Raw genomic sequence first — 144179 nt, forward strand, 5'->3', positions numbered from 1 at the left:
TCATTTTTCGTGGTCATAAAAGTTATTATGACCACGAAATCGCCTCATTCTACTTTGAGTTAGGAGTTAGCACCTCCAGGTGCGCCGGTGTATTCCGGTTTAACGTTAACGAGTGACCGTGTGAACGGAACCCGGGGGGGGGGGGCATGTTTCATCACGTTCCGTTTTTTCCTCCTAAATTGCGATGACGACGAACGTTGACAGTCGACAAAGTTTCGCATGCAGTTGACGTTAGCCTTAACCAGCAAGTAACGGTACATAACCAGTGTTTCCCCTACCATGTTATTGGGGGGGCAGCCCCTCCCGCCCCTCCCGCCCCCCTTGAAGGACGAGTTAATTTTGCTTAATTTATTTACACGCCGGCACGTCACGTCTGTCACTACATGGTCGCATGTTTACAATTCCCCTGCTCTCGGTATCGCATGGCCCCCCCCCCGTCAAGCATCTAAGGTCCAGCAACTGGCCTGCACCCAGTCGCTCTCCTGCGAGTAGCACCCCCCCAAAGCTGTAAACATAGGGGAAACACCGATAACGTAACTTAAACTTTAATGCCAACACAATCCACTAACGTTAGCTTGAATTCAAACCTTCACTGTTCACTCTGAATGTGGAATAGTACTTTGACTATTGACATTTTGAGTGAACACCAATTTTGAGACTCAATTTATAGTTTGGTTATTGGTCTCTGTTCTCAGGGTGGTGCATGTTATTATTAATAATTGTTAATGTTATTGACATTAATAATACTATTTAAAAAAAAAAAAAAACTGTAACCTGGTTACTTAAGGTTCATAAATGTGTTCCTGGATTGGTCTAAGCCAGGGTTCGGCAACCTGCGGCTCTTTGGCCCTTCTGTTGCAGCTCCCTGAGTCCTTCGTCCATACGGTGTCTGGACGGAGATCATCCTGAAAACAAATATCACGTGACTATTTACGTACACTGGGCATGCAGTGGGTGCTGGTGCTACTGGTTTTCAAACCTACTGGTTTCGTTCCGTGCATGTGTTGTCTTCGCGTAACAGCAGCAGCTGTTTTCTGCCTCTGTTGCCAGATTCGTCAAACATTCACAAACATATTGCTGGAGATATAAAGCCACATCTCATATATATTGCAGGGATTACGATTGTATAAGTGAGCACTACATCACAGCCACGTATGAAGAAATACATTGAAGAAAATATATTTATGGAAAGATCGCATCAACCTGGATTCGAACCTGTCGAGCAAAATAGTGATATATTCAAAAACGGCCGCGCTACGCGATCCGCCACTTGCATCTTTCATCATATTGCGCATTTTCTTGTAGGTGCCTGATCATGATTTGCAGACCTCCACCCTCGGTAAACTATCGATGGATAAATCCAAAAGAAGAAAAGTCACGGAGGAAAATAGAGTTTAATTCTGCGTGGACGTATTAATTTGCTTTCACTGCCAACGATGCTGGCTTACCTGAATGCTTGATATGTGGCGAGAAATTTGACATCAAATAGCTTTTGCGGCTCCAGACAAATTTTATTTGGTGGAAAATAGGGCAAAATGGCTCTTTGGATAGTAAAGGTTGCCGACCCCTGGTCTAAGCCAATGTCGGTATTCTCTTTGAGGCCAGACAAAAATGATGACCCCTCTCCATGTTGCGTTTGTTTTTACCACATGTTTGCTTCTCTCTGCAGTCAGCTGAGGAATGACTTCTCCGTTTGCGGTTTTGTACAAGAGGAGTTGGCTTTGTTTGAGGAGGTCCAACATGGGGTCCTGATGGGGAACAGCAAATGACTGGCTGCGGACCTAGAGAGTGACATTAGTTTTAATGTTAATCAAGTAACATGTATCAGTATCAGAGTATGCAGTTACTTAAGAGACATTCAATTAGTATTTATCAATATTCTTAGTCTTATCTTGCTGAAATGAAGGGTAAAAAAAAGAAAAAGAACTTTTGATCACACAAATACACAAACACACACCTGTTCTTCTGTGAGGCACAGTGTCCTTGTTCTGCACTGCTCCTCTTGGTGAAATGTAGCGCACTGATGTTTCTTCCAGGTACTTGTCGACAGGATCTGGGCAAACTGGAAACAACAGTTGATTTCTGATGTTATCACATTACACTGCTAATCATCCCATTCAAACCAGTTGAATACATCATACAGAAATGTCAGTTTTTGTGAACTGCCAGATACATGAGCGTTAGCCTCCATCAAGTACACACCAACATGTTTATCAAGTATTAGTTATATACATGTTATTCATATCATTAAAATTTTTTGCATTCAAAAAAATATTTACTTGAAAGTAAAACTGTGAAACTTCATTGTACAAAAAGTTCATTCTTTCTCATAAAAAGTTACATTTCTAAGCAATAAAAAAAATGTACCACACCAAGTCTAACTTGTGTTTTGGCCACTACAGCCTACATCCTACTAAGTCTTCTGCTCCAACAACTTTCCAGGTGTGCCAATTCAAAGTACCTTCATATCTGTGTGCCCTAGCTATAAAGTGTAAACAAAGATTCTGAAGAAAAGGCCAAGACAACAAAGACACTCCACAGCAGTGGGTGGCAATAGTGTGTCACTTAACTTTTTACTCAACACAATAAAACATAAAAAGAACAAGAAATAAGGTGACCACAGCCACCTTTCACAGAGGCGATGAACCATTATAAGTAAGAACAGAAGAGTAAGATTGGCAGAAGTCATCAGGTAACAACAGGTGGAGGAGGACAAGAATTATCTTCAATATATCAATATCTTAACATTGGGAGGCTGACTGCCACAAGGTAAACTGAATGAGTTAGTGTAATTTAGTGGAGGCATAGGTGACACTAAGTTGGACCTATTCAGAATAATTAATGACAGACCCTCTGTATAACGCTACAAAAAACATTTTTAAAAAAGACAGAAAAGACAGAAATAACATTTGTTCACAATAAACACTTGAACTGATGAAGGCACTTGCAAATCACAAGGTAGTAAAAAATGCTCTTGAACTCTTGAACTGCATTGTTTAGAAAGGGTGCAGGCCTTTTCAAATCCGTGTGCCATCATTCCTCCTGTCCTCCCACAGCTGGACAGGTACAGCTGGTAAACAGAAGGGGTTCTGGTGGGTCTCAGCCCCACGGTCTATGAAAATTCAACTTATTTCATGATACATAGCTAATTATGCTCAACCAATATTTACAATGAGTGTTCGTTATTGGCTTGACCATAACAATGTGCTGTTAGGATAACAAGCTCCACATGGCTATGTAAAAAAGGTCAGCTGAGGACGAAGAGGGGACAGCATCCACAGGGGTTTGAACACCCCTATCGCTTTTTGATCTTACCTTGAATTAATGTTTTACTACATCTTAAGATATATGACATGACATGAGTGTTAGAATATGGTTTGAGTAAAAAGAATGACCTACCATTCAAGAGCTGGGCCCTGAAAGTTGACCCATATTGGACAACCACCCCTCCAAAAGAGGAAGATATCCTTCCACATAAAAAAATATATCAATATAGTTTTCTTATCATCACCGATGGAACAGCCTCCAGGGACAATTTTAGTTTCAGTATCTTGCCCAAGGACACTTGGAAGAGCCTGGGTTCACACCGCAGATCTTCTGATTAGAGGACAAAATGCTACCAACTTTGAGCTACATATAAAATCAAGCACTGCCTAAACTGACAGCCAGCCACCAAGGTGATCAAGATGTTTTGGCTTTACTTTTTTGGGAGCCGCCATGGCGCTGCATGCCCACATTACAGTGGCAGCCAGTGAGAAACTTTCCTGAATGTTATGGGAGCAGTCCAGATTATAAGAGTAATATACAGTGTATAACTCGTTTTGTCCGTCTGCTCACTACAGAGAGCTGGCGCATCCGCCTGGGGGAGTCAGCTCTGCGAATCAGGGGCTGCTTTTTATTTACTCATGTTGGCACAAGGTGGTGATTACTGTATGCATTTTAATCTGGGAGGATTTCACATCAAAGACATGCACTAATTGCTATTATTTAAAAATGCACACTAAAAATGCCCACATTTTTAGTCAATGGGCTCAAACATTTTTTTTTTTTAATTGCCTCCACTGTTCAGAGGTTCCTGATGCTCAACCGATAGCGGGCACAACATGAATACTTCAGGTAATGTAGCATAAGCAAGTTAAATAACTTTATAATTATTATTTAGCAAATAAAGATTTAAGGATAAAAATAACCTAATTAGAATATTCCTTTATTTTGGACCAACAGTATTGAAATTGAGGATAATCTTGTTTGTTAGCTTGCCGATAATCAGAGAACAGTAAAGACGTGTCTATTTTTGTAGATGATATCTGTGTCTTGATGGGTGGTCTTCTAATATGGGTCAACTTCGAGGGCCTCTGTGTCCAGAGTGGTTGGTCAGTCTGGTTAATCGAACCACGTTTTAACACTCTCTCATAAAAGGTAAACATGTAGGAAAACAGTCATTCAAATGGAAAAAGGTGATGTCAGAAAGTGATTGATTCTGACAGAATGACCCAACAGTCAAAACATACTGGAAATTATAACCATAATCATGAAGGGAAGATTTATTGCAGGGCTGTTGTATTAGACTGAATGAAATTTAGCAAGGTGAACCTAATAAATGGAGTGTATTTTATAAATAACGTAATTGTGAAAGAAATATATATATATATGTGATTTACATATCACATTCAGTATGGGTATTTGTACATTCTGGGTGGTTGTGACAGAGAGTTCTTTTAACCATACTGCAAGCCCTTGGCATAAATAATGCTCATTCTGGGCCTTGATGGAAATTAAACTACTTGGCGCCAGCTCTGGCTCAAGTAGCTCAAAAGTTGGCAACTCTAGAATGTCTTGAGTTCTGCAGGAATGAATCCTAAAACTCAGAAATGAGTGAGCATTTTTGCACTTCTGGATACCTCGTCTCAAAGTCAAAGAGTTTTGTAAATGTTTTGGTTAGCTCCTTTAAATAGGTCTATGTTAACATAAGCTTAACAGATTTTAATGTTTGTTCTACGACACAAAATAAATTAGTGAATTCCCCACTCGAGAATTTTGAAGCCTTAAAAAAGCCTGTTGTAACAAGTTGCCAAATGAGACTACAAAACGGCATCATGCCGAACAGTAGTCCACCTTCAGCTTAGCGGTGGTGACGAGAAGTCATGCGACCGCGGTGTGATTTGTTCGTAGATTATACGTTAGCTTGTTACTTCTAGCGATTGCATTTAAGCTTCAACAATCATAACATTTTTGTTAATTTGTGACAATTATCCTGCTGAACATAACGTGTAAGTATCATTAATGTTTCTTTGCCATGGAGCGTCTTTTCTGCAATATTCCAAAATGTTGTCAAGGGAACCAGGTTTGCTAACTTCCCGGATGGCCTACAAAGATACTTCCATGCAGCACTCTATTATGTTGCATAAAATAAAACTACATGACCTGCCATCTTGAGTTCTTAGAACAGAGTGGGTCCCACAAACCGTAAGACATTTAAACCAAACTGTCCATTAACTATATATTTAAAGCCTGGTGTGACCATAGTGATGACAGTGCATTACTCACCAGCCTGTCGTTTCCTGAGTGTGACGTAAGGCAATAGGTCGTGGCGGGTGATAATCCTTAGAAGTTGGAGAACATGTCGGAAATTGGTCTCATCACAGCGACCTTGGCGCTCTAGGGCAAGCAGGAAATCCCGTCCACTTCTGATGCCACCACGCTCATATTCGTCAATCACGTCAACAAACAGGAATGACAGTACCCTGACATCCCGATGGGTTAGCTGGGCTCCAACTATGTCAAACATGCGATGAAGTGAGTAAAGCCCATGGGAATTGTCCACTGCTTCTTCAGGCCATGGCTCGAAGCCCCCATTTCTTTTGGACAAGCTGGAGTTGGTGCAGGAGGCAGGAACGTTCCTGTTGGCCACTTCTCCGCTTGCTGCTGCCACACCTGAGCAGCCTGGCCTACCTGTCAGAGCTCTGTGATCCAGAGGCCCAGCGGTTGCACTACTCTGACTCGAGTCCAGCTGATTGGCCTGAATGTGAGGTCGGGCCTGCTGTGGAGAGGAGTTCTGGGCAAGCTGGGGAGGAATAACAGCATTGGGAAGTTGTGGCTGCTGTGATGTCATCTCAGGGCCAGATGATAAGGGATGCTTGAATCCCCTGCTGTCTTCGTCTGCTCCAACTGATGAGCTATGTATGGAGAGTGGGGGGAAAATCACATAATTTTACAATCATCAAGATGGCCATCATCATGTATCAATAACTAACAACATGATACAATTGCAAATAAATGTGCAGGACTTTCCACAGCTTATAGAGGAAGTAAGTCACCTCTGCTAACATCAGAATTTTAAACATTAAGAGAAGTAGAACAGAGCCTCATTATAACACAGTAAATGGTATGTATTTTATGAAGGTGTCAATTGTGTAGACTAGGGTTGGGCAATAACACAATATTTACTGTGAGATACATTTGTCAACTGGCAGCAATATGTTTTATATTGTAGTATACCTCTTATATATCTGGCTGTACTAGGCTATTGTGGGCAATGGACAAATCAATGAGCAGGACCGTTTATGGAAATATGAGATCTTTAAATGATTTTTGCAAAAATGTGATTAAGTAATTGGACACATGACCTATTTACAGCAGCGGGATTAGCCAAAAACAGTTTTATCAGTGTAATACAAATGTAATTCATAATGTATGAAGTTTGTACAAAAATAACTGTCTCCATCCAATCCATTGCAGTGTCAAGTATTTTAACTTACATTAAAACTGCAGTGGTCTCAGTCTTGCATTACAGCCACCATTTTTACATCCAGCCTAAGGTATGTGTACAGTTCTCACCTGAACTACATTAAAGAGTAATTGAACACTCAAACATTTTTTAAGTTATGAACAAAATATTACTGTACTTTGATTAAACAAATCAATGCTTGTGTTAATATTGACATTTATTAACAAATTTTGAAAAATCATAATTTCATGCCATTTGCTGTTTTAAATCAGCCCTAATCTTGCAAGGCCAATTATGAGATAGGGTCGACCGTTTGGGACATAAAAATCACAGCCCAGCTCATTTGGCAACTGGGTAGTTAGCTAACTATAGCTTGCTAACCCCACCATTTTATCATGTTAACTTTACACCGTTTACAGAAAATATACCTTGTTCTTGCATACGGCAGTGAAAAAGAACATTTAATAGTCTTTCCACAGAATCTTCTTTTATCAGACCATTAACTACAAGGCCATACGCCATTAGAATAAAGTTCTACTCTTGTGTATCGCGCATGGCGGAGTTCCGCCCCGATGTGCACACAGACACGTGCGCACACACAGGTGAGCAAACTCCCACCAGCAGACAGAGAGCGAGCGTCGGAAAATATGTTCCGTCAACCACCTGAAAATCAGACAACAATATCTGCGTTTTTGAAACTCTCCTGTGTGGTGAAGCTGGCAGCACTCGCTCTCTTGCGAGGAGCAGCCGGAATAGCTCTCCTGCTCCGGTCCAAGTACAGAAAAGAGCCCAAGTGCTGCACGCCCTCTGGCTCTTCAATGCTGATGATGCATGTCATTTCCGGCAACACCTTCCTTGCATCATTTGAGCCCACAGTTGTTCGAGGTTTAGTTCAATGTATAGTTCAAATAATTGTTCAGTTGTTATATTGACTATATTGATTCCTTTAAGTGTTTGTTAAACACTAGGGGAAACACTGCATTGGGAAATCTGAACTAGATGAAGTTTGCCATTATGCCTAAAAAATGTGCTTTCCAGAAGAGAGATGTTTGAAAGAATTAACATATTATGTTGTTTCTCTAAAATGTAGATACAAATTGTTTATTTTGTATTACTTTGATTACTACTTTTACGGCTTTTAAAAAGGGCGTGCTGTTATATTCCTTAATTTAAAAAAACGGAATTGTAACAATGCAGTTGTATTCATATGTGTGAGCGTTATTACCTGAAAATGTGACCTCTTGTACATTTTAAGTTGTAATTATGTTGAGTTGGTTTCCATCCGTGTTTGAGCTTGGCACAAATTAATCTTTTGATTAGACTTCCCCTTGGCTATAAGTTGTGCACACGTGAATTTATTGAATTATCATTGATTTAAATAAACTAGTATGCAGCAATTAAAAATATTGAAAAATTGATTTAAGTTCAGAGAACTTGGATTTTTCGGCCTCCCTTTACTTCAATTCATCAAGACTTTTCTCAATTTTTTCATTCCTCGTTCACTGTGGAAGCATGCGAGAAAACATTTTTTTTTTACAAGAAATCAAGGTAACATGCGGAAGGTAATTAATGAACATAAGGTTATTTTAGGGGTGAACTATTCCTCTAAACCAAGTATTCTGAGGGCACAGCAATTGGGTTTTAGAGACGACATGAATGTGCGTCAGACAACACAGGTTTAACGTTATGCCTAAACATAAAGCACAGTTAAGCTAATGACAGCAACAGTCCTGACAAAGCTGTCCAACCTGCCTGCACAGATGTTGTATGTGTCAATATATCAATTTGTGATTCTGACAATAGGCCTGTTTCACGGTAAAAAGTTAGACATGTCACCAGGACATTAATTTAATATTAATGGTGAAAACATAAAATTACCATTATCATCATAATACCGTTTGGACTACAATTTCCATAATGTCAGCTAAGGCTAATTTAGCTAACTAAAACAGAGTTTATGTAAACAGCCAAATATTTGCAAGCACGCTATGTTACCACTTCAATAACTCATTGAGAGTTTCTACTATAGACTGAACAAACAATCACGCACTCATTGTTATACACAGTTATAACATTCAGCTGTTTAGGAAGATATATAACACGCTAACAACTAACGTTAGCTAACGCTAGGTGCCCTACGGAAGTTAGCTGGCAAGGTAACAATAGTTATCTAGAAATTCATAGCAGATGCAAGATATTGATGTGTGGGCTCTAACGTTACAAACTGGTCTCTGGTCCGCTACTTGCGACTAAATAGTTAAGAATTTGCAACATTACAGTACATCTGCGCATAGTATCACACCCTTGGTTTGCGTCTTGGTTTGTTGTGATTGCTCATCTTCAGCCTTAGTCCAGCGTTACCGTTACCCAAACGAACTTTTTATATAAAACCAAGTAAAGCAGACAAACAAAAGAAATCAACTTTACATTACCTCCTGTCTTTTTGGATATTCTTGACGAGTCCACCGGTATCAGTTCGGTAGGCAGCTAACGCAAAGTTAGCTTCCCAGTGCCCGATAGCACAGCAAAGCTTCTTTCAGGGCAGAAAACAGTTCCGTTTTGTTGTTTTGATCGAGTACCCGATAAATGCTTAATATATACCACTGTGTTTCCAGTCTCGTGGTGTGCAAGACTGCTTATTTCAGACCAGAGGTGACAGTTCGTTTAATGGTTTTGGTCCTCAGACATACATCGTGGGAAAAATAAGCAGACAAGTTTCGTTCTTCAGCTAAAATGAAAGACCTTCCAGATCACAATTCAGTTCAGTTCCGGTGTTCCTTTTCTTATTCTTCGTGTAGATTCTGGCAGTGTAGACGCTGTTAAGCGTATTACTGCCCTCCGCAGGATACAGAGTTAACTGTTGTGTCACACATGTTTTCACATACTGCCCTGAATCATGCAGAAACGTAACCCTCTTGTTATGTTCGTTTCTTAGGTACAGCAATGATGTGCATGTTTAATCATCCAAAAGTTGTCAGAAACCAAAAAATCCTAATAAATATAGTTTGTACCTCATCACTAACATCATTACTAACAATTCAATCATTATTTAGTGGAATGGAGTTAATCACCCCTCCATAGATCATAGTTCAGTTAGGATAACTTGCTTGTTTTCATGAAAAATACATGTTCAAACTATTTTTTTGGTATATTGGAAAAACCTAGATGTAAATTCCATTAGTCTACTATAACATGTATTTTTTTTCTACATTTCTTTTACATTTTGAAACTTTCTTTTGTCATGGGGTGATGTAGATAAATAGAGATGAGACACCTCTGCTGTTCAGGGTCATATTGACCCGCTCACTCAAAATCGAGCCAAATGAGTCATAAGGATTTGTATTGAAAGTAAACTATATTTATGTTTATTTATAGTGTTAAGAAACAGACATTTACAAAAATTAACAAGAGATGAGTACAATGAACGAGGTGTGTGTGTGTGTGTGTGTGTGTGTGTGTGTGTGTGTGTGTGTGTATGTTTGTATGCGTTTTGCTGTGTATCTGTGTCTACACAGCACACGAGTGACATGTCATCACGGTGCGCTTTGTGCAAATACATTTTGCCACTGTCTTTATAATATTTTCGGCAGACAGTCTTGGCTGACGTGTATTGGGTGAGGATGACCACTGTATTTCATAATCTTTTGATACGAATGTCTCGCTTGGAGGAACAGGTATATCAGTTTCCTCATCTGATGGTTCATAATCAGCACCATTATAATCTGAATTGACTTCAAGATGGTCTTCATCTTCAGACACATCCTCCTCTATTTTACTGTTGTGATCAAGGATGTGCTCCAGAGCCTCCAGGGCTGTCATCCTTTTGTTTCTGTTGCTCATGGTGTCCTACAGTAAGCTGCTGTGTTGTATGTATCTGCAGTGTGTAATGTTGCTAGGACTCCCAAGCAACCCTTTTGTATGTTTCGCCCTGCTTTCCCCTGCTAAGTGTGGGCTGAGTTTTCCCGCGGGAAAATAAAAGGTTGCCACCAAAGTCAAAATAGTATCTGTATTTTTCGCAGAGGTGGGGTAGTGAGAAAGAGTGTGTGTGTGTGCATGTGTGTGTGTGTGTGAAATGGGGTGACATATGGGGGATTAAGAAATACTTTGTCTCACATTTTCAAAGAAAGAAATGGTCTAAACTTGACACTTCTGACCCCTTATAGCCTCCACTTCACTGCCGGGTCAAATTGACCCGAACATCATCTCTGTAATATAAACCTGCAGGTGGGGGTTGCAAATACATGATATGAACCATTTTTTTTCAAACATTGATTACATTAATTAAGGCAAGCAGAAGAAGTTTCATACAGAAAAAGTACTTTAAAATATTTTTTTTCAAACTTCGAAACGGGTCATTTGGACCCACAACATAACAGGAGGGTCTGCTTTTGAGATCAGATGGTGGTTCTCACTCTGAACAAAAAATTGAAAATGACTTAACTCCGAGGCCTGAAAATGGGTGTCTGTCCGAGTTATATTTATTACATTCCAGGAAAACATGTACCGTGTTCAAATAGGATTGTTCTGTTAAAATAATCACCTATCACTCCATGTTCCTTTTCTTGTAAAACATTAAGATCAATGTCCACTCTTACATTAACCAAAATGGTTGATATAACCATCCCATGTGGTTTGCTATGCTTGCCTGTTCCATTCTCAATTTCTTGACCCACTGATTTATAATGTAAAAAATGGCTTGTTTCTGATTTTGCCCCTAGAATTCCATGAACCTTGCAAAATACTTTTAACTGGGAGGGTTTGATCAGCACCACTTTTCCCAGTATAAGCATAAGGACATTTCTTCCATCTCAATAAGCAATGCCGGAATTGGGGAGGTCTTAATGCTTTGGCCTGCTTAATATCACATTTTTCAAAATATAGCCAAATACAAAACACCCATAAACAGTACAGATCTTATCATTGCCTGATCAATAAAATGCATGCACATCCGCTCTGGCCCTCAGTCACAACCAGCCAGACTTTTCATGAAATGTAACAGCTTTTAACATTTAGATATTAGTTTTGCTATATGAATAGACCAGGGGTCGGCAACACGCGGCTCCGGAGCTCTATTCACGACCACTGGGCATGCAGGTGTCGATGTAAACAGGATCGTAGATTGGTTGCTAAGTTAAAAAAAATACGACAGAGTAATAAAGTAGTCTTTAAAAATGAAAGGTCGTGTTTGATAATTAAGATCTTCTCTAAAATCTTCCTCTATAAACTCAAACAGACACATTTTGTGGAAAGTTTTAGAAGTTTTATTTTTCAGACTTAGTTACAGTGCTGCGGGTCTTGCTCTATCTCTCTCTCACACACATCACATTTACTTTAAAAGGAACACTTACACATAAACGTTTACTAGATTATGGGTCCATAAATGTGGTCAACACACGTCTCTCACTTGTTTCCTCAGTTTCATTGTTGTCTGTTCTCACTCGTAGCTCTGCTGGTGTCTGAAGTCTCTGTCGTACTGGAGAGAATTATGCTGTTATTCCTTTACATTTTATCTGCGGACTTCAGACGTCCGCGCCGTAGGGCTGACATCACCGCAATGACGCTCACTAATCGCTCCAATTACAGCTGCTTCCTCCGCAAAAATGTAGACTTTAACTGGACATCAGCTGCTAGTAACAGCCGTCAGCAACAACTGTAATCAGTTGTGCTGTTGAATTAACCTGGGCCCTATTCCTCGTACGTGGCTAACTGAGTTAGCCGGATAATTTCCAGGATGAGATTACATAAGTGAGGCTTTTCGGTTCCTCGAAGCAAGTTTGGAAAAATCACCATAGCAACACATCCATAAGCCTGAACCTGCTCCAGAGCAGGCTTGAGCTAGATCCGCTGGATAAGCTGCCACTCCCCCGGGGAAAAGTGTCAGCTCCCTTCCTCAGAGATCCATCGATGAGGAAGCGATATTAGTCAGATTAGCGTTTTATAGGGATGGAGTTCTTCGAGATCGCCAAGATCCGTTATCACATCATGATGACTTCCTGTACGAGCGCTATCGATTCTGCCGACAAGGAATCATTTATTTAAAGACCTTCTCGAGCCGTACATTGAACACCACACGCCATCTACTGTCTCACAGACTGTATCACAGCCTCGTGCTGTTTTGCGAGTGGTTCATGTTTGTACAGCGTCGGTGATGCGGAGAACATCGGGAAAGCCGCTGCATGCCGTGCTGTTCATAAAGTTTATTTGTCGATTAAGAAACTTATGGATGTGTTCATTACATCACCATGGCACATGTTGTATTGATCACCATTCTGAATAATGTTTGTGTGCTTAGTGTTTACTTGCTCCCGTGTCCTCTTGATGGCTGGTTGAACTACATGATGGTTGAAAGCACTCATAATGATATGACAGTATTATTAGTACACCATAGATATCATTACTGTAGAACATGATTAAGGTGGACTCATGATAAGAATAGAGAGAATTACACACAATTTATTTTTACTGCTTATTATGAATAGTATATACACACACACTGATCCACAATTACAGATTCGCACACGCATATTCAAACTCCTATTCTATATGGTAATCTACACATACATGTATATACACACATATATATATATATATAGTACATGATACATAAGTGCATACACCTACATATATCCTCATAAGTATCTATTAATTCGTATCAGTTAGATTCTCTTTGGGCTTGTTTTTTATCTACTTATTCTGAAAGAGTTGAGATAATTATTGTCGCTATAGATCTCATTGGATGATGCGTTCCATTAAGCCTACTGCCAGCAGCACATTTAAAAAAATATCATCTGATTGATTGAGGTGATGAGGCTCTTAAAATTAACCTGTACATTTTCCCAACACTTGCGCATTTAATGACGTCTGCGATATTTTGCCATGCTTCTCGTCTAGCCCTCGCAGCGTTAGATTTCGTCATGATTATGGTCTTGAATTCCTCATATGCGTTCATGATCATCTCCTGCTCGTCAGCGGAGTAAAAAGAGGCTCTTTCTTTGCGTTTATTTGCCGTTGTACTGTTAGAAAATCATGGTTTCGGTGATCGACGCTTCCCCCTTTTGAAGTAGGACGGACACGCGCAACGATCCTGATGACTGACGTCTGGTTCGAATTAAGCGCGGATCAGCCTTTGAGGAACCGAGATAGCCTGATGTCAATCATCGAGTTAATTTAAGCTGGATAATAGGACATTTGATCGACTTAGTTCAACCACGTACGAGGAATAGGGCCCTGGTCGTCGATCGGTAATCAAGGTTGTTGTTGTTTGTGAATTTCCGGGTACGGGTCACGTGATAGGGGTGTGACGAATCAGGGAAGGATACGTCGTGACTGCTAAGAACCAATCAATTAGTGAACACGTGATTGTTTCCAAACGTATCGTTTCCAAGCGTCCACACGAAGAGGTAAGCCCGGAGTTTCCAAACTCCTCTGTTTTCATTGCTTTGAAAACTCCGGTGTAGTGTGGACGCTCAGTGTAAACGTAGCAAAACATATGTGTTTTCAAATGGAAACGTAGTAGTGTGGACATGGCCTAAATAACGGTTATTTATATTTTATTTTTTGCACAGTGGACAATCTTTCAAAGGGAACACCTCTGATCTTGGAGTTTGAGGTGATACTGTCACTGAAAATAGCAATAAAATGTCAAGAATTAATAAATACAACAAACTATAGTTTTTGTATATATTATACTATATATAAAACTTTATAAGCTGTGATATCAAATAGCTTTGGCAGCTCCAGACACATTTTATTTGGTGGAAAATAGGACAAAATGGCTCTTTGGATAGTAAAGGTTGCCGACCCCTGGAATAGACAGTCATTAGTTCATCGAATCAAACACTCCGAAATTCAAAATCTTTCACTTTCTCAAGAGGAAACCCATACATGTTCACCCCAAAGGTTGGTAACTTTCTTCTGAAGCAAAATACCATATAATTCAACGATGCAGCTGAGATTTAAAAGCCCCATGTATCTGCCCATTCCGCTACAGAAACTAAAGCTTTTTAACCTTGTTTTAAAATAAACTCACCATTTTTTCCTCTTTTCCAAGTGACGCCATCATCAGCCAATCGAGACTGTCCAAACGCTCATCCAGTGTTACTAAATATATTATTTATAATAAATATACCATCATATTTAATGAAACCAGGCTGATTACACTTCCTTGCTGGGTACTATCGGAGAAAAATAATTTTGTGAACTCTGTAAAGTCTCTATAGTTTGAACCTATTTTTCTGTGTCAGCAGTGTTTGCATTACTGAAAAACATGTTCTTCCTTTTCTTAGGTAAATGTCCATAGTCCATAGTTAGCTAACTAAACATTGACAACACGCTCCTCTCAAGATAGAGAAAGACGTCAGACTTCCTTGATCCTTACCGGGTGAATGAACTCTGGCCCTCTTCAGCTGAATACAATCCTGTGACTCTGTTTGTACTTAGTTGACTCTGTGAACCTAACAGGAAATCAGCCATTTAGAATTTTGTGTGTATTATTGGACATTTCCAGATGCTGTACTTTAACAAACTCCTCCCACAGCATGAATCAGATCAACTTCAAATTTAGTCAGGACAATCTAAAGACAATACAAAATTGCAAAGCATTTTAGGTTGCATTGTACAGCATTGCCTTGGTCAGGTTCTGGGCATGTCTGCATGCCAAAAGTCACTCATAGTCATAGTGCCATTAATTGAAACTAACTAAAAGATTTTCCCAGATTTGGTGAGCAAAAATTGGATAACAATAGCTTTAACAGCATGTCATTGGGGATTAGTGTAAATGATCTGTGAATCATTAATACATGAGAATCAGGTTAAATGTTGCAATAAATGATCCACACTACAATCTAAAAGTACAGAGGTGGCTAAAATGATCACAAAACATCTGCAATGGAGTGGTGTCTATGTTTTTTTAAGTAATCATGTAAAAGCATTTCACACAACTGTTCTCACTCACCCTCTGTATTCACTGCCTGTCCCTTTCTGTTACTTGTCTCTCCTGCCACTGTGTATTCAATATCATTTACAAAAATGATATGCACCTTCTTTTGTTTGAGTTTACATCAATTGGGATATAAATCACAGAAATATGTCTCAAACAGCACATATTTGTGATCAAATGTGTTTTTAACAATATTTATACAATTATACTGTGAAATTTGCTACTGAAAGTTTAAAAAAAGATCTTAACATTCTTTAAATCATGCAGTGCAAAAAAAAGCACCTTTCGCAATAAAACAGGAAATTGTTGTTACTGCTCCAAATTTATGAGGACATTTACGATGCCAATTTGAGTAATAGTCATAGCGCCACCTACTGGCAAAAAGAAGTTACAGGAGCTGTTCTTTTACGACCCCAAGTTGTGGAAGATGCATTTCCATAGCGGTGTGACGAATTCCAATGTTTATGAATAGAATCAGAAACAGTAACTTGACTCAACATGGTCTGATCCTTTCCAAATATCACACATTGGATGAAAGTCTTGGCCTAAATACATCTACAGGCCAGTTCTGAATCATAGTCACAGTGAAAATGTAACCTGGCTCAGATCTGGCTTGACACTGTTGCTACAGATAAGTGTTTCTACACATCTATAAAGCAGTAATGGACCAGCGCATCAGAGATTGCAGGTCCGTTCACAGGAGAAATTAGTATTAACGGTAAGCATTAAGTAACAAGAGTAAAGAAAACTAATAGACCAACAGGTAAGTATAACAAATTGTTCACTGTATTGTATTTGTATGAAAAATTTGAAAAATATGAATCACTATACAAACATATAACAAAAGCACATAATGTATTGTTTCACTTTTACAATGGATTCGCTCACAGTGTATATCCATCCACCACCTAAATAGTTTGTTGTCACTTAGTTATGTATCTGTATAGAAGCTAAAGTTATCATTTTTATGCATTTATCCTAGGGTTAGGCTACATCAATAAGTTAACTTGGCTCTTGCTATTAGATAAAACAGTTTTTATTTTTCTTACGTCAGTCCAGAAAAAAAAGAACCGGAGCGTGTTGAGTACTCTGTCCCAGTATTACTTTCTCCTCTCTGTCTGTGGCTACGACCATTCGTCCTGTAGCACTCCCTTCTTTTACTGTAATTTGTGGCATGAAGTATATCGGACATACCTTTTACTGTTTTGGATATATTGGATGGAATGGGTTTCCTGTGTTTTTAATATCCTGTTTAAAGTATTTAATGTAATAAACTTTGTAATCTTGTCTCAGTCCGTCAACAAAATACTTACAAATATTGGACTTACACAAAGCTGATATCTTTACATAGCTATAAAAGAATACTGTATTACGGTATTTGTACTAATTGTCTTTGAGCATGCACCTTCAGAAACACTTCAGATGTTTCCAGCCTTGTTCTGGATCACAGAGTGGATCTTTCTTAGGTTCTGTCGGACTCTAACAAACTCCATTAACTGGGCTTCCTCTCGTACCGTTTCCTCTCGCTCCCTCTCCCTCTGACAAGAGAAAAGGAGAATCATTGGCACTGCATATTCATGTAAATATGGCAAAAAGTATTACTTCAAGACACGGGCAAAAATGGTTGATTTTGTGAGACGAATAATGGACTGGAAAGGTCTCTATTACAGTTTTCGTTACTTTTCAACACTACCGTGAATGTAGTAAGCAATTAGTGTATTCTGTTTTTGCTTATTACAGCACACAGTCACACTTAGACATTTGTTTCTTCCACCTAAGAAATAGCAAACTGAGATCTGTGGTATCGACAACTGAACTACTACTCTACTACTGCAACACACTTTTCTCGTCACTCAGTGTAGCTGCTCTTAACCGTTTGCAGGTAATCCAAAATGCTGCCGCCAGATTACTCTCTGGGACAAATCAACGGTCTCACATCACCCCCATAATCCGATCTCTCCACTGGCTCCCTGTAGCATTTAGGATCCATTTCAAAATTCTCACTCTCACTTACAGAGCACTACACGGTCAGGCTCCTACATATGTGACTGAATTACTTCACCCTTATTCACCCGCCCGCGCTCTCAGGTCAAACATGTTAAATTATCTGTCCATCCCACGCAGTCGCCTTAAGACCCGTGGTGACCGAGCTTTTGAGGCAGTTGCACCAAGGTTGTGGAATGCTCTGCCTGCACACCTATGTTTCTCAGATTCTGTGAATTCATTCCAGAATCAGCTCAAGACACACCTGTTTAGACTGGCATTTGACTAGAAAATTCATCTCCTAGGCCTGCTTTTAAACCATGTTTTAATTTAGCTTTTAAACCATGTTTTAATTATTGGCCCTTATATGGTCACATTGTGTTGTTTATATTTGTAATTCTGCCCCTGTTTATATAAATCTGAAGATAAATCTTACTTACTTACTTACTTATTATTGTGTGATCGCTTCAACTACTCATGTTATTAAGTCAAATGTATTTGTATTGCATTTTCACAGTTCCTTCTCAATTCATGGGCATGAATAAGGTGAATCTTTCCTCCTAGAAGAAGCATCTGTTACAGAAACAGGCTGTTGTCCTCTGTCACAACAGAATGTGTACAGATTGTAAAGGCCTCTGAGGCAAATTTATGATTCCCTCAGCAGAATGACTGCTGACGGGCCTCCAATGCCCGTCAGTATGTTTCTTAGTTTGCTGGCACGTCCACATTATGTACGATGAGTATCTAGCTAGCCTTCCAGCTAGCACTAGAGGTCCTGAGACAGGCGCACGCTAACGTGTCACCTCCATTGTAAATAGAGCAATCCAGGTGACAGATGGCTAACTGTACGTTAACGACAATGTTAGACGATCATTTATCTGAGTGGAGTGAATGAGATCGATATGCTTAAATAAGTAAAGGTAAACTAATATGCAAAGCTCCTGGTTAGCTCCAGTTGTACATTTACAAATGTTTTATATCCAGCCATGTTCTCCTGAAGGAGAATGTCTTTGTTTTGTTTTTTTACATGAATGAATGGCTGAGAGGTATATTTAACAGTATATTGTTTGCATCTTGCAATAAATATTGATATGTTCTTGATCACTTTGTGTTGTGTCTATTTGCCTTTTCTGTTGAACAATTATGGGTTTTGAGGCAGTGATGGCCTGTCACTGTCATTTATAAATGCTGTGTAAGGCATAGATAGTCCCCACTTTAGATGAAGTCATGCAAAACACTTTACTAACGAGTAGTATCTACCTTAATTAATCATGAATTAACCATGAATTGCAGTATTAATACGCATTTATAAAGCATATATTAACATAGTCCCTAACCATTAGTGCATATCTAAATGATTATATATATAAATGCATGAATACTGTACATCTAAATACGTTCTTAATCATTTACTTACACTTTATAAATTATCGTATTAATCATCTACAACTCTTTAATAATTGGTTTGTATTACATATAATACTTCATTCGTATGAAAACACAATCATGAAACACACAATAGACGAGCTTATTAATGAAGAAAAAAACATTTATAACTGTTGTTATGAATTGCAAAGTAATGAGTGTTAATGTAGGAACAATGCTTTATAAAGGGGCCGCTGTAATTATAGAATCCTGCTTACGTCCACGGTTGCCAGTGGGCGACTGTGGCTAAGTGGACAGCAGGGCCGTCCTTCAATCAGAGGCAGTTCGATCCCCGGCTTCGGCTCCGCTCGTCGCATGTCGATGTGCCCTTGAGCAAGACACTTAACCCCAAAATTGCTCCCATAGCTGTGCCTATGGTTTAGAAATGCGATAGAATTGTAAGTCACTTTGGATAAGAGCGTCTAGTAAATGACTGTAATGTAGTATGAGTTAATATTGGCTTGCAGAAGTCCTAAAGTCATGACAGTCATCAAGCATGTCAAGTTTGGAAGAGCTTTGACAAAGTACAGTCGACTTTCTGTGACTTAACAACAGTAATATTTCGAGTTTCAACTTCCAGTTGTGTGATTTCTCCTCCACCATTGTTTCCTGTTGCTGGTGCAAAATGCATTCTGGGATATTTGGCTGTCCCAAGTACACACAAGTCATCTCCGATGCATCCCCGGTAAAATGGGCGGAGCGAGCCACATCCGGGCATTTGGACCTGGCTTGGCTTGATGTGAACAGCCTGGGGTAGGCCCTGCTTTCCCTTCCTGAGCCGTCGGATGGTTTGCCAGAACCTCCTTGAGGCCAACCGAAAGTCCTTCTCCATGGCCTCCCCGAACTCCTCCCATGCCCGAGTTTTAACATCCGCGACCACCGCAGCTGCAGTCCTTCTGGCCTGCCGGTACCTCTCAGCTGCTTCAGGAGACCCCTGGGCCAGACAGGCCCTGAAGGCCTCCTTCTTCAGCTTGACGGCTTTCCTCACCTCCGGTGTCCACCACCGGGTTCTCGGGTTGCCGCCACGACAGGCACCGATGACCTTCCGGCCACAGCTCCTAGCGGCCGCGTCCACAATAGAGGCTTTGAACATGGTCCATTCGGATTCCATGTTCCCAACCTCCCTCGGGATGTGTGAGAAGTTCTTCCGGAGGTGGGAGTTAAAGACCTCCCGGACAGGGTCCTCCGCCAGACGTTCCCAGTTCACCCTCACTATACGTTTGGGCTTGCCGGGTCTTTCCATTCGGTTCCCCTGCCATCTGATCCAACTCACCACCAGGTGGTGATCAGTTGACAGCTCTGCTCCTCTCTTCACCCGAGTGTCCAAGACATACGGCCGCAGATCGGATGATACGATTACAAAGTCGATCATTGATCTCCGGCCTAAGGTGTTCTGGTACCAGGTACACTTATGAGCCACCTTATGTTCGAACATGGTGTTCGTTATGGCCAAACCATGGCTAGCACAGAAGTCCAATAACGAGACACCACTCGGGTTCAGACCGGGCAGGCCGTTCCTCCCAATCACCCCCCGCCAGGTTTCTCCGTCATTGCCCACGTGAGCGTTGAAGTCCCCCAGGAGAACTATGGAGTCGGCAGGCGGCGCCCTTTCCAGGACCACTCCCACCGACTCCAAGAAGGCCGGATACTCTGAACTGCTGTTTGGTGCATAAGCACAAACCACAGTCAGAGCCTTGCTCCCCGCAACCCATAGGCGCATGGAGGCGACCCTCTCGTTCTCCGGGGAGAACTCCAACACAGAAGCGCTCTGTAATATAGTAACTATAATCATTACACATTATAAAGCATTTCATAATGACTTATAAGGTCAAGTATCATTTTACTTTATAATTTCTGGTCACTCACGGACGTTTTTTTGTAATGACCATAGCTTATTATGATTTCCATAGTTGTGATGCATTAAAATATTATAATGGGAAGATGCTGAATCGATAGTGCTAACTTGGGCATTGTGCACCGCTTGAATTTTATAGCTAGTCTGCATTGAATCTTCAGTTAATTTCCACTTTGTCCTTGTGTGCAGTGAAAGCAAAATGCACCGGATGAAAAATGTATTCTCTGTCTTTAATTGTCCCCAGAAATGTACAACATCGCCTTAAAATCATCATGGAAAGAAAGATTTTAGCAGGGAATATCAACAGATGGGGGTCGGATTGGGGCTACAATGATCGGGGATAGGCAGTGGAGCTTCTTGCTACCTGACACTGGTGAAGTAAACCTTTGCAAAACATTGTGCTCTAAAGCCTTCCTTTCTGTGAACATAGCTATTACTGCTGACCTGCAAAGCTCTTGGACCATTATAGCTACTCGCTATATCTCTTTCGGTTATGTTTACTCACTTGTGGCTATTCACTTTTTATTTCTTATTCTTAAAAGAAGATTATTATATTACCTCAAGTTGTATCTGTTGACGTCTGATGAGTAGCACATCCTCCAGAGGTGTCCTGCTCTGTCCCTCCTCTTCCTGGTCACTCTGAAGCCTCTTCCTCCTCTCCATCACCCGCTGAAGTTCTGATCTGCTGCTCAGCGCCACACCCCTTAGCCCATAGAGGAAGAGTCAGAGTATGTGTTAGAACAGGTGGTTTATAGACAATACAACAGGGTCTACTTTTGTCAAATTTGAAATAAGAAAAGGGAACCCAGTAAGCTGTAAAAATTAAATCTTACTTACAGATGGGCTCCAGACAGTGAAGTATTTAACAAAAATCAATACGTCTCCAGCAGAGATGGTGAAAACAAGGCCATTGATGATATCAATATATTTCATAAGGAATGTATTGAACCTGATCTTATAAACTAAACAAAAATGTAAGCCGATTAAAAGGCAATCGCTGACAAATGGTTTGATCAAGAATGCAAGACTCAATCCCATCACAAGCCCTGGTCCCTGGTCCATGCTCACAACAGCTGGAGAGGAAGGCATCCCTCTCCTACCCCTCATCACTCTCACACGGCCATAGATTGCAGCGGTTCAGCAGTCCTCAATCTCCAGACTTTGCTGCATTGACAATTTTAATTAGGACCTATTGTTATTCTAATGTTTATTATCAGGGCCCGAGTACCGAAGTAGTCGGAGCGTAGGACCTATTGTTCTTCAAATGTTTATTATCAGGGCCCGAGTACCGAAGTAGTCGGAGCGTAGGACCTATTGTTATTCTAATGTTTATTATCAGGGCCCGAGCACCGACGTAGTCGGAGCGGAGGACCTATTGTTATTCTAATGTTTATTATCAGGGCCCGAGTACCGATGTAGTCGGAGCGGAGGACCTATTGTTATTCTAATGTTTATTATCAGGGCCCGAGCACCGACGTAGTCGGAGCGGAGGACCTATTGTTATTTTAATGTTTATTATTAGGGCCCGAGCACCGATGTAGTCGGAGCGGAGGACCTATTGTTATTTTAATGTTTATTATTAGGGCCTGAGCACCGATGTAGTCGGAGCGGAGGACCTATTGTTCTTCAAATGTTTATTATTAGGGCCTGAGCACCGACGTAGTCGGAGCGGAGGACCTATTGTTATTCTAATGTTTATTATCAGGGCCCGAGCACCGACGTAGTCTGAGCGTAGGACCTATTGTTCTTCAAATGTTTATTATTAGGGCCTGAGCACCGACGTAGTCGGAGCGGAGGACCTATTGTTATTTTAATGTTTATTATTAGGGCCTGAGCACCGATGTAGTCTGAGCGGAGGACCTATTGTTATTCAAATGTTTATTATTAGGGCCCGAGCACCGACGTAGTCGGAGCGGAGGACCTATTGTTATTCAAATGTTTATTATTAGGGCCTGAGCACCGATGTAGTCTGAGCGGAGGACCTATTGTTATTCAAATGTTTATTATTAGGGCCCGAGCACCGATGAAGTCGGAGCGGAGGACCTATTGTTATTCTAATCAGGGCCCGAGCACTGACGTCGTCGGTAGCATAGGACCTATTGAAATTAAAATATTTATTAGGGCCCGAGCACTGACGTAGTCGGAGCATAGCACCTATTGTTCTTCAAATATTTTTTATTATTGTGCGTCTTTCGTCGCAAAAAGGAGGTGCTTGGGATATTTGACATTTTTTTAAATTTGGCACGCAAGCCCATTTTTACAAAAATTGCAGTCTGATTGGGGTGTCCAGCTGCAGTATGAAATATTGGCTAGATAGCGCCCCCGATTGACTAGCCCCATCATTGGGTTTCACCTAGCTTTATAAAATTTTGTATTTTTTATGAATTTCTAGTGTCGTTTTTGTCATTTCCAGGCGCTGTACGAACTCCTCCAAGGGAAATATTTAAATCAACTTAGAATTTGGTCAGAACAACCTAAGACCTTAGTGATTAAAAGTTACTCAAAGCTTGTTGTTTCGTGAAAGGCCGTTGCCGTGGCGACGCATTCTTCGCCATGAAAAACGAAGGTGTTTTTGAGGGGCTAAAAATACTCAAAACATAATCAAACTTGTCACACATTTAAAATCCTAAATGTAGATATCTGATGTGATTTTAATGCTTCAGAGTGGCAAGTCGGCTCGATAGCGCCCCCTACAATATTTTGACAATGCAGCCCTCGCAGTACGTTTCACCTAGATGTATAACATTTGGTAAGCAGGTGTATCACATCAGCACCAAGACCTCACACCAGAAGAACAGTTTCTTCCCTTCTGCAGTTGGGTTCATCAACAAAGCCCGGGACCCCCACTGACTGACTGACTCTTACAAGCCCAGGACAATGTCCTACCGTTAAACACCCTTGCACATCCTTTCTATATTAAAATACACTTGCCACTATTATAAAATACTTGTCTTAATGTATTATTATCTGTTTACTATATTTTATGGTACATTTTTGTATTTTTTTCATGATTGTGTTTATTGTTTATTGTTATGCACTAGTCACCAAGTCAAATTCCTTGTATGTGTAACACCTGGCAATAAACGGTGATTCTGATGTCTCATTAGTAATATCTGCTTCAAAATGACTGGCCTACCTTGAAATATTAAACTCAAACTGTAGGTCAATTCACATCTTTCGGGACCGATAAATGTCTTAAGGGTACCACATTTTGAAAAAAAAAAATCTGCTTGGTTTGAATCAAACTTTAAAAATGGTGCGAGGCTAAAATAAACTAATTTGGTAAACATACTAATCAGTGTGTCTGAGATCCTGTATTGTCTCCAGCCACTGGTTGCATTTAGACACTAAATTGGAAACCAGGAACCAAAATAGTCATGGTAGATCTATTTCAACATCTCAAGTTTATGGTGATCCTTAATATTGTTGAAATAGATTTGTGTTTGAGTTCTGTTAAAAAAAGTGTGCACGTCTGGACCAGCCCCAAGATATGCTGCTATAGGCCTAGACTGCCAGGGGACTTCCTAGGATACATTGGGCTCCTCTCGTCTCTCTCTCCTTCTGTATGAATTCATGTCCTATTAATGCACATTACTAACTTTGCTTCTTCCCTGGAGTCTTTGTCCTTTCTTGCCTTGCAGGTTTCCATGGATTGTGGTTATACGTGCCTTCTGCCATGGCCCTGCTGACACCAACTGCTACTATCAATATTACTATTAGTCATATTACTGTTCCTATTACCGATACCATTACTGCTTTTACTATGATTATTATTCTACTATATCCACTGTTATTATTAGTAGTCGTAATATTTTCATCATTACTCTCATTATTTGAATAATTTATGTCATATGCATTGAATGTGTTGTAACTGTTATGTTGTTCATTCTGTGCACATGACATCTATTGCATTTCTGTCCATCCTGTTAGAGGGATCCCTCCTCTGTTGCTCTCCCTAAGGTTTCTCCCCCCGTTGAAGGTTTTTTGAGGAAGTTTTTCCTGTTCCGATCTGAGGGTCCTGGGACAGAAGATGTCATACTTGTACAGATTGTAAAGCCCTCTGAGGCAAATTTGTGATTTGTGATTTTGAGCTACACAAAATCAATTGAATTGAATTGAATTAACAGGCAGCAACAGAAAGATCCATTGCGTTCACTGATACAGTGTGTGCTAGTAGGACAAGTCAATGCCAAGTCAGTCCTCCTTTTAGGATATCACTTTACACTGATTCATGCTACCAGTGGCCTAAAGAACTGCAGCAGCATGGAAAGAAGGTGTATGGTTGCACATTTATGAGACAAAGAAAGAGACTCTCATGTATTCTTAATGACACCTGACTGAGGAGAGAGGCATGAAAGGCATTTTGACAATGGACACAAAAGCACATAGATTCTTACAAAAATGCCTAGTCAAGACAGTTTAATAGCTCTTTGTTAATATGATCACATTACAACAGAATAATGCTTGTTTGTAAAGAAATCACATCAGAGTTCACTCATTCATATTCCGTAAAGGATTTGACCATTCTGTTGCTCCTGTATGGTACCTACCTCTTATGGGCCAATAGTAGTTCCTTGTGAAGCTCGTTGTGAGACCCGGACGCCTTAACAGGGTTTGGCTGATCAGGAGAGGCTTCAGCATTGAGTCTGTTATCTGCCAGAGAAATCATATTAAAAAGCATGTCAAACACATTAAAACGACACTGAATCAGGCCTCCTCTGTGGAGTTGCTTCCAGCATAGGCTTCAGTCTGGGAGACGTAAAAAACTCAGTTTATTTCCTGTCCTGACAGTGGAACTGCCCTCAGAGTACACTCATTACTTCGATAGGTAACTGCCAAAAGAGTCTAAATGCATAAGTCTTGTTCATATTTGCCATCAAAATACTGCTATCAATATATGTAAATATAAATCGCTCAAATAAACAAAAGTTACACATGCGAGTAGGCTCCCTTGTTGTTTTATAGTAAATTCAAATCTAGGTATTCCAGCAGCACAAGGACAGAAATGGCACAGACAATTAGAACCAATGATTCTAGTAGAAATTGGTTCTAATTGTACAAAGGAAACTAAAATGAAAAATATAAAAAAAATATAAAAATAAAGCCAAAACTTCAGCCAATAGTGCAGCACAGTCTAAAAGTTAAATAATAGAGTAAACTACATTTGTAGGAGTTAGGTGGAACCATCTACTGTTATTAAACAAAACAGAATAGTGTATAGAACACAAATATTATACATAAGATGTTGAGGTGTATGACATGAGGCTAATTATTTTAAGAAAATGTATATAGTTTTAACTAACCATTCCCACCCTCCATGTGTGCCAACGTTGCTTGCATGATTAAAATATATATTGGCCAATGTCTCATCTACAGATCATCAGGTTTACAGTACAAGTAGACACATCAGCTTCTTGTGTCATATCAAATACCCAGTTTTTTTAAAATTATGAATTATAGAAATTCTGCTGACTGCAGTAAAATGCTGTAGAATATCAGTCTTCCAATGGAAATTATGAATGAGAGCACAAATGTGTTTTCGAGAAACAGAAAGACAAGATTAAGCTCCAATTGTTCAATCAGCAATCTTCATGTTTTTCTATGAACTGATGTCGCTAGACTATATGGACAGAGGTTATGTCTTATTTTGACATCATTAATCATCTTGTCCCATCTCGGCACCCTAAGCTTCAAACTGTGATGCTGTAGATATAGTACTATCACGGCATTTCACAGGATATTTGGTTAAAAACGACTAATTTAGGTTTTGGAAAAGAGCATGGATGACGTTAACTTGACTGACAATGATGCTGGTGGGTTTACACTGGAATTATTTGGTGCGTGGCATACAGACGCTAAATGTTCATGTTCCGAGACCGTGACCATTATTAAAAGAGGCAATGTGAAGCACCACTACGTGACAAATCTTTTGAGCAAACGTACTCATTCAAATCTGAAATTAAGGCACAGAAAAATAAACCTAAGAGGACAATATGATCAATCCACCAGATTCCTTACACATTCATTCACTGTCCAACAATGATGTTAACAGAGAGGAGAATAAAGCTGAAACAAGTGGTTCCCATAACCACAGATAAAGTCCCTGCACACAATTTTCTCTTCTTAGAAGATAAGAAAATAATACAGTGGCTTTTTTTATTTACATCACTTCACACTTGAATTTAATGAATATAAAGCTGCAGGACCATTTAGTTATTTATTTTTTCTAAAATTAAGTACTTTATTTTAAGAGTCACATTTTCAAAAGCTTTCTGTTATGTCATTTATTCTTTAATCCAGCCCTTATTTTATTTGAAATTAGAGAAGAACATTTATTTATTATTATAGTATGTATTATTTATAATTAATCCAGTTCAATTTGAAATCTGTAATAATACACATTGTTTAGATATTATTCAATTTAACTTTCTTTATTTGATTTTACAGTCAATTGTTGAATACATACAGACAAAAATACAACTGTTGGATACTTCAATACATATTGCACTAATCATAGCGCAAGTTAGACATTAATGTGATGTTCCGGAACTTTGCATGAGGAAGTCCTCTCTAACTTTAATACCCCTGGTGTAGGATTACAGAACTAGTGACTGTAGAAACTGACAAAAGGCATGTTGCATAACAAGTGTCAAACAATTCAGATGAAAAAGACAAATGTGTATACACGAGTAGTTGCATGGATTTGCAACTAGCACTGAAGTTGCTTTCTTGTTTTCTTTTTTTCCACTTAAGAGAGAATTACAGTCGAAATATTTGAATTGCTGACATGTAGATATAATCTGGTGTATATAGACTATGTAATGCACAGCACATAGAACACTAAATATAATATTACAAATGATTATTGATAAAAATGCAGACACTATGCATGTCTCATAACAGATTAAATCGTGATCATGTGTGTTAAGAGCTTGTTGAAATGTAAAGAGGTGACAATTTGAGGAATGTGACCATTTCAAAAAGTAGTGTAGTTGTAGTTCTTGTAGTTCTATATATTTCAGATAAAACAGTAGAATCTAAAGGAAAATAGATACAGCCCTACCTGTGCTGTACTGGTCCTTCATAGGAGGCTGCTGTCTGAGTACATTAGCCATCGTGTGGAGCTGACAGATAGTGATACTATTGAGAGCAGTGTTACTTGAGAGCCTTGGACGTGGAACTTACTGTCTGGCCCCTCTGGTTCACTCTACAGGGAGACACTGTTCAACAATTAGGACTAAGCACTGCAATACTGACGATAGTTACCTGTTGCCATTTCAAATACAACATTCATGACCTCATTGGTCAATTATGCAAAATATACGGCACACACTCGGAGAATATAAAATAAATAAACACAATTCTACATCATATTTGTTGCCGTTTTCATGGTAACGTGATATGTTGCAGCAAAGTGTTGTCCCATTCCTATTTACACCATTTCAAGCCCTCACAGTCTCTCACACTCAACCACTTGCCAGGTGACGTCAGTAAATCCTTGAGGGTTCAGGGTTTGAGGGTTTAGGGGGGACATTGAGATTGGGCCTGGGATTGGGTCTATGACAAATAAAAGATTTGGGATGTACCCTCGTTGAAGTGTCATGTTTCCCCCTGGAAGAGGCGGGGACGTGTTGCAAGCCAGAGTTCCCGGATGTGGGTCTGAAGCATCCACCGGGCTGTCCTGTCTGCCTCTTTAAAAAAAAACAAGGGCTGTTTAGAAGTCTGTGCGTTGACGCCCTCTCTTCTGACATTACTACAGTTCGCTAGGTAACTTTAGCTCTTGATTGTTAGGCACCCAGTTTGAAAATGGCGACAGACGAGCTCTCATCCAAGCTCAGCCGTCGGCTCCAGATTGAAGAAGGAGCCGAGGATCCTGTTGCTGTCGACGTCCTCGGACATCAGAATGGGTCGGAAGAGAAACCGAGTACGGCCAACGCAGACTCGGAGCTGGGTGCTAAACTGATGCGGCGAGGAGAGCTGAACGAAGGGCTGGGTGAGCAATGCCAGCCCAGCATGAAGGTCTGCAACCCGTACACCGAGTTCAAAGAGTTTTCCCGGAACCAGATAAAGGACATGGAAAAGATGTTCAAAATGTGAGTTTGTGACAATCTGCATGAATACGGATAACGTTACCCCGACAGGTTGAAGACCAACTGTTAACCATGCCTTCAGGCCAGTGGTTGCTTTTTTCATTTCATGGAACAGGGAAGTAACTTTAAGATTGCTCATATGAGGAAGTTGAGTTGGCAGGTCACACGATGATTTCCCGATAACACAAAACTTGAATCTAAATTTAAGGATTAGTGAGGGAGAGTTAGTATTGTTATTGCTTATACAAAATATAGGCTGAAGCCAGCCTTCTGGGATAAAAGATGAGTAAGTGAACAAAAAAGATAAAATTACTAAAGAAAGTAATCTGTCCTGTACAATGGACTTGTGCACTAGGGAAAAGTTTGTCTTCTTCCAGAAATGGTTTATTGATCTTTTCCTAAACCTAACCAAGTTTAAAACTTAAGAAGATTTGTGTGGAAGGCAAACTTCTCCATGTGCTGGGTTTCTGTAGGTGAGTGATTGCTGGGTGGGGACATTATGCAAGTCAGTATCAAGGAAATCAGACAGCAGGTGCTCATTGAATATAGAATATTTCATAGTGTGCTCAGTCATCTACTTGATGTGTTGTTAATTATTATAGGTATAATTGATTGGTATATATTGATTGGGTATCAATTGGTATAATTGAACCCATGTTTATCAGATGATCAGTAACCCTCTTTCTCGAGTCTAAAAGAAGTGTGATGAACACATTTAAAATGTATTCACTCATATTGACACTAAAATTAATTAATACAATTATTTAAGCTGTATAAATCTGACCTTATACAGAACTCTATGACCTTAAACCTCTGTTAAACCAGGGGCCTGAGTTAATTGAATCTAGTGCTCTTTATGACACCTGTCTTCATTGAGCAATCATTAATTTTGTTATGAGCTAGCTCTGTTAATTCTGTGTTTTCTAATCCAGTTCCATTCATGGCACAAATGTGGAGTTTTTTAAGCAACATCATCAGAACCATGAATGAGGCGACTGTGGTTCAGTGGTAGAACGGGGCATCCTTCAATCAGCAGATCCCCGGCTACTCCAATCCATGTCGATGTCTCCTTGGGCCAGACACTTAACCCTAAATTGCTCCCGTATGCTGTGCCTGTGGTTTGTGAATGTCATATAGTCCTGATGGGCAGGTAGCACCTTGCATGGTAGCCCATGCCATCAGTGTAGGAATGGGTGAATGACATGTAGTGTAAAAGAGCTTTGAGTGGTCGAGTGATTAAGTACAAGTACAGGTCCATTAACTTAATATGTCAGGATATTACATGGTAATACCCATGTGGTTATACCCACAGCTAAAACTGAGAATATTCACCTATGTGAAATATAACCCTATATTGACAACTAGCATAGAATAAGAAACAACATTGTCAATAAAAAGACAATGTTTAAGTGTATTATATATTTTGTATCTTTAGTATAGAGTGATTCTTTCTTTGCTTTTTTCCTGATGATGAACTAACTATTACGAATATGTGATGCACATAAAAAAAAGTTAAGAGTAAGGTGATCCTGTTTCTGCTGTTATGGACAAAGGAAGTCTATCTGACTCAAATGTTGCATGTAGGTACCTGTAGCTGATCAACTGTGCATGGATATCTTTCTTTTTTTTATAAAGGACAACATAGGGTATAGTTTGTATTTCCAATTATCATCACAGAGTTTCCTCATGCTTTTGTGAATAAGAATGTAAAAGCATAACCACCCACTGTCAGTACTCGTTTTGGAAAATGCAAGACACTTTGCACAATGAAATAGCAGTGATGATTGTCATATACAAGCACCAGTTAAGATGAGCTAGTCTAAAGCTTCTTTTACTTTAACTTCCAGGGGGAAGTGGCTGAGGCAGGTTTTTGAAGCATACAGTGTGTTAGAGACTGTCAGAAGGTGTTGATTCACTCTGGTCACTGTAGAAGCCATAGTTGCATTTTTGTGTAGGGATTATTGGCTATCCACTGATAGCAGCCCCAGTTGATGGGAATGCTTGCAATGTGAGTGATTGACTAAATTGTAGCTCAATATTTGGGGTCAGATCAGTCTCAATATGCATACAGAGTGAATCACAAATGTATTTTGTGATTTGTATATAAATCTTTCTGCAGAATCTTTTTTTAATACACACACAATTAGTTAGCATTTACAAACAAAATCCAGCTTTTAAAAAAAATATAAGATTCAGAAATATATTCGTGGCTGTAAGCTTCCATCCAGTCCCAAAATCTTTTGTGGATCTTTTCGGAATTATCTGCCCACGTTTGGTTGTTTCAACACTTAACTACGGTGAATACTAAGCTAATGTTGGCTGTTGGACTAGTTTCCTCCTTTGGCTTTCCATCCAGTTCCCTACCTGAGTATGACGTAAGAGGGGAATCATGTGATTGGTTGAAAATGGAGGAAACATCTGATTATCTAGTTAATTCCCTCTTGAAAAAAACATATTTTGTTAATCAAGCGACGTCAGGAGAGTCTCATAAAACCCACACCAATGCAGTGAAGTTCACATGTGACAAGCAGTTTGTAAATGCAGGTTCAACAGTTAAAAGTATAAAAATGTAACAACATCCAAATATTTTTGGTACATATGTTTGTGGATTTCTATGACAATTATCTAAAACAAGAAATATTAAAATTGAAAATATATAATGATCAATATTTTTGTGTGCATTGAAAAATATTTTTGTGGAGAGTCATTTATATATAAATCACAAAATATATTTGTGAATCCTTCTGTGTGCATTCAATAATATTGACACTGGTCTGACCCCGAATAAAAAGCAGGGATTTAGGCTGAGTCAGCATTTAACAAGACGCCTCGTAGCAGCAAGCTGTCAGTGTTGAAATGAGTATTTATTACTACCTCTGCTGACCACCACCTCTTATCATTGTTTCTGGGTTAAAGAGCTTTAGTATTCATAAAACAGGAAACTGCTGCTCAGATTGACTGAGGTGTGAATGTCTTCTGGCTGTTTCTGTGTCATACTCTGCCCAGATTCTTCAGGTTCCTGTCATGTCCAGGCCTGTCGAGGACTTTTAAATGCACTACTTACACATTCTCTTTGTACAGCCATCTTCAAATCAGACATGTGCAGTTTGAGCATTTATCTTGTGAGTTAACATCATTCTAATGTGGCAGAGACCATTGTTCTCTATGTAATTGTTCAGTGGCGGGCCGTGGATTTTATACCTGGGCCTTCAGTGCTGTTCTACACTTCTAATAACCTCATTATGACGTCACAGCTATGGGTTATTATTTGTTTCGTGTAAAAGCCGCATATTCACATAACACTGCAACATTTGACAAATGAAATAAAATGTTACATGAAGTTCAACACCTATCATACAAAACACGAAATGCAGAGTGCAAATACATGAATACGAGCATGACGGGACGCTGTGTCATTAATGGGCAATATAGTCCAAATAAATGTAATTAACACAATGACAAACTCACAAGAGCAGTCGCATATATTCATATGACAACAAAGCAACAAATCAATCCAGCAGACCTGCAGCAGATCCACGCATTCCACCACACGAGCACGAGCCATTCAAATATTATTCATAAAAACGCCACGATTGACAAATGAACAGTAGTAACTGTAGAGGTAAACAAACAAACTTCACTTACCAAATGCTGTTCATCCTCCTTTCTTTGTTGACAAAGAGTTTAATCCCAGTACATCAGTTCCAGTAAGAAGTCCTTCTCCATTCATCGACGCCAGTGATGACAGTCGAGCCTCCACCGTTGTATTTCGCCGGTCGTAGTCGGTCTTCCGCCGCCGGTCGGTTGTCCGTCTTCCGCCGCCGGTCGGTCGTCATCTTCGACCTCCGTTCGGTTGTCTTCCGCCGCCGGACGGTTGTCCGCCTTCCGCCGCCGGATGGTGGTCGTCTTTGGCTGTGGACCGGCAAAGGGCGGGCTGCGGTTGTGTAGCTGTTTCCCTGCGAACGTGGTCGTTGAGTTGTAGATCCACTCGAGTCTCTCCAAAAGTACCGACGCTCAGTTAAAATGAAACACATTCACAGCCATAACATGTGCACCGCTTCTCCGACGCTGCATACAAATCCTTTTCCTGGCTGGCCAGGGCTGCTAGCTGTGGGGTCATTTCTTACTATGTCCAGTTTGTTCGGAAATGTCCTTCTTGAGAAAAGCGTTCCCAGTAACTCCGCCTCTAAATCCGTTTCTCCTCCTCCTTCCGCCATTTGATGTTAAAAAAACAAAGCTAGGTAAAAAAAAACATAATTTGCCATAATTTCTTCCATATCGTTCCAGTTGACTGCTACAACCTAAATTCTGCTAGCAAGCATAAGTTTAACTTTAGTCACGTGCTCGCCCACTGACCAATCACAGCACACTATGCACCTTGTGGCAGCGCTGCACCTGGATTCTGAGCTGCAGTAATGCTGACGTAGCTATAGGCCTGCAAACCGCTCTGGCGCGTCTAAGAATCTCAAACTAAAGATCTGATTGGTTGAAGACTATGTCAATCAACCATATCGTCCCCATTCACTTAACCTACACATGGAGGCACTTGTGAGTCTGCAGGCCTGGGGCCTCTCTTCTTACCTAGAGACACAGAGGTGAAATCTGATTGGATAAAAGCTCTACTTAAAACAAGCTGCACTGGAAGCAGAGCAACTGAGGAAGACAGTAGCTGTGCAATGAGAAAATAAGATAATGGAAAAAATATTTGTATACATTTTAATATATATAAGAAAAAATGTAATGTATTTAAGAAAAAATATTAAATTATAAAATGGCTATAACTTTGTGATTCTGTTTAGGCCAGCAGAGAAGGCTTTGCAGGCCCTGACGGCCCACCACTGTAATTGTTGCATATGGCGGGGGAGGAAGTGTGTCCTTAATCAAACTAATCATTAGACTCCCCGTATTTACTGCAGAGGCCATTTATTATGAAAGTGTAATACCTTACAAATCCTACCCAGCAACATAATGATTGAATCGGCTTTTTAACTCGTGATTCCTGCCTTTCCAAAACGGTTTAGTTTACTGGTGGCAAACATCAACTTCTGCAGCGAACTGTCTGAGATCCAGTGCTGTGGGGTTTTTGGCAGGCAGTCGTTTCTTGCAAAAATAAGTTGTGATGTTTCATGATGATCAGTTTTATTCTAACAGGTACAGCAGGTGAAACAAATGAGTGTGCATTTTTACTTCCTGAACACACAAAACCTTAACTGTTGTCGATGATTTTATTTGGAATTTTCTTCTGATTTAATGTTAACTTCTTCTCAAAGCATTATTAGTTCCGTAATGGAAATGTGTGTCTGACAGAGTGTCCCTCTCTGTCCCTAAAGTAACATTAGGCTATGCTCTGTCTGGGAAGCACACTTCCTCATACATATCAAATAGGATTAGAACAGATTATTATTCATTAGTTAAAACATGTGAATTTTGAAAACATGTCTTTTCAAGAATTTAAACTTTTGGACTTTACAACACTCTGGAGCTATCACAGGAGTGGGATCCTACAATCCTTTGTTCAGCCCTATATGTATGTGTGTAATAATACATTAGGCCTATAAAGATGATCACCTGAAAAGAGGTGTACATGTACAGGCTACCCATTTGAATAGAGAGGCAAGATGGGTTAAGCTAGTTAAGTTCTTTCATTGTGTAAAAAAACATGCAGTTTGTCCTGTACACAGTTATTTCTGACTTAATCATTCCTTTCCAATTCATATTGCTTTAATTTTCATGCAGTCGGGTTAAATAATACATTTCTTCAGAATAGAGGGTCTAATCAGTAACTAGAGGTGTGTCTCCTTCAGCCGGTTACTACCTGTTGTTTACAAAGCATGACCTTTTCAAGACCAAATTATCACGATATGATCATGATATGATAATCATTGAAATGATTCTCTGTGCGGAAAGCAAACGCCCTCATATCAAATATGATAATAACTTCAGCTTCAGTATTCACTGCTCCGCCTGGTGGACGCATAAACCACTGCAATGATGAAGATTTCCTTTCAGCCAAGGACCCAACTGAGATAAGCCATGGCCCCCATAAGGGAGAGGGAAAATTCTAGATGGTCGCATCTGCAGAGCTAGTATGTGAAACCTTATATTTGTACATCACAGCACACTTGTAATGAAAGTAGCCATCAGCAGTGACAGAAAATTCAGGATGCATCGAGAATCGTGCATTCGAATCGTTGAGATTTTGAGTGTTTTCCACAGAGCTTTTTTTTGCAATAATCCCAAATCCAATGGAACATTTTTATTGGCTATATTTTACTTCATTACTACATTTTAGAGTGAAATATTGTGCTGTTTTACTTTAATATGTATTAATTAATCATTTACTCATAATTAGTATATGAAAAACGATGCATTGTAATACAGTAAATTAAACCATCCAACATTACAAAGAGGAATTGAAAAAAATGTCATTGCAACCAGCTACACTATTAAAATGCATATAGCATATTATTGCATCTATATCTTAGTATTTCTTCCACCAGTGGTTTTATTCAATGAGTCTTTAGTCAGAACCTCTTTTTGTCTCCCCCTCCCAAACAGCCTCCGCACCTCTCTCCTCATTTTGTGTTTTAAAATAGATTTAGACAGTTTTAATTTTGGAAAAAGGTAACCGCTAAGTGGATTGTTTCATAAGGTTTTGCGCCACTATGTACACTTGCATCACTCGCTCTGCACCGCTGTCCAAAACCAGGCGCAAGCACATGATACATGCACACAGAGCAGGTGGAAAAGCGAGGGGGCATTTACGCTCTGCGTGCGTAAATGCCATGCAGCAAGCAAGGGTGGGGACAAGCAAAAGCTTGCGCCTTCCTCCGGCTTAACTCCTCATCACTTACTCGTCAAGTTGACTTTTATAACTTTGGAGACAGGGATGGAATTGACAGTGGCTGATGTCTCCGCTCCATAATGATCATTGTGCACTGATACAACTACATGGAAATTTGAACTCCACACTACAAAAAATGATCAGATATGCAACCATTTTGGTCACAGTCTGGAGTTTTGTATTGAAATATATTAGTTTTAATGTTCTTTATCATATTATTTGCCACCCCAGTGTTAGAGCATTAAGGAATACACTGAAGACAAATCCATCTAAAGCCCATTTTGAATGATGCCCCACGGTGATTACCCTAACATACCAGCAAACTAATAGTCAAGCGCTGATCGTCTTGTCAGTTGCAATATACTGTATATACTAGGGGTGGGAATCGCCAGAGATCCCGCGATATGATATAACGATACTTAGGTCACGATACGATATTGTCACGATACTGCGATATGCTGAGTATTGCGATAACATATATTGCGATTGACCTTTATTCAACTGCAAATTATGTCCCCAAAGGAAAACTGTCAACATGTTTTATCTAATAAGATAAAGTTTTCAGTCTCACTTCAATCATTTTTATTGCAGCAAAATGGGATTGTCAAGCAGACAGACTGACCAACACTGTCATAAATGTTGCATTCACCTGACAAACTTAACTGAATGCAAACGTGTCTATAACTACGATATAAGAGTTATATAACTGGTATAACTTGCGATGCGTGGACGTCGAGGGCAGAGAGACAGTTATGCGCTGCACTCTCCCCATGAGCCTGGCTGCTGTTGGCAGATTTAACGCCCGTTGTGAGGCCAGATTGAGCGGGTGAGCAAAACATTTCACATGCAGCAGGCACATGCACCATATGGTGCAAACAATGAAAAGATGCTGCCGTATTTACGTCTAGATGACGTTATGTTGAGTGTTGATGGAGCTGCTACAATGTTAGCATAGAATAGCACCGATCAATCAGAGCTCCATTGAGAAAACAAGTACAAATCGGCATCATTACGTAGTTATTTCAGAGTCCCTTTTTGTTGGTTTATTGCCGTTAAATCACAGCCAAGTCAGTTTATTTTGTGTTCATACAGCTGTAGTAAACAGCCGACGTGTGGCTCGCTAGACACAGTGAGCTCGATGAAATCCACGGAGCTCCTCCGGACTATGTTATGAACTCAGACATGACGGCGTTTAGTTCCTCGTGATATCTGGGACTTCCACAACACTTACTAAGCAGAAATAGAGGTTATTTTTTCCACAGTTGATGGCGGACAGTTGAACGGCTTTCAGGGCCCCCTCTCCGGCGCGTCCAGCGCGATTCACGCGATTGAACACAGTCCCCGGCGAGACCGGCGGCGCGAATGACGCTATTCGCGCCGCGTTAATCGTGTTTGGTGTGAACGCAGCATTACGTGTACTGCTCTAGTTTGGAGAACAAGAGACATCAGTGGCCAGTCCTCTGTGAGATATTGTGCTGTTATAGACACATAGGAATCCACTGCGCTTGACGTCAACGCATCGCAAGTTAATGCAACTCTTACTGCTGTACTCAAAGATTCCTCCACTAAGCTTCACTTCACTTCTCTGTAGAGCTTGGGCACAGCTGTGTCGGTGAAAAAACGCCGTGACGGCCTTCCTAGTTAAATAAAAATCCAAATAAGTCCAGACGTCTGATTCAAACGTGGACGGCGCATTTCTGATTTCTTTCTCCGATGTCTCTTTGTTTTGACCAACTTCCTACCAATCTCACTGACCCATGACCTCTGCTGACCTCACCAGAAAACAACTCAGCACCATCTAGTGGACTGAAAAAGCAATTGATTTTATTTTTCTAGTACCAAAAAGTTTATAGTTTATAGAATAAAAGATCGATACTTGGCTTCCGTGTAGCGATACAATATCACCACGCAAAATATCGCGATACTCTGCTGTATCGATTTTTTTCCCCGTACCCCTAGTATATACCTAATTTCCAGCCGCTAATCAGTATGAGCGAGGGTTGTGCCAAGATATTGGCGCTCACATGATGGCATAAGTACATGGAGCACAGTAACCGAAGAGCCAAGTCACCAGTCTGATTGTGGAACTGAAGCTGCTGCAAGTCCTGGGGAAATAAGCACGTACAGCATGCCAGCATCAGCTGCTTCTCCGGAGATTTTAAGAGCTATTACTTTGATGTACTCCGACTAGGAAGTTGCCCAGATCAGTCTCAAATTTGGTAAGGTAAGCCGTAAGACATTGATGATGCTTCATCATGAATATTTTGAGTTGTCTTTAAATGCTGTTGTAGCAACGAGTCATTCGCCATGAAAGATTAACCTTATTTTTCTGTGACTTAGGATGCTCAACGCCTTGGAACTTTGTACAGGTGTCATAGGTGATGGAAATAAATATTTCATATGGCTTTTTGGCTTGACCCTTTCAAATTGCTTCGATAGCGCCCCCTACAAATATTCAAAAACACAGCCCCAGGGCTACGTTTGATCTACATGTATGAAATTTGGTAGGCACATGTATCACATGTAGACTTAAAAAAAAAAAGTGTGGAACCATGCTCTAAAACTAACAAGAAGTTAGCCATTTTGATTTTGGAGTGAATTTCCCTTTAATTTCTAGTCGCAATTCTTTAACAAACTCCTCTTAGGGACTTCGTCAGATCCACTACAAATTTGGTCAGTACAATCTAAAGACCTTTACATTTAAAAATTACTTAAAGCTTTATGTTTGATGGAATGGCGAAGCGGTGGCATGGCGGCCATTTTACGTGATTCGCCGTTAAACAAGCTGATGTAACTCCACTGGACTTGCTCAAATCTGTCCCAAACTTGACATATTTGATAACGGTCTGGCCTTTAATTTGGTATTGATTTTCTCTCATATTAATTGAGTATCAGATTCATTCACTTTCTAAGAATCCAAGTTCCTGATGGGGCCAGAAGAGGGCCCAAATATGTGACCAGTGCATCAATTCACTTCATAGTTTTTTTGGTTTGCTCCACTGTGTGTATTGTAAACCCCTAATCTTGTTTCATCATTTCATATTTTTCCTGGATTTTTTGGCTGTTTTATGACCATTTCTGCCAAACCCTGTGAAATCTTCTAGTTCACTGTTTATTTCTAACATCTGAGTCCAGCTCTCTCTATTTGGACTCCTCTCCAGAAATACTATTGACCTAAACCTTGTGGTTGTGATATGACATTACATCTGCTTGCCCAATCACAATCCGGAACTGAGAGTACCGGTCGCTTGCATTTAGTATCACCTCCTGAGCAGAGGCCACACTTGTGTATGAATGTTAGTAGATGGGCAGGTGGCAGTCTATGAATTGGTGTGAATGATGACATGTAGTGTTTAAGAGCCTTGAGTAGTCAAAAGATTAGAAAGGCGATTCCAAATGTACTTCAGGAACTTGTTACCACAGTGGGCAGAGAACAGAGGAAACGATAGCAGAAACGGAGACAATGTATAACAGCTAGTTTACGTTTCTAGAAGTTCCTGCAGTGGAAAATGGACGTTATGTGTTGAGTAGAGAGTAGTTCAGGAGAAAATGTTAGACTGTGAGGTCTTATTAACCAAGAATGACAGGACACTGGTACTAGAAACACATCAACGTTGAATTTTCAATGCTTTGACCATCACAAACTATATTCCATTCACTGTCGTTATAATGGGCAGGAGGATATGTCAAACAGACACCTCAAAATCTGGGTCAATAAGCCCAAAACTATCCCAGAGGTTTGAAAGTGCCACAGCATGCACATGATGGAAGGTGAGAGTTTTCTTTCAGCTCTATAGTCAACCTGTAACAAACCAGTTTTTAACTCAATTCTGTCAAGGTATGATGCTGGGAAAGACAACTTCATTGACCTGATGGAGCTGAAGCTGATGATGGAGAAGCTTGGAGCGTCACAGACACACATCGCCTTGAAGAACATGATCAAGGAGGTAGATGAGGACCTGGACAACAAGTTGAGCTTCAGAGAGGTAAAACAAGAAAACCAAATTAGAATCAGAGGATGTGTTATTCCTTCTGTCTACATCCATGTATCTTTGTTCTTCCTGTCCTTCACAGTTCCTACTCATCTTCAGGAAGGCAGCAGCAGGAGAGCTGGCAGAGGACAGCGGCCTCAGTGTCCTCGCTCGCCTCTCTGAAATCGATGTCTCTACAGAGGGGGTCAAAGGAGCCAAGACCTTCTTTGAAGCCAAGGTAAGTAAGTTACTTCTTATACAAGAACAGCATACACACTAACAGTGTATAATCTGTGTTTTAGTAGAGGAGATAAAATGGTGGAAGCTAACTGGACTTTAATAGCTGATTCTTATGATGGACTTTCTTCCCAGTGCATCGGTCAGAATGCATTTGACTTGATCCCAATATTCATTCACTGCACTTTATTCACTCAAGTTGAAGGCACATCAATACACAGGACACTTGGTCATAAAAGGGAACTTAGGCTAGATTTATGAACCTGTGGTTCAGAAACAGAAAATAAAAGCATAGAATTCAAGGCACTTGCTTAGAATTATACAAATTTATAACCAAACAAAGTAAAGTACTCAATTTAACTTAATAGCAAATGTCTGTATATTTACAGGCTGCTATCATTAAACAAAAACACCAATATAATTAAAGCTGCAAGCAGCATTGATCGGGCCCTCGCAACTTCACGCACGTCGAGGGTACTGGCAGGAGTCTGGTTGCCATGCATTTCTGTGACCATCATACACTGCGTGCACGAGTTAGATGATATTTCCTGCGTCGACCAGCAGCGTAGCAAGATCATGTTGCCAGGTCTTAATTGAAATTATTCAAATAGACCTTGTAGTTAGAGCGATAAGCCCCTTTGAGTATGGGTATGACATTTTTGAGCAAAGGCCTAAAAATAGGGCTCAGTTTTAAGAGGTTAAAAAAAAATCTTAGGGGTCCATGCTCTAAATCCAACCGGAAGCAGCCATTTTGAATTCTGTATGAATTTCTCATGTTTTTTTTCCATTTCCAGGTGCTGTACTACGAACTCCTCCTAGGGAATTAATCCGATCAGCTTAGAATTTGGTCAGAACAATCTAAAGACCGTAGCGATTAAAAGTTACTAAAATCTTGAGGTTTCATTGAACAACATGGACTTGCTACATGCTCATGAGAAAAAAAGACTTCTGATCTAAATATGTGCAAACTAAGATGCTTGTAGATGAAAAGTTTCAAACCATGTCCGTGGGCATTAGTATAAATGATCTCTCTGGAGCTTCTACATGAGAATCAGGTTAAATGTTACAATGAATGCTTCACACTACAATCTAAAGTTACAGAAGAGCTTGAAATTAAAACAGTGTTAAATTAATGTGTTCAAGTAAAAGCAAATGACACTACTGTTTTGTTAACTTTCATATAAGTCCAAATACAATCAGCAGGACACAGCAGGGAGTTGAACCCCATCCCAGTAAACTGACAGTCTGTTGTGTTACAAACAGTGAAGCGCATTCCCACAGATTCATTTTCTTAACCTCTTGCTACCGAGAGCACCGAAAGGGTGTTCGGGGGGGGGGGGGGGGGGGGGCGACAGAGTACACACATGTAGTACAAATCACTTCTGAGAACGGATAAAATGATATTTTGTGATTTATCCTATCGTAATGAAGAAATTCTGGGCAAATAAAAAACTACGAGAGGTACCACAATTTCACGTATTTTTCGCCAGGACACGGCGAGCTATGTACTCAGTTACCAATACCAATCAAAAGCTACGGAACTTTCACGGACAATCGCAGAGCATGAGTGTTACGACCAGCTCGGGAGCCGCAACATAAGGAGGGACACAACACCAAAGTCGATGCAAAATAACCCCAAAGGTTTATTACAAAACACAGGAGAAACGTAATGTGCTATCTGACTGAAGACCAGGGTCTGGTGGCAGGCAGATGAGGGAGAGGGAGAGCGAGGGCGGAGCAAGGAGGCGCTTATATAGGTAAAACCCACACCTTCATCCAGATGCCCTCAATCACTGATCAGGGAGCTACACCTAGACCTCAAAGACATAGAATACACACAAGCACACACATTCACAACAGGACATAGAACTATACGTAACAATGAGCATTCCACACTGAATCCAACCAAAGTTTCCAAATTTCTCTCCTTGAAACCATTAAAAAGTTACACTCCATAAGCCACAGAAGAACACACAGCCACAACACGCTTTGCACCTTGAGATGGTTTTCTGGAAGAAAATCGCCAAAAATCCCAGATTAATCCTTTCAGCCATGTGCTGCCGGTCTTTGTCTGCCCTTCTGTGAAAAAGCTGACAGAAGGGCTGTAACAGCTGGTTCCAAAATGAGTATTTGGCTCGACCCCACCTGAATTCTCCGTACTGAAACCTCTATAACTTTGGCATGCTTCACTTTAACAAAGCCACATTTTTTTTTAAAAGACTGCTGACATGTGCTATGATTTGGGAGAGTTTAGGCCTTCATCAATAAAAGTGCTTTTTTTTCAGGTGAACCTGAACATTTTCTATTTGAGCTGTGTTATCTTCAGCATTTACCAGTAACATATACACTGATATGTACGCATCTTAACAAGTGTTAGTGTTATAATGCCATTAAAATTATTCAAATAGACCTTGTATGGGTGTGTAATTTTTGAGCAGAGGCCTAAAAATAGGGCTAGGGATTAAGAGGTTAATGATCTTAACAGGCTTATATTTATGATTGTATCGGAGGTACACTCAAAACATTTGAGGCGTAAGACCTGGCAACATGATCTTGCTACGCTGCTGGTCGACGCAGGAAATATCATCTAACTCGTGCACGCAGTGTATGATGGTCACAGAAATGCATGGCCGCGTCAACCAGAGTCCTGCCAGTACCCACGACGTGCTTGAACTTGCGAGGGCCCGACAGAGGATGTCAAATGCTCTAAAGATTGTAAAGCCCTCTGAGGCAAATTTTTGGTTAGTGATAATAGGCTATATTCAAATCCTCCATCATCATCTGCAGAGTATTATTTGCTCTGCTGAGAAGATGATTGGTTACAATCCTCCAGGACCCTGAGGCGGGCAAGAAAGATTGTGGCCAGCCCCTCTCACCTTGGACATAATACGTTTGAGTCCCTTCCCTCTGGCAGGAGGCTGCAGTCCATCAGGACCAAGACGTCACGCTACAAAAACAGATTCTACCCGACTGCAATCAAGCTCATAAACAATTTACACAACCCTGCACAACGTTTTGCTTTAAATAGAGACATTTTAATAAGAGACATAAGACATATTTGAACATATTGTCATATATATTTTTTTGTTTTTCATAATTTATCTAATTATATCTTTACATGTTTATTGTAATAAACAGTTTAGGATTCTGATTCCGATTCAATCTCCTGAAAGCTGTGTGTCTTACTGTTGGACAGGTCCAGGCCATCAGTGAGACCAACCGTTTTGAGGCAGAGATCCGCCAGGAGCAGGAGGCCAAGAAGAAGCAGGTCGAGGAGCAGAAACAGAGACGCACTGCTTTCAAAGAACTGCAGTCAGCCTTCAAGTGAGCGCCTCTCTCTCCTCCCAGGACCTGTCACTCTGTGCTGCTCCAATGCTGTCAGTCCGTAAATTTGTGTGTTTGAATGTTCCATGTATGGCAGACAGTGGTAGTCCCGAGTTAAACAGTTAAACTAGGTCAATAGTCTACCTACAATTGACTGGGTATATTATGAAAAATCAGTGCTGCTTATAGATTCATCTGCCTAGAATTGTCCATTAATTTAGCTTGGTAGCTTAGTAACATTCTCAAACAGTAACAATACAAGTTAAGTAAATCCTACATATGCACACACCAACACAGCCACTTAGTGTGGACGGGTTTCAGTCTGAAAATGTGTTTGGCACCTAAATCTGTAAACTGTAGCGCAAATGTGTCGACTTCTAAGTGTTTAAGTAGACTAGTGATGAGTGCACTTGTACCACTGCCTTGGCTACCGTGTATGTCAGCTTGTTTGAGCTTTATTTGACTTAACTCATTCCAGAACACAGTAAATCCAATGTGACACTTTGCAGACATGCAAGCCATCTTTCACACAAAATGTAAACAAATAGCTGAGCTCTACATTTTTACTGTCAACTTTGGATTTTTGTACAATCGGGTTGGGTGGGTATTGAGTAGTTTTTGGTATCTGGTTTTGTATTGGTTGTGGAGCAGGTCATTCTTAAGCACCATGATTTTTATGAGCCCTCTGAAGCACAAACGGGTTTAAATATGTTTATTTGTTTGTTTTTTAAACGTGGTTCTTTCATTTCTGGTTTCAGCCATTACTCCTCTCAGATCTGCTAGCATTTTATTTAGCTACTTCCATGCTGAGATCTGGGGATGTAGTGACTTTGCACCGACCACATGAGCCATCAGAAATTTTGAAATTTAGAAAATTTGAAAATCAGATAAATCAAAAGGAGAAGAGTTTTACTTGTTTTGTTTTGGCAAAAACATGTTTAAAACATTAAATTGAAAAAGTCATCATGTAGTTCAACATGTTCTTCCTGTCTTTGCAACTCTAAGTAATTTAGACATTACTACAGTGTTAGATCTACAGATAGATAATAGATCATAAAATGTAATTTTGCATTTTTTATAAGTGAAAAAACAGCCTCAATATCCACAGTTATTCCTTCTCTGATGCTGAATCTTAAATGCTTCCTCATAGTACTACTTTGATGTTTTGGTGGAATGATTACTTGTTCAGTATGGCTCACTTACAGGGCAAGAGTGACAGTGCCTTTTTACGATGTGCTACTGAGTGCTAGCAGGTCTACGTTAACCCTGTGTTCTTGTGCCTCCCAGTTGTATACATATGAAATAATACAAGATAACGTTGCATCTCTAGTAAAATGCAATTACTTCAGCTCCTTCAATTTGTCCAGGATTTAGCCAAGTTTCATGGTCAATACAGTTTCTGATATCCCGTTGAAAACTCATGTGGGCACAGAGGTCATCCAGCATCAGCATGTTGGCCAGCAGGATGACCAGCGTATAATTAACCGCACAGCAAGCTGTTATTTGCCTGGTATTTGCATAAAACAAAATCCCAAAAGGGACTCCACAAACACTGCCACAAGGTTAAGTTCTGTGATTGGCATTTGCTGAGGTGACACCAAGCAGACAGCTAGTGGCTGTGACGGCATCCACCTGTCACTCAAAGCAGCCACGGCCTAAATTATGCAGAACTTTAAGCCACTTTAACGTATGAGTTGTATAAGAATGCACCCTTGTACAGTTGTCATGAATTATTATACTATTACTAGCCATAGTAACAAAAACATATTTTGCACCAGGCTGTAAACATGTTTATTTCTGCTGTAAAGTTGGGCTTCCAAGCACAAGAACACAGGGTTAACGTACACCTGCTAGCACTCATTAGCAGATCGCCCAGCGTGTTAACCTAACTTGTTAGCTAGGTTAGCCTTAGCTAGTTGGTGGCTTCCAATGGGCTTGTTTCAGCATCCAGGCGTCATTCAGCCCACCTTAGTACCCATTATTTGGATCAGATCAAGGTGCCAATTATTGACTTCTGTGTTAGCTTCATTGTTCTGTCGCCTAGCATGCATACATCCTAGGGGTGGGGGAAAAAATCGATACAGCATAGTATCGTGATATTTTGCGTGGCGATATTGTATCGATGCATAGAAGCCAAGTATCGATCTTTTATTATATAAACTATAAACTTTATGGTACTCGAAAAATAAAATCAATTGCTTTTTCAGTCCACTAGATGGTGCTGAGTTATTTTCTGGTGAGGTCAGCAGAGGTCACGGTTCAGCGTGATTGGTCAAAACTAAGATAGAGACATTGGAGAAAGAAATCAGAAATGCACCGTCCGCGTTTAAATCAGACGTCTGGACTTATTTTGGATTTTTTAACAAGGAAGGGAAGAAGGACATAGATATGACACATGGATATGACTCCGTCGCAGCGTTTTTTCACCGACACAGCCATGCCCAAGCTCTACAGAGAAGTGAAGCTTGAAGTTGAGGAATCTTTGAGTACAGCAGAAATAGTTGCATTAACTTGCGATGCGTGGACAGGAAGCGCAGTGGATTCCTATGCGACTATAACAGCACAATATCTCACAGAGGACTGGCGACCGCTGTCTCACGTTTTCGCCAAACTAGAGCAGCACGTAAGTCACACCGGGGTAAACATTACAGACCTCCTGTAAAATGCAGCACATGAATGAGTGAGTGAGCCATTGCTGACAAAAACCTGGTGGTTGTAATCGACAACGCTTCTAACGTGGGCGTTGCCGTTCAGTTATCGGGATTCCTCCATGTGAAGTGTTTCACTCACACGCTCAATCTGGCCTCGCAACGGGCATTAAATCTACCAACAGCAGTATTGTGATATCGTATCGCGGGACCTCTGGTGATTCCCACCCCTAATACATACATGGAGTATTTTCTGTCAGCAGTGGACCAGCAGTGAGCCAAATATCACATTTTATATGATCTTCAGGATTATCACTGTAAATAATCTAAATCTCAGATCTTTAATTTGTGTGGCATAACCCGGAGCGACGTGTTATCCTTAAATCTTTGCTCTGGAACCATTTCGTAATGAACAAGAAACTTTTGGTTAGAACTGTGTAAAACAATATGTAAGCTCCCATAGTGTTTAGTACTGTCATAGTATTGTTACTGCGCCGTGTGTTGATGTATGCCAAAACTTCACAGCACAACAGGCCTCATTCACAACTGCACAAATCTGTACTTAAACCTTGTGTAAGGATTCATCAATATAATTCCTACATTTCTTCTGACTTTGCGAACAAATTTTTAACTGCCAAATGTATTATATACTAAGAAAATTGACGCTTCTTTCATCCTTATCCATTATTTTCATAATTAAAATATATATTTCAAAGCTTCTATTATGGTTTTAGATTGAAGCGGCGACTCTGTTTATCATACTTTATGATGCCATTACAATATTAAAAAATATGATTTCATGTTATTGGGGTTATATAAATGTAATATATGTGCTATATTGTGTGAAAAGCCAGAACTTTTATACGTACAGTACATACTAGTGAAAGAGGCCCATTGTGACTGAAATGCTCTTAATGAATAATCAATCAAATATTTCATTACAGTATAAAAAAATACTGCACTTTTAGGATGAGAGGTTTATTTGAAATGTCCAAGTTCATTTTGGGTTGTTGAATTCATAGTTGGATTTTGCAACTTCATCAGTGCACTGGGAGGACATTTGAGGATTTCAGGGTTTGGTTAGGGTCAGGGTTCAAACATTCCTTGTGGAATGTGAAGGGTGGTCAGTTGGCTTTTGTCGGATCTATCGTATGCTTTTCTTACAGTGTATTGTATCAACATTTTTTTTCTTCTCCAGTTTAACCTCCTTTCACAGAGATCTGACAAAATGTAAAACTTTGGATTATTTCCTCCTGAAACGACACTGGTAGCAATAATGTTGACTTGTGCAAAGTTATATTTGGTACTGATTTCTCCAATTTTCTAAATATTCAAAAGAAACAATATTTGTTTTGAAATATAAAAAATGATGAACCCTAATACAAATCTTTCGTGGTGGTTCTCTATTGAGTGTGTCCAGGACTAAGCCATCACTGTACTGTATATAGTGGATGGGTAACAGGAAACAAAAGTTTCATTGATTTGAAACTAAATTCCATTAAATATGACCTAATTAGTGATGGACAATAGATTCCTCTGAGGTAAGTGCACACATAGTGGATTTCACAAATTGTTATCTCTCTACTGAATTCTCCTCCTCCTCCTCCTCCTCCCATTCCTGAATGTCCATATTGTGACCAGAAAAGGGACCAAATGTTTAAACTACTGTCATAATGCACATTCCAGTGCACTCTACAGCAAAATAAATGTGAATGGAAATGATTGTTATTTAGATAGCTGGCGGCCATTGTAATCATTTGCTTATTGGCACAGCATTCCATTATACTACTTCCATGAACATTTTAGACCGAAGTCCAGTGAAATGAATTAATTTTTCGTTGTAATTCTCCTTGGCCACTGAGAGACATGTTTCCAGTCGGTCTGAGTCGGTCGGACCCTAACTTTAAATTTACGCTCCCTCAATTGTGTTGAATGTGAACATTTTTAAATTGACCTGGGAGGGTATATTGGTAATTACGATCAGGGAAGGTATTTTTAATAAGATTTTTCTTCTATTTTTTTATATTTCTATTTAGTTTTTCCTTGTTTTTTGTTGGTATGTTTGTCTTGTATGCTGAAAACTCTGTAATACACCTTTATTTTGATTTCCTATAACTGCTTAATAAAACCTTTTTGTCAAAATAAACTGTCTTTTGTGTGTGTCATTACCGTCTTTCTGTTAACAATATCAAAAAGAGAACATCAATTCAATTCAATTTTCTTTATATAGCCCAATTACACAAATCATAATTTTTCCTCAGAGTGATTTACAATCTGTACAAAACACAACGTCCTCTGTCGTTGGATCCTTACACTTGACAAGAAAAGACTCAAGAGTTATCCACCTGAAACATAGCAATTTGTTTTTGTCCTCTGCAGGTGCACTGTAAATAACATCAATTCAAATTGTTTCCTAAAAAAACGTTATCCTTATTGATGCCAATTACTTATTCTATAGCTATGATTCATTACAAAATGAGAAGGATTTGTTAACTTTCACTAAAAATGGGATTTTCTTTTCTTTCTAAAAATGGGAAAAACTGAAATAATTAAGTGAACTTATGTCAGTTTCAAGACATAAATTGTTGGTACATTCAAAACTGTTTGAAAATGTATAATCCTGAGTTCAGTCTTGTAACATAAAAATTAAGCAAAGAAAGGCTAGAATACAACGATAATTGCGGAAAATTTAAGTTGGTGGAGTTATATGACCCAAGAGGTTTTTTTGTAGAGCAGATTGAGCTGGACATGTGTGTCAAATTTCAAGTCAATCAGACTTAAGGTATAAGGGTTGTGATCTTTTAAAATCACATTTATTTGTTGTTTGTTTGTTTGGTTGGTTAAACCTTTAATGTTAAATTGTTTAGTTAGTTCATTTTAATATTATTCTATTTCATTGTATATATTGTGCATTTTTATATTTAATATTTTTACTGTTATTTTTATTGTATATATTGTGCATTTGCATTTTTTTATTTGCATTTTTATATTTCATATTTTTTACTCTGCTATTTGTATTGCTTTACCTGTACCATATATGCTTATTCTGTCCTAGCAGTTGTGTCTACAATGGCCATAGACAGATAGCGAACGGCAAAGAATCAAGCTGGTTTATCTTCTTAAGATTTATTGAAGTCCAATTCTTTTATCGTAAAACTATGGAATACAAAAGTATAATTACTAATGTGCCAAATATCCACATTTTATACACACGTTAGCCTGCGCACATGCAGTTAGAGCTAGCTTAATTTACACAAAGAAATAATAGCTAAGTTGACACAAAACAATATCTTGACAACTGTTAAGTAATTGCCTACATATTCACACAACTGTTAATGACGATATCTACCTACAATAACTGAAGGAAAACTTACGGACGTATTCCTCCGAGGATCCGATATTCAGAACAGCCGTACAGTACTCCGTTTGAAACACGTAGAAACTAAACCTCATCTACTTATACAGCAACGTCATCCAAAAACATCATCTCTGTTTCGCCACTAGGCGTCGCCATTGCACCACAATTAGTGTAGTGCAGCCTAACAAAGCAGTCTCAATACAATTGAATACACATTGACATTTCTTGAACAGAACACTCCCCGTCTGGCGTAATAACTATTATGCCACTATATTATTATTCTCCCATTAATTACCAACCTTGGGAAGAAGTACAACTAACTCATTAATAGGTCTTAAGTACTCTTTTACAGTCCCTTGTTTGGCAGTCTTCACCATGACCTTACGGACTCTGTTGTCACTGCTTGGCATGGTCTTCGTGATGAGCCCAACCGGCCATTCATTGCGCTTCACCTGACAGTCTTTAAGCAGGACGACGTCACCTTCCTGAAGATTAGGTCTGGCCTCAGTCCACTTCCTCCTAGGCTGCAGCGTGATCAAGTACTCCTGCCTCCATCTTTTCCAGAAGCAGTCTGCTAGGCTCTGGACCTGACGCCACTGGCTTTTGTGTAGGTGGTCGATCTTAAAGTCTCCTGGTGGAGCAGGTGCAACACTGGCTTTTTGAGTCAACAGCATTGCAGGTGAGAGAACTTGAGGCATTTCTGCGTCTGTTGAGACAGGGGTCAAAGGTCGAGAGTTCATGATGGCCATGACTTCAGTCATTAGTGTAGTCAGAACTTCATGTGTGAGTCTTGTGGCACTTTCTTTCAACAGGAGACCGTCGAGGATACGGCGTGCGATCCCAATCATCCTTTCCCATGCTCCTCCCATGTGCGATGAGTGTGGTGCATTAAATGACCAGGTGCAGCCTCGATCTTGCATGAAGTTTTTTATCTCTGCGTCCTCTGTGTTGATTTGCAGTTCTCCACAGGCACCGATGAAGTTTGTCCCTCTGTCTGAACGTAGATGTTGAACTGGGCCTCTGACAGCCAAGAAGCGACGCAAAGCATTTATGAAACTTGAAGCTGACATTGACTCTATCAGCTCCAGGTGAACTGCTCTCGTGCTTAAACAGCTGAATATGACAGCCCATCTTTTGTTTTCAACACTGCTCCCTCTTGTTCGACGTGCCACAACACTCCATGGACCAAACACATCCAGCCCGGTGTGTGTGAATGGGGGATCTACAGACAACCTGTCTGCAGGAAGATCTGACATTTTCTGATGTTCCAGTCTCCCTCTCAGCTTCTTGCACATGACACATCTGTGGATGACACTTGATATGAGCTTTTTGGCACCTACAACCCATAGTCCTGCTGTGCGTACTGCGCCCGCAGTGAAATGGCGGCCTTGGTGGGCTACTTGGCTGTGGTAATGTTGAACAAGCAGCCTAGCTACGTGATGATTTGGTGGTATGATTAAAGGATGCTTTTCTTGGTCAGAGAGGTCAGCTTTGCGCACACGCCCACCAACTCTCAGCAGTCCTTCGTTGTCGATAAAGGGGTCAAGTTGTTTGAGTGAGCTATGTTGTGACACTTTCCCATCCTGTGTTAGGCTTTTGAACTCGTCTTCGTACACATCTTGTTGAACAGCTTTAATAACTGTAGATTTTGCTTGTGTGTGCTCAGATGTGCAAGGTTTTGTGCAGTAATGCCATTTTCTACAGGTCTCTGTGCGTGATGATTGAGAGAATGACTTTGCGACATTGGTAAGTACAACAACAGCTTTCACAAGACATTTCCAGCTTGAAAAATGCTGGAATCTGTCTGATCCCAGAGTGTGATTTGCAATTGAGGTTGCCAGTGTAGTCACCTGAGTTCGGATTTCAAGGTCCAGGTCTGGGTTTACAAGCTGAAAACACTCTGCCTCGGTGTCTTCTGGAGCGTCTGGCTGTGTGAGGAACTTGGGACCGGTGAACCAGTTGGTGAGGTGCAGTTGAGCTGGCGGCATAATCCTTGTGGCGTGATCAGCTGGGTTCAGGTCAGTTCGAACGTACTGCCACTGGCTCGGTGTGGTTGATTTTCTTATGCGTGTTACTCTGTTGGCCACATACATGTGAAATCTCCTTGTGGTGTTGTGAATGTAGCCGAGTACTACGCGGCTGTCTGTGTAGAACTTGACCTGCAGCCGTGTGTCCAACTCTTCCTCTATTAGCTCCATGAGTTCAACAGCGAGCACTGAGGCACACAGCTCCAGCCGTGGGATGGTGTGAGCAGGAAATGGAGCCAGCTTAGATTTGCTCATCACAAAGCCCACATGACATTGTCCGTCTGAGTCTATGACTCTCAGATATGCAACAGCAGCTATGGCCAGAACGGACGCGTCTGAGAAGACACAGAGTTCCTTAGAATGAGCCTGCGAGAGCGTGACTGGAACGTACTGTCTTGGGATATGTAGGTGTTCAAGTTCAGTAAGAGATGTAGTCCATGCTTCCCATTGTGCCCTTTTTTCTGCTGGGAGAGGCGTGTCCCATTCTTGCTACATTGATGTGAATTCTCTCACTAAGGCTTTTCCGTGCATAGTGACGGGAGAGACGAACCCCTAGGGGTCATACAGACTATTGACAGTGGCCAGTGCTCCTCTTCGTGTGAATGGTTTGACCTCTCTTGACACTTTGAATGTGAAACAGTCGTTCTTAAGGTTCCAGCTTACACCAAGGCTGCGTTGGAGAGGCAGTGGATCAGCGTTAAAATCCAGGTCTTTGAGATCCTTCGCTCTGTCCTCTGGTGGAAAGGCCTCCATGACTGTGGCGCTGTTTGAGGCCATCTTGTGGAGTCTCAGGTTAGCCTCTGCTAGCATTTCCTGTGTGCGTTTTAAGAGGTCAACAGCTTCCTCCTCACTGGGAACAGATGTGATGCCGTCGCCAACATAAAAGTTGTGGAGCACAAATTCTTTAGCGTCTGTGCCATGCTCTGCTTCGCCATGCTCTGCTGTGCGTCTCAGTCCATATATGGCGACAGCTGGTGACGGACTGTTTCCAAAGACATGTACAGTCATCCGGTAATCAATTATCTCCTCTTCAGGGCAGTTTTCTTTGTGCCACAGGAAGCGAAGATAGTTGCGGTGATCTTCCTTTACCTTGAAACAGTAAAACATTTGCTCGATGTCCGCTGTGATGGCAATCCTTTCTTTTCGAAAACGCAGCAAGACACCTATTAATGTGTTGTTGAGGTCGGGCCCCGTCATCAGAACGTCATTGAGTGAGATGTTACTGTACTGGGCACTTGAGTCGAACACCACTCTTATTTTGTCGGGCTTTTGGGGATGGTAGACGCCAAATATTGGCAAATACCAACATTCCTCACCTGGTTTCAGAGGTGGAGCGGGTTCTGCTTGCTGATTTTCAACGACCTTTTGCATGAAGTCAAAGAAATGTTCTTTCATTCCTGGTTTCTTTTGAAAGGTGCGCTGTAATGAGTTTAGCCTGTGTTTTGCTTGTTCTTTGTTGTCAGGAAGCCGGATTCGTGGTGAGCGAAAGGGTAATGGCGCCACCCAGTGGTTGTCTTCAGCGAGATACACTTCTTTTTCCATTAAATCCAAAAAGAGTTTATCCTCAATTGACAGGGCTGTTTTTTCATCGTCTGCCGTCCTGAAGAAAACACCGTCTCCAATACAGTTTGTGTCAGCGCTGAAGCCTTTTGAGGGTAAGTACTGGAGAGGTTGAGAACTTGCCTGCTCTTTGACATGGATGCTTTTGGGGCATGGTGTGAAGTATGAGGCTCTGCCGTTTGGGAGTATGTTTGTTTTGTAGACATTGACATCAGTAGACTGGTGAGCTCCATCCAGGCAGATCTCTCCTACAATGACCCAGCCCAAGTCTAAGCGTTGTGCGTATGGTGTGTTGTTGGGGCCATTATGCTGCTCACGTACCTTGTGCACACTTAAGACGTCTCTCCCCAGGAGTAGGAGGATCTGAGCGCTGGGATCAGGAGGCGGGATCTTGTCAGCCACTGGAGCGAGGTGAGGAAAGAGCTGTGTTATCTCTGGTGTCGGGATTTCCTCTTTGTCATCAGGCATTGAGTTACACTCTATGAGGGTAGGGAGCTTCACTATGGTTTCTCCATTGAGTGACTCTACAGTGAAGTTACTTGCCTTTCTCCCCGCCGTCTCAACTGTGCCAGAGCATGTCCTCAGAGTGTAGGGTGAGGGGTTACTTTCAATGCCGAACAGATCAAAGAACTGTGACTTAGCCAATGATCTGTTACTCTGTTCATCCAGCACGGCATAGACACGTCTCATCTTTTCACGCTGGTTTGAGGGGTAGACTTTCACCAGACATATTTTAGAGCATGATCTGGGCTGACGAGAGTTATTACATACCTCGGTGCATTTTGAGGTGACATTAAAGGGCATGTCATTCTTCTCCACTCTGTTTTGTTCTGGTTCACATTTGGTCTCTTCAGCTGACCAGGGGGCAGGACCAGGATGGAGTGCGGAGATATGTTTATCGCTGTCACATTCTCTGCATTTGACAGACAATTTGCAGTCCTTGGCAAGGTGTCTAGTAGAAGCACAGCATCGATAACAGATGGAGTTCTCCTTCAGAAATGCTTTCCTGTCGTCTAGGTGCTTGTTCCTAAAGGTGCGGCACTTAAAAAGGGGGTGGGGCTTGTTATGGATGGGGCAATGTTTATCTGGCTCATCAGTTTTCCTTTCAGACTGGTTGTTCAGGAAGCTTGGAGCTGTGGCTGACACCTCAGTCTTCTTTACAAAGACAGACGGCGTGTTGCTGAATTTAGCTGCTCTGTCTGGCTTCTGGCTGTTTGAATAGGTGGATGATGAGAATGCAAAACTTGGGTCGTTTCTGGTTTTTGCTTGGTTGCAAATGAACTGTACAAAAAAGCTGAAAGGTGGAAAAGCTACCTGGTAGTCCTCTTTGTATCTGGAGCCTTGTGTCACCCATCTTTCCTGCAGGTTGAAAGGGAGTTTTTCAACTATAGGGTTAACACCACGTGCTGTGTCGAGATATGCAAGCCCAGGCGTTAGTCCACTCCACATTGCAGACTCCAATTCAAGTAGCAGGTCGCCGAGCTCTCTTAACTGACGAGGTTCTTTGTTGGTGAGGCGTGGAAAATCTTCCAGCCTTTTCAGCAGAGCATGTTCGATGACCTCAGGGCAACCGTAGCATTCCTCTAGTCGCTGCCATATTATTTTGACTGCGTTTGCAGGGCTGGTTACATGCACTGACCTGATTCGTTTAGCCTGGGTGGATGACTCTGGGCCGAGCCATTTGACGAGAAGGTCGAGTTCCTCTCGGTGCGTCAGGTTGAGGTCATGTGTGATGTTCTGGAATGAGGTTTTCCATGCCCAATAATTTTCGGGATGGTCGTCAAATTGGGTCAACCCGGAACTCACCATCTCTCTCCTTATCAAATAGGTGGCGAAATCAGGCATCTGAGGTGGCATGTTGGTGTAGCCTTCTGATGAGACACGAGAAGGAGGGACTGCAGCTGGTTGCCTCCGTGTCGCACTGTTCTGCTGGCGCTCAAAGCCCATACCAGCATGCTGTGGGTAGCCGACGTGGTGATGGGGAGTTTGAGGAGACTGGCGTAGAGGGGGATTTGAATCCATAGGTGCCTGCTGTGGGTAGCTGGCGTGGTGATGGGGTGTCTGAGGAGACTGGTGTAGGGGGGGGATTTGGCTCTGTAGTAGCATGCTGTTGGTAGCTGACATGGTGATGGGGTGTCTGAGGAGACTGGTGTAGAGGGGGATTTGACTTTATAGGTGCATGCTGTGGGTCAGGAAGTGGTTGCTGAGCGTTTTGTACCGGAGTGTGGTTCTGCACATACTCCCTGGTGCGTTGAGCTCTCTCTTCATCCCCTAGATCGCTGTGCCTATCCTCATCCAAGTCTGCTGCAGCTTCATAGACCTCTGCCTCTCTGGATGCTGCTGCTGCCTCCCTCTCTAACTGCAATACCTTGAGCCCTGTTTCCACATCTGCTTTATTGCGCTCTGCTTCTGCAAGTGTTCTCTGCCGCTGTTCCTCAATGCGCGCTTTCTCCCTCAACATGGCTGCCTCCCTCTCTGCATATGCGCTCTTTACTTTTAGTGCTTCTGCTTTGGCCCTCGCTTTAGTTGCAGCGCTGCTAGCCGTTGATGAAACCATCTTGCTTGACGAAGAGCTAACAGATGACCTAGTTTCTAATGTTAGGTCTGCGTTATTTTCTTCTTTCTGAGAAGCCATGTTGTCGCTGTGACTCCGACACTGACGTGATGCAACGATGTTCTCTGATCTTCACCCGCTGTGTTTCGTCCTTTTACTATTCTGTCCTAGCAGTTGTGTCTACAATGGCCATAGACAGATAGCGAACGGCAAAGAATGAAGCTGGTTTATCTTCTTAAGATTTATTGAAGTCCAATTCTTTTATCGTAAAACTATGGAATACAAACAAAAGTATAATTACTAATGTGCCAAATATCCACATTTTATGCACACGTTAGCCTGCGCACATGCAGTTAGAGCTAGCTTAATTTACACAAAGAAATAATAGCTAAGTTGACACAAAACAATATCTTGACAACTGTTAAGTAATTGCCTACATATTCACACAACTGTTAATGACGATATCTACCTACAATAACCGAAGGAAAACTTACGGACGTATTCCTCCGAGGATCCGATATTCAGAACAGCCGTACAGTACTCCGTTTGAAACACGTAGAAACTAAACCTCATCTACTTATACAGCGACGTCATCCAAAAACATCATCTCTGTTTCGCCACTAGGCGTCGCCATTGCACCACAATTAGTGTAGTGCAGCCTAACAAAGCAGTCTCAATACAATTGAATACACATTGACATTTCTTGAACAGAACAATGCTGCTGTAGCAAATAATAATAATAAAGTAACTATCTCTATCTATCTATCTATTTATGGATGTTAATAACACCACCACCATGTGGCCAATTGGAGTAATACTTTTTCTTTTTAAGCACATGTTTTCCAGTTATTGGTCCAAGTTTCATGTTTCTAGCTCGTTCCAGCACATGGGAATTTGAGTCGGTGTAGTGGACAACAAATTATTCTAATTAAAAAAAATGTACATACTCAACAGGGTTCTACCCTGGGTGCTCAGGCCCTAATAAACATTAGAATTTCAATAGGTTCTCGACCTAAAACCAGAAATGTGGGGTAAAATGAGTGTACAGTTCTAGTTGATTATTTAGGTACAGTTGGCTACTCAGAGAGAGGTTTGTTGGTGTTGACTGACTGGATTTTATTGGGTTAATATCAGCTTCTGGTCCTTACCTAAATCAACATAAAATGACATTAATTAAGTACTATTGAATAAATTAAGGTTTATTCAGCTATGTTCCTCTTTTCACAAGATTTCAGTAAAGATAAATCTGTGTTGGTCTTTAGAAAAGAAAAACTGATAAAAGGAGAATCCAGCTTTTGACTTGAGTTATCTGTCACAGGTTATCAATGCTTTACTTAAAGCAGTGTGATAACCTGTGAAGCAGTTTGTTGGGATCTTTATCAAATCCTTTTGACAAAGGATTAGTACAATTATTACTATCCACCCATAGAGACCAGATCTAAAATCAGAGACTTGACCTCAGAGCTTACTCTACAGCTGCTGCACATTGGCAGGTGCTGTCTGTCGTCCTGCATAGTGTTAGCCTTCCAACAGAGATTTATTACCATATTCCCTCTCTCACCGGCCCCACTGGTAGAGGACTACTATTTGCAGTCAAGGACACACATTCAAAATAACCCTGTGTATCTATTGTCATCTAGACATCTGACTCCACTACTCAGGTCATAGTGTGCGAGGAAGTACAGTACCTGCAAATTAAATGTTTCCTTTTATCATTTTCAACTACTTAACTTAACCCCAAAAGAAATGCATGATATCCCCTTCATACAGTAGCTGATATGTCAGTTATGCTGCTAAACTAAGGCAGAAACCTTTCCTTAAGACTAGTTCAGCTGGTTACTATGTATATTCATCATAATCATTGTATTTTCCTGCCTCCTTATTTATGTATTATAACAAAATGAATAACTAAAATTTCACATTTAGTTCCCAATTACAGAGATGTAGGGAAAAGTTGTTAAATTTAGCTTGAAGACTAGCTATGGCCATCAAAGTAGCTAGCTTTAAATAAACATGTCTAGTTGCTGTTATCTACAGAAAAGTTTTTAAATGTACTCCCATTTTACATGTCTGTTTTACTTAAAAGGGCCCTTGGCCCCCTGTTCGTTAACATAAAGTCCAGAAACTTAGGAGTACTATTTTTCTACATTGAGTAAAAAATCTCACATACATGTAAATAAATGAAATTCTATGAAAGATGTCTGATCTACAGATATTCATTTATATATGCTTCTTTTAGGAAATAGTTTAGAAAACATAAAATGTTATTGTCATGCAGATGATACACAATTATACCTATCGATCAAGCCACACAAAACCAAGCAGTTAGGTTTTTGTCCTTAACCATGTCTTAAAAACCTGGATGACCTGCAATTTTCTGATGTTAAACTTAAAGTGATTTGACCTGAACACCTCCTAAACTAATTATCTAATGGTATAGTTACTGCAGATTGCTTTGCCCTGGCCTCCAGCACATAGAGAATCTCTGAGTTATCTTTGATCAGGATATGTCCTTTAACTCCCATATGAAGCAATGTTCAATGGCTGCCTTTTTTCATGTATGTACACACTGTAAAAATCAGTCACATCCTGTGTCAACAGAATGCAGAATGATTTATACATTTGTTACTTCTAGACTAGATTATTGCAGGTCCTTATTATCAGGCTGCTCTAATAAGTCTCTCAAAACTCTCCACATGATCCAGAATGCTGCAGCATGTGTACTGAAAAGTACTAGGAAAGAGATCATATTACTCCTGTATTAGCTTCTCTGCACTGGTGCCCTGTAAAACCCAAAATAGAATTTGAAATCCTCCTCTTCACCTACCAAGCCCTAAATAGTCAGGTACTATCATATCTGAAAGAGCTCAAAGTACCCTATTACCCCACTAGAACACTGCACTGCCAGCATGCAGGGTTACTTGTGGTTCCTACAGTCTCCAAAAGTAGAATGGCAACCAGAGCATTCAGCGACCAACCTCCTATCCTGTGTAACCAGCTTCCAGTTTTAGTCCAGACACCTTCTCCACAATTAAGAACGGGCTTAAGACTTTCCTCTTTGATAACGCTAATAGTTTGAGATGAAGTTGTTCGATCTAAACATAATTACATAAACACAGGTTTAAACATAACTGTACATGTGCAAACATAAGTTTAGTATGTTATTGCATTGCTGTCTATCATTCTGTTTAGACATATTTAGTGTCTACATTAATGTTAAGTTGATGTTACAGTATCAGATGTTGCCACTATTCAACGCTGTTGAATAGTGGCAACATCTGATACTACTGATATTACCTCTCTCCTTCCTGGATGTTAGAGGGAGACAGGTAAAGAAAAAAATGGAGGAGAGTGAGGAGAAGGGGGTTTTGGCTTGTCCAGTCCGGTTCGGTGTTGGGACAACCTAGAAAGATTTGGACTGATTTATTTCTTCTCATACACCCTGTCCCACATCGCTAACAATAAAAAAGATAAAACAAGACAAGCTATTTAACTAAAACCCCTGGAATTGTTGATCTAAACAGATCACTTTCTCTCTCGCTTATTTTATTGTGTGTGTGTGTGCCTGTTTGTTTGTGTGAGTGTGTCTGCTCGTAGCTCTCTATTAAGACACATTTGACAAATATATGGAATAAGAACGCAATTAAAAAACTACAATCACAAACAGTAGTGACATTCGGCTATTTCAAATAAATATAGAAATTTAATTGGGGTGAAGGGAATGGGGGGTTTTCAAACTCTGGGGAGAGAGGAGGAAAATGGAAAGCGTCCATGGGATGCATATTATATTTTATAAGACTTGAAGAATTAAAATAGACTTGAAAAACACAGCAATTTTACCTTTGCAAATGTATCATCGGAGGAACATTGTCCATAGACTCTGATTACGTTTGAGCAACAAGCATTGTTGATGTAAACACAGAGACCACCTCCTCTCATCCCAGCGGAGTTCTGCGGTCTGTCCTGCGGTCAACCCATCAAGCTTGATTTAGGACACAAGGATTGGGCCAGGTCTCTGTAAAGATATGGGCAGAACAGTCACCAACCTTCCGTTACTGGGTTAGCCTAAAAGTTCCTGCAACCGGACATTAGCCAGGAGCAGACTGGGTAGTGGGTGTCACAAATTCTACTACTTTTTAGAATGTTTTGATTCAGGTCCTGCCACTCACACCATGAAATCACTCATTCCCCTCACCTGGTCTTCCACGCTTATCTTACCTGCAGTCCATTCTCTCATTAGTCCCTGATGAAGAATACACATTTGGGCAGTGCAGACTTACTGTGGCTAAGTGGAGAGCATGGTCAATCAGAGAATCGGCGGTTTGATCCCCGACTCCGCTGGTCGCATGTCGATGTGTCCTTGAGCAAGGCACTTAACCCCAAAATTGCTCCCGTAGCTGTGCCTACGGTTTGTGAATGTTAGATAGACTATGCTCAGGTGGTATGGTACCCTCTTCCATCAGTGTGTGAATGCATGGGTGAATGATGACAACTAGTGTGAAAGCGCTTTGAGTGGTTGGAAAGACTAGAAAAGCACTATGCAATTACAGTCCAGTGCTACTTCCAGCCCTTACTGTGTTGACTCCTTGACTTGATGAAAGGCCAACCATGTGTCCTTCCTGGAGGGCTAAATGAAGCTCTCGCGTAAGTTCAGTCAGGAAGACTATACTCTTGCATGCCTGAGCCCATAGTTTATTTGTCATACCAATCACTCCTCACACATGCACACTCATTATGTCCTTGCTGTCATTGTTCGAGGCTGTCAATCATGATATTAGCTGTCTAGATCAGCTGGACTCTTCAGAATCAGAACCGTTTATTGCCATGGTATGTTGAACATACAAGGAAACTGTTCATGTGTCGTGAGGTCTTGGTCCTGATGGACCTCAGCCTCCTGCCAGATGGAAGGGGAATGAACAGTTTTTGTCCGGCGTGAGAGGGGTTGGCTCCAATCTTTCTTGCCTGCTTCAGGGTCCTTGTAGCGAACAAGTCTTGGAGGGATGGCAGATTTCACCAGGTCACCAGATGATCAGTCTCCCACCTGTAGGCAGACTCATCCCCACCAGAGAAGAGTCCAATGACGGTGGTGTCATCCGTGAACTTCAGGAGCTTGATGGACTGGTGACTGGAGGTGCAGCTGTTGGTGTACAGGGAGAAGAGCAGAAGGGAAAGAACGCAGCCTTGGGGGGAACCGGTGCTGATGGTCCGGGAGGCTGAGACGTGTTTTCCCAGCTTGATGTGCTGCTTCCTGTCAGACAGGAAGTCTTTGATCCACTTGCAGGTGGAGTCGGGCACATGCAGCTGGGAGAGCTTGTCATGCAGCAAAGATGGGATGATGGTGTTAAAGGCAGAGCTGAAGTCCACAAACAGGATCCTGGTGTAGGTCCCTGGGGAGTCCAGATGCTGGAGGATGAAATGAAGGGCCAAGTTCGGCTCTGTAGGCGAACTGCAGTGGGTCCAGGAGTGTGTCGGTGAGGGTTTTAAGGTGGGACAGGACAAGGCGCTCAAAAGACTTCATAACACCACAGGTCAGGGCGACGGGCCTGTAGTCATTGAGTCCTGTGATCCTTGGTTTTTTGGGGACGGGGATGATGGTGGAGGCCTTGAAGCAGGCTGGTACATGGCATGTGGTGTTGAAGATGTCTGTAAACACCGGAGATCTATCCAATAGCACAACACAATTACATTGGCAGCCTATCATCTTGCTGCTGTCTCTCTTAAATATGATTGTCTCTCTACCTTCAGTACGTTCATGCTGCTGTTACGCACACCTCCATGACGTTCAGGTTGCTGTTACCTTCGCTCTCCATCAGCCCGGTGTCTGTGGGTTTTCATTACAATCCGACGCAATTGGCAAATGTCCATGTTACCTTTTTCTAGTCTCATTTTTAGGAGCAAGCCAACATCCAGTTTCTCAGCAGAGGAGAAAGCATCTTCTTCCTCTCGTTTCCCTGCCGGTAATCTCACCAGTTATTCCGGGTCACTCTGTGCAGGTAACAACCTGATGGCAATACGCAGTTTTTGGCTAAATCCAGCAAACTATCCATGCACGCACAGGGCCGGATATCCCTAAGCTTCTACCGGCGTCCCTCAGCGCCAGCTCCTCGTAGCACCGGCCTCATGCGGTCCGCATTCATTCCTCTTCAAGCCACTTAACAATCAAGGTAAAGACATTAATAAGCGGGTCGCAGCCGGAATGTCTTCTCAGTCTAATAAATATGGTCAGACTGCTGTCAGTAGTTTTAGGTGCTGTTCAAACCGTAACATTGTTCATCCTCTTGGCGTCCCCTGTTCAATGGAAGAACTATTACGGTAAATTATATATGACGGGCCTCAATTAACCTACCTCTACTACAACGGTATCTATAAGGCTTGTTTGAAGAAGGGATATTAGAGACACACACAGTCAGGACGTAGTTAACCCCTCTGTTCCCTAAGAGTATTAGAATATGTAGTGTTACAGGCTCACTAAGATGAAACTTGTTTCATGGTTTTCAATTAAGCAAAGGGAGTACTTAATGCCAAAAGGCACGGTCATTCATGACTCAAGATTTCCATAGCCGCTCAGATCATGAAGTCCGTAAGCAGGATCACGCCGGCCTCATTCAAGCAAAGTGCCCTGGTCATAGCTGACCTCCTCACAAACCACAATAAGCATGCTCAGTTGGTATAATGGCAACTCTCTTCCATTGTGTGCCGGTGTATTCTCGCGACTCGTGTCCATCGACGGTCTATTGAAGGATATCACGGTGAGTGGTTCTCAGACTCTGGTCTCCCTTTACGATATTATTGATTGTCATATTCTTCAACCAATCGGATCTTTAGTTTGACATGCCTTTGGCACCGGGGTAGCCTGCTAAGTACGTACCCCAGTGGATCTACAGATCAACGAACACGTTCGCAGGGAAACGGAGCTAACCTCATGACAACATCACAAACGTTTGCCTCATTAATTTGCAGCGCTACAAAGATTTGTTTCGGAAACCAGCTGTATTCAAAAGTGCTCCGTGTTACACTTCAGAATGCTGCATGGTAAACGCGCAGTGCAGTCACAAGTTGATCTGGTTACCTCTGCTGACTGTGTTTTTGATTTCTATGTATACCTCCAACAATTATGTCGTACCTATCGTGGTGTAGTGGCACTCCCTCTGACTGCCAATTATTTTTCCACTCATTGATATAAGTTCGAATCCTGTATATACCTTTTTATTTTTTTATTTTTGTAACTGTGCCACAGAGTTCTTCTACGTAACACATGTTTCCACAAAACAGGCTCCAAAGACGATTATATGTTTGTTTGTTTTCATACCAACTTTATTATTTCAAAGGAAGGGGAATTTGCTCCCTTCCTGTTTCAACACATAAACAACAAGCACGCGACGTTTCAAACTCGAGTGGACTAGTTTCCTCAAAAGACGCTCCAACGTCGAATCCGGTATGTTTTGATCATAGACTGTAAATGAGAAGGCTTGACACTGTATTGCAAAACTAAACAATGCGGCATTCACGAGGACAGCTAAGTGTTTTCTTCTCGTTTTTAACAGCTGCCGTAGCTACGAGAACAACAGATGCATTCGGCTGAAGGTTGCCAGTTAACAGCATCCCTGGTTAAACGTATTTAACTCGTATTCTCATTTTGTCATAGGCTATCTGCTACATTTTTATTGCTTCTGTAATTGCTCACAATATTTTAGTCTAATAAGTGACATCATGTACATTATATATCGAAGTAGTATCAGATCCATCGGATTGCTAATTCTAAGGTCACTGCTGACCTCTTTTGGTTAAATCCATTCAATGTCCTGAGTGTCCATGAGTGATGTATGATTCATTAAAAGGGGGGTAATGGAGACTTCCTGCTTGATGAAATCTATAAAATGTTGTCATTCTAGCCACACACTAGCCACGTAGTCTTAGCTCAAACTGTTCCTATTCAGGTCACTGCTGACCATTAGCAATTGCTAGCTAGAGCCTATACACTGCAAGCAGGACATTGCTGTCCTCAAACCATTGCTGGCTGAGATCAGAAAAGTCAATCGCACTGATGCTCTGGTTAATAATCGCTACGGTCTCTTAACATATGAGACATACTGGTTTCTGCCCGTGGGGAGACTTAACATTTAAAAGTCTGTCCATTCTTGGTTAAAGGTTCTGGTCTCACTGACCACTTCTCTTTTTGGAGAGCGCCATGCGAAATAACTTCTGACTCACATATTATTGTCCGACTACTCGATCTCTCGCCCCATCTCTCTCCCCGATGTGTACAAATCTCACAAATTTAATTCGGGAAGTTTATCAGAATACACATATTTGATTGGCTGAGTAGCATCATGTGATGTGATTTACAACACATGTAATTGATTGGTGTGTTTCCTGTAACCGCTGAACGAGTGCCTTAAAGGCTGGAAAAGCTGTGCCGCTTAAAATGGAAACACGCTGTCAAAATGTAATAATTCTTAATTATCTATCAGTTTTAGGTCCAGGGTCCGGATACACCTATTAGTGACCCCTGGCCTACGGTGTGTGAATGCTGTATGAATGTCTATTAGTTCTGATAGGTAGGTGTCACCTTGCATGGTAGCCCCTGCCATCAGTGTATGAATGGGTGTGAATGGGTGAATGATGACACGTAGAGTTAAAGCGCTTTGAGTGGTCGGAAGACTAGAAAAGAGATATACAAGTACAGTCCATTTACCATTTACCATATATGTGAAATATATGTAAAATGTATGTTTTATATACATATATATTGTCAGGATCCCTGTCTGACCCATTGTGTGTTTACCTCTGTTTCCCCCCCGATCTCCTCTCCTCATGTGTTCTGTTATTCCCCCGTTTGTTGTTGTGTGCCATGTGTCTGTGTTGTCCTCTGCCTGCTTCCAGACACCTCCCATGGCCACATCCTTGATTGGGGCACAGCTGCAGACTATCCAGCAGATCACCTCCTGCAGCTGACACACCAGACCCGGGTTCCGCTAATTACATCTCGTCAGTATTTCAACCCTGGTCCTGCAGACGTGGGTTGTCAGTCCATACTGTCTTTTGCCTTGAGCGCCTGTCCTCCGGTGTCGATCCACGGGAATCACACCATCGATCTGCCTGCCCTCCGGTGTCGGACCACGGGTACCACACTGTCGATCCGGCCTTCCTCCGGTGTCGGACCACGGGCTCCACACAGCCATTCCTGTCCTTGTCCGGTAAAAATAAAATCTGTTTTACCAGATTCTGTCTCCTGTGGTTGCTGTTGGGTCCTGATCCTGAACTCCCGTGACATATGTATAATTTATATATACATATTTGTATGGGCTACAGAAATATGTCATATACATATGAAATTGTTTTAATTCACAAGAGCTACAAAATTCTGAATAATTGAGCAACAAACCTGTACTCCTGTCTCGTCTTTAAAGGCACATTGTGAAACATTTAGCGGGATTTATCGGCAGAAATGGAATATAATATATATTCATATGTATACCTGAAATTGTTGTGTTTATGTCTACATATGGAGCCTGGTCCCTGCATGGAGTCCACCATGTAGCACCGCCATGTTTCTACAGCAGCCCAGAACAGACAAACCAAACTCTGGCTCTGCAGAGAGACTTCAGCGTTTTAATTTTGCCTGCAGAATGTAAAAATGACAGAGTTTCATCAAAATGAGCTCATCTGATCACTGAGACAGCTTGTATCAAACAGAGCATTTCCTATTAGATGCTGCTGTCAATGTTTTACTATTGTTGGGTAGCTTCTGTTGTTTCCTATTTCTAGATCTCTCTCTCTCTGTTACTCCTCCCTCCATCACCCTTGATGGGTCAGGAGCCTTTTTGGTGCCACACTCTAACAATAAAGCCTGAGGCAGCTAGGAGTATTTGTGCTTTGTCTGTGTGCAGCAGTGAGTGCAGTGGTTTGTCAGAGGCAGGGACAGACAAGCAGCCATGGATGACGTATATAAAGCAGCGGTGAGTACCGTTAAGGCGCTGTTATATTTCTCTTTCTGATTATGATTAAATGTGAGGTGAATAACTCCAAATCATGTATGAGATAATCCTGGAACAGATCCTGTCTTTGTGCTTACACAAAGAAAAGATAAAAACACGCTATTGCAATACATTTTATGTGTTGTCTTTTCTAGCACACTATTTCTGAGGAGATTTTGAAGCCACTGACGGCTGCTAACAGTAACAGCTGCTCCTGTAATTCCTAAATCAAGTTTAACATTCATAAACAAAAGCGTGCACACAAACAACATAAAATTAAACGCAAATAGCAAAGCAGAAACTGCTACCTTCATGAAGATGCAACTATTGTTGAGACCGTCAACTCGATGCTCTCCTAGTTTGTGCTGGTGTATATTGGATTAGTTTGTAATAAGTTATTTTGTTCACCTTAACAAAAGAACCTTAATATCAGAGAAGCTTTGACTTTAGGCACTAGGTATATTTTACAGTGTCTGTATATAGTCCTTGTATTGGACAGATAAAGGCTATGTAAAAATGAAGGAAGGGGAATTATTACTTGTAGTCAGGGCTTGACTTTTGTTGTAGATGCTGACATCCTGTCCTTGGTATATTATTTTTTTGAAGGAAATGTGAATGCTTTAACAAACAAGAAATTATTCCATCAGTATGGCGTAAACTCTAAGAACAGCATGCCGGAGAAATAGCCCATTTCAAAACATAACTAAAATATCCAAGTATTGAACTGAATGGCACTCGTGACACCACAGAAAAACAAGACACTGTGTGTTCCTTCAACTTGTATTGCATTGAAACAACAGGTGTGATAAGCTCAGATAGAACACAGAGCAACCAGCTGCTGTGGTTAGTTCATATGTCTGCCTGACAATAGAACAAAGAACCACTGGACAGTTCAGGGGGAAGAAGAGAAGGGACAGCTGATGGCTCATAAAACAAATGACCCAGCCAGACACTGGCACCAGTGTCCAAAATTCTCATTTTGTACTCTGCCATGCCACAAGAATAGAACGTGAGGAAAGCAGTCTGACATTGCAGTCATACTGTTCTACTGAATGTCAGTACAGTTGCAGACCTGAAGTTATACTCTAACTGTAAAGTGGTAAAATTACATGAAATGTACACACTGATTTTGTTTCCCTTAAGGTTGAGAACTTGACAGAGGAACAGAAAAATGGTGAGGAAACTACTACTGCTAATACTTATTCTTAATACTACCATTTTCATACTTACCATCTTATAACTAAACTGCTAATACTCTAACTACAAGTACGGCTACTATTGCTGACAATACTATGTAAAAAAAGTCAATCTTTATTGACTCACAATTTGTTGAACCGATGAAAAAGATCAAACTTAACTAAGAACCTTGCTCAAGGAACCTTTTTTTGCCAACATTGGTGTTATATGTGTGAATATATCACATTGTAAAGCACTTTGGCCATTTACCATTTTGAAGATGCATCAAACATCAGAATCATGCAGCAGTGAGGAGCAATGAACACTACTATAATCTGATGTTTCGTCGTTGGCAAAGGTTGCATCACAAAGATTTTAATCCATTACTGGTATATTTGACTAATCTTAATCATTGCTCAGGTGTGGATGAAACACAAACAGTAGGCAATGAACTGTATTTGCTTCCTATCTTTTTTCCCTTTATCTACCTTTTTTTTGTGGAACCAATTAAACAGTATAGGTTTAAAGTCCCATATTTGTTTAGTGGACAACTGCCATTCTTTGCTTAATGTATTCATTTCATCATCTTATTTATTTCTTGACTTAGCAGGTGTGTAATTTCAAAACAGATTCTTAATAACTTCCAGACATTTTGTTAAATGTTATACCTCTACTTAATTAATTTGAGTCTGAACATTAAAATATAAATATATTATATAAATATGTCTACAGACAATACAACATACATTCAGAATAAAGTTTTTATGAATAATTGTTTTGGGTTGTAGTGGAGCTATTCTATCAATAAAATTCATTCTTTTCCCAGTAATCAGGAGCATGAACCAAGAACCTTGCCTGTAAATGTTTTGTTATAGTTTTATGTCAGTAATTCTCCTTGGTTTTACATTGTGCACATAGATTTATCTGATTGTAGTTATGAGTAACTAAAATCCCTCTGCCTTCTAGAGTTCAAGGCTGCATTTGACATCTTTATCCAGGATGCAGAGGATGGCTGCATCAGCACCAAAGAGTTGGGGAAGGTAATGAGGATGCTGGGTCAGAATCCCACCCCTGAAGAGCTACAGGAGATGATTGATGAAGTGGATGAGGATGGTATGTCAGACGGTTACATCCCATGTGTTGCCATAGAGTGTAATAAAATGATTTTAACAACATTAAAACAACTTGAGTGCAAATTTAGGAAAACTGGACTGGAAATCTAATAACAATATGATATAGAGATATGTAGTCTTTATAATATCATGGTGTGTGTTCACAGGCAGTGGCACAGTCGATTTTGATGAATTCTTGGTTATGATGGTCCGCTGCATGAAGGAGGAGAGCAAAGGAAAATCAGAGGAGGAGTTGGCTGAACTGTTCCGCATGTTTGACAAGTAGGTTATATTTGTATTTATTTTCACATACTACACAGAGCTATTCCAAAAGACACAATGAGTTAATGGTAAATGAACTGTACTTGTATAGCGCTTTTCTAGTTTTACGATCACTCAAAGTGCTTTAACACTTTTAACACATCGACATGGACTAGCAGAGCCGGGGATCGAACTGCCAATCCTCTGATTAAAGGATGACCCTGCTCTACCGCTCTTTCTGGTAACGAGCGAGGACCATTGGGGGTTCCAGCGAGACAGTTTAGCGAAGAGTGTCGTAGAATGCACTTTTCACAAACTAATATAATGAATGCTACACACGTGTTATATACGACTTTACGAAGAGATTCTGGGCAAAAATATCATCGAAGCCATTTTACACACTGCAAACACAATTATACACAAACTAATATAATCAACTAGAAGATTTACCACAATATCACATATTTTTCGCCATGACTCTCTGAGCTACGCACTCCGGACAAAGCTAAGAACACAAAGCTAAAGGCTAACACGGAAAACCAATATATCAGAAAGCAAAAGAATTTGACACAGAATCCAGAGATATCTTCAGAATTTCTCTCCGTGAAACCATTACAAAGATACAGCCAACAAGCACCACAACACCAAGCCACTCCACCTCAAAAGTAAGAGAGGAGATGAATCATGAAGACAAAAAAATGAATCATGAAGACAAAAAAATAATATTCCATACCCCGGCTAAAAACCCTGTTGCTACGTATATCCTGTGTGTTTTTTAACTGTTTGCTGAAGAAAGGGGGGTCAGACAAGCATGGGCTACCGGGGGGAAGGGATTTCACTTTCGGCCTATTGGATTTGACGCTCGGCGAGGCATGGCGCATTTTAGATTTTTACTGGCTAACGATTCTGTCAATCAACACCAGCTTACGCCCACTGTCTTGAGACTCTGACGCGTCGAAAGAGGTGTCATTGACTGAAATTGACAAATCATAGGCTGAAAAAGCCTCACATACACACATGAAGACTGGAACTCGAGAATCATCCATGGTTCACATGCTTAGATAGGGCTCAGGCTGTCAAAATTATGCCAAACTGCTGTATTTGGATAGATTGAACACTATTAGTGATGAAACAGCTGGTTCCAAAATGACAATTTAGCTTGACCTCGCCTGACCTCTCTGTACTAAAACCTCTAACTTTTTTTCTGCTTCACTTTATCAAAGCCAAAATTTGCATAGACTGTTGACATGTTGTGCTATGATTTGGGATATGTTTTAGGGTAACCACTGCCTCATTTCAAGAAATAATAACAATAAAAGGCCTTCTTTTTTTTCTTCTTTTTTTTAGGCCAACCTGAAACTTTTCAATTTGAGCTGTGTGCCATCTTCATTTACTCTTAACCAGTAACATATACACAATATTTACACATCTGAACAAATCTCACAAGCGTATTATAACATCAAAATTATTAAAATAGACCTTGTATTACAGAATTGGTCCTTTTAGTATGGGTATGCAATTTTCGAGCAGAGCCCTAAAAATAGGGCTTGGGTTCAAGTTAATAAAAAAGAAATCAACATAATACCAACACAAAATAATGACAATATTTTAATAAGTCAAACAAAGCTCTTTTGGTGACTTTAATAGCCAAAACTTCACTAGAATACACTGTTAGAAGGCATGATGTGGTTCAGCACTGGACAGTCAGAACAGTTTGGTGTTAAACTGTTCTTATATCAAAAGATATTCTCGTTGAGTATAAAAACTGATTTCTTTCTTTTCTGTTAAGGAATGGAGATGGCTACATAGACTTGGAAGAGCTGAAGACCATGTTGCAGTCCACTGGAGAGGCCATCACAGAAGATGACATTGAGGAGCTGATGAAGGATGGGGACAAAAACAATGATGGAAAAATTGATTATGATGGTACGGGAGCAAGCACATTAGTAACACAACAGACACCAACTGTATATCCTAGAATGTTCAAATGAAAAGATTTTACATTTGCAATTAAATTTGGCGGGAAACATCCTTCAAACTGAACAAAATAATACATTGTTTGCCATCAACTTCCACAACATTTATGAGCATTCCTTTGTCATTGAGAGAGTCAGAGTCAAAATAATCAAAGATTCAGAAGAACCAAGTGACCTACAGGTGAGATGAGGATGGAGCAGGTCTCAGGTACCTGACCATGCAGGGCTTTATATGTGAAAATCAAGGCCTTGTCCACGAGTAGAGGGCTATTTTTGTAAACATAGTATTTTCTATGCATTTTGGGCTTTACACACCCAAATGGCGATTTAGGTCACTGGAAACTGAACTTTTAAAAAGTCTAGCCAAAGTGAAGATTTTTTTTTCACTCAAAGCACTTTAACACTACATGCCAGTCACCCAAGAAACACTAGAAAAGCGCTATACTGATGGTTTGGCAGGGGCTACCAATTAAGATGCCACCTGCACATCAGGATCTATTCAAACACTGATAGCACAGCAATCATGAGCAATTTGGGGTTCAGTGTCTTCCAAGATCATCCAATTGGTAGACAATCCACCTTATCAGTCTTGTCGGTACTGATAAGGGGCAGCTGTGGCTCAGAGTTAACTGAGCCACAGCTGCCCCTTATCAGTACCGACAAGAGTGGAAAGGTAAATACCTGTGGATCATTTCTGCCCTACGAGATCCAAACAAAGCATTGTGTATGGTCTGCAGGACCATTACTACTGTTCTTTGACACTGAAAGTAATATATTTGAGGTCACGCCCACCGTGGCCATGTGACCACACCCACCTCAAACTCCCCTGTCCCGAATTTGACCCATTCTCATCTGGTCACTCTACTGGACGCACAATGTTTCAAACCCCTGTTCACTAACTAAGACCAGGCTAATAACGATATGGGTTTCAAATGGTTTATTACATTGAAGTGAGAGGGATGGAAATTGGGAGTGGAAGGTGGTTGAGGGAGGAAGGGATTAGAGTTGTGGGATGAAGGGATGTAGGGTTGGGGATGAAAGGATGAGGGTCGTGGTATGAAGGGATGTAGGGTAAGGAATGCAAGAGTGTAGGGTAAAGGAACAAGGAGCGGGTCTTGGAATGATGGATAGGGGGGAAATGATGGACAGCTGACGTCCGGTGGCTGGTAGGAACTGGGGGAGTTGAGACTCTTGAGTGGGGACTGTCTCTTCTGAAGCTCTGATTATGCAGAGTCCCTCATGGTTCCTGTAATTATGTGAGAGGAAGAAATATAGAAAGAAAATGGGGTTGGGGGGAAGGATGTTGAAGCTGAGTCAAAGAGGAAGTCAATGGGTCAGTCGTGTTTAAATACTTTGTGCGGAGGAAATTAGATATGTTTGGGGCGTGGTTCTTGTTCCCTAACAAAGTTATAATACTTAATCCTGTGTGGATGGAATTGTTTTTAGAACGGAGGAGGAAAATTGCCATTTCACAGAAATATTCGTGGAAGGCTGGACAACCTTAAAAGTAAATCCTGAACTTAATGTAAGGAAAATAAAAAGGGTGTAATGTGAGTAATCCTACTGAACCTTGTCAAATGCAGTATTCTAGTCGGGATGATGTGAAAAGCGTGAATGATCGCTCTCTCAAGCTCAGGATGTGATACACCTGACTTTGTCAATTCTACTGGGTTTTGGAATCAGGAGAATCAATCATATGTCATACCTTCAATACGCATTAAAAAGAAAAAAAAAAAGAAAAAAAAAAAAAAATATATATATATATATATATATATATATATATATATATATAATGTGTGTGTATATATTGACTTTGTGCATTCTCTCTGACAGAGTTCCTTGAGTTCATGAAAGGTGTTGAATAAAGGATTCAGATGAAGGCCTCACTGCAGCAGCATCAAGGGCGATTGATTCCTGAAGATATGCCTCCACCATTTGTCTGCATTTAACAATAAAGACAACACACCGGTCCTCAGCAGACGCCTGTCCTGTCCTTTCTATTATTCTATTATTATAGTGATGATGAATTAAAATGTCATATATATAAGGACTGTTTTCATTAAAAATATTTTCAAAATTACATTGTCATGATATGTGGATCTTAAATTTCTAGTAAAATTAGTAAGTCATTTTATTTGTTTACAAGATTCCAGATTGAGAGATATTAGATCCCAGAAACCTAAAGGCTTCAACAGACAAAACAGGATAGTTGATTTTGGTTAGGGTTGGCTTTGAATGTGTGCTCATGATTATTCCATTGGGTGGTGGCTTACAGATGTTGAATCCTTGTTAAAGGTTACACATTTTTAAAATCTTTCAGGTTCATACATGTATTTTGATTTTCTACCAGAGCATATTTGTATGCTGTAATGCTAAAAAAAAATTTATTTTTCTCATACTGTATATGCCTCTTTACCGAATATCTGAAAAGGTCTAGTTCAGTGCCTGTCTCTTTAAGCCCCAGTCCCGAAAAAGCTCAGTCTGCTGAATGGTCAGCGTTTGCAGGGCTGCCTGTCAATTAATATCATCTACATGGCTGCACATGGCCGTGTGTCTCTACACGGAGGCCCGAACGAGACCCATTTGGGGTTCTTATTAGGCAGTAAAGTGCTGAAATCATCAGATTCTAATGAAATCATCATGAATCTGTGAAATCAACTGTCCTTAGCCACGTTTGGCCTTTTCCAAGCCTGAAACTTCTTTAAGAGCATAAAAGTGAAAATGCATCTTTAGAAGAAGTTTAAAAAAAGTGGCAAAATTATTTATGTTTTAATCTTAATTCCAATAAAGCCTCATTGAATTGCATTGAACTAAGTAAAACTTTTCTGAAAAACTGAAACTAAACTGAAACTATAGCAACAGACTGAAGACTAACTCGAGCCAACATTTAAAAAAACAATTGAAATGTTGCGGACAGCGTGAAGGACTGTTATGAGCTCAGTATAGAGAATCATGTCACCCACCAGCAGTTTCGACATCTGACCGCTAGAGCGCGATGTTCCACTCACATTCCCCTCTAACAAAGTGTCGGTGGTCCTCGATAATGCAGGTGAAGTGATTCATTAAACACAGAAGTGTGTCCCTGTTTGTTGAAGTGAGCTGTGATTCTGAGCTCTAACGTGTTGTTCTGCGTCATCACCTGGCCGTGGAAACCCGGAACCACTGAAAGTGATCGAAGGGTGCGGCTTTTTTTTTCTACAGGAAAGTGAAATTGAAGGGAATTAAACTGACGGTTACAAAACAACGCGACGGTCCGCCAGCCTGGCAGAGCGAATGAAGAGCCATGGCGTCCGCTACGTACTCCGAGGATTTGACCTGTCCCGTTTGTCGGACCATCTTTGCGGATCCGGTGACTCTTCTCTGCGGACACTCCTTCTACAGAGAATGCATCGCAGATGATCCGAGTCCGCAGTGTCCACAGTGTGAGACATCCGTTCCGACGTTGTGTGGTCTTACAACCACTGTTGCATTGAAGCGGCTCGCTGAGAAGGTCACAGAAGCAGAGAAGATGAAGAAAGAGAACGGGAGAGAAGGGGCAGTACGTTGGTGATATTCAAAAGTTATCAGCCATGCACATTGCGGGACTTTGCGCACATTTCATGTAGGTTAATATCCTGAATACCTGTCGAACGTTTTTGATTAGGCCGAAGTAGATATGCATGTAATATATATGCAAGTATTAATCAGAGATGGGCAAAAATACATCAAAATGTATTTTGATACAAAATACAAAATACCCCCAAATAAATGTATTACAAAAAAATACAAAATACTGGTGCCAGAAAATGTAACAAAATACATGTATTTTGTATTTAAAATATAGGAAATACTTTTTTCTGGATTTTCTGTTTTCTCACAATTTGGTATAGCAGAGCATTCAGGTTTATATAATGTACACAAAGCTCTGGTGAACCCCACACAAAGGAAGAACAGTCACAGAATGTCAGTGTAACTAAGCAAAGCTATTAAAAGACAACAACTTGATTTTATATATATATACATATATATATGTATTTATTAATGGGACTTAACAGCCCATAAACTTTGGCTTTGTATCAACAAGAAAATATTCATCACATATGATATACAAGCTCCCAATCTCCCTCTTCCTATAGCTAGCTACTCGACTGATACGCTAACTTGCTAAACACTGGCTATGCACTAGCCTCGACAGCATGTTAGCATCGATCGCTAGCTTGATATTATAACCATCACCATGTATATACAATAGGCTATGAAGCCAGACCCAGACATAAGTTATACATCAAGCTAGTTGACATCTCTCACACTCAGATAAAATATTTAACTTGACAGATAATCTTTTGAACTTGAAGATCTGAAGACTGAACTCGTGAACTGTTTTTTGATTCGTGGAGAAAGTATTTTAAATACAAAATTACTCCACTCTAAAGTATTTTGTTACAAATTACGTTCGATTTTTAATCTGCCCTATCAAATACAAATTACAAAATACTCAAAAGTAATTGAAATACGTATTTCAAATACAAGTAATAGAAATACTGCCCATCTCTGGTATTAATAAATAAGTGAAGGCCCCCCTTGAGCCACAGAAAATAAAAAGAATAATAAATTGTCAAAATGTGTGTTTTTGATATATGGAATGCACCCAGTAATATGTGTATATGTATGTGTATAATAAAATATATCTGCGCAAAGTATATGCGTTTCCTCTCCGCCTGTCTCAGCAGCGCTGGGGCTGTTGAGAAATGGCCCACGGGAGGCGGGTCTATGAAGCAGTTTAATTAAAGAAATGAATGTATGACATACAATTTAGCCAATCGGCATCCTCAAATACATTTAGCACAGGGCAAAATTTTTATCACCCTAAACTGTGCGTCTTGAGCGCGAGCACCACTCCTCCAAGACCCGTTTGAGAGGAGAACTTTGGAGGAGAAACTACAGCCGAAAGAGCTGATCCCAGATCAGCCTGACCTCACAAACAGACAGCAGACTAGCGGGAAAGGGAAGCAGTACATGAAGCTTCTCTAGTAGCTGTACACCAGACAGGTTTGGCTCGCTGGATGCAGTCATGATGATAACTAGTGCTGGGCAAGTTAACGTGTTATTCTCGCGTTAACGCATTCATTAATTAACACCGACAATTATATTATTGTGCGTTAACGCAGTTTTTTTTTTATTATTAAGCGGACATATTTAACACAAGAACGGGTAGCGAGCGGTGAACAGCTGTGTTTGGGTACATCCCAAGTCTCTTAATTACATCCCCGTTTCCTTGCGTCTTAGTCCCTCCCACCAGGGATGCATGGAGGAAACCATGCGAGGAGAGAGGAAACGAGGAAATATGTTTTAAGAGACATGAGATGTCCTTTCCTCAGTTGTGTCACGTGAAGCGACGTCTGTTTCTGATGACAGCGGCCGCTGATAACAGCTGATCACAGCTGGATCAGCTGTCAGTCGGCTTTAACAGCTGGAGACTTTTGATACGTTTGTCTATTCACATGATCACTGTACTTAATAGGAACTAATAATACTAATAACTAATAAAGACACAATTATCATCACTGTAGAGGTGTTTCTCTCTATAGTCTGTTACCTCTTTAACAAACTGTGTTCTGTTTATGAGCGCAGGACCGATTTCTACCGGCAGAATGCTTTTGTCTTAGTTATTAATTATTTGAGTCGGTACGTTTTGAAATTCTGATTGTGAAGTCTATTAATTAACCCAGAATATGATTATGGTTTTCTTAAATGATATAACTCATCAAACCTGACACTCAGGAATGATCAGCCTCACGTGACTGAATGAAATGATGTGATGTAAAAAGTGTTTTTTCTCTCTCTCTATATATATATATTATAACTGCTACTGTGTAAAGGGAATACTGCTGTTAAAAATAACCTTATTTGTTTAAAGCGTTTGCAAACCAAATGTTATTGCACTTTTGTTCATATAGCAGTACTTTTAAAATAAAAGTGCACAATACACTACTTTTGAATCCATTATTGAACTTTGCACATAACAATGCGATTAATCTTGATTAAAAATGTTAATCGTTGCCAAGCACTAATAACTTATTCGCTTTTTACAACAGAAACAGATCCAGCACGGACAGTTAGGGAGTTAGGGATGAGGAGGTAAGGAAACATGAGAACACCAGGGCACACATGAGAACTCTGTCAAGCTACATATTAGACAAAGTGAACATCTTTTCTTCTACATAGTTGTCCTCAGTCTCATCTGCTTAACTTGGTCATGGAGGCATCAACATTTAATAGAGATGGTAAATTAACAGTGAAAACTCATCATAGCTTAATTTAACATCAGTATTCCTAAATACACTTCGTGTACTTCTCCTGATCTTTACTTCCTATAACAAGGTCCATAGGGGCATCTCAATAAATACACATGTTCTATTATAATTTATATATATATATACAGAATATATACAGTGTGTGTTTTGTATTATACTGAATATTATACTGAATTCCCTGAGGGTGACAAAAGATGTCCTGACGTGTTTGTCAAAGTGTTATTTACTGTTTTTTTCGTGTTGAAATAAATGTTAAATATTGAACTAGTAGTAGATTTTTTTGCATTAAATCATACTGGGATGTTTGCTGAAATTGATTGGATGTGGCACAGTGCTACCTAGAACATGTTCCAGCCGCCACTGTCTGGTTGTATAGAAGTCTATGAGAAAATGACTCTACTTCTCTCTTGATGTATTACCTCAGTAAACATTGTAAACATGAGTTTATGGTCTCAATCTCTAGTTTCAAGTCTTCTTCATAAAGTATCAGAGCAGTACGTCATAAAGTATCATAGTGTAATACGTCATAAGGTATCATAGTGTAGTACGTCATAAAGTATCATAGTGTAGTACGTCATAAAGTATCATAGAGTAGTACCTCATAAAGCAGCATACTGTAGTGTAGTATGTCATAACAAAGTCGAGCTTGTTGGTGGACATCTTGCTCCATTAGTGTAAGTTGATCAGTGTCCATGATGCTCTGCAGTCATCAGATCAGTCTCATCTACGTTCAGAAGAATGAGCATAAAACAGATACATCCATATTGGAAATCTTTGAGATGTTCTATCATCACAATTTTGTAAAAATAATTTTTCAATTCACTTTGCCAGCAGATAGCTTCGCCTATTTGTTAGGTTCTAATAAGTCACCCTTTATAAAGGAATTAATAAATGCTTGTGGGTCTCTCCCTTGTATTAATGACATACGTATCAGTCGGACACCGACTCCTGATCGGAGAAGAGGTACTCCATCAGTCATCCACCACTTGAAGGTGTAGCAGAAGCAACTATAGCAGGGGAGAAGAAGAGTGAAACCTGGAGGTGATTATGGACCTCCATGAACTTTAAAGACTTTCATATCTGCCGACCTGACAGCTGGTAAAGTGAGCTATAAAGTGTGAGGTTCTGTTACTAACACATTGTGGTCTGGATGCTCTGCAGCTTCAAATCAACATCCCAAACATAGAGAGGTGTGTCCTGTGTAGAGATGACTTTTGGTTTTAAATTTCAATCACTGGGTCACATTAAGTGGAAGACAGGGTGTTGATGATAACCATATTTAAAAATTAATTATTCATATTTCATTAATACACATGATTATATTTATGTAAATAATCCGGTGCCTCTTTAATCATTTTATATCTACACTTATGGCTACAGAATCTCTCCCTACACTTGTTTTAAGTGCAATGCATTCACCAAAACGCACCATAAATAAAGTGAAATCTGAATTTGACTGATAGCGTTATTACTATTATCATTATTTCTATAAATACTGCAATTTCATTGTCGTGAATTATTTTGGCCATGATAAAGTGTTGTGAAAACATGGTGACAGCCCTATGTGGAAGTACATTTTCATCAATATATTGATAGAACAGAGGAAGCACCGTGTGCCCTGTGCTACATGCTGAAGGGTGAAACGTTCCCTCACACTGCAACAGCCCAAAGAGATGGACACACGCAGACTTGTTGTCATTGAATTGTCTTTAATCATCAAAAGAAACTAAACAAGTTAAAAGACATGGCCGGCCACACACGAGTGCATCAGCATAATCCTCATTTGGCTATTAAAAACATAAAAGGTTGGTCAAATAAAGTCTTAGATATGGAGTTTGTATCCCATAGCAACATCACTGGATCCAAACGCACAGGTATTCAAATTCACATTTTCCTTACCAAATATCGTATGAATGAGTGCTCACACAACCTCAAGCTCAAGCTAGCTAAGAACCATGCGGCAGGCATACAGCGTGTGAGTGACGACGGTTAGGCCTTATTCTAACGACTACGTTTGTGTTGACGTACAGTGAACGGGTAAATATGAGACTTAGCCTCTCTTTCAATGACGTGCCACAGTTTGATCTTCTTTACGAACTCGTCGACTAAAGCGGTTTTAATTGTACACAAACAAAAGAGAGCCTGCCCTGTACCTTGCTGAATACAAAAGAAGACAGTAGAGGTATGACAGAAAAACAACGTTAAATTACAAAACTCAAAAAATAAAACCATAATCTATTTTAAAGAAGAAAAAAAAAAGAATAGAAAATTATATCTACATCTGTATATAAAAAAGAAAGATAAGTTAGATTTGTTTTCAATATTGAAACCCATTTTAGTATATACTTTGTGTTGATATATCTGTAAAAGTGACCACGGATTGCCCATCAACAAGTCTATAATCGTTGATAGGTATCTAAGGGCCGCTGACAGACACGGGTCAACCAGCAAGAGACTCTTCAGCTTAAAGTATTCTCACAACAGACTCAATCACACGCGTCAGAGGATTGACCCGGGCCTGTTTGAAATGTCACAGTGGGCTGTAGAAGCCTCCTCGGTAGCAGCGAGCAGTGAAGAGACGCTGGGGGACGAGAGAGCAGCAGAGAGGCAGGCTGAGCCACGGAGGTTTACAACTGCATCATCATTCACCTGCACACGCACAACCGGAAGGATTTGTGTCATCAGGATGAACAAGTCCGTAGTGTTCACAGCGCTGAGAAGAGCTCGGCACCACCCGGGGGTTTGAGTGTTTAGACCCATCGGTTCTTTCTGAGGACCACGCAAGACCAAAACAAAGACAACTGAGATAAACCAGAGAAACAGAGAGGGGGGGGTACTTCACCCTCTGCATGCCTCAGCTTCCTGCGGTCCTTACCCAGAAAACCTGGAGTTGGTTGAATGCCGTGTCCAAATGCTCCACCTCTCCGTTCAACGAGTGCACCTCACAGGGCCAAGAGAACACCCCCGACGCTGGAATGAAGATTCTTGTAAAAAGGCGGAGAGTGCACACTTTGAATAAAGGAGCAGAGATTAAGGGACACAGGTTAAGGCACCTTGGAACCCTGATCCCAGGGTGGTAGGCGTTGATCCTCTAGGGAAAGTGTCCCGCCTCCTAGAATGTGTCCATAGTGGGTGTGTGACTGCGTTAAGCTCTCCATCTCCCATCGTTCCTCCACCTCAGGAAGAACAGCATCTTCTGATTACAGCAACTCATGACGGGGGGGGGGGGGGGGGGGGGGGGGGGGGGGGGGGGGGGGGGGGGGGGGGGGGGGGGGGGGGGGTCACGTCTGCAGCGCGCCTCTTTTTCTGGCCTGTGCATTTACAATCATGCAGAGTAAAAAGGACGAGTTCTACATTTCAGGAAATGCGTGACTGCCGTAGACAGGAAGCAGGGGCGAGCAGTCAGCTCTGTGCGGTGGGGCTCGTCTGTTTGATGGGACAACCACATGCTTTACAGGAGTTGCTTGCTTCCAGCTTCATATTTTGCGATTGCCAACTCTGTACAAAACAAAGCTTATTTCCCAAAAATGTTGAAGGATTCCTTTAAGACACATAACAGCACACACACACACACACACACGCATACAAAACATAAAGCTCCGTTCTAAACATTATCAGAACACCAACATTAGAAATAACAGCGCAGTTTGACATAAACCGGACGTGAAGACACAGAGACGCACGCACGCACGCACGCACCGTTTGTGTGGTGGAGCTGCTCAGTCCATGTGTCAGCACGTTAACCCCACCACACTTACAGTTAGAGGACCACAACTCCCAACAGATCTGGGAAGATAGGAAGAAGAAGTGCATTGAGGATACTGCAGTCCATTGTTTTCTATACATTAAGAACATTGTGACTATATTATATTATTGTGTGGATATGTGTATACACACACACACACACATATATATTTACACACTGCTGTTCAGAAGTTTGGGATCGCCTGCCACAAAAGCTTGATGCTGAGAGGACCGCTCTATTTCTGCATCGTCTTTCATGCTTTTAGGTTGTAAAAAGTTCTCTTTACAAATGAAGGGTTTGCAAAAAAGTTCCCCCTGAGCAACAGTTGAATAGAAGACGGCACAAGTCACTGCTGAGAGAAACGGGAGGGTTGGTGTAAAGATTTGTGCCGATTTAAAAAAGGAACAAGTTCTGTTTCAGTGTCGAGTGCACAATAATGCCTGAATAACAAGCTGGAATGGTACCAGGCGAGCTGCTCAAGTAAAGCTATTTGTCAAAATGTCCCAGTAGAAATGGAAGGGCAGTGTAGAATGGACCACAGAAGACCAGCTGACCTTACTATGGACTGACTCGGTTTAAACCTGAGTCAGTCAACCTGACCACTGAGCAGACTGCAGAGGGCCCACAGAAACACAGCTACCAGCAATATTTAAAGGTGCTCTTCAGCTTTTTCTCTATTTGGTGGGAAAAATGGAACGTAACACTGTGGGGACACAGACTAGACGTAAACCGTAATCATTTAACTCTTCTTCTTTTGGGGCCAAATCCATTATAAATGTGAATAATACATTTGTTCTGAATTATTCTCCATTTGTTTCTGTTAAAAACATCATTCTTTGAGGAGAGATAAAAAACATCAGCGTAATAGATGACTCCAAACCTTTAAACAGCAGCACACACATGTAGAGTGAGGTAACAGCTGTGTAGAGTGATGTGAGGCTTCATGCGTGGCTGCGGTCTCACCCTCAACAGTCAATAGTGGCGTGGTTACAGTTAAAACCTACAAAGCAGCATTAGTCTTAAAGTCTTCTGTTTGCAGAATCCAATATTCTGACATCGTGACAAACGACTCAGACTAAACGAAATTTCTCTTTTAATGTTGAGTCCCAAAGTGGAAAGGTGCAAAAGAGAGGTTGGGTTGGTGGTAGCAGCTGTAGAAGCCGTCACTTGGGCACTAGGCCCCGGGATTGTGGGTAAAGCGGCGATCCTGGACTTGATGGGCTGAATGGAGAGGTCGGGGTGCTCGACTTCTTGCCTGTTCTTGGTCGACTGAGTTAAAGAGAGCAACGACAAGAGGGTTAGAAGGATTGTAGGAAGGTTATGAGCCTAAACATTTAGAGGTTTTATTTACATCTTCTCTGCTCCAAACCAAATGCACATAAGGGACCCTTCACTAAGCCCCCCCCCCCGCAACTCCGTCAAGCTGTCAGAGCTCCCACGGAGCCCACACTGTCACTAACGGCACTCCATGAAGAAATATTGTCTAAGTTATCTACTTTTCATCTAATGCGTTTGAAAGATATTTCCAGGATGTCGAACTGATTCAGAAATGAAAAGAGGTTAAACATTTAAAGATAGGAGTTAAAGTTACAGATCTCAGTGTAAAAGCCTGGAGATCCAGACAGAAGACAAAATATTCAGTAACAACAGTGTTCCTGTAAACCCCGGTAGGTCTTTAAGCACTGTAGCAGCACGTGTATGTATTCAGTAACTGCTAATACTAGCGTCACGTTTAACCATGGCTAGGTCCAAATCCCCTGAACCAGTCTGAAAAGAGTCTATGGAGCAGAGATGGATAGTTGAAGGAGCGTGATCGCAGCTGGCCGAGGCTACACTATGATTGGCCAGTCTGTGTGCGAGGGGCGGGAATTAGCAAAAGGTCATTTTGAGCGCCAGCCTAATCGCAGTATATGCCTCCTGACTTCATCTGTGGTCTTGACAGCTTACCCGGACTTTGGTTTCTTGAGGCTGGCACCTGTGGGCAGAGTTGATCCCAAGCTGCTGTGAAGGCCAGAGGCATCCACCTGGATCTCATCCTCGTCCCTAAGAGCGCTCTCCAGAGCCGCCGCCACCTTAGGGGCGATAACCGGCTCCTGATACTCTTTAGTGGTCCGAGCGGGCAGGTCCATGTCCAGCACCATGATGTTTTCAGCCTGAGAGGAACAGAGACGGACAATGCTGGTACCTTTTTATGTGTTAGCGGTAAAGATGAACTCATATTGTCAAAAGTATGTAAAAAACCTTGACGGCTCAAGTTTGACATTTTGTCCGTCACCATCTTTTTTGCAACCAGAAGTGAAGAGGGTGGAGCTAAGTAGAACAGGATGTTTTTTTGGGTGCCCAAAAAGTTACAATAAACTTAAACCATGAAGTGAAAACACACTGAAAGGGTTAACGTGGAAAATAGACAACTCCCAGACCGGACAACACCGTGGTAGCAACAGGTCAATTAAAAAGGTAGCCCCGTCATAAAGCATACTCTGCTTTATGGTCTGTTTGACTCTAAATGGACCATCATTTACTAAATGAACATCATGCTGTATTGAAGAAGACTTGAAACTAGAGATTGAGACCATAAACTCATGTTTACAATGTTTACTGAGGTAATAAATCAAGAGAGAAGTAGAGTCATTTTCTCATAGACTTCTATACAACCAGAGGAGTCGCCCCCTGGTGGACACTAGAGAGAATGCACGTTTAGGGCACTTTCGCATTGGCTTCACTTTTCAGAGAAAGGAGGTTGCCGCCTGATAAAAATACATATATTTTATTGAAGTAAACTACTGCATGTTATTATTGGAACAATTGGGGAAATGTTTAACATGACACCTCCATGCATTCTGGATTCCTGTGCATTTTATAATGATTATTGATGAAATGTCCATAGCTTTGTTTTGTATTGAGTCTCTTGATGTGTGAATACATTTACCAAAGTAAAGCGTGAGCACGAAGTGCAGCTTACTTTGTATCTCATGTCAGGCCTCATCATCATGGCCGTGTGAGCATGGTGACTGAGAGGCCTCCTGTAGCCGACCGCAGACAAAGGCCGGCTCATCATCTGATGGTCACTGAAGCGGACACAGAGAATGAGACAGTCTATACAGCATTGTGGGAAGATTAAACCTAATGTATCATAACCGTTCTGTGTTATAGAGGAAAAAGCATTGTACTGAGTATTTCAATTGAAGAATTCGAACCCATATGTCTCTATAAACCTATCCACACCGAATCCACGAGCTTGCTGTTGTGCAGTGCTTTTCTTTTGATTTCTGCAAACTTCAGAAGCAGATAAAAAGCCCACAAACCACGTAATGACACTTGTTCACATGATCAATAGATTTTCTCAGATGTCATAATTCTGTTCATATCATCACACAGCAATATGGATATTGATTTCACTCAATAAGGTCCTCTTTTGACAAACCAGACAAAGATTATGAAGACAACACACAGGGAAGTCTAGCAAATGAACTGGGCTGTGATGGTGAGCAGCCAAAAAGAGAGGGGCTAAACAACATACTTTGTTGTCAAGGCAACGTATGGACACACACACACACACGATAATATCTCATAAAGTCAGGGGTAATGTACAGCGAGCCGTTCACTAGTGCAAAAGGAACCCCGACAGGATGAGCAGGACAAGCAGCGCAAAAAAACAAACAGGATGGATTGGAATACTGATTTGGACAACCATTACCACGGCAACAGTGGAAGCTTTCGGGTCAGCTTTAGTGTCAATGACGACTAGTGGTGCAAGGGATCATACAAAAGTCACAGATCGGATCAAAGATCACAAACAAAAAAAGGGAGCAAATATAACTTAGTAACTTAATAAAAGATTGTATTTTTATGGATTAAACAAATCTTGTCATTAGTAGTTTTAATGATGTATTATTAGAGCTAGTGTAAACAGCTCATAATTCATCTCTAATATCTATTTATGTTGTTGTGAAAACATCTCCTTCAAACTACTGGATTCATTCGAGTTTCTCACCAACACTAGTTGGTCATGAACTCATAACGTTATAATTTACCTTCGTTCAATTCTCACAATACTTCACTGAACAGTCTGAACGCGTCATAATGGAACTGAACACAGCCTGAACGCATGATAATGGAACTGAACAGAGCCTGAACGCATCATAATGGAACTGAACAGAGCCTGAACGCATCATAATGGAACTGAACAGAGCCTGAACGCATCATAATGGAACTGAACAGAGCCTGAACGCATCATAATGGAACTGAACAGAGCTTGAACGCATCATAATGGAACTGAACAGAGCCTGAACGCATCATAATGGAACTGAACAGAGCCTGAACGCATCATAATGGAACTGAACAGAGCCTGAACGCATCATAATGGAACTGAACAGAGCCTGAACGCGTCATAATGGAACTGAACACAGCCTGAACGCGTCATAATGGAACTGAACACAGCCTGAACGCATCATAATGGAACTGAACAGAGCCTGAACGCATCATAATGGAACTGAACACAGCCTTCATTCGTTAGCGGTGCTGCTAATGTTAATAACTCAGATTAAACACAGATTAGTTGTTAATGTAACATTATCAGAGATCTGCGGCTAGAAAAGCATAAATGATGTCCTGATCACATATTTTACTGAACGATCATCAGTAAAACTTTATTTCACTGTGATGGATAACGTTAAACTGTAATTAATCCACGGTTCACATGTGTGCAGAACCGTGGACAATGATCCGTTACACCACTAATGCTGACCAAGCACAACGGATCGGGGCATCTCTACAAAAGCTTGCTATGGCCACGCCCACATGTTCCCGTCTTTAAGCGGTGAAGCAGAGGACAATCACTGCGACAAATCATACCACACTTTACCTAGAAATACTTGATTTAAAACCATGAAATATTCATTGACAATACAAGCTGCACATCCTCTTTTTAAAAGACGTTAGATCCCTTCTAGCCAGATGCAAGGATGCATGCTGGGATGATTCTGTGACTTACTCCTCTATACGTGTGATGGGCCTCGTTTTCCAGTATTCGTCCTCCTCATCAAAGTAAGCCCGGTTGACTATTTTGTTCTTCTCCTCTAAGGGGATGAAGTTCTCAATGATCAAATGCCTAAAAGACAAACAAAGAAGCAATTCGACAGGAGCAGTACACATAACACACACACAGACCAACACACCAGTTCAGTCCTGTGACTGCTGTGTCTTATTTATTACACTTCAGCAGGAAGTCTACTATATCAGTGTAAGTGTAAGCTATATCCAGAACATATTCACTGCTTCACTTTACCAAAGAGAAGCTCTTTCCGACGTTGGAACGAACCCTTTTCAAGGCCATCAGACTTCTTTGACAAAGAGTCATTTCACCTCAGAACACAGGAGTTGCCGCTCTACGGCTGCCTCGGTCCATTAGTGGCTTTGTTTTATTGTAGGACTGTGTGAAAGGGGTTGGTTCACACATTTGCCACAGAGGTTTTTACAATCTGTTCAACATACGCCATCCTCGGATACGGAAAAAATGTAAAAGATTTTAACGAGAAAATAGTAAGAAAGAAAGAGTGAAATAGATGTCATGTGTGCTGAATGAAGATAATTGAAGTACAACATAGTCGATCCATATGACAAATGATACATATGACGACAAAAGTCACACAATGACACAAGCTAACTGACTCAGCGGTAGACAAACAGCTCCTGTGTTCTGTGAAGCTAAATTACGTTGCAGTCATGAGGCTTTGAGGAGAGCATAGAGATAGAACGGCTTCAGCTCCTCATCTGAAAGAGCTGCCCGACATCAAGGTAAAGCGGAGAAATGTTTCGAAATAGAGCACACACTTCAACTGCTTCTGTGCTGCTACTCCCGTCTGTCTCCTTAAACTGGGGGCATTCCAACCGCCGTCTCCTCTATGTAATACACTCACTATTATGGAGCAAAATACAATTTCTGATTTTTTCACATCACATCCAATTAACGATTTTAATCGATTTATTTTTTCCTTTTACTGGTTTCAGAGCTGTTGAAATGGTTTTTTTGGACGGTTGGATAAACATAAAGTCTGGATCCTTGTAGAGCAGCTGCTATAATCAAACAATAAAGGGATCTGTATCTAGATGTTTTAAACATCGTGCTAAAGCTTGAACTTGAATTAACTGATAATCGATTTATCACCCAGCTGTAGTATTTACATATAAGAACCTCATACAACCACACCTAATAAAAAAGACCCAGACTATGTCTTTACGTCTGACAGCAGACGCAGCTTGTTACAGTGTGTGCTCCCTCCTCATGATGGACAGAATGCTGTGCAGTGTCTCATGCAGGCTCCGTACTTGAGCTTGAGGTCCCTGGTGAGCTCGTTCTGGGTCTGCTCCAGCTCCTGGCGCTCGTTGATGTGAGCCTCCTGGATGTCGTGGATTTCTGCCTTCACGGCCTGCAGCTTGGCGAACAGCTAGAAGACGGAGAGGAAGCCAGGGTTAACTTTTTAGAATATTCCACCTTACAATTTGGCTTAGACACCTGACTTAGACACCTGTTATAGTCACACCTGTTTAGATGGGCATTTGACTAAAACTCTTGTCCTAGGCCTGCTTTTAAACCATGTTTTAAATGTGTTCTTTCTGAGTGTATGTACATTATTGGCCCTTATATGGTCACATTGTGTCTTTTTATGTCTCTAATCCTGCCCGTTAAGCACTTTGTGACATATGTCTGTAAAAGGCGCTTTATAAATAAATCTTACTAACTGACTGATATCAGTCAGTTAGCGTCACCTCGCTAGCGGGGAAAGAGCCGGAGCTGGTGCAGGAGGTGGAGCTATACCAGCTAGATATAGTTGGACTCACCTCCACACACAGTACTGGCTCTGGAACCAAGCTCCTGGAGAGGGGTTGGACTTTGTCCTTTTCCGGAGTTGCCCAAGGTGAGAGGCACCGGGCGGGAGTGGGGATACTCACGAGCCCCCGGCTGAGCGCCGCTGTGTTGGAGTTCTCCTCCATGCGCCTATGGGTTGCGGGGAGCAAGGCTCTGACTGTGGTTTGTGCTTATGCACCAAACAGCAGTTCGGAGTATCCGGCCTTCTTGGAGTCGGTGGGAGGGGTCCTGGAAAGGGCGCCGCCTGCCGACTCCATAGTTCTCCTGGGGGACTTCAACGCTCACGTGGGCAATGACGGAGAAACCTGGCGGGGGGTGATTGGGAGGAACGGCTTGCCCGATCTGAACCCGAGTGGTGTCTCGTTATTGGACTTCTGTGCTAGCCATGGTTTGGCCATAACGAACACCATGTTCGAACATAAGGTGGCTCATAAGTGTACCTGGTACCAGAACACCTTAGGCCGGAGATCAATGATCGACTTTGTAATCGTATCATCTGATCTGCGGCCGTATGTCTTGGACACTCGGGTGAAGAGAGGAGCAGAGCTGTCAACTGATCACCACCTGGTGGTGAGTTGGATCAGATGGCAGGGGAACCGGTTGGAAAGACCCGGCAAGCCCAAACGTATAGTGAGGGTGAACTGGGAACGTCTGGCGGAGGACCCTGTCCGGGAGGTCTTTAACTCCCACCTCCGGAAGAACTTCTCACACATCCCGAGGAAGGTTGGGAACATGGAATCCGAATGGACCATGTTCAAAGCCTCTATTGTGGACGCGGCCGCTAGGAGCTGTGGCCGGAAGGTCATCGGTGCCTGTCGTGGCGGCAACCCGAGAACCCGGTGGTGGACACCGGAGGAGAGGGAAGCCGTCAAGCTGAAGAAGGAGACCTTCAGGGCTTGTTTGGCCCAGGGGTCTCCTGAAGCAGCTGAGAGGTACCGGCAGGCCAGAAGGACTGCAGCTGCGGTGGTCGCGGATGCTAAAACTCGGGCATGGGAGGAGTTCGGGGAGGCCATGGAGAAGGACTTTCGGTTGGCCTCAAGGAGGTTCTGGCAAACCATCCGACGGCTCAGGAAGGGAAAGCAGGGCCTACCCCAGGCTGTTCTCAGCAGGGGGGGGGGGGGACTGTTGACCCGGACGGGGGACATCGTCGGGCGGTGGAAAGAACAATTTGAGGAACTCCTAAACCCGACCAACATGTCCTCTGCAGAGGAGGCAGCGCCTGAAGACCTGGGGGGCTCACCCATATCCCTGGCAGAGGTCGCTAAGGTAGTCAAAAAGCTCCTTGGTGGCAAGGCGCCGGGGGTGGATGAGATCCGCCCTGAGATGCTGAAGGCGCTGGACACTGTTGGGCTGTCTTGGCTGACACGCCTCTTCAGTGTCGCATGGGGGTCGGGATCAGTGCCCATGGACTGGCAGACCGGGGTGGTGGTTCCCATTTTCAAAAAGGGGGACCGGAGAGTGTGCTCGAATTATCGGGGTATCACACTACTCAGCCTCCCGGGGAAAGCTTATGCCAGGGTGCTGGAAAGGAGGCTCCGACCGTTTGTCGAACCTCGGATTCAAGAGGAGCAGTGCGGATTCCGTCCCGGCCGTGGAACAGTGGACCAGCTCTTTACCCTCGCAAGACTACTGGAGGGATTCTGGGAGTTTGCCCAACCAGTCTACATGTGTTTTGTGGACTTGGAGAAGGCTTTCGACCGGGTCCCTCGGGGGTTCTTGTGGGGGGTTCTGCGGGAGTATGGGGTGCCGGACCCGTTACAATGGGCGATCCAGTCTCTATACGACTGCAGTAGGAGCTGTGTCCGCATTCTCGGCAATAAGTCAGACACGTTCCCGGTGGGTGTTGGCGTCCGCCAGGGCTGCCCTTTGTCACTGGTCCTGTTCGTGACTTTCATGGACAGGATTTCTAGGCGCAGCCGGGGGGTGGAGAACGTCCGGTTCGGGGGTCTCTGGATCACCTCTCTGCTGTTTGCAGATGATGTGGTCCTGTTGGCCTCCTCGGATCGTGACCTCCAGCATTCACTGGGGCGGTTTGCAGCCGAGTGTGAAGCGGCGGGGATGAGAGTTAGCACCTCCAAATCTGAGGCCACGGTGCTCTGCCGGAAACCGGTGGATTGCTCCCTCCAGGTGGGGACGGAGTGCCGACCTCAAGCAAAGGAGTTTAAGTATCTCGGGGTCTTGTTCACGAGTGAGGGTAAGATGGAGCGGGAGATCGACAGGCGGATCGGTGCGGCTGCAGCAGTAAAGCAGGCGCTGCACCGGACCGTCTTGGTGAAGAGAGAGCTGAGCCGGAAGGCAAAGCTCTCAATTTACTGGTCGGTCTACGTTCCTACCCTCACCTATGGTCACGAACTCTGGGTCGTGACCGAAAGGACAAGGTCGCGGGTACAAGCGGCCGAAATGAGTTTCCTCCGTAGGGTGGCCGGGCTCAGCCTTAGAGATAGGGTAAGGAGCTCGGACATCAGGAGGGAACTTGGAGTCAAGCCGCTACTCCTTCGCATCGAAAGGAGTCAGCTGAGGTGGTTCGGGCATCTAATTAGGATGCCTCCTGGACGCCTCCCACTGGAGGTTTTCCGGGCACGTCCAACTGGGAGGAGACCCCGGGGAAGACCCAGAACACGCTGGAGGGATTATATCTCCCAGCTGGCCTGGGAACGCCTTGGGATCCCCCACTATGAGCTGGAAAATGTTGCGGGCGAGAGGGAAGTCTGGGTCAGCCTGCTTGGCCTGCTGCCACCGCGACCCGACCCCGGATAAGCGGAGGAAAATGGATGGATGGATGGATGACTGATATCATGAGTAATGGATTATCCAGATAGACAAAAAAAAAGCAAATAATGTCTTCTTGCCTGATATTACCTGATGAAATAGTACCTGACCTACTTACTGAAGTACTGAATAACACAGACCCATGTTATATTGATGCCTTCACAAATCATCAAATAAACATTTATGCTAACGTGTATTTTTATGTACTCAGAACGTTTGAATTGATTAGAGGCGAACACTGGACGTGTGCAGCAAACAGTGTCTTGTGCCAGAGTGAATGGAGGACATGAGAGAGAGCGACAGCCATTAGCTGGCCCCACCCATGGGTGCATCTACTACCTTTTTCAGCTTCTTGGTTTTGATGTCGACCTCCTGCTGCAGAGAGCTGTAGGTCTCCTTCAGCTCCAGAGTCTCTTCGTCACGATTGTCCATCTGCTGCTGCATCTCCCGCTCTCGCCGTTTCTGGAAACACACAAGAAACGCGCACATTCGTAAATTCAAACCGTGTTGCTGTGTGTGTGTGTGTGTGTGTGTGTGTGTGTGTGTGTGTGTGTGTGATGAGGCTACGCAGACGTTGCAGATTGAAAGTGAGGTTGTTGCGAGTCAGTTGGGTAAGAGACGGTGTAAAGCTGGGAGCTCCAACGAGTAGCTAACCTTTGCCGAGTGGCTCGCTAAAGGTTCAAAGAACATGTAGGGAAATTTGGTCACACAAAGTCACTTTGTAAAGCTGTTTATATTTCTATCCAATCAAATTCACAGACGTCGCGCCACCTTTTGACACAAAACGATTATTTGCCAATCAGCTGTCGATTATACGAGTTACGCTGCTTTCATGTTTGGTTACATCAGCAATGTTAGAAGCCGAGCAAGCGCACACCAGATTTGAAAATAGCCGGGCCCAATCGATCTCCACTTCACCAGAGACCACAGCGGCTTTTTCACGGGACCGTCCGGCTGGTGGCACTCTACGAACAGAGAAGTTAAAGGAGATGAAAACAACACTTACAAGAACACCGTCTCTGTTTACCAAACTAACGAAGAAGGCCGACGCGGCAACAGAGACTGAGTTTTGTGGCGCACATCTTGACGAAACAAAGAGGCCGAGGTCTATGCCGGGACTGTAATAGAGGCCATCACCGCGGTGGCTGAAATGTTATTAAATGACTGCAAAAGTATGACAACAATGTCTGCTACTGGCTCTCTGCAACTTTCCCTTTAAACTACCAGCCTCTTTGTATAGTGGCTGATAGTTTGGTATACGCTTGCAGCCACTTTAACAACTGATATAAGACCGTGTTGACCCACCCACCCTGTTCTTTGTGGGTGGACAACCGAGCTGGCTTGATGTTATTGTGGAAAAATTAACACAAGTCTGGATTTTTCAGTTCTGAGACGGATTACAATGAATCCACATGTGTTGTCCTAAAACCCAAACCTGCACCGTATCAACAGTCAGCTGGGTCATACACCCCTTCCCTCTCCCTCCCAACACAGGCTGCAGTCGCTGTATATTTTCTCTTTCATGCGTCTTACTGTGCCCCTCCTTTTCCTTCTCATTTCCCATGAAGCTGATTTAATAACTCTCACTGAATTAATAGGATTAGTGCCTGTCCTATTTAAAAAACGGTGGCTCTGGCTTTGAACTTCGAAAAAAAAAAATCAAACTTGTTTGAAATCTGTTCTAGCATCTGGGAAAGCTCACGACAGGATGAGGACACGTCTCCGAACCGCTGAAACTAGAGGACCCATCGTGAAGGGGACAAGCATGAATTCCATGTTTTATATCTAAGAAATGTCTGCCTGTATCTGAGAGCTCATGTTGTAGCTACTCTGGCAGAAGCGTCTGGTCCCCCTCTCCTTTTGACCGATTTCCAGCAACCTGAGATCTGACGGGCCAATCGCAACTGTTTATCTAATATGGGGCGTGTCTGAGATGATGACTAGAGGAGGGCCGTTGGAACCTTCTGCTGAGGATGCTGTCGTGTCAGTTCTGAACAAACTGGACAATTTATTTTTGCTAAATGAAGAACAATCAGGAAACATGTTAAACTCTTGATAACCCCTTCAAAATCGAAAATTAACTGAGAAGTGTCAGACTAAATTGCATTTGTGATTTGCCGTCTCATCTCAAACTCACAGATTTAGGCACTTAATGTGGAATCAACGCTCACAAGAGAAATAGATTACCAAAGTTGCCGGTGGGAGAAATGTGACCTCAGTCCCAAGTAAGAGGATTTTGTCCGTGACTCCTAAACCAGGATGTGAACCGAACCGTGACTTTTACTGTGAGTCGACTGTGGCTCAGTGATAGAGCAGGGTCGTCCTTCAAATCAGGGAATCGGACGTTCGATCCCCCGATAGTCCAAGTTGACACTTAAACCCAAATTGATCCCGCAGGCTTTGCCTGCAGTGTGTGAGTCCTGATGGGCAGGTGGCACCTTGCACTAACCCCTGTAATCAGTCTATGAATGAGTGAATGACGACATCTAGTGTCAAAGCTTTGAGTGGTCGTACGGTCACACCCCTATTCACAACTATCCTGTCATCATTGATCAGATATGTGTTGCCTGAATGACTAATCAAGAGTAAAGCTCTTTTTTTCACACGTTTGGTATACCTGTTCAGCGATTTCCTGCCTCCTCAGCTCCAGCGTTTTCTGTTGCTCATTGGTGTGATCCACAATGTTCTTCCCCCCTACAAGGAGCTTACTCTCCATCGCCTGGATTGAGAAGAAACAAAGAAAGAAGGATGAAACCACTTGAGGTCACGTTGTGTGTGCATTTGTTGAATCCGATGAAAGTAAATTTGAGCCTGCACTACACTTTCTCTTCAAATCAAAAATACTTGATGTACAGAAACACACCGAGTGTGAGAAAATCTGCTTACCTTCACTTTGGCTGCGAGCATCTCACCGGCGTCCCTCTCCTTCTTCAGATCTTCCATTTTCTTCTCTTTCTCTTTCAGCAGCAGAACTTTCTCCTCAGCCACCAGACTGTGATCCTCCATGATGGCCTTTCTCTCCCTCTCCAGCTTCTCCTGCTGCTCCCGCCAGTCCCCTTTGTCGTCCCCCTCTTCGTCATCGTCCTCCATCTCTCCGTCCTCCAGATCCTCACCATCGCTCCCTTCCCCGGCCCTCCTCCTCTGCCTCCTCTTTTTCTTCTTTCCCGAGCGCTTTTCCAGCTGTTCCTTCAGCCTGGCGATCTCCTCCTGAAACTCCCTGAGCAAGGCGTCCTTGGGGTCCTCGTTGATGCGGGGTTTGTTCTTGATGTTTTTCGCCCTGTTGGAATAGCGCAGCGTTGTCAAGGTCTCCTCCACGTTGTAGGACGCCGGGCCGATGTTGGCGACCATGACCGTGCGGGCGTTGCCCCCCAGAGAGTCCTGCAGCAAGCGGGTGAGTTTGGAATCTCGGTAGGGGATGTGGCTGCTCCTGCCGTCCACCAGAGCCGATATGACGTTCCCCAGGGCCGAAAGGGACAGATTGATCTTCGTGGCTTCTTTAAGCCTCTCCCCCTGAGCACCAGTCTTGGTCTGCCGTTCACTGCCAGCTAAATCGACCAGGTTCAGTTTGCCAACTCTGATGTGGTTCTCCCCGTCGTCATCCAGCTCGCTGCACTCCACAGTGATGACAAAGATGGCGTGAGAGCGGGAGCTGTGCTCGTTCATGTTCGTGGCGCCCACCGAGCGATTCTGGTTGCCCACGTTCATGACATGTTCGATCTCCCGCACGCTCTTGGTGACAAATGATGAAAGGTCCTTAACGTACACACCGGTGTCCGGCCTCTCCCTGAGCTCCAGACGACGCGTCTGGTCTTTGGAGAGCAAGTCTTTGATCTCCTCTTGGTAGATTTCTAGATACGAAGCTCTCACCAGGTACTGCTGATTCTGGGAGCGGGAAATGTGAGTGAAGACGTGCTCAAAGGAGTTAGGGATCACACCCCTCCTCTCTATATCATTTCTCACCCCCTCCATAGTGTACGTTTTCCCTGTACCGGTCTGCCCATAGGCAAAAATGGTCCCGTTGAACCCAAGTAGAACTGAATCCACCAGGGGCCTGAAGGTTTCATCGTACAAATCTATTTGTTTGGAGTTCCAGTCGTAGACCGAATCAAAGGTGAAGACTTTGGGGTGGTCACTGGCCGAGGCCTCCTTGGGGTTCCTGACCAGAATTTGGCCCAATTTGACATCGACGGCGACCACCCTTCCAAACTTGGCGTCCCGCTCTTTTTCATTCATGGGGCGACATCGGACCACCACCTTGACCGACTCGGAGCTCTTGCTCTTGGACATGTTGCAGAGCGGCTGCCAGCCCACGTGGCTCGGCACTTTGTATGCTCTGTCCTCCAAGTGCAGCTTCAGGAACAGTCCACCAACACAAGGGCCCACATCAGAAACTGTTGGAGAAGACACATTCAGTGATTGGTACCAACCCGCAACAGCAGTTGTCATGGTGACTGAACACCTTGATGGTTAATACATCACACAGTTTTACATTCAAAGTGAAGTGTCATTTAAGCTCAATGTAATACAAAGCTATTGACAGACTTTGCCCATTACATAGCTAGCTAGCTGGACTCTGACATCTGTACCTCAGTTCCATACTCCCTGGTATTTACAACTTGGAAACACGAACATTGGATTTTTCCATATGTCAAAAAACACAACGACGTGCCTGAGCGCTAATTATGTTAAATATAGTAGGTTCAAATGAATAACCTCTTCAAAACGCTACTTGCCAACGGTGAGGAGCAGAAAATGACGTTAACGTAACACGCTGTTCTAGCTAACGATACTATAGCTGATAAGTTAGCTTTCACTAACTAATGTTAGCTAAGTGAAGCCTGTTAACAGGCAACTATAAACGTATTCACTTCGACAGTCAACGTTGGAATTCCAGGAAATTAAGCGACAACCGCTGTGGGCACTATGTCAGCGGTGTCATGTTGATAAACGTGGTTTTATATCTGCTCAATTCATGTTAGCATTCAAGAGTCTTCAAAGTAGCGGCTCAGCTAACCAACGTTAGCCTCTGCAGAATGCAGCCCATAACGAGCCCACAAGACCGGCCTAGCAACGACAAACACTGGGTAACCTAAGCTACAAGTCTGGTATCATTGCCTGGCTAACGCTAGCAGCGAGCTCATAAATCAATGAAACATATCGCCATAGAAAAATGAAAATCACATTGACGTTGGACGCATAAATCCCATGCAATATGAACACAGCTGTCCACCTGGCACACATAGTTGTCGTTAAAGATTTACCGGTGTCGAACGTTAGCTAATCCAAAACTCCCAGTCAGCCATTAGCCGCTGCTCATCCCCACAACGGTCCCGGTTACTGAGTTGCCAGATTCAAGTCCCATATCCCTCGTCTCAAAATGTACGTGTGAAAATACATTAACACGTATAAAAGGTGAGCTTCTGAGTGAGCGTACGTATTACGATTAATCAGTTATTCCAGTTGCATAACACGTAAAACTTAAACTGTGAATAACGAGGTAGCGAGCCCAAACACATGCACTATGAAGAATACAAATGCAAGGGGTCCTACATATCTGGCAACCAGGCCCCGACGAGCCTCTCCCACATAGCTTAGTATATCAGCTGATTTAACTGTACTCACAGCTCAGCTTCAGTCAGCGAGGTACACAGTCGGTTGGTTATTTAAAAATTAGTGTGCATCACTTTATTGGTGAAAAACATTAAAGAAACCATTCAACTTCAAAGTTAGTGCATTCACTGCTTTCACACAGAAGAACACAATTAGATTGCCAAACATCCCCACTTGCATTTAATCAATTCAGCCTGTGCAAATCAACTCCATTTGTCTCCCCAAAAACATCCATTCACATTCACTGAAAAACAATACTCTCCCCTCAACATTCAGTACAGGGCTCCACACATTTTCATCAGTTTTTTTGGTCCTGATAAATTGAGAGGTGGAGAGACGGTCTCCTTTTTCCTCCCTATAATTAGTATGTGCAGGAGGATCAGTTTACTGTGCTCTCCTCGGAATGCAGGGCAGAGAGGAAAAGAAAGAGTGAGCTGGAAAAAGCAAGGAGGGATGGAAAGGTGGGGGAGAGAAAAAGAGGGCAAAAGAGCGAGGGAGAACATGATCGCTGGCACTGAAGTTCTTTTCCAGGGTTCACCGGGGGTCACCGGAGCTCCTGCTAACATGTCGGGATTGCAAAACACGGTTGCAGCCGCTGAGTGTGGCGGCAGCTAATGGAGATGGGATTGGGAAAAGTTGTGTGTCCGTGACGGAAAGAAAGAAACTGGCTTCAGTATACTGAACACAAGCAGGTGGAAGTCAAGTCTTGGAAACACATTAGGACTGGATTTTCAAGCAGGGAACAGACAAAAATAAAGTGTCTATGTCACAGCATCATGTTTCATAAGCCCTTCCTCCTTTCTCACGGGTTAAAACCCATTCTAAAATAGGACGGGCCTTCACGGAACATCACGTCACGTATAAATATTCTCTGCCTTCCGCTTGCTCGCCCTCGCCTCCTCGTGCCGGCCCTCCTGCGTTAGCGTCCAGAGGGCGACCACGTCACCCTCGTGCTCAGAGTTCTTCTCTGCGATTGGATATCCCGGGCTTGTCCATGCCAAAGAAGGAGGACGGGAGGCCACGGACGTCCCGCTCTCTCTTCACGAAGGCGGAGAAGGAGGAGACGCAGTTGCCGATGAAGTGGTCGGCCCGGCCTAAGATGTACAGGTCCATTTGGGCCGAGTCTGGCTCAAGGCTCACCACTTTCACCTGAAAGGCCAGGATGAAATAAACAAATGAACAACCAGACGGGGAAATACAACATTGATTTCTGAATTCTTGACACAAAATGCTCGGTGGGGAGAGAAACACTTTCCTGGCAGTAAAATATGAATTTCTGACATTGCGTTTACAGGAAGGAGATTCTGGCTTCGGCTCTTATGGGTTAACACACGTTAACCCTTCAAATGCATCTGTAAAGTATCTTAAGAATTTGCTAATTGTGACAGAACCTGTTTTTCCAAATTGTGCTACAGCAGTCAAGCCAGTCAAAATGTAGCTAGCCAGTTCAGGTTGCATTTAAGGTCATGACAGGAACGAACAGGGGCACATTGTAAAGCAAAGGTCACTCGTGCATCACAGAGGCTTTACAAACCCACCTTGCCCTTCAGGAGCTTTTCAATTTCCCTGCTGTGGGATTCGGAGTCGGTGGCGATGTAGACGGAGCGGGCAGAGGTCCTCTTCGCCCACAGCTTGACGGCCCTGCGGATCTCCCCCAGGTCAGGGAGGCACATGGTCGTGGTGAGGGGCAAGGCGGTCTGGCGGTTGTAGCCGACGCACTGCGGAGAGGCCATGAAGTGAGGCCCTGCTTCGCCGCTCTTCAGCATCTTGCAGGCATTTTGCTGTGCACGTGGAATGACGAGAACATTATTTAGATGCGACGAGATGACCAATAGGAATAAAGACTTTTGTTTAGTCCTTCTCCGACCCTGGCTTGGTGAGCACATCCATGATGGTGCGAGTGATAGTCTCCATTTAACCAAGGCCGGTCTGTCCCTACTTCCATTCTGGTCGTGTTTACATCCCACCTCAGGCCTGTGTTACAACCAGTGTGCGAATTATGGGAGGTTTCCAACACATCAGACCCCCTGAAAGCATCAATAGCTACATTTCGGTGGGTCTCTAAAATCATAACAGTTATTTGTTACTTCCAATTGTCACTAAGATGTATTTTAAAAGCGTACTAATGCGCAGCAGCTTTCATCATTCAAACTGCAAAAACATTTCTTCACAAACATGAACAGTGAGAGCGAGAGACGATTTTCCACCGTAAACTGACACAGCCAGCCAGAGCCGCAACGGGTTGAGCAAAGACTCTTTCCTATTTGTGGACCGAGATGGACCCCCCCCCCCCACCAAATGTGGATTCATCCGCCGCGGAAAATAGTCCCCAACAATTGCACCATTTCCTGCTACTACGGCGACCAGCTGTTTGAGGAAAAGACTTTCCCACAAATTAAACTATGCATCGGTGAGGTGAACCAATGAGCCAATATGAGCTACAGACGGGCGGAGACAGTCATATCAAGTATCGAGAGACCGAGAAACACGTTTGTAGGGTTGGATTCTTTCATTGGATTGGTCGACATTAAGAAACACAGCCTTGTGATGGTGTTTGTTTAGGTGCAGGTATTCAGGCGTGGACTGAGTGACGCAGATGATTTCCTGGGGAAAACAGAAATGCGATGTCGGGCTGCAACTAACGAGTACACACTTAAAGATATTGCTGTCAAAGAGGAGTCAAGAAACCAGAAAATATTTACATTTAAGAAGCCGGAATCAGAGAATCTACTCTTTAAAAAATGACTCAAACCGAATAATCAATTAGCAAAATAGTTGGAAATTCATTTGATAGTTGACAACTAATAGATGAATTGCTGCAGATCTACTGTGATATCTATGTGTGAACAGATATGATATTGTCTGTGTGTGAGAATATGAGACACACACAGACCGAGAGACAGAGCGAGAGACAGAGACACACACACACAGACAGAGCGAGAGCGAAGACCCCTCGCGTGTCCCAAACCCTCGCTCACAAGTCATGAAGCATTTCTCACCCAGTCGACGCCAATCCTCAAGTGAATGCCGACGTACGGCCGGGTCAGCAGGGTGCCGATGTGCTTTTCTCCCTCCTCCACCATCTGCTCCGACCAAACCACGTAGCGCTGCAGGCCCACGTGCTCCTCCGTCACTGGGAACTGAGCGGGAGCGCCAGGCAGCGCCAGGACAGGGTGCTCCGAGGGAGGGAACCTGATGGAACAGGGGAGACGTGAGGACAATCTGTCTGCTGAAGGGATGGGTTGGATGTTTTGTAGCGTGGGTGTATGAGGTTCTTTTCCACTGTATTACCTACAGTCGGTGGCGTTTGGAGAAACAGACAGGAGCACCTGCACTGGAGCAAAGCAATGTGCTTCTGTGGACGTATTTTAGACACCTAAAAAGTTTAAGTGTGCGCTATATTTAGAATATTTTTACCTCTCTACCGTCTCTACCGTCAGTCGGCCCCTTTCGACTGGGAGCGTAAGCCGTTATCTGTGCCACGATACTCCATTGTCAAAAACAGAAATCTTACCTCAACTTCGGTGACTCAGAACTAACCCTTTAAACCACAAACGTCACACAATAGCGCCAGTAAACTAACCGATTGAGGCAGCGGTAGACCAGCAACTGTCTTGTAGCTTTGAAGAGATCATAGAAAACTGCTCGAGTTCCCCAGCAGAAAGGGCTGTCTGTACAAATATACTAAATATAGGGTACACTTGAGCTGATATTGACTATTTTCGGTGTCTAAAATACGTCAACAGCAGTGCATTACTTTGCTCCTGTGCTGGTTCTCCTGTCTGTTTATTTAAACTGGCCAGCTACTGTAGTAAAACACTGACTATGGAGAAGAACCTCATACAACCACACTACAAAACATCCAAACTATCCCTTTAACGACTTCAAAGGAGGCACTATGCGTCATAAAAAAAAGAAAACCTCAGAAACATCTTCAGTCGGTCAATCATTAAGTTTAAGGCCAGCAACGCTCCTCATGAAGCTGCAGTATTCTTTACGTCATCTTTGATCTCCTTAAATGTGTCTACAGTACAGTGGGGCACTCACTTCTTCATCCACTGAGGCTGGTGGTGGGCACTAAAGGAAATACCAGCGAACAGGACAGACGCGTCAAAGTCCACGCCGACGTGGTCCCAGAACGGACCAAACGGGTTCCCGTCCTGAAAGGGAATCAGAACCACCCATCATATCAGAGCAGTGAGACTGTAACCGCATCATCACAGCTATAAGGTCGGGTTATGGGCCACCAGAGGGCAGCATCTCACCCTCACTCCTTTCACACGCAATCACCATTGTTTGATGACATTTGCATTTAAATGAAGCATTTTGTGCTTCTCTACTTTCACCTTCACTCGCTATCTCACATCTGTCGGGAAAGAGAAACAATGCATGCACAGACCATCTGAGAATCAAGTTACAATCTACTGAGTGAATCTGCTCCACTGGGCTCTCACCTTCATGGGGCATGATTTCTTGTCCACACTCCGCTGTGCGGCGGTCTCAAAGCAGTAGGCTTTCCTCTGTCTTGAGGGCCAGTGTTTGGGCGCTAGCTTCTCCATGAAGTCCTCCAAACTGACCACGCGGTGGTAGGCGGACAAGGCCTCCAGCTGGAAGAACTCACTGTAGGGAACGTGGACCTGAATAGAGCAGGAAAGGAAAAGAATGGAGTACAACAGCACGGTCCCACTCAGGTTTAAAGGGGAGGGCTGGTGATATTCAAAACTGTTGTTGTTGCCAACATTTCTCATGATAAAGACCAGAGGTCTGTTTAACACTGTCCATCTTTTCTCACCTAGTGAGTACTTCCAGCAGGTGTATGTGGGACTGACTTGAAATGAACTGCATTGTGTTCCTTTAGTCTAGGGCTGCAACAAACAATTATTTTCTTTATGGATTAATTTGCTGATTATTTTCCAGATAAATCATCCATCCCAGTTTCTCAAAAGTCCAAGGTGATGTCTTCCCGAAGTCATTCATTTTAATGTGATATGAAACAGCATTTTCTGCCCTTTTTGCATGAAAAAATGACGTTAATGATGAATCGATTCTCAAAATAGTTGGCTATTATTTTTCTGTACATCGACTAATCAATTATGCGACTTTTCCTCGCAGCTCCACTTTAGACTCCATTCTGAGTTTTTGTTTAATTCCAATTCATGTCTCATATTTTTCTTATAGTATTTGCTTCAAGCCCAGCTGCTTTTTTAAATGATTTATATGATTTGGCTTCGCTGAAAATGGCCCTTTGGAATTAATGAAAAACTCAATCAATCTCCCTCATAATCACATCGTGCTGTCGCAGTGGGCAACAGGTTGTCAGTGACTGTACTCACATTGGTGTAAGGGGGCGTGTGGTGGCGGTACACTATCCAGGGAGGGACCGCGAGGGTTCGGTTCAACATCTTCGCAAAGGCGAGAGATCCGAGGAAGTGATCTGCCTGGTTCCCAAAGCGACCTGAACAACAGCGGGCACTTTATGCTCTGTTAGACAGTAACGTTATACTGCTTCCTCATGACAAGAACATAGTAACAGTAAGTGGAGGGAAACGTCGGCTACCTCCGTATTATACCATGCGCTATAACTAATGAGCAACAGCTGTAGTTATAACCACACTTAAGTTAAGCCCCTAGTTAGTCCTCCGCTTAGTTAGCTGCTAACAAGCTAACTCACTATTGCGTCTCATCTGACGTTACGTGTTCAAATGTTTTTAAAGTTCATATTTTGTTAAACATACGGTCCTCTCTACTGAACTCCGAGCACAGTTCAACGTAGGTCTGGGTTCATATTTACGCGAAAACTAATTATACCGATGAAACAAATCCACTCTGAATTTATCAATGAGTGAAGTTTTTCGCTAGCTTTGCTCTTTTGGTACATCACAATGTTACATAAATCGAAGTGTCAGCTCCAAAGAATGAATTACCCATGCACGGGCAGTACAAAACGTAGCCGTTCTGATCCCACGTCAGTTCTTCGGCAAAAGTCCGACATGGTTGGAGCAGAAGGGATAAAATTAAACTCGTTAGTGTAAGAGCATGACGTGCTTGTTGTTTAACCGCCATTGTGGTTGATTTTACGTCCCAGAATGCATTAGGGTTCAGTCCTCTTCTTCTTTGGGTTTAATGAGGCGTTCAAAACGCGCATCGAATACGTCTACTTCCGCCCACTGTACCGGAGGTGGTACGTCGCGTGAGTGTGGTGGGCTATGTGTGTTGTGTTTAAGTTTTTTTTATTTAGCACAAGGAAAATATTCCAAACACGAAAGGAAATTACTATAAAAAGATGAAGGATAGGATTCAATCAACAATGGAGGAAATAATGTAACAACCTAGAGGTAGCGACCATTATTTTGAAAAGAGAAAAAAATATATAATTTTAAAAAAGCAACAAAAAAGAGAGTGAAACAAAAAGTAGTTATCAAAATTATAAATGACAAAAAATTGAATGTTATCCATCTTTAATAACAGCAACATAATAATATCAGACAAATTAGCATATGAACATTTAAAAAATAAATGGTACATACTTTCAGCCTCTGAAAAACAATGATGAGAGAAGTTGCTTCAAATTTAAAGAGTGTGGTATGTGTATGGTACTTTGCATACATTTTTGTATCAATGAACGCTGAGCACTAAAATGTAGCTATTATTATTACCTAGTATCACTACTTGTTTGTTCAGCTTTCTGTTGCTTTCTTCCACTTTCTCCATGTAACAGGTGGTTCAGTGTTTGTCATTCAGCGCATTGCAACAGTGCAACTACTGAAGAATTTAGTGTTTTTATGTTTGTATAGGTTGTAATAGAACGGGATGGTCTTTAAAACCTCTGCTAACCTGGTTTCAAATATTACATGTTTGTCTATAACATTGAATATTAGTCACTAAATAAGTAACATTGAAAGTTAAAGTTGGGATAAAACCTGACAGCAATGTGATGGGTGGAAAACAGCAGAAGTCTAAAAGTGATCCACATGATCATGTCAGAGATCTTCATTCATAGAAGAACACTGATTTAGTGCCATTTGCTAAATATTCCCAAGCTCATCTCCATCATGGCTTTTGGTTCTTTTTTTTTCATAACAAAATGAAAAGCTTATTTTACATAAGCTTTAAAAAATGTAATTACACATTTTTAAAAAACTATTCAGTTAGGTTAAATTAATCATTTATTTTTATTTTTTAGAGTACTTTTTGTTCTCCAGAGAGTCTAGAGCCTTCTGCAGTTCGTAAACAGGGATGACTATAAGATGGCTTTTTAATCTCTGAAAGGGTATTACCCATCAGAGATGGAAAATGCAGCCGAGCTACAAGTCGCTAGATGATCTAACTCTTGTTATCTGTGTTCATGTACAGAACGTCAAACACCATGAAGTATAGACGCCCATTTTCGCAGCAAAAAAAAAAAAGTCGAACATTGAAAGTCGAAATTATGAGATACTTTAACACAACAGTCATATAAGCAGCTCTTTATAGGTTACCCTACATTTGACATATACATGGATTGTGAGTAGGCTACATTGAAGGCTACTTTAAACGTGGCTTTACATCAGATTAAATACTTCAATTGCTTGCTGTTTCACGTGGGATCGTACTCAGCAAACGCAACCTTGAAAGGATTTCAAGCAAGAAGCAGCTCTGGCATAGAAAGAATAAAACCGATGTGGCAACCTTCATTGAACAGCAACTGGAAACATCTGGTCAGTGTCATGGTTACAGATGGATGCACCAAAAGTGTTGGTGCAAAATTAGAATTCTTTATTTATAATTTTTTGAGTGTTTATTAAAATTATTTTTTTTTTTTACTTGCGGAAATGGGCTTCCATAATGAAGAGACTCAGAGGTTTGACTTTATTCCATTTTAAAATGGCCGCTGCAAACACAAGTATTGTTGATCAGTCCAGTGATCAACACGTTTAATAGCTTGCAGCTGTTTCGGTTTAACGTGTGACCTGTTAACTGGTCCACTCCAGGTCGAATAGTTGTAGTTGCCCATAGTGGCGGCAGCAACTGTTAAAAACAACAAGAGAACATGGAGGTGTCCTCGTAAAAGCCCTCAATCAATTTTAAATACACTCATCTGTGTTTAGTATAGCCAGACGCATTCGGCTGATAGTCATCAGTTAACACGGTCACTCTTTAACCTGAAACACCTGTTGCTCTGAAACAGTCGTGATCATGTATTCTGAATCCTCTAGAACAGGGGGTCACCAATAGGCGGACCACGGTCCGGATCCGGACCCAGACGCTGTCCTATCCGGACCCGGACGTATAACTGATGGATAATTGAGAATTATACATTTTGGCGTAGCGCTTCTATTTTAACCTGCACAGCTTTTCCAGCCTTTACGGCACACGTTCAGCAGTCCAGGAAATACACCGACCAATCACATACGTTGTAAATCATCTCACGTGACGCTACTCAGCCAATCGAATATCTGTATTCTGAAACGCATCGTTCGTGAGCCGAGTGAGATTTGCACACAGACACGGGAGACGGAGAGAAGGCGAGAAGTAAGTCGGATCATTTTACATGACGTGCTCTAAAAAGATACGTGGACCACGAAAACAGAGCTTTTAACAAAGAATGGACAAACTCTTATTTGTTCATTCTTCCTGCTGGCGCTACTAAACGACTCGTATGTTCAGATACCGTGGACATTATTAAATGCGCCGATGTGAAACGCCACCACGAGACCAAACACATCTTTAGACCAAACACTCCAAGTCTGAACATAGGGCAAGATGTTGAGATGTGTAGAGATTGTTTATTATAAAGTTCACTGAGACCGTTATGATGTGAAATGGATTTAACAAAGAGAAGAAAAAAGTTCACTCCAGCCACACTTTCCTTTTTTCCTTTTCATACATTTTTCTAAAATCAAGCAATTTCTGATGCAAGCTTTTCAAAGATTCATTTTTGTGTATTTATTTTTAGATGGATCCCTTATTTTACTTGAAATGAGAGAACAACATTTATTTTTGTATTTCTATGTATTATTTATAATCCATCCAGTTACATTTGAAAACGTAATTATATATTATATTTTAAAATATAATTGATGTGTACTTTCTTAATTTGATTTGACAGTTGTTGACGACACAGAGACTTTGTTACTACTACTAGGCTTCTTGAATATATATATGACACTAAATAGCGCAAGTTAGATATTATTATAATGTTCTGGACCTTTGCACGAGGAGATTTTCTCAATCTGGACCTTTCGGAATTTTAATTGAATACCCCTGGTCTAGAACTTGATTCCACTCTATCGACTCTGACAACCGAACGTGCAACAACCAGACATGTTGATGCTGAGAACAGTTTTAATTTAACGTTTAACGCACGCTAACTTCGTCTGGATGGCTAAGGCAAAACATGCACTCGCAATATTGGTCAAGTCATATCTCGGTACCGATATATATCACGATGTAGCGTATTTTTCTCGTAATCCGATAAATAAATAGTCCATATGTTTCGTATACAGTCTTGTGTGAATGAAATGCTTGAAAAATGAAAAGTACTTTCTCTACTGTTTAAGAATCGGAGTGCGATCAGATTTTCTGAGAAATCGGAGTCACTATGTGCTGGTTATTATCGATGTGGACTACGTAATTGTGTCACGATATCTCAATATAGGATTTCATCGTGATAAGATTCCATTGAAGGACGACAGATTATCATATTGAATATCGCCCGGCCCCTAATACAGACATTAGACCTTCCTGCTTTGCCTTGGGATTCTCCATCTGGAAAACCGACCAGAGCTGATGATAAAGGAGCAATCCTCCTCATACGGCGCTCACGCGTGTGTGCTCAACATGCCCAAACCCAGCATGCAACATGTGGCCTGGGTGCGGCCTCCGACTCTCTACCAGCCTGCCTGGTTTGTCTGAACAGAGTGATAATTGCTTAAACGTGTCACATTGTAGAGATCATTTATCTGCTGCGGAGGCTCCGGGTTACGCGGCCGCCACGATCTGCCGGCAAGTTCTGGTTCATTATCGCTCCAAGGACAACCGAAAGTCGATGGTGATAACAGAATGTTACGATCTAACAAATAACACCTGGGGGAAAAAGTGAAAAGGGTGCTTCTTAAGGCCTGTGGAGATCGTTTTTCTCAAATCAAACCATAACCCGTGACTTCTTTTTGGTTGTTGTTGCCAGTTCTTCACAATGAGCAGTTGGAGACGTTTTTCTAATCGGGCCCTTTTTGCTTTGAAGGATTCCCTAATCCCTCCACATCCTCCGGTCCAGCCAACCCCGTCGGACGCATTCTCCCTCTTTGTGTTCGATCACTTTTTCTTTTCTCTCCGATGCTCGACAGCTGGTCGCTCTCTCTCTCTCTCTCTGTCTCTCTCTCCCCTTCTCTTCCTGTGTCGTTCCTCCGCTCCTCCCCCATCCCTTGAACGCACACTGTTTCTCATTGTTGGAGATGACAGCGATGATAACAATGCAAAAGGAGAAACAACTCACAGCGCGGGGGTGTAGGAGGAGAAGACCAGGAGGTTGGGGGGAGGGCTTCCTTCAGGTGAACAAATAACAAAATGCACACCTTACTTTACTGAATTCTCCCTATTGTTGTTGGATATTTATGGCGTATATATGGAGTCTGAATGGTAGTAAATTATCTTATTATACAGGATGAGGTTGTACATTTTTTTTGGCACATCTGTGACTCACAGTCCTGTGTTCTAACAATCTCATTTCCCTTTTTCGATCTATAAGTTCCTCACACACACAACACTTTACTTTAGGAAGCTGCCCCCCCCCCCCCCCCCCCCCGCTCTCGACTTTGTGCCTATGTGGCCTTTCAGGAGAGGGAAATAAGGTAGTCAACCTCAAACAACCCGCCTCCTGTTGACCTTTCTGTGTTGTTACTGACAACCTGGCTTTCAGCTGGTGTGATTTCCCAGCATGCACACCAAACTTTTCTAATGTTGAATCCCCCTAAACTGCAGTTTCTCCACCGAATAGACTATAAAACGAAATGAACGTCAGGAAAGACATTTTTCCCCAAAGGTAATGAAAACTCAATCTGACATGAAACTAACAAAAAAGTTTAAATGCATTGGAGATGTTCAGAAAACTACCCCAAAAACTCTGTTGACAAAATGCTTTTTTTATTCTCAGCTAACATTAAAGGGTCCTTGAGTGACAAGTAACAAAAAAGTGACAAAACTCCTTTCAGCTGGAAAGTTTTATTAAGATCTAGAGGTGTTAGGAGAGCTGTAGCCCAAACTTCCTCTCAGCTAGGCTCCCCGGTTTGTATTCGAGATGCCTCAGTGAGGAGAAAAAGATTCTTGCCTGGAAAAAACAAAACTCATTCAGGCTCTAAAGATTTATATAGATTTATATAATTAACAGAACGCCTGTTCTAGTTTTAGTTCTAGTTGGGATCCCACGGTGGAAGCAGTGTCCCTTAGTGATAACAACTGAATCAAACATAAAACTAACAAATGTATCAAAATGTAGCCATGAAGATTACATTTCATTACTCTGTTGACAATCAAATGACGTTATATTTTTTATTTTCAGGTTTCCCCTGGCAGCGGTGGGCCTCAGTGACGTAGATAAACTCTGACTGTAATGTAAAAGCAACAAGAAGTGACCACATTTATCTTGGCTCTAAATGAATTTACATTAGGTTTTCAGAAAACAAAATGATGCAAGAATCTGTTGAATCTATTTGTATTTGTCCTCCCAGTTAAGAGCCCTTGTTTGGTTGCTGTGTGTCTGAATGGCAAACTGGATCCAACATAAAAGTAACATATAAGCAACAAAACACATTTTGGAGATTAAGATGAATTCATATTAAGCGGTAGCCAAAACCAACCAAAATGTCCATTTTTATATGCCCTCTCAGGATCCCCATGCAGCAGCATGCCTTGGTGAAGGGAATTTTAAAAGATTCTAAAGATTTATTTGGGCCTATATTTAGATGTGTTATGAAAACTAACCAAACTCTGTTGACAAAATGCGTGCTATTAACTTCTCAGCTAGAATCCCCCTTCGGCGGATGTGTTCCACCGTCTACCTTATCAACCTGCTGCAGACCGCCGGTGCCGGCTGTCTGCGACCTGATACCCCACCTCATCACAGAAAAGTCCGTCTCAGCTGAGATAGACTTCCCCACCTCCCGCTCTGGCCTACTCACAAACGATCACACGCCAGAGGCTCCACAGTTACATCACACCAGCAGGAGGCGAGGAGGGGTGTCATCCGCATGTTGTGTAACATTTGTGTTTTTGGCAGTACTCAGATATTGATTTTTAGAGCGTGAGAGGTGAATTATGACCACCCCACCACACCCCCACAAAATAACAATAAAAAGATAAGTTACACCCAAAACAATCCTGGCTAAAGCTAGGATTCTTCAACATTTTAAAAGTTAAAGTCAAAGTGCTTTTATTGTCATTACTTCTGAAAAACAGTGCCTATAATAACAATATACAACATGCATTTTAAAAGAAATAGCAGCAATTTTATATCAGCCTATGAACCAAACAGGATGAGACCCAGGCTCATTAACAGTACTAGAATATTTCTACAAAACAAAATAACATATTACCCAGCAATCATCATTGCATATCTGTATATGACAAAAATACCAAAGAAAGTAAGACATTATTCATTGAGCCTAATTGAATATTTTTATTTAGTTTTTATAGTTTGTGTAGAACAAGCTCATCATTTTATCACTACTGACTATTTTACAAAAAGAAGACAAGAAAACCATAATGCAGATGGGTTTGCCTTTTAAAAGGAATATACAGTATATCAAATGACATTTCTATTTACTTGTTGATAAATGTTCTGAACACTTGCTTAACTCCATATCAGCTAATTGAACCAAAGTTTGAGGGCCCGACACAGCGCCCAACCACACAGGCCCCCACTGCAACTACACTGCATCCACGACCGGTTGTCACTCCCTCGGCCTCAAATAGCGCCGCTTTGCCACGCTGCTCGTTCTATAATACTGCCGCGCATGTCACCATTCAGCGTGCATGGTGTGAGACACACGAAGCTTTTAAGAAACTACACCGTTAACCAGTTGGTGTCATTATTAGATGCTCAGAGAAAATGCTCCGGCAGTGTGATGACTATAAAGCCACATAGGGCAGATGGGTCAAACAAACACAGGACTTTCAACCAGCAGACCGGTGTTAGTGTCTCAAAGTGTTGTTGAGTCATTTTTAATATACATTTATATGTGTGTTATATGCCATGTATATATATATGTTTATGACGTGTGTTCCTCACTTATATGACATATTACTTGCGTACTTATTTTAAGCCTAACCATGATGTTTTTCCTAAATCGAACGAAAGTGGTTTTGTTTGAATTCACAAATGTGTTTACTGCGACTGTGCGCCAAGGAGTCTGACAAAGCACCGGTAGTTGGGACGAGAACATGTTGGCGTCTATAGAGTGCTGCAGGGATGACGTAGTTTTGTAGGCCAACCCTTGAAGTTATCATCACACTCAGAAAGATAATCTTCACAAATGAACACCACTTTTATGATTTTTTAAGCGTGAATCCAATCAGCAGAAGTAAAAGGCTAACGTTACAATGGAACGACACCACGGTCACATGAGCGGGAGTAAACACTGATTCTGTGACGTTGAGTTTTTGTAGTCCCATTTAGCCACCTGTTAGCAACCACCTTTTTTATTTACTGACGTATTTTATATCGTAGAAAAAAGCATTCAATTCTATTTAACCTGTGTTAACCCTAGACCATATTTCAGGCATCTCACCAAAGACCTACTCAGGACTCATTCCTGCAGCCCTCTATGGAGCAAGTACTTGTGTTATCTGCAATAATCCAATGGAAATGAAAGCCATTCTCTTCTTTTGTCGCGGGAGCCGGCGCGATGCTAACTTCAGGTGGTTGGCCTACAGAAATACGTCAACCCTGCAGCGCTCTATATCTACTCCGCTGTGTGCAACTGGGAGGGAAATCTGTGTCTCTCTCTTACTTTGTGTCACAGAGTCCCCCCCCCCCCATAATCCTTTCTAAGCTGTTTATCACCCATCTCCTCTAACGTTAACCGCCCATCTGTTTCAAACAAAACACATAAAAACACACACAGTCGTTTCCCACCCGAAAAAGGGGGATCGCTGGGTATTCTGGTGGCGAGGAAATACACTCCAGATGTGAAGCAAATTGTCCCTCTTACTAATTGCTATTGTGTTCACCGATGCTGATTTTGGGTCTCTTAGGGGTGTTTTTTTTGTCGTAGATGGGGTCTTGTTTGTGTGTGCACGTTTCAAAGCTTGGGTGCGCGATTATGAGGCCGACGGCGTTGAGACGAGAGATGCGAATGAAAAAGGTTCACCAGGACACCGGGGGAAGAGCTGGAGACTACTGTTAATGCGTAAACACGCGCAGATGTTTCTGCTCAGCTGCCTGATGAGCCCTCTGTCCTCTCATCACAACCTCTGGAAAGGGCGTCTCACCCTCAGGGCTGATGAGGTGTGCGGTAGCTCAGTGAACACGACAGCAGTGGGGAGTGGCCCACTGCTGTCGTGTTCACACGCCACTTTCTGCAACGTGAGAGAGAGGGAGCCAATCAGAACGAGTCCCCCCCCCGCCACCATGTTGTCGATTGGCAAGACAGTTAAAAATCACTCGGCTAAATAACAGACCACCGCGCAGCTGCAGTCGACCTGACTGCGGCTGCACCGACCGCGCTGGCATCCAAATAAACAAATGGCGGCGAAAATGAAAGAGGTCCTGCCCACTTTTTGTGCCGGGAAATTGTGTCACCTGTCACAATTGCGTCTCGACCATCTATTCTTGGTTCAGTTTGTTCCACGGCGTCCTCTGCACGGAAAAGCTGCAGGAGGAGAAGAGACAAAACGTCAACGGCCCGGGATGCACCGATACCAATATCGGGCCGATACTGACTCGGATAGCTGGATCGGGTATTGGTGACAAAGTGGCCCATCTATTCATTTCAGTTCTAGGTTTACGTCTGGTTAGGCATACATGTGCGCGTGCTGCACATGTCACGCGTTAGCTACACGCCAGTAGACCGCTCAGCTGAGGGAGCAAATTGGAGGTATTTAACGTCCGATACGCCGAAAAGTACTTCAGCATCTGCAAAGCCAATGTTTGGAGGGGTGTCCGCCGAATGTAACACAGCTAGCTTAATCAGGGAGCATCGCCCCGAAGAATTCAATGGATTTTAAAGTTTTTATTTTACCAAGTTGCTGCAGCACGATATTATAAATTCAACAAGAAGTCACAAACAACAATTCGGTACAATTATATACATTTGTATCTGCATATTTAGTCGTAACGTTTGGTTTTACAAAGTTATGACAAAGTTATGACTGATATTTAAGTCTGATGTTGTTGATCCCCTTTATTTATTTAACCTTTATTTAACCAGATAAGTCATTTGAGAACCAGTTCCACAGTGAGGCTTACAGCTGATCTCTAACTACAGCCGAACTAAAGAGAGAGGATCTCCTCCTAAAACTTTTGGGTTTTTGCATTCTTCACATATAGCATAGAAATCGTTCTGATACACGCAGGTATAATAACAAAATACTCTTTGGATTGAACATAGCACATGTTATACTTACAGTCATTTTATTATCGGGCTGATATAAAGTTTCATAGGCAACTTCTGTCAGAGTGTGTCAGACATCTGCCTTCACCTTTTTTTCTTGAAACATAATTTATTAAAGGCTAAAGCACCTTTAAATAGTTCATTTATGTGCCTCTATAATAGTTTATAATGTCAGAGCGGTAGAGTTCAAATGAAGTTTCCCAGAAATGATTGGATTAAAAAAGAGAGAGAATTTACCAATAATTATGTGCTTATTATTCTACAACAAAATGCAATAAACAATCCTATTTTGCTCAAATATTAGAGTCCCTCCTGTTTCAGTGTCTGTTCATGTAATATGTGTAAAGTCTCACATTTAGATATGATTTAATTAAATGTGCAATGATGGGATTCTTTCACTGAAATCAACAATTTAACTGAAGCCCATTATTTCATGTGAACTTTCTCAGTTTGAATATTTAATTCTTAGCACTTCTTTGACTGTCCTAATAATGAATGAATAATGAAAGATACATACACTTAAAATGTTGCCTTTAAGGTTAATTATACATGAAAGTGTATTTAAACGTAATGTGTATTATTATTATCATTATTATTATTTGTGAGCAAACAAATACTGCTGTGGAGACTAGACCAGCCTACATTTCCTTTATTTTTTTGTCTCAGTTCGATACTCAATTATTGTCATTTTTCACACTTTTATAAAATAATTCTTTGAAAGCATTATCGAAAGCTAAACGACATCCTGGTCTTCACGTAGACATGTAGTGGTTTTTTAAATATATAAATGTATAACAAACATCTCCAGCACGCGACTAAATCAACTTTCAAAGTTTTTTTGGATCCAGTTTCTTTCTCTCTTCCTCCCAGTTATTTTAGCATTCAAACGGAACTGAGACCCTCAGAGAGAGAACCGGAGCCCGGTTCACCGGAGGGTCTGAATCATACCTGTGCCCGTTGGGTCCAGAATGATGGCTGTCTCCGCACTTGTCGCACACAACTCTTGAGAGAATGAAACATTATATCTCGTCCACATATCTGTGGAGCACACTGACAGGTAGGCCTATAGCTGCGGCTTCTGGAGCCCCCCCCCCCCGCCCCGCCCTGAACAACTGGCAGTTTCTACCCCGCTCCGCTGTATTGAACACGCCAAAAGCGTTCATTTGGTGCTTTCATGATCGGTCGGAAATGTCGCAATTACGAGGAATCGATTGATTACAAGACCAAATAGGCGAATAAATAACTGAAGCTCTCTGTGATTTTTTTTTTTTAAACTAAGCAATCTTTAAGACTCTAAAGTAGTTTATTATGTTTATTTAATAATTAAAAAAAAGCAAGCAGTGGCACTCCAACATGAAAGTAGCCTTTCATGTTCGGCTCTTTTAAAAATGAATATATCTACAGGCATAAAAACATGAACCTTTTTTTCTGCGTTTATTAAACTGTTATCTCCAATAACATACACACATTTTGTTTTGCTTTTTACAGGTTTGAAATGTGAGCAGTCGGGGCAGCACTTGAAAGCAGCATTATTGAAGAGTCTTGCTCTCTCCCCCAACGCTCACTCTCCCCCTGCACAAACACATTCACCCTGCGGTCTGGGGGGGGGGGGGGGGGGGGGCTGCTGGAAGCCCGTGGAGGGGCGGGGGGATGATGAGGAAACGAGTTAATGTGCCCTGGAAGTAATTCTTTCACCCCCCCCCAACCCCCTCCCAAACAAAAAACACAAGGTGGGAGAAACGGGACCACCACCACCAGTAGCCACTGGTAGCCTTCAACACGTGGGGACCCGAGGCGGCCGTCCACATTCCTGCTGACGGGCTGAAAACCTCTGCTCGTTTTCTTGCTCCGTGCTGACACTTGTTGACGCTTCAGCGAATGTAGAATGCGTGATTCAAGTACACGTTAAGCCGCGTGTTTTTTTGTGCGATAATTAAACGATTAGGTTAACTTTGTAAGTTATAAAACTTGTGTATGTTTAATGTGCTTCAGAAAAAATGCTGTGTATGCCAAATAAATGTGAGAAAACCTCACGGTTCAATTATAGTGAATATATATAAATATATATGTATTATATATATATATATATAAATGTTAAGTACATATTGATGTTGGATGTGTTTTTCTCACGCTTTTCTGTTATTAATAAAATGTAAAGATGAGTTTATTACAATGCAGTGATTTCCTGTTTTTCGTTTGAAGGGAACAAGTTGTATATAGGCTGATATAAACTGTAAATAAATAAATATATAAATACATAAATACTATATATATAAATACAATGGGAAATAAAGTTACTCTTAATGAGGAGAAAATCAAGCGTTGAGCAGCTGATATTGGGATCATGTCTGAGAACATTTTCTCTCATTCTTATAAGGTTTCAGGAGCAATAGGGGGATATTAAAACAAGTCCTGCGATTTCTAGATTTTTAATAACTTTTAATAAATATTTAATAACTGCAATACGCATCAAAAGTATTCACATTCAAATATTATGAAATAAGCCAAGTAGATATAGGGCGAATGCTGTATTGGAATTTGATTGTATCAATAAGATGATATCTAAATATTACATGTCAATATGTCAAACCCTGCTCCGCTATAGGCAATAATGAATTTAAATATTTCAAATATATATTTAATGTTTTTCATAAACCGAATCTAAAGAATGTGTAGGTTGGACTGCAGGTGTATGAAGTGAATGAATTGCTTGTTGCTGCGAGGACTGGTCTGAAAACAAGAAGCAGTAAGCTGTCCCTGCTTGAAAAAAAAAAAAAAAGTTTGTGAAAGTGGCCTGACGTCACACTCCCACAATGCTTACCGCCCCATAACTCCGCTGCAGCCTGAGGGGAGCCAGGCACACTCAGGCCCCGAATATCAGAACAATTATTGTGGGGGGGTGGAAGAAAAAAACAAATCGGTAAAATAAGAACGAAACGACGGATCGAAGGGGGGAGAAGAAGAGCGGCGGAGCGGCGGCGTGGGGCTCTCCCACGGTGGGTGTCTGGTCCGGTCCGAGATGGAAGGTTACCGGGGCTCCATGTGAAATTGACTAATGCGGTGCTGGAAACTTTCTAGGTGGGTAAAAACTGCTCGTTTCGTCCCCCCATCTGTCGCCCTGTCTCTCAGTAAGAACCCGTAATGTGGCTGCACGCTCTGCTGTTTGCATGTGTCGCCTTTGAAAACAACTTTTTTTTTTTAACAACTTTTTTTTTTTATACCAGCCTCGCGCTGACGTGCGCGACGCTCGAATTGTTGTGAACGCGTCGTTTGCTAGCTATCGCGTTGTCGGGACTGTTTTTGCGTAACCTTTGCGTACTTTCGCGGCAGCGTGGAGCGGGATCCTGGGTATTTAATTGTTAATTACGCGATCGCCTCCTCTGCCCATCGAGGCTTCTTCTTCTTCGTTTTCTTTTTAGGGGGGTGGGGGTGATCGGGTCGGTAAATATGTTGCAAATGCGATCGTGTGAAGTTGTTGTAACGCGGTGCACTTTGTTCAGCCCCCCCCCCCCCCCCCCCCCCCTCTCTCTCTCTCTCTCTCTCTCTCTCGCCGTTGACCATCTCTGTTCCGTGCATGTTTTTTTTGTTTTTTGCAGGGCGATCTGGTGAGTTTTGAGCGCCCCCCCCCCCCCCCCCCTCGAATATTTATCAAAAGTGTGGTGGCACGCCGCTGCAGAGGAGAGGGGAGGGAGTGTGTTCGCTTTGCGAGGGAGGAGGGGGAGAGAGAGTCTGATAAAAGCGGCTGTTTTTCTGTGTGTGTGTGCATCACGCTCTTACTTCTCCAAATTAGTGACTTGATATTTTAATCAGTTAAAGCCCCCCCCCCTTTAAACAATAAAACCCCTGCACACCGTCACTGCAGGCTGGATGCTACCCGGGCCCCTTTACCTACATTGTGTCGTGTTTGTGTCTGATCCTACATGTGTCTTCTGTGAGGGGGAGAGTGTGCTTTTTTTTTTTTTTACCTCGGAAGCGGGTAAATAACATCCAAGACCCCCCTCCATCAAAGTAAGGGGAGGGGGAGGGGGGTCCCGCTCATGCACTTGTTATTGAAGGCTGACTTGGCTGCTACTCTTGGCTATGCTATCGGTTCAGGAGTGTGGAAATGGACGAAAGCATGTTGCAGTGACATAAAGTTGTTGTCTTTTTCTTTGTTGCCTGCTCTCACCGTGTTGCTCCCGCAGTGTTGTTGTTGTTATTTGCTGTTGCCGTGTCCTTACATCAGCTGTAGGCCACAGGGGGACATCCTGTGCTCTGCATGCGGTACACACGTGTGGGGATGTCCACGTCGTCGATCATCACTTCGCCCCGCTTGAAATATGACAAACAATTAATCGGTGGACCGATCGACTAATCGGTCGCTTCGGCTCCAGCGTCGACCTGCACTCGCCTTCCTCGAGAGGACGTCCAACGTCCGCGTGACTCCTCTCGCTATCAATGGCAATTTAAGATGATGATCTCTTTATTTCTTTTGTATTTCTAAGTAGAGAATGAGAGAATCAACTTCTCTGCCTGGTTTCACTGGCGCTCTATACAGACAGGGATTCACTGTAATTACCCTCACAACATCTTTTAGAAAAGAAGAGGAAGTAATTGGTGATTTGGTGGAACATAAAGCAGCAGTTGTTATACGGCTGCAACATTTATGAAATATATGGATATATAAAAAAGAAAAGATTGTGATGACTAGCCGGGTTACTTCCCTCCTCTTCAAGAGACGAGCTGCTCGCTCCATCAAGGCCTCCAGCTACATAATAAGGAAATGGAAGTGGGTCTGTCACGAGACAAAGGCTTTGTTGCTGCCAGTCGCTGTGCTGGCTGAGACCCATGTGTGTTGTGATGTTTGCCACTCTCTCACTACGACGAGCCCCGCGAGCGATGGAGCCGATCCCCCAGGGGGGTTAAGAACCTTATCGTTGTTATTCTGGTGCACCTGTTTATAGCTTGTGTAATTGGTAGTCATAGTTTCATAGAGGGGGGATTGGTTTAATTATGTTTAACTATAGTGGTGAGGAATACAAGAATAAATAGATAAATTAGTTCTTTATTCAATAAACTTTTGAATAAAACGTGAAAAGTCATGGGTGGCCAAACTATTTTTTTTAAATATAAGGAGTTGCGGGTCAAACAATAATGAATGAGTGCAGGTTTCTACCAGATACGCTGCAAGAAAATCAGAAAACACACAATTCATGTTCTATTAAAAAAAAGTACACAATCCCACTAAACAGTGTAGCTTTTGACATTGCAGTCGTTAACTGCTGTGCCCACATGTTACAGAAAGCATTTCTGCATCTGCTTCTCTTCAATTGAATCTGAATGAATTCAATACTTTCAAACTAATACAGTGCATGCATGGCCTACAGTAGTAAGAACAAATATTCTGATGTTGTGTGTAAAGTCGGTAGAAACGTTAAGTTAAATGTCAAAAAGACCCTATATGTCTAATATTAGGATGTAACAAACAGAACAGGCAGAAGTGGTTCAATGTGTTTGTTTCTTTGTGCCAAGAGGTTAAGACAGAGATCATTCCACTGAATCTGTTTAAACTAAGATGTGCATTTAAAAAACAATATATGCTCAAGCCATATTCGCTTATTTCTTCAAAAACACATCCTGCTGTAGTTTGGCCCTCCGGAGTTGTAGCCAGTCGCTAAACAGTTCAGGAATTAACCCGCACCGTTCCCGCTTTTAATATTTTGTCTTTATCCGTCAGCTTTATCCGCTCTGAGCTCCGGCTCCCCAAAAGTATTTTCCGCCAGCTTCTTCTCATTAACCGCCATGCGTTGCCATTACTTCCATGCTCCCGTGGTCGGAGGCAGCACGTTTCATGTTTTGCGTTTTTCATCTTTTGTGATCGAGAGAGAGAGAGAGAGAGAGAGAGAGAGAGAGAGAGAGAGAGCTGTTTTCAAGCTGAAGGGGAGGTCTCCTCCTCTGAAGGTCCCCCCCCCACAATCCCTTGCACCTCTGCGGGCAGCGGTTGGTAGTGGCAGCAGAGGCGGCGGCGCTGGCGGCAGCGGCTACAGGCTGATTTCCATGAGAAAAGAGCATCAGATGGGTTAATGGGAGGGACGGCTCCTCCGAGGGGACAAATGGTAGTTAATAACCAGAGAAGAATCGGAAAAGCTCTGATCCCTTCCTTTGTACTTCTTCACCTTCTAGAGGCAGCGACAGGGTGAGGGGGGGGGGGGGGGATGGGAACAAGGGACACTGGGTTCACGCTGGAATGGATGTTGTTCACCGAGGGGCTGCAATAAGATTGCGCTATTTATTATTTTCTCTCGAAGAAAAGACACGAGGGGGGGCCTTAGACCTTGAACGCGGCGTGGGGCATCGCAGGAGAAGTGTGTGTGTGTGTGTGTGTGTGTGCATGTTGTGAGGGGATGCAGTTTGTGTATGTTCCTGTGCTCAACATGTGTTTACGTGCATGTGTGTTTGTGTCCAGTTTCGTTGGCCGATTTATTTATCTGTGGTGCGCGAGGTTTCAATCAGTAGCTGCTGGTCGCTTTGATGGGGGGGGGGGGGGGGGGGGGGTACCGTGTGGAAAGAACGGAGGAGCGGTTCATGGCGTTGTTTACTTGCTCTGCACTGATTTGAAGCATCATCTTCGCCGGTTTCAGACTGTATTTTATTCAAGCAAAGTTCTTGGACAGCTGCTTGTTTAACGTTTGAGGAATTAGGCTCAAACAGGTTTTATATTCGTCAGGTATTAGGAAAGGGAAGTATTTTAAAAGTATTGTCTTTGGGTACCAGTACTGATGTGTACCCTGCGTTTAACACACATTGCTCTGTGACGGACCCGATCACTGAGTCAGTGAGCTGGCCGTAGTGTGAAAGTTCATTCATGACCATGGGAACTGGATTTGGATGGATTTTGCTCAGTTGCCAGTTGCAGTTAAAGATGAAGAGGAAACCTAATATGAAGCGTTGTTGTTGTCAGTCAGTGACTCTTCTCTTCTTGTGCTGCTGAGCAATTTTGAAATGAATTGTCAGCCTATAATTTCCGTTTACGGCAACAGTGTTGAGCAAAATTTCCGTAGGAGTTCTTTAAGGGTCCAATTTGTACAGAGGATAATAGAAAATGATATGCAAGGGTTAAAAAGGATATATATTTATGAACAAAAAACATGACTTAAGCCCCCAAATAACACAACACAACACAAAGTCACAGTGAAACAGACAAATACAAAATCAAGTCTAGTAAACACAAACAACCTAAATAAATAACTCACATTAAAGGATGTATATATAATGATAAAACAACTTGATCTTCCTTCATGTATACAAATGAATTTCATTATTATATAGAAAACTCATCCGTTAGTTTTTTTACCTGCAATATGTCCTTCCACAACAAAATGATGTTTAAAAACATTCTAAAGTGATTGATATTCAAGGAATCCACAACAGCGGCTTTGACAATGAATCTTTTCCCGAACATAATACCAGGTCGATAATATGACTGTCTATCTGTGTAACATTAAAGTCACCCAGTGGTTTGTGGACTACGGGTTGCCATCTTGTTTTTTGCAACCAAAAGTGAGGAGAGGGCGGAGCTAAGTACAGCCGAACACTTAATAAGTCATTTTTAGGTCGACCAATTCAATTAACTTTCATGAAGTGAAAACTCACCGTGAAAGGGTTAAAGTTAAAGACGAAAACACGGACAGTAAGCCCGCCCTAAACCATACCCTGCTTCATGGTCTATTTGACTCTTAACTTAATAAATGAACATCATGCTGTGTTGAAGAAGGCTTGAAACTAGAGATTGAGACCATAAACTCATGTTTACAATGTTTACTGAGGTAATAAATCAAGAGAGAAGTAGAGTCATTTTCCCATAGACTTCTATACAACCAGAGGAGTCGGTCCCTGGTGGACACTAGAGAGAATGCATGCTTAGGCTCTTCAGCGTTGGCTTCACTTTTCGGACCCGGAGGTTGGAGCCGTTCACTCAGATTCCATAAAACAAAAACCACACTAGTCTGTTGTTGAATTAATCATTTACATGGAAGTTGATCACTGAACTGATTCATAAAACACACTTTCACATTCGATATACAGGTTTTCTTTAAATCTGGGTTATAGCTGAAACACGCCGCGCTTTACCTCGGTTATAGTGAATACAGCACAATATACATTTACTGCATTTAGTTGGCAGCCGTGACAGAGAGCAGAATTATGCTTTGCTGTGTAAGAGACTGATTGAAAACAGACGACTGTGCAGCGCAGTGCCACTCACACACACACACACACACACACACACACACACACACACACACACACACACACACACAGATATTTACAGGGCTAATTAAAGTAAAAAAAAGAACCTTCCCATTTTCATTTTTTATTATGCATAGGCACAAAGTTAATAATACACGCAGGCACATGCTCTCGCGGAGGGCATTCTGACGGCTCCTGCAGCATGCCGGTCAGAAATAGTAAGAGGATGCTAGATGCTTGAACCGCATACTGCCACTTTTCCTCGCGGATCTTTTTCTAGGAAGAGCGGGGCAGCTGTGGCTTTTCAGAACCTAGATCCATCCATCAACCAGCACCCATGGTTTACACCACACAACGTAATACACACACACACACACACTCTCTCTCCCTCTTTTCCCTCCCAGCTCCATTTCCTCCATGTACCTTCATTTCTTTCCGTCCCCTCTCCCCCCCCCCCTCTTTTTTCTCTCTCTCACTCCGTCCCTCCATCCCTCTCTGTTTCGCCCCTCATCCATCCTTCTCTCCCGGACTGAGTTTACAGCCCCCGGGCCACTTCCGCCAGGCTGTCTGCAGCCGATTTATTAATAGGCTTTTCTCTCTCTGCAGTAAACACAGCGTTGGTTAAGGGGTCGTCTCTCAGACACTGATAGACTTGTACTTAACCTTAGGCTCTGACTGACTTGGGAATAGAGGGAAGTCTGTTTCAGAGACGATCCACTGCAGATGAAGTCACAGTGAGGCGTTTGGGGATATTTGAGATTTTTCCAGGTTGAGTTTGGTGAGACGACAGGAGAGGCAGAAGGGATGTCATGTCACTGCATCCTTTTATGACACAAGACATTTTGTGTGTTGTGCGGTTTAGCGGTCTTTATAAAACACCAAATCATTTCGTGGGACAGCTACGAATAACGGTTTAGTATTTTTCGTAGAAATAGCTACGAAAGCTGGATAAGACCAGCCTGAACAAACACAGGACTTTCAACCACTGGCTCATTTTACCCTGTAACTTTAGTTACATAACAAACATACTGATTTTAACCCAAACCACGATCTTTTCCAAAACCTCACCAAGAACGTAACGCAAAGCAACTCAACTCAACTTAGCGTAGCGTAGCGTAATGTAACGCAACTTACTTCACGTTCCTTCATGAACCACGTGTTGAAGTCCATCGGACCTCCCTGCACATTGAAAACGGATGCTAAAGGAGCACCCAATGCGTTAAAACGTGACGCCAAGGGCCGTTTGACCAGACGTCCATATGTGATGAGTTGGGAGTGAGACCGTGTTGTCGGTTACTAGACTGGGAGATGGGTGAGGTTCTGTCATATTGACCTCCCCGGTCCACATCAACGGGAAATCCTTCAAATGAATCGACATGCGAGTTAGGACATTTGGTAAAGGAACGTCCGCTGTTGGTGGAATTTGCCCGAGCCCTTTAATAAGAAGTGGTGGAGCAGTGCTGGACCCACCAAACCAACATGACCCGCTGCTTTGACGGATTTAATGCTCCCAAACAGACACACCTTGAACAATATGCTGACATGTAGCGTGTAACGTCTCCCCCTCTCCGAGTGTTCTTGTCTCATGGTTTCAGAGACGGATGTTGCAGTCCGTTGGATTTTATTGTATCGCTGTGATTAGATATTAATTTCTGGTAAAGCTGGAAGCCAAAAACATTTATGATTTTTGTTTGATGAATGTCAAATGTTAGTCAATCATTGAATAGACCGGTTGTTTCAGCTCTAGTTTATTACTTTTTTAAGTATTTATCATTTATTTCAACATATAGATTTTTTGAGTTTTAGTCTTTTGTTGCTTTTGCTTTTGTGTATGTTTCTATATTTATTGTGTGTTTATTGATCTAAAGGAGAGCTGCTGCATAAAAACCTTCACCCACAAACTGCAAACCCATAAACGCTTGTGATTCATACTAAACTGTCACATAATTCCTTTAAAAAAAGAGAATTATGAAGCGTACTCTTTTTACTTTTACAATCGTTTTCGTTATCGATCAATCTGCTGATTATTCTCTTGATTAATTGATTAATGGTTTTGTTTATATTTACAATAAAACATTACTCTAAAAGAGGCCGGAGTTGCAATATTGGAATAGCTTGTTTTGGCTGAACAGCAGTCTGAATGTATTCAGCCTACTGTTGATATAAAAAACCTAGAAAGTGATGCAAGAAGCAGCAACCAGTGAGTTTTGAGATGCTTTTTAATAATTCTATCTCTACTTGGGGCAGTAAGGGAGAAGTTTGGCAACACCAAGGTTTGCTTGTAACTGAGATATTTAATTACTTCGGACAAATAAACAACAGAAAAACAGCAAATAACCTGCTGAAAAAATGAATAAACAAATTGTTGAATTCAGTCATCAAATATCAGATTTGGTAGTTTCCAACTTCTCAAAGAAGAAGATTTGCTTTTCCATCTTTAAGAACATCAATTAAATACTTAGAAAAATGTTTTGCTTTTGAAAAAAGAAATGTATGCAAAACTTTTAACTATTCATTTGAAATCGAAATGTGTCTTTTTATACACGAAACAATTCATTAAAAAAATATTTAAAAGTAACACCAGTAGATGAATATGTATTCAAATGATTCTTCATTGTTTTCAGTATAAATCTCTGCCGTAGAGGATGGAATATGATTTCTCTTCTTTAAATAAATGAGTCTTACTGGCATTAACAGCTGATTGTTTTGGACTGTGTTCAGTGTACAGAGCACAGAGATGTGTTTAATGCAATAGAGCAGAGACGACCTGTTGCTTTCATTTAAATCTACAAAAGTCCATCCAGAGTTGGTTCAATTCGAGGATTTCTTTTGGGCTGTCAAAAAGCAGTCGAATGATTTCTGTTTGGAAGAGATTCGCCTAAACTGGAGAGACCCGACGAGCCCAAAAGATTTTTTTAATTCATGATCATCAGTGTTTGTGTCACTGTCGGTTCACATGGTGAGCCGAAGTGGAAGTATCGTATCGTGCGCCGTGACTGAGGAATGCACCAGTACCGCACAGTGTAGTGACTCAGCACACAATTATGATGTGTGTGTGTGTGTGTTAACAGTAATATCTAGTGAGTCAGCGAATGGGATGAAACCTGATCCACGCAGAGAGAGCGAGAGGGAGTGTGACTCCTGCCCCCCCCCCCTCCTGATTCATCCTCGGGGAGCCGGCGAGAAAGGGAACGGGGGCAGAAAGCAGAATACCAGCCACAGCGTCTGATGACACATCCCCTCTTCTTTCCTTCCCCCGAAAGGGATTTTTAATAACGGCCTCCGCCACCCCGCCCCGCTCGCCAAATGATGCCCGAGCAAAACCTCCGGCTCAAGCCAGCGTTCACAGACCGGGACACATCTGTAAAAGATGGGGAGGGAAAATGAGAGTTACTGAGCTGAAATATAGGAGTTTAATCTCTTGATGAAAAGGCTTCCACCCGACAGAGGTCTTTGAGGAATAAATAATAAGATGGAACTTTATTTAACCCCGAGGACATTCTAGAGCAAGAGTTTGATCTAAGATCAACGGAAGAATGAGAAAAAACCCACAATCGAATAAAAATGTGTCTGTGTCTTTGCAGGACGGGCGGAGTCATGCTTTACTCTGACACACACACACACACACACACACACACACACACACACACACACACACACACACACACACACACACACACACACACACTCCGACTACAGCGTGAGACTCACATCATGGCAGAGAGAAGAAAAGCTTTTACTCTCAAACACAATCAAACCCTCACGAGTCAGAGAGGAAACAGCAGCAGTTCATCACAGCACTCAGCCAACAGGCAGCGATGTCATACAGAGTTTGATCGTAACAACAGGATCACAAATAAAAGCTAATCGCTAAGCTAATTGTTTAGGTGCGAATGTATTTTAAAGATTTTGGAACTTCTTGTATTGCCGCTCAAGAAAGACTATTTGTTTTCATACAAGAATAATAAAGCTACGTTGATTCTTTTCTTTTGTCTTTTTTTCTCACAAAATAATAATAATAAGGAACCAATAAGTAGAATAAGATTGAAGAGTATTGATACAATCCTAACGATACCCATCCTTATTAATAAGTGCAAAGGCAGCAGTGCAGAATGGAGTAAGATAACTATCGGTAGTCCAGTGAGCTCATTGGTTGGTCAGAACCACTTCCTCCCTGAAACAGACGCCAGTAAACGCACTGAATGTGGTGTTCCAGCGATATTCATATATCACTAACTCAACAAATATTAAATTAAAAGTAATAATTAATATGGAGGTGGTTTGTTGTCCCCACTTTTTATTAGTTCAAATGTGGTTGCTATGGCAACCAAGGGCCAACAAATTGGTTGGTTTGAAAACCTAATAAACCCAAATATGATTAGTCATTACATGAGGTCCAATAAATAGAGACATTCTGTTTCATATTCATTTTATAATCGGATTCCAGGAAGGTTTTGCGTGCTTGACTTTAACAACAACCTAAAGCCACCAGGATGCTCACACTCTTCCTCCCTCCCGTTATCAACCTGCTCCCTCCCCCTTTCTGTGTTTTGATCCATCTCCCCCTCACTGTACATTTCCTCAAGCATACTTCTCCTTCTCATTATTTCCTTCAAGTACGCTCCTCTGTGCCATTCTCCTCTCAGAGCTTTGAATCCCCACCCCCTTTGTGTGTCTCTCTCTCTCTCTCTCTCTCTCTCTCTCTCTCTCTCTCTCGCGCGCTTCTTCTTCCCCCCGCGACCACTTACCAAATTGAACCCCCCTCGCCCACTCGAACGCATTCCATCAGCTTCATAAACACACACACTTTGCACCAAACACTTAATGGTACTCGGAGGGGTCTTCCTTGCATCTCTCTCTCTCTCTCTCTCTCTCTCTCTCTCTCTCTCTCTCTCTCTCTCTCTCCGTCCACCCCCCCCCCCGTCTCTCCCTCTCTCTTTTCCGCTCAAAGTCTCGGGGGGTAACGACAACAAGTTGGAGAAATGAAAGTGGGGGGACAACTGCGAGGTCCCCTCTCTGCGTCCCCTCCAGGGCCAGTGTGAAGTTTTCAGTTTGATTGAAGGCCTCCTTTCTGTGGTGTGCGGTGTGAAAGCTGTCCTAATTGAATGATAAAGTGCCCCGAGATGGAGTCCAGTGAATGGCCAACAATGGCCAGCCTGTGTGTGGTAGAGGGATTTTGGTTCACATCCAGCCTCTGCCTCTCTACTCCGAGAGGGGGGCCTATTATAACGCTCTCTGCTGGACTCGGTCACGTGACGCCGCCTCGCTCCCCGCTACTCCCCCCCCCCCCCGACCACCTCTCCCGTCTCCCCCCCCTTCAGCGCGGCCTCGGCCAATCCGGCCGCATGTCGGCCTCCACTTCGCTCTGCCGCTTTTGGTTGGATGCTCTCATTTTGCCAGCGAGTGACTTTCGGTAGCAGCTATCTGTCTCTGTGTGTGTGTGTGTGTGTGTGTGTGTGTGTGCGTGCGCGTGTGTGTCTATATTAAGTCAAAGTGTACACCGGCCTCCGCTCCCCAGGACACCGAGGTGACATGGGGGCGACGCAGAAAAACTTTCAGGGAGTTAAAGTTTTGTGAAGTTAAAAAAAAAAAAGAAAAGATTTTGAAATCACTAGATTTGTAATTAAGTTTGTGGTTAAACTTTGTCACTTGTGACCCATTAACCCATTATTCACCCATCTACTTGAGTTCTGAGCAGTTCACCCGTTTTCATTTCTCAGATTATTTGGACGTTTCTTTTGTCTGAAGGCTCTCATATTTCACAAGAGAAAAAAACAACAAAAATGAGAGAAAATTCTAAATATGAAACATACAAGGTATTTACTTAGGACGTCCCTTTTATCGACGTTTAACACTTACATTGCGTTTGTCCTTAAGCAGTGGGTCTCAACCGGTGAGGTGCGGGATGGTCTCCAGGGGTCTCCAGGGGTCAGATGTCTATTTAAGATTGCGGGATGTTTTTTTTCTTAAACGACATCACCCGTACCAGTGACATCATTTGCATCAGAATAGATTTCATTCAATAAAATAATAATAATAAATGCGGTGAGGCAAAAGATTGCCTCTGCCAGGCTTGATAAATACCCCGTAATGACAGTAATATTCTGTATTTGTTTTCTTCCGCTGTATTATATGTCAACTTTATAGAAGTTGATTCAAATGATTCTAAACCTGTCCTGACGCTGCATATTTGGAAATGAATCCACACAGTTTAATGTAAAACTTGAGCAGTATTTTATGTTATTATATGTATATGTATGTATGTATGTATATATATACTGTATATATATACATATAGATATGCTGCTTGGTTGTTGTTGTGAGACTGCGATCTTCCTTCATTCTCAGCGAGATGGCAGCATGGCCACCAAGAACCCAGTCGATACGTTTTTAACGATTTACCGACAGTTAATCTGATGTTTGGGTTCTGTGGTTCCACTGCATGAGTTTTTGGTCCTGACGGGGAGTGGCATCGAGGGGTGGGTGGGTGTTGTGCTGTGGTACGGGATGCCGAGCAATCTGTTAACTATTTTACCCTTCCGACTGAAACCTAAACCTTTTTCTCAGAGAGCGAGACGGAGCTTCTAACAGAGCTCCTTACATTCCATGTGAACCGCACACACACACACACACACACACACACACACACACACACACACACACACACACACACACACACACACACACACACATTTAAAGTGTTGGAGAGGTAGTGAGGTGGAAGACCACCCTCTGGCATCCCAGTCATTCAAATGAGTGTGTGTTTTTATCTCTGGGGGCTGGAAGAAAGGAGGAGGAAAGTGCTGTGTTAAAACGCATTAATGAATAACTCAACGCGCTTTCTCTTAAGAGTCTTTCTCACTCCCTCCCAACAAAACCCCTCTTTTTCTTTCTATCTATCTTCCTCTCTCTCTTTCTTTCTGTCTTTCTTCAGTAGATGTGTTACACCTTGTACATCCACATTGCCTAATATAGGAGAAAACAAAGTGTTTCACTCCCAGTTTCCTGAGAATTCACTTGGATCCGACACAACAGTTTGAAAAGTGGTATTGGCATTTATAAAAAGGTTCTGATCCACAGACTGTATATAAGAACTGGACGTAGTCATCGTGATGTCACCCATTGGTTTGTGGACTGATGTTTTGAAGCCTCGGGTTTGGTGATTTCGCCGTCGCCTTCTTGGATTACGGCAGTCGCCATGTTCATTTTTTCGCAACCAATGAACAGAAGTGACCATATTTGGAATGTGGAGGAGTGACGTAGACGTCATATACGTCTCTGGTAGCGGCAGCAACCTTTCAATCACAGTAGCCCCGCCCTAAAGCATACTCTGCTTTATGGTCTGTTTGACTCTAAATGGACCATCATTTACTAAATGAACATCATGCTGTATTGAAGAAGACTTGAAACTAGAGATTGAGAACATAAACTCATGTTTACAATGTTTACTGAGGTAATAAATCAAGAGAGAAGTTGAGTCATTTTCTCATAGACTTCTATACAACCAGACTTCTTATTGCAACCGGAGGAGTCGCCCCCTGCTGGTCAGTAGAGAGAATGCAAGTTTTGTATATATGTAATGTTATATTCATTAATAGGTAATTAATATGTGGGGGGCTAGCACTGTCTCCTCACAGCAAGAGGGGCCCGGGTTCGATCCCGGTCTGGACGACCCTTCTGTGTGCCGTTTTGCATGTCTGGCTATCCCCCACAGTCCAAAGACATGCAGCTCCAAATTGCCCGTAGGTGTGAATGTGAGCGTGATAAGCAGATCAAAATAATGGATGTTTTCATTAGTGTATAATCGGCTGAAACTAAGAATTGTTTTGTTACCTTAGAGTAAGCCCTATATATCTACATATGGAGTCACGAGGTCCACCATGTTGTACTGTCATGTTTCTCTCTTAAGCCGTGTTCACACCAAACGCGTTTAACGCGGCGCGAATCGCGCCAAACGTGCCGCCGGCATCGCCGGGGACTATTTGTGTTCATTCGCGTCCATCGCGTCCAACGCGCTGGACGCGCCAAAAAGGGGGCGTGGCTTATCGGCCTGAAAGCTGTTCAACTGTCCGCCATCAACCGGAGAAAAATAGCCTCTATTTCTGCCTAGTACGTGTTGTGGAAGTCCCAGATATCACGGGGAACTAAACGCCGTCATGTCTGGTTCATAACATAGTCCGGAGGAGCTCCGTGGATTTCATTGAGCTCACTGTGTCTAGCGAGCCACACGTCGGCTGTTTACTACAGCTGTATGAACACAACATAAACTGACTTGGCTGTGATTTAACGGCAATAAACCGACAAAAAGGGACTCCGAAATAACTACGTAATGATGCCGATTTGTACTTGTTTTATCAATGAAGCTCGGATCGATCGGTGCTAGGCTATGCTAACATTACGATAACGTCATATAGACGTAAATACGGCAGCGTCTATTCATTGTTTGTACCATATGGTTTACACACAAACATGTCTACACATAGTTTGGTCCGGTCTCTACTGATATGAGGTATCGTAGAGCTCTGGGTGAACATAGCGGCTACAGCATTTATTTTCTGATTTAAATCACGTTGCTAATTGCTAATTAGCAACGGCAGGACTTCACTGATGACGGAGAGAGCAACTCAACGCTGATTGGCTATCGCGCTGGAGCGTCACGCGATTTTTTCGCAGAAGTTCAAATATTTCAACTTCTGCGTTTGGGGCGTTTGGGGCGTTTGGGGCGTTTGGGGCGTTTCGGCGTTTCGGCGTTTTGACGCGTCAAACGCGCCGCTCCAAACGCGCCAAACGCGCCATCGCGTCCAACGCGTCTGTACATAGACTTTGAATGTAATCGCGCCGCGTTAAACGCGTTTGGTGTGAACACGGCTTTAGTGAGAGCCTCTCTAATTGAATGCTACCTGGAGGTAGAGAGAACTGGCCCTCCAACAATGTGGAGAAGTTGTAAGTTGCTGCATCCCGGAACAATTACTTGATTGAGTTGATTGAATGTTAATCGGTAACTACTCGTTTGAGCAAAAATGCCAAACTTAGCTGGTTGTGTGGATTTGCCGTTACTTTGTCACACACTACATGCTGATGAACTGAATATCTTCGTTTGAATTTGTAGCTCTGGGAAATTAAAAAAGTAAATGATTCACTATTTTCTGACATTTGATCAGAATGATCATTAGTTGCAGCACTAATAGATGTCCGTACAGTTGCTTCACCAATTTGGTATCGGCCATCTAACTGCAGGCCATAGTTCTGTAGCTTCCCCCTTCTCTTGTGTCCCGTCTCTCATCTGTTACCCAATAGGTGCTGCTCTGCTTCCAACACAAAGACTCATCTGTGAGCTCTGACACTGGGGAGGAGACTCGCTGTGGTTGGAGCTGTGCTGGTTCCCAATGCAATCGACCCGTGCGAAAAGCCGCCGCTCGGTAACGCTCTGGACCGAACTAAAACCCCCCCCACCCCCGCACCCCCGTACGTACGTCGGCGGCTGCTGATTGCGAACATCTGTGTTATCTGCCCTCCTCCGTCCTTTTTCTCTCTCTCTCACTCTGTTCCCATCAGCTGGCTGCTTTCTCTTCTCTTTTTATATCGTTCTTGTTATGTTGTTTTGCCCCCCCCCCCCCCTCCTCTCTCTCTTCATTCCTGCTCGCTTGTCACACGGCTGTCATCCGCCTTGCGGAGGCCTGCAGCCTCCGATTCTCAGAACGTGATTGAGTTTCAAAAAAAAATTTCAAGGAATGCGAGCTGCCCACTGCCCATTTTTCAAGGCCCTGTTTATGCAGGAATGTTATTTTTACAAGTCTCTACCTTTAACACCCCTTTCCTGCAACCACCCCCATACACACACACACACACACATAAACACACTACTTTGCTCTTTTCCCTCTTCCAATACCCTGAGCATTGTTTAAAAATACACATGGAGAACGGATAGAGAGGGAGCCGGGGGCGTTCGGCACACAAGAAACGAAACCGAGGGAAAGTTAGTGGTGGACGAGAGAGGGGTAAGGAAAGAGGAAAAAGTGGGGAAAGGCTGTGAGATCCATTGGAACCTGTAGATTTCTGTAAACAAAAGCCCGTCGAACAATGCCTGTTGTTTTAGCTGAGCTGACGTTGCCAAACTTAGAGATTGTTTGTTGCTGACCCCATCTGAATCAGAGAGAGCCAGTGGCAGCCCGGGGAAACAAAAGTGTCAGAGTCCCGGCGGCTGGATGGACTGGCTGTGTGTGTTCCAATCAGAGCAGCTAAATGATCACTGTGTGTGTGTGTTGGTCTTTCATAGATTCATTGTTGTGAAACGCTAAGCTATTATTCTGACAGTGGTTGTCTTTAGAAAGTAATACTAATAAATAAGACAACTGCAGGACAACCACCTCGTTATGATAACGTGATGGTAACTTAACGTGAACTAGTTCTCACTTACAAAGCGTCAAATGCAGATGCTTGATTGGTGGTCCCTCAGCCTGCACGAGACGCAGCAGCTAACATTGTCAACCCATCAGCATCATCATTAGACAGTCGGAGCTACTAACGTAGTATAAAGAGCGAGAATGTCCATGTAGGGAGAAGGCTGGTTGAATTTTTGGACTTTCACCTAGGAGACCGCTGTCTGGGTCCCGTGTAAGTCCATGTTTTCTGATTTGAGTTTTGTTACTTAACATACACTACCATTCAAAAGTTTGGGGTCACCCAGACAATTTCTTGTCAATTTTCAGTTTCTTCGCAATGTCTCTCATGGAATAGCTTCATTTCTAAGAACAAGAATAGACGGCGAGTTTCACATGAAAGTTCTCTTTTTCTGGCCATGTTGAGAGTATAATCCAACCCACACATGTGATGCTCCAGATACTCAACTAGCTCAAAGGAAGGCCAGTTTTATAGCTTCTCTCACCAGCAGAACTGTTTTCAAGGGTTTTCTAATCATCAATTAGTCTTCTAAGGCGATTAGAACACTGGAGTGATAGTTGCTGGAAATGGGCCTCTATACTCCTATGTAGATATTTCATTAAAAACCAGACGTTTCCACCTAGAATAGTCATTAACCACATTAACAATGTATAGAGTGTATTTCTGATTCATTTAATGTTATCTTCATTGAAAGAAACAGTGCTTTTCTTTGAGAAATAAGGACATTTCTAAGTGACCCCAAACTTTTGAGCGGTAGTGTATGTACTCAACTAACACTGCATGCTTAAGTTACGTAACGAGCGTATTTATTTTACACACCAAACATAACTTATTTTAACGCAAACAACTATTTTTTCAGAAAGCCTAACCCAAGCAGTTTTGTTGCCTAAACCTAACCAAGTAAACCCAGAAAACTAAGCAAACCTACGTTGGAAGTTAATTTGAAATCATAACGGAAAGATACTACATGTAACGAGCAGGAACCATACGTCTCTTGTAACAGAAAAAATATCGTCAAACTAGATAAAAAAACGCCAGTTGAGAGTCTTTCAGCTCGTTGTTTTGGTTTTGTATTCAGTCTCACGGGCCTCATAAGCATAATTTCCAACAACTAGAAAAGTGCGCTCCGTAGAGTGCAGATTTGTGCCAGGTGTGTCTGCAACCACCACTGCTGTAATGTTTGATTGAATTGATACAAACCACAGTTTACCCCCTTCTACACTGCAAGTGTATCAGATGTGTTTTTCTCTCGCACGTCTCATGCCCCAGATACACTCTCATTTTAATCTAGGCAGCTGTCTGTGCAGCTGAACTGCAGTTCACTGTGGAACGCTTCATGTTGACTGTTTTAACGCTTCCTCTGGCAGTCCTGTGTGTTTAGTTCCGTTAGCTGTTATCTCTGTTAGCTGTGTTAGCCCCATTAGCTGTTAGCTCTGCCAAACACGCCGCAGGACTCCCACCAGCTGCTAACTAGCTCTCCTCCCACCGTCAGGAGAAGACGCGGTCCGTTGCAGTCGGGTACTCAGTTCAGTTTCTCATTCGCTAAGCTATAGTCATGCATACATACAATTCTCTCACCTAAATGTGCAGATCGAGAGAGGAACAATTCGTAAAACCTAGTGGAAACGGGAGTCCAAACTGAAGCGGTTGTTGATCACTTGCGGTCCCGTCAGGAGTGGTGAGGAGACAGTATTCCATTAAAACAGTCAGTAGAACAAGTGTGACTCGAGGTCCTTGAGCATACAGTCACAAATGAGAACAAAAAACATGAGGTTATGCGAGATTAGCCGTGGACAGACGGACAGACACAGAGATCCTCACCACACTCACGCACATAAGGCCGAATACATAATCTGGTGACGGAGATAACGAGCCACCGTTGGACACAATATCATGATGTCACCTAATTTAGTAGATATACTTACACGTGCACATCAATAATAAATATATCATGTACAACTGTATAACAGTTAGGTGTCACATCTAATTTTGTTGCAATTATTAATTGTCTAGTAAATATATCAAATGTTCTCAAGAACAGCCAGTCTGACGTTGGACTCAATATTGCATATTCAATACGGTAAATGTTGTATGGTTTCGTATGCATGTAGGTGAGGAGGCCCGTAGCTGTAAAAAAGTGTGCATGTTTGTTGTGTCCGCAAGGGCTCTGCTCTTTAAACATGTCGGAGAGAGAAAAAAAGAGAGAGAGGGGGGGGGGGCCTTGGCGTGACGCCCACTGGCACCGTGCCCACATCTCCGGCTGCTGTGGAGCTCCGTGTCACAGCCAGGACTCCCTGCCAGAAGGGCTTTCCCCAGAATCACCTCTGCACACACACACACACACACACACACATGCCTCACACTCAGTCATGCTGCCCATGTGTTTAGTGTCAACATTTTGATAAAGCTCTGCCAAGCAAACGGTGTATCCTGGCTAATGGTCTGACTTGGCAGTTTTCTTTTTCTCTGCTTACCAATAAAGAGAATGAAGTGCACTTTAACGGGTGTTAATGTAAACATCATGAATATCATCCGTTTGTGTTCGTGGAAATGCTGAAGGCCTATATATTTTCCAAAGTGGATTTACTTAGGTACTTTATTTAAGTAGCTGAGTATTTCTATTTTATTCTTATACTCCTCCAAAGCTCGACAGTAACGCTTGCACCAGGAACTCTGCGTTCAAGCAAATGGAACGCCTCGTGCAGATGTCCGATCGTGCAAGTGAAAAATGTATATATATTCCGTAAAAATATGCAATCAGAAGATTGCCATCAGTGCTTTTTTTATTCACCGATCCCTGATAATGCTATGCTGTGCACAACAATCCCATTGAAATTGGCATGTGGAGCACTAGTTAACGTTAGCTGTTAGCAGCCGGTTTGTGGCTTAATCCTGCTCGGCTAAATAACGTAGCTAACAGCATAGCAGTATTTGTAGTAAGATTGGTGTAGAGTAATAAATGCATACTGTATGTGATGAGCCGTATTTCAGTTTACATATTTTTTATGTAAAATGTATCGCTTTAGAATAGCTATATGGAAAAGTGAAACTAAACTTTGTGTAGCCGAGTTCATTGGCCTCAAACCAGGTGATGGAAATGTGAACTGATAATTTATTTCGCCATTTTTTTAAAGTAGGGCGGGCTTACTGCGATTGACAGGTCGCTGCCGCTACCAGAGCCGTATACGGCGTCACTACGTCATTCCTCCGCATACCAAATATGGTAACATGGCGACGGCCGTAATCCAAGATGGTGATGGCGAAATCGCTGAACTCAAGGCTTCCATACGGCAGTCCACAAACCAATAGGTGACGTCAGGATGACTACGTCCACTTCTTATATACAGTCTATGTCATAGAAAATGAATCTTTGAAAAGCTTGCATCAGAAATTGCTTGATTTTAGAAAAATGTATGAAAAGGAAAAAAGGAAAGTGTGGCTGGAGTGAACTTTTTTTCTTCTCTTTGTTAAATCCATTTCACATCATAACGGTCTCAGTGAACTTTAGAATAAACAATCTCTACACATCTCAACATCTTGCCCTCAGGTCAGACTGGAGTGTTTGGTCTAAAGATGTGTTTGGTCTCGTGGTGGCGTTTCACATCGGCGCATTTAATAATGTCCACGGTATCTGAACATACGAGTCGTTTAGTAGCGCCAGCAGGAAGAATGAACAAATAAGAGTTCGTCCATTCTTTGTTAAAAGCTCTGTTTTCGTGGTCCACGTATCTTTTTAGAGCACGTCATGTAAAAGGATCCGACTTACTTCTCGCCTTCTCTCCGTCTCCCGTGTCTGTGTGCAAATCTGACTCGGTTCACGAACGATGCGTTTCAGAATACAGATATTCGATTGGCTGAGTAGCGTCACGTGAGATGATTTACAACGTATGTGATTGGTCGGTGTATTTCCTGGACTGCTGAACGTGTGCCGTAAAGGCTGGAAAAGCTGTTCAGGTTAAAATAGAAGCGCTACGCCAAAATGTATAATTCTCAAACATCCATCAGTTATACGTCCGGGTCCGGATAGGACAGCGTCTGGGTCCGGATCCGGACCGCGGTCCGCCTATTGGTGACCCCCTGTTCTATGGTTTTAGAGTGATAAAATAAATCTGTTAGGACTACTTTGATACAAGCATCATTTTCCAGAGAATGCCAACTTGGTGATGGTGACAGAGATTCATCTAAGTACAACCACCCACATCTGTTTTCTTTACAAATTAGCAGAGAGAGAGGGAGAGAGAGAGACGCCATGTTGGTCTTAATTTGTGGAGCCAGTTAATCTTCTAATTAGTCTCCACCAAACCCCCAATCATCGTTAAAGGAAGGATGTGTGTTACCCAGATGTCTTGCTCGATCCAACGTTAGCAGCCGTGGCCCGGAGAGAGGCTTGTAAATGATTATATGTATGAGAATAAAGACAGTGGTGGCTGTGATGATGATGATGATAATGATGTCTCTATCACGACATGTTTGATGTGGTTTATGTTGGCCAGCGTTTACACGCACATACACAAAGTGCAGGACTTCGAAACGAAGCTGCTTGTTTTGATAGGTGCCTCCCGAACGCGTGCCGTCTGCGGCGACTACAGCGGGAGAACGGAGGGAGGGAAATGATGAGTAGAAGAAGAAGAAGAGGGGGAAGACTAGGCTCCTGATGAGCGCGGGGCAGATTTCTGGGTATTTGAGTTGGCATAAGGGACAGAAGGGAAGAGAAGTAGTGAGGGATGGTGGGTCAGAAGGAGATGAAGGAAGAGTTTATGTACTCTGTTTCCATGTGTGCATGTCTCTTAAACTGTTTGATAAGACTAAGATTTGCTGGCCTGTGACTTCATGTGGGACGTAAAGGCAAGTTCCTGTTCGTGCTTCGTGTGTGTGCTGTGTTAAGCTGGTGAGGAGGATGCAGGGGTCAATCAGGTTGTTGGGGGGATGACACAGAGTCCACGCTGCCTATTTGAAACTGGGAATGTGTTAGTTAGTGAGACCGCAGGCCACACACACACACACACACACACACACACACACACACACACACACACACACACACACACACACACACACAGAATGGACATATTAACAACCTGTAGTGTTACTTATTCTGTACAATCTCTGTATATTATGCTGTTTAGGAGATATGACGAAGTGTCCTGAAGCATATTCCGCAAGTTAGTCTCCTTTATTTTTTTTAAAAGAGACATATCGTGCTCAGTTTCAGGTTCATACTAGTATTTTAGGTTTTTACTAGGGACACGTTTACATGCTTTAAAGCCGCTTCACGCTTTCAAGCACTGATTTTCGGCCGAAATTATTTGCACGGAAATTTAGAAATGTTTCTGTCTATTGGTGTTTTCGGAATAATGGGCAATATTTAGCATTTTCCGTATTCCTGTACGGCATTTTCACATCACACTAGTGATGAATGGCTTTTAATGTTCAACAGCACATTCTTTTCTTTCATCCTGTACGGTCTGTTTAAGCCCCCCCCCCCTCGAGCAAAAGCCCAGTCAGCTCTGATTGGCTTACGAGGAAAATATGGCGCACTTTACAGATTTTTCGGTTTGTTCCATTTTGTAGGTGAGGTGTGGTTGTAGGAATGGATATGCCTGTGGGTCGGTTTTGGCCTTTTGGTCCAGACCAAAACAACTCTACAGCTAATGAATTTTATCCATGACATGTGGTACAGACATTCTTGGTCCCCAGAGGATGAATCCTACTGACTTTGGTGATCCCCTGAATCTTCAGATAGCACCATCATCCGGTCAAAAGTTTTAATTTGTCCAAAACACCTGCAAATCTAATACTTCCCATCAGCCTTGGCTGTACTTTGTGTTTACGGCTAATTAGCAAACGTTAGTATGCTAACAGGTGCTAAATGGATGCTGTCTAAATCACATGACAATCAAAGCCTTTTTCTTTTCAGGCAACACTGTTGAATCCACCTGTTTCCTGAACGTAACTGTGACTTTTGGTTAAATTCGTGGTCCAAAGTTGGTTCTACGGTTTCGGAGGTTCATATAACCCTTCAAATGCCAGATGCATGTCTTATTCTCTTGTTTAGTCCAAACAAAACGCAGTTTCTGCCCCTTAAATTGGACAGGAACTGGTCACATGATCACTTAAAGGTAGCCTTTAAGGCAAAACCAGTAACGGTTAAGGTTTATTTACGGCGTCTTGTCACTTCAACATGAGAGCAGGGTGTAGTCTGGACAGACAGGCAGTGCAGTAGAGAAGGTGTTCCTTAGTGACAGTTAGATGAGCCCCCCCACACACACACGAGCCAGACCACAGCCTGGGCTATCTTTAGCCAGGAACACCGCTGGTTTCATGGCCACATCCCGGCTCAATGTGGCCAGGACTAACTGTCGGGATGGGTGAGGGTTTGGCATGGCAGAGTGTAGCTATGGTTGGTGTGTCTGTGTGTATGGGGGGGGGGTCCTCTCACCCTCCACACCCCTCTATTCCTCCTTCCTCCAATGTGTAGAGCTTCACCCTGAGTCACAAGCAGGAGAGGAACTGAAACCTGGGGGGAGGAGGGATGGAGTGAGAGAGAAAGAGAGAGAGAACAGCGTTGAAGTAGATGAGGTTTTGAGCTCTGCTTCACGTCTTTATCATTAAACTCTACTAGTTTAATGATAATTCCCTGCCAAGTCCTTTTATATAATGTTAAATCGCATAATAATGAGGCAGCCTTCGTTCATTGTCGTCAGTAAGGGTTACGGCTGCACGTTTGTGCCCTGATGGCCGTTCTTCAGCTCATTGTTCATGATTTTTCATCCGTCTCTGAGAACAACATAGTTTGACTTTACAGGTTTAATGCAACGTGACGGACTAAAATGTCCATCACGTTGCATTAAACCTGTAAAGAAAATTTGCTTTTACAAAAAAAGAAAAATTCTAATGAAAACCTTTATCAAGAAAAACAAATGCAAGCAAATGAAGATGTCACAGTGGGCTCTGGGAAAATGTGCCATTTTGTAGACTTGTGGTCTAATCATTTTTTTTCATGAAGAAAAATCACATCACACAAATTATTTGCAGACCGAATAATAACAGCAAGCGGCCAATTAAAACGCTTTGATCGTTTCATAGAAAATCGTTAATAATAATAATACACAACTTCATTTGTATAGCACCTTTTAAATAAGAAATGTGCTTTACAATAAGGGAAAACAGAGATAGAATGCCATAATAATGGAAAAGAAATTAATATAAAATAATTTGTAATAGAATATATGGAATGCATAAGATAAGATGGAAAATAAACCCGACGGAATAACACTAATATTATTTACATCAGCATCCTCATTGAGTTTAATCACAGTTCATTTTTTATTTTTATTTACTGGAAATGTTTTCTGACATCACTGAGACATCACAGGGAGCTGATGGCGGCCATGCTGCCTTCATCCTCGCTGGCTTGCAGTTCCCGGTCAAAGCGCTTAGCAAAGCGTGACCTGCCCCTCCGACCCCACCCCCTCCCCCTCCCCCTCCCCCGCTCCCTCATCCCTCTATGGAGTCACTTGACTGGTGCAAAGACCCCTGACTCCGCCGTTGCAAGTGACTCCAGTTTCTCCCTCCGTTTTTTTGTTTTTGTTTGTCGTCCTTCACCCCCCCCCCCCCCCCCCCCCCCCCCCCCCAACAACACGAATGGCACCTGAAGTCAGAGCTGTCAAAAAACATGAACATAACAATACGCCACCTCTGAAAAAACAGATTTAAGTACGCTCAACATAAAAGTTTTAAAACTAAGAAACAACCGCCGCGCTTGGAAGCACCGGCCATTTTGCTTCATAGCAACATGTGACCGCACATGTTGCACATCTTTCAAATCAAGCAACAAGTTCACGCTCGTGAGTCTACTTTTTGTAATCTGACTTCAGTTCTCTTTTTCTATGTTTTACCTCATTAGATATTTATCTAATGTTTGTGCGACATGCTCCCCCCACACACACTTCTCCACCCACCTCTCCCCCCTCGAGTGCGGCTGTCACCTAAGCTCCGGACGGTGAACTCACTTTCTATATTTAGTTTGTTTGTACTGTACTGTGCAGCGTCCTGCTAAGTGGATCAGGGTTCTGCGGAGGCCACCAGCCCGCTCTGGGCCGGTCTAGATCGTGCCTCCAAGGCCACAAAAGAATCCGGCAAAAAGAAAAAGAAAACAAATTCAACGTTGCTTTGTACAGCCGCGGCAGGCAGTGAAGGGGTTAACAGCAGTCACTCAGCATGCGGGAGCCGTGGCGGGCGGGCGGGCAGGCAGTGCAGAGGCTGACCTCTGACCCCTCAGGAAAGGAATGTGGAAGCTCTTTCATCCAGGACAGAAACCAAAGACAACCGGGCGGTTGGAAAGTGGCGGTTCAATTCTGCCCTCAATGTTTTTTGATGAGGAGAAGTGCGCAGAGGTTCCATGTGAATGTGCTGCAGAGTGCTCGTTGCAGCCATTTTGGAATGAAGTTCCATCCCGCAGCAGTGGGTTTGTTTCTCTGTGATCACCGCAGTGTGATAAGTGGTTGGAAATGGCTGCTGTGTGTGCTGTGTGTGCTGGCAGAAAACCCTGGTTATGAAGCACTGTGTGCTCTGACCTATGACCTACTATGTGTGGTATGTTTGAAGTTACCTAACAAACAACACGCTCATTACATGGTACAGATATCTCGGGTTTTAGTAACTATTGATTCATCTGGTCTATTCTTCAATTATCAAAACTTGTGCGAATAGTGTTTTTGTCCATTGACAGGTCTACTGACGTTACCTTTCCCATTATCAGAGTGTACATTGCTGACTGGTGAGTCGTGTTAGATGATATTTAACTGTATAAGAAGTGGACGTAGTCACCGGGAACATTGGAACATTGGTTTATGGACTACAGTTTTCAAGCCTTGAATTCAGCGTTTTTGCCGTTGCCATCTTGTTTTTTGCAACCAGAAGTGACACAAGAGGGTGGTGAGTGAAACTAGAGATTGAGACCATAAACTCATGTTTACAATGTTTACTGAGGTAATAAATTAAGAGAGAAGTAGAGTCATTTTCTCATAGACTCCTACAATCAGAGGAGTCGCCCCCTGCTGGACATTAGTAAGAATTGCAGGTTGAAGGCACTACTTTTCAGAACTGGAGCTTGCCATCTGTTATTTCGAGAACTTATTTTAACTTCTAATGAAAGGGCTACTAAATTCCTGTAGAATTAGAGTACAATAAAGTAGAATTACTTGTTTTTTTACCAGGTAGGCTTATTGACCCCATCAGAATCTAGCTCCATGTTAACTTTCGTTTCCGTCCTTTATGTAATCTAGAAGTGTTAGTCAGTGTGGGTGTTGTTTGTCTGGGAATGGTCAGTAAACAAGTAGAAGCCTGTAATCTAATCAAAGATGCTGCTACTTTGATGATATTTCAGAGTAATGGAGAATATTCAAAGGAAGGCCGTTTACACAGCTGCCTTGTTCTCTGATTTTGTCCCAATGGGACCAGCACAGGAAACATGGAGTAGCTTACCAGCTTTTTACCTTAACAAAGAATATTATCCAATAGAATTGAGCAACACATCACTGATACAAATAGCAAGTATTTGTCAAGTGTGTCATTAGCATCCAATCTCTATTCTTCCTCTATTCAAAGGAGTGAAGAACGTGCTTACTGACGACGAGGAAGCACTCGATAGAAAGAGTTCATTTTCGCTTTCAAAGTGCTCGTGAGTGCACCAAACACGTATAAACCCTGCATGAAACCTGAGAAAATCATACAAAGAGGAACTTAACCATTCTTAACAGCAGATACAACTGATAAAAGCTGTGAAACTACAAATGGCCCTTTAAACACAAGGAGACAATGACATGATCTCGTTTTAGCAGTGACAAATGTCTAGAAATAACAGCCCTAATTTATCAGTGAGCACGGAAAATACAAAATAAGAAGGAGAAATCAATACATGTAAAAGAGTTCCTTCTTGTTTCCTCGTGCAGACACAAGTGTTGAGTGCATCCGGAGCTCGTAATGTATTATTAAGGTTGGTTGTCGCTGCAGACGGATGTTTGATGGATTTACTGTACAAACATAATAATGGGGGAGAACAGCGAGTGAACTGAAGTGTTTTTTTTTTCTTTATTTTATTTGACGTGTGGTGGAAACACATGAGAGCAACCTCGGCCGGATTTTCATTAGTTGATGGAAACAGAATGAGGAACATGCGTGGAGTGTGAAGTGCTGCAGAGAGATAAAGCTCCTGATGCTCACGCCGGGCGCCCCTTTGACATTGAGACCTTGTTGTAGAAACAGAATGGTAATAGAAAATCAATATGGTGGACTGAGAAAAGATGTGGAATCTACATGGTGATGTAAAAGGTAGACCACATGCCTCCATTGTAACGGAGTGCTAACATGGATTCTTCCATACAAACAGTAACAACCACAATTGTTCAGTGAAGAAAAAGGTTTTCACATTTTCAGGCTAGTTTGCAAACTGCAGTTTAGTAAACAAATAGGAAGTTTAAATGGTACTGCTTTGTAGATCAGATATTAGAATTTCTACTGAAAATCAATACAGAAATGAATCTACGGTTTAATACATTGTATTATGTGATTATTACTGCTACTGTGCTAAGCTCGGCTCACTTTTAGCGTGACTTGTGTGGCTGTATTTATCTACATCATGACCTAGCTCCTGCCTCGTTCAGTTATGTTGAATAACATAGCTATTGTACCAAGATAAAAATAAATGATATTTTCTTCAATTACAGTGACTGCTGTTCAGTAGAGGGAATGCAACACTTCAGCATCGGCTTCACTCGGCAGAACCGGAGGTTGCCGCCTGACTAGAGCACTAGTCCGCCTTTAGCTCGCTGGTGCTGACGTGAAGTCATGTGACTGTGGACGTTAGCTTTTTACTTCTGCTGATTGCATTCACGCGTCAAAAATCAGAAATGTGGTGTCTATTTGCGAAGATTATCTTGCTGAACAAAAAGTCTCATATATGTGTGTGTTTGCCAAATAGCTTATTTTCTATAATGAACCAAAATGCAAAGGGAAGTTTGGCTTGGTTAGCGATGCTAACTTTCCGGGTCAACCCTGCACGACATTTTGACTCGTCACAGACACAAGTGTAAATAATGGAATAAATGATGGCTGAATGCCATTTAGCTGCTTCAGTTTCAGGGTCCTGGTATTAGTAACGCCTGTGCTTTTCCTACAGTGACAACATATCTTTTTTTAAAAGGGTCACATTTTGAATCTAAAACATGGATATTTCCTCTTTATTTAACAAATAATATTTGACGAAATTGGTCTGTGATTCTCGTCTCTTTTTTGTAAGTTAGTTTTTTTTTCTTATCAAACCGTAATTCTGCATTGAAACCTTTCACCAAAATAAGATTCCAGTGAAAGACGACAGATGAGATTGTCCCAGTATTCCTCTCCAACATACAACATGAGACATAAGTAGCTTGACGTGGTGATCAAATGAAATGACGAGTAGTTTGATAACAAGCGGTGAGATATGACGGGTGACTGACACATTTTAGTTTCATGTTACATGATTCAATCACAACACTGTTGCATAGGGCAGTCATGTGTGAAGTTACCGCTCCACATGGTCTATCATGGTGTGCCCTTTGTGTTCAAGCTCTATTAGGTTTATTTCTATAACTTGACGGTGTGGATTCACCTCATTGTACTGTATCTGCCTGTCTGTGTGTGTGCCTTTTGTGAGTGCGTTTGAGCATGCCGGGTGGTGGTGGGGGGGGGGGGGGGGGGGGGGGGGTACACGATGTTGCATTCGCCGTGACCAGAACTCTGTGTGTGTGTTACATGTGCTGTTGTGTGCGGAGGAGAGGGGCAGGGAGACGCGGCATGGTTCAGTCCAGGAATGTGCGATGTGGGTAGGCTGTACAATGGAGCCGGGCTCCCTGAGGGTGGTCAATGGGACGGGTGTCACCCCCCTGCACCCTCCCCGCTGGGTGATGACTACCGCACAAGGCCACAGCTGTCAGGTCCTCTTAACCACCGCTGTAAACACGCATACGTTTATGAGAACAAACACACGTGCACGGCGGAGACACGCAGGGAGCACACAGGCTGTTAACACACGTAGAGGCAATTACATGAACGTGCACGCGACCCTGTCACGTATGTGTGGATGCACGCTTCCATGCACACACCTGCAAAAGCACTCAAAGCAGATTCCAACGTATTTGCTGCATCTTTCTTAACTCATTGACCTCTCACACAGAAAGAGTGCCATTACATCCGGAAGGTGTGTGTGTTAGTGCGTGTGTGTGCGCAGACTGTGTGCATGTGTGTGTGTGTGTGTTCTGTCACATATGCCCACGTGTTCTTGACGGTACTTACACGGCCTCACGTAACGGGCTAACATTGCGAGCAGCGTTTGTATGTCCGCTCAACCTTGGACTCCGCTGGTGTGCTCGCAAGCAAGGGGTCACATAGGTCACCGAGGGTAAATAAGAGAATGCAGGGATGACGGGGAGGGAGAGTTCAGCGGTCTCTCTGGAACGCAAGTTAATGTGGTTCATTTTTAATAAACAACCGAGGGTCAGTAGGAGCAGTTCTGCGGCATAAATATACATGCTCCTCCCCCAAACGCCCCGAACCCTCTCTCTCTACCGGGGTTGGGGGGGTTCTTCAAGGATCACAGGAGCCTTATCCAGTTTACATAGTACACACATAAGCACACACAAAGATGGCTTTGTGTACCTTTTCATCTGTAGACACACATGATGAGGCGTGTGATTTCATTCACATACTAATAAAGGCATTATTATTGTTTCTGCTAAAGCTCTGCGGTTCCTGTCGTGTCGGTCAGACCTGTTGTTCGGCGCCCCCTAGTGAGCTCAGAGGAACACTTGCTTTTGAAGTGGACTTCATAAATGACAATCAAGCCTGTTGAATTGAGAGGATTCATTCGCAACTCAGTCAGGTTCCGGCCTTTCCAGTTGCCTTCGAGCTGTGGCTCAGTAGTAGAGCAGAGTCATCCTTCAATCAGAGGATCGGTGGTTCGATCCCCGGCTCCGCTAGTTTGTGTCGATGTGTCCTTGGGAAACAAACTTAACACACGCTACACAAGTCCATTTACCATCTTCATCAATACATTTTGATACAATTTTGAAAATAATTGTCATCTTACCATTGCTCTCTCCTTGCAGGACGATAAAAATGCAGAGCAGTCTTTCCCACTCACCGCCAACCATAGCTGTTGGGACCGGGTGAGGAGGAGAGGACAAGAGAGCGAAGGAGAGGAGCGACTGAAGCAGAGAGAGAGAGAGAGAGAGAGAGAGAGAGAAAGAGAAGGACAGTTCAGGGACAAAAAGAAGGAGAAGTAGTAGTTCAACAGGTAAACAGTTTGCTTAGAAGAAAAATGTGCTTGATGTTGCCACAGACTTTGAAACAGTTTGCTTCAAAGCATACAATTTCTGTCTCACCGCAGAGTTCGACGTACCTCGATGTCCCCGCTGGATCGTTGGCACATTCTGTGACACACGACTTCCCACGTTGAGCCTGCCAGGCAGGGGAGCCACGGGCGAACTTTCATGGCAGCGGCACTCTAGGGCTGCCATGGCAGCTGCTGCCGCCGATGCCTCACACCGTATTACCGCACTGACGCCGGAGGAAGAGGGACGACGGACCGCCGCCAAGCTGTTCGGGAGCGCCGCCACGCTGCCACGGATAGAGCGAGAGAGAGAGCGAGAGAGGGGGAAAGAGAGAGAGTGGGAGAGGGGGGACGAAGGAGAAAGGTTAGGAAAAGTGAGCGGGAGCGAGTGTTTGGTGTGCGGGGCCCTGTTCGCCTCACAGGAGAAGCTCCGGCTCCACGCCTTGGGTCACACAGGAGAGAAACCCTTCCACTGCTCACAGCCACACTGTGCCAAGGCCTTCAGCTCCAAATACAAACTCTTAAGGTACCGAGAGTTATTCCCATCGCTCAATTCACATGCTTTTAAATGCAATATGATGCAGAGCTTTTGTATCTTTCTTAGAATCCCAGAGGATATTTATCATTCTAACTTTTATTCAATATATGTGAGATTGCTAACTTGAACTTCAGAAAGCAATACCTGACTCAGGTCTATAAGATGAACACTGGATCACATGAATGCTTATATGTGAAAAAACAGACTCTGCAGTCTTTCTCAGCTTTACAAAGAGGTTCAGCTTATTTCAGCTCAGTCGTTTCACGGCCCGCGACGTGACTGTTTTGGTTCAGTTTCACAGCTCTCATAAGATAAGATAAGATAATCCTTTATTAGTCCCGCAGTGAGGACATTTACATGATCACAGCAGCAAAGTGGACAGTGCACACAAGATACATGGTGAAAAAGAAACAGTATTATAAATAAGTAATAAACAGTAAAGAATATCAACTAGTAAAAAGTACAAAAATCCACAATAACTAAATATAACTAAAAATGTAATTAAATTAAAAATTAAATATAAATAAAATATATATACAGACAGATTATTTGTATTGCACAGTGTAATTATTGCACCGATTTGTTATAGTGTTGGTGTTGTGTGGTCTCCTGGGAGCACAGCTGGTTGTGCAGCCTGACAGCAGCCGGCAGGAAGGACCTGTGGTACCTCTCCTTCACACACCGGGGGTGAATCAGCCAGTGGCTGAAGGAGCTGCACAGAGCTGCCAGG

General features: G+C 42.3%; 6 protein-coding genes across 7 annotated transcripts in view; 3 read left to right on the forward strand and 3 right to left on the reverse strand.

Annotated features, from left to right (window-relative positions):
• Positions 1 to 9412, reverse strand: part of dedd (death effector domain containing) — a 15685-nt gene extending 6273 nt beyond the window's left edge. Inside the window, exons 1-4 of the mRNA XM_079181280.1 lie at positions 9160 to 9412; positions 5548 to 6176; positions 1958 to 2062; positions 1647 to 1781 (exon numbers count right to left, since the gene is read on the reverse strand). Of these exons, the coding sequence (XP_079037406.1) occupies positions 1647 to 1781; positions 1958 to 2062; positions 5548 to 6112 (805 nt within the window). The 5' untranslated portion in view covers positions 6113 to 6176; positions 9160 to 9412. The remainder of the gene's footprint in view (positions 1 to 1646; positions 1782 to 1957; positions 2063 to 5547; positions 6177 to 9159) is intronic.
• Positions 9413 to 28595: 19183 nt separating this feature from the next.
• Positions 28596 to 48182, forward strand: efhd2 (EF-hand domain family, member D2). The gene is made up of 4 exons (XM_079183249.1): positions 28596 to 29021; positions 39701 to 39848; positions 39937 to 40071; positions 43267 to 48182. The coding sequence occupies exons 1-4, from the start codon at positions 28735 to 28737 to the stop codon at positions 43396 to 43398; spliced, it is 702 nt and encodes a 233-aa protein (XP_079039375.1). The 5' UTR covers positions 28596 to 28734; the 3' UTR covers positions 43399 to 48182.
• Positions 48183 to 65370: 17188 nt separating this feature from the next.
• On the forward strand, positions 65371 to 72123 carry LOC306712964 (troponin C, slow skeletal and cardiac muscles-like). Its single transcript, XM_079182457.1, has 6 exons — positions 65371 to 65500; positions 66662 to 66692; positions 67661 to 67807; positions 67974 to 68088; positions 69857 to 69993; positions 71877 to 72123. Exons 1-6 carry the CDS (start codon positions 65477 to 65479, stop codon positions 71906 to 71908), a joined length of 486 nt encoding a protein of 161 aa, XP_079038583.1. The 5' UTR covers positions 65371 to 65476; the 3' UTR covers positions 71909 to 72123.
• A 7527-nt stretch (positions 72124 to 79650) lies between these two features.
• kif3b (kinesin family member 3B) lies at positions 79651 to 95044 on the reverse strand. Its single transcript, XM_079177191.1, has 9 exons — positions 94980 to 95044; positions 92605 to 94109; positions 92336 to 92437; positions 90058 to 90180; positions 86409 to 86527; positions 85075 to 85191; positions 83044 to 83149; positions 82029 to 82234; positions 79651 to 81350 (listed from the first exon to the last, which is right to left on the reverse strand). The coding sequence occupies exons 2-9, from the start codon at positions 94003 to 94005 to the stop codon at positions 81245 to 81247; spliced, it is 2280 nt and encodes a 759-aa protein (XP_079033317.1). The 5' UTR covers positions 94006 to 94109; positions 94980 to 95044; the 3' UTR covers positions 79651 to 81244.
• Positions 95045 to 95399: 355 nt separating this feature from the next.
• pofut1 (protein O-fucosyltransferase 1) lies at positions 95400 to 101391 on the reverse strand (the record flags this gene model as incomplete). Of its 2 annotated transcripts, none has more annotated exons than XM_079178755.1 (7): positions 95400 to 96477; positions 96867 to 97109; positions 98328 to 98520; positions 99376 to 99488; positions 99783 to 99965; positions 100662 to 100783; positions 101253 to 101391. In XM_079178755.1, 7 exons carry the CDS (start codon positions 101389 to 101391, stop codon positions 96283 to 96285), a joined length of 1188 nt encoding a protein of 395 aa, XP_079034881.1. In that variant the 3' UTR covers positions 95400 to 96282. The 2 variants fall into 2 exon arrangements, with proteins under 2 accessions (XP_079034881.1, XP_079034882.1); XM_079178756.1 differs by having other exon boundaries at positions 100662 to 100800; positions 101253 to 101379.
• A 41891-nt stretch (positions 101392 to 143282) lies between these two features.
• The window catches only part of plagl2 (pleiomorphic adenoma gene-like 2), a gene marked incomplete at its 3' end in the record, with an annotated part of 3816 nt that continues 2919 nt past the window's right edge, over positions 143283 to 144179 (forward strand). The window contains exon 1 of the mRNA XM_079181451.1: positions 143283 to 143437. The remainder of the gene's footprint in view (positions 143438 to 144179) is intronic.

This window comes from Pholis gunnellus (assembly GCF_910591455.1).
Source record: "Pholis gunnellus genome assembly, chromosome: 2".
Taxonomy (NCBI): Eukaryota; Metazoa; Chordata; class Actinopteri; order Perciformes; family Pholidae; genus Pholis; species Pholis gunnellus.

What these genes read in the sequence shown, in the direction of transcription:
- LOC306712964 (XM_079182457.1), top strand. Translation starts at nt 65,477, where the DNA reads ATGGATGACGTATATAAAGCAGCG. An exon ending in GACAGAGGAACAGAAAAATG is followed by an intron (nt 66,693 to 67,660) that starts GTGAGGAAACTA and finishes TCTGCCTTCTAG; the next exon opens with AGTTCAAGGCTGCATTTGAC. An exon ending in TGGAAAAATTGATTATGATG is followed by an intron (nt 69,994 to 71,876) that starts GTACGGGAGCAA and finishes TCTCTCTGACAG; the next exon opens with AGTTCCTTGAGTTCATGAAA.
- efhd2 (XM_079183249.1), top strand. Translation starts at nt 28,735, where the DNA reads ATGGCGACAGACGAGCTCTCATCCAAGCTCAGCCGTCGGCTCCAGATT. An exon ending in ACAAGTTGAGCTTCAGAGAG is followed by an intron (nt 39,849 to 39,936) that starts GTAAAACAAGAA and finishes TGTCCTTCACAG; the next exon opens with TTCCTACTCATCTTCAGGAA. An exon ending in AGACCTTCTTTGAAGCCAAG is followed by an intron (nt 40,072 to 43,266) that starts GTAAGTAAGTTA and finishes ACTGTTGGACAG; the next exon opens with GTCCAGGCCATCAGTGAGAC.
- kif3b (XM_079177191.1), bottom strand. Translation starts at nt 94,005, where the DNA reads ATGTCCAAGAGCAAGAGCTCCGAGTCGGTCAAGGTGGTGGTCCGATGT. An exon ending in ACCAGGGACCTCAAGCTCAA is followed by an intron (nt 85,192 to 86,408) that starts GTACGGAGCCTG and finishes TTTGTCTTTTAG; the next exon opens with GCATTTGATCATTGAGAACT. An exon ending in CCCATCACACGTATAGAGGA is followed by an intron (nt 83,150 to 85,074) that starts GTAAGTCACAGA and finishes TGTCCGCTTCAG; the next exon opens with TGACCATCAGATGATGAGCC.